Source organism: Budorcas taxicolor, chromosome 2 (assembly GCF_023091745.1).
Source record: "Budorcas taxicolor isolate Tak-1 chromosome 2, Takin1.1, whole genome shotgun sequence".
Lineage (NCBI taxonomy): Eukaryota > Metazoa > Chordata > Mammalia > Artiodactyla > Bovidae > Budorcas > Budorcas taxicolor.
In genome coordinates this window covers 16,828,373-16,938,940 of record NC_068911.1, presented here as the reverse complement: position 1 = coordinate 16,938,940, position 110,568 = coordinate 16,828,373, and the positions used below count along the sequence as shown (strand labels likewise).

At 47.4% G+C, this 110,568-nt stretch overlaps 6 protein-coding genes and 1 pseudogene across 15 annotated transcripts; 3 read left to right on the top strand and 4 right to left on the bottom strand.

Annotated features, from left to right (window-relative positions):
* Positions 1-5,438: 5,438 nt before the first annotated feature.
* Positions 5,439-9,537, top strand: TUFM (Tu translation elongation factor, mitochondrial). The gene is made up of 10 exons (XM_052660012.1): positions 5,439-5,698; positions 5,802-5,996; positions 6,732-6,898; positions 7,122-7,226; positions 7,317-7,481; positions 7,614-7,746; positions 7,830-7,934; positions 8,051-8,202; positions 8,293-8,412; positions 9,168-9,537. The coding sequence occupies exons 1-10, from the start codon at positions 5,656-5,658 to the stop codon at positions 9,339-9,341; spliced, it is 1,359 nt and encodes a 452-aa protein (XP_052515972.1). The 5' UTR covers positions 5,439-5,655; the 3' UTR covers positions 9,342-9,537.
* Positions 9,538-11,801: 2,264 nt separating this feature from the next.
* On the bottom strand, positions 11,802-23,517 carry ATXN2L (ataxin 2 like). Of its 9 annotated transcripts, none has more exons than XM_052635420.1 (24): positions 23,016-23,517; positions 21,492-21,528; positions 21,221-21,277; positions 21,060-21,131; positions 20,539-20,689; positions 20,071-20,195; positions 19,161-19,252; positions 18,510-18,710; positions 17,539-17,714; positions 17,268-17,378; positions 16,531-16,725; positions 16,371-16,442; positions 16,062-16,132; positions 15,575-15,870; positions 15,426-15,495; positions 14,789-14,935; positions 14,592-14,664; positions 14,308-14,498; positions 13,830-13,959; positions 13,619-13,740; positions 13,255-13,467; positions 12,923-13,112; positions 12,560-12,596; positions 11,802-12,316 (listed from the first exon to the last, which is right to left on the bottom strand). In XM_052635420.1, the coding sequence occupies exons 1-23, from the start codon at positions 23,312-23,314 to the stop codon at positions 12,565-12,567; spliced, it is 3,123 nt and encodes a 1,040-aa protein (XP_052491380.1). In that variant the 5' UTR covers positions 23,315-23,517; the 3' UTR covers positions 11,802-12,316; positions 12,560-12,564. The 9 variants fall into 9 exon arrangements, with proteins under 9 accessions (XP_052491380.1, XP_052491379.1, XP_052491374.1 ...); XM_052635419.1 differs by having other exon boundaries at positions 11,802-12,293; XM_052635414.1 differs by lacking the exon at positions 12,560-12,596 and having other exon boundaries at positions 12,869-13,112.
* Positions 23,518-28,032: 4,515 nt separating this feature from the next.
* LOC128043152 (nucleophosmin-like) lies at positions 28,033-29,276 on the top strand (annotated as a pseudogene).
* Positions 29,277-47,715: 18,439 nt separating this feature from the next.
* Positions 47,716-67,699, bottom strand: LOC128065380 (eukaryotic translation initiation factor 3 subunit C). Its single transcript, XM_052658570.1, has 21 exons — positions 67,633-67,699; positions 67,366-67,496; positions 65,875-65,940; positions 65,579-65,768; positions 65,037-65,162; positions 64,791-64,845; positions 64,065-64,171; positions 63,540-63,667; positions 56,780-56,939; positions 56,556-56,659; positions 55,983-56,124; positions 55,692-55,817; positions 55,469-55,562; positions 54,333-54,523; positions 53,864-54,088; positions 49,833-50,196; positions 48,570-48,729; positions 48,415-48,480; positions 48,239-48,326; positions 47,981-48,143; positions 47,716-47,882 (listed from the first exon to the last, which is right to left on the bottom strand). The coding sequence occupies exons 2-21, from the start codon at positions 67,464-67,466 to the stop codon at positions 47,800-47,802; spliced, it is 2,739 nt and encodes a 912-aa protein (XP_052514530.1). The 5' UTR covers positions 67,467-67,496; positions 67,633-67,699; the 3' UTR covers positions 47,716-47,799.
* Positions 67,700-81,568: 13,869 nt separating this feature from the next.
* On the bottom strand, positions 81,569-93,719 carry CLN3 (CLN3 lysosomal/endosomal transmembrane protein, battenin). Of its 2 annotated transcripts, XM_052662650.1 has the most exons (16): positions 93,640-93,719; positions 93,363-93,454; positions 93,126-93,204; positions 91,492-91,588; positions 90,073-90,144; positions 89,601-89,680; positions 89,414-89,499; positions 88,473-88,545; positions 88,244-88,387; positions 87,196-87,308; positions 86,009-86,055; positions 85,861-85,929; positions 85,711-85,766; positions 85,483-85,576; positions 82,044-82,184; positions 81,569-81,936 (listed from the first exon to the last, which is right to left on the bottom strand). In XM_052662650.1, exons 2-16 carry the CDS (start codon positions 93,406-93,408, stop codon positions 81,817-81,819), a joined length of 1,317 nt encoding a protein of 438 aa, XP_052518610.1. In that variant the 5' UTR covers positions 93,409-93,454; positions 93,640-93,719; the 3' UTR covers positions 81,569-81,816. The 2 variants fall into 2 exon arrangements, with proteins under 2 accessions (XP_052518610.1, XP_052518605.1); XM_052662645.1 differs by lacking the exon at positions 93,640-93,719 and having other exon boundaries at positions 93,363-93,629.
* Positions 93,720-95,351: 1,632 nt separating this feature from the next.
* APOBR (apolipoprotein B receptor) lies at positions 95,352-99,717 on the top strand. Its single transcript, XM_052635893.1, has 4 exons — positions 95,352-95,424; positions 95,762-98,440; positions 98,532-98,794; positions 98,886-99,717. Exons 1-4 carry the CDS (start codon positions 95,368-95,370, stop codon positions 98,953-98,955), a joined length of 3,069 nt encoding a protein of 1,022 aa, XP_052491853.1. The 5' UTR covers positions 95,352-95,367; the 3' UTR covers positions 98,956-99,717.
* Positions 99,718-99,911: 194 nt separating this feature from the next.
* Positions 99,912-105,001, bottom strand: IL27 (interleukin 27). Its single transcript, XM_052636075.1, has 5 exons — positions 104,971-105,001; positions 102,460-102,632; positions 102,277-102,375; positions 101,092-101,250; positions 99,912-100,178 (listed from the first exon to the last, which is right to left on the bottom strand). The coding sequence occupies exons 1-5, from the start codon at positions 104,999-105,001 to the stop codon at positions 99,912-99,914; spliced, it is 729 nt and encodes a 242-aa protein (XP_052492035.1).
* Between the last annotated feature and the right edge of the window lie 5,567 nt (positions 105,002-110,568).

The window sequence follows — 110,568 nt, the reverse complement described above, 5'->3', positions numbered from 1 at the left end:
TTGCAGGTTCCTAACACAGAGCTTTTAAAATTCTTGGAATTTCCTGAGTAACAGAAGTGTCTGTTACTTGTGAGCCCCCTCGATCACACCTGAGTTTTTGCTGATGAAATCACTAATAGCAAGCCTCTACATAGCTTCAAGATGGGGACTGGTCAGCAGAAGCCCCAACTTTATGATTAGAGGGTTGGGATTTTGAGCCAGTTTGATCTCCAGGGAGGGAAGAGGACTTGAAGATTGAGCTCAGTCACACAGCAGTGATTTACTCCATTGTGCCTAAGTAGTGAAACCCCTAGTAAACACTTTGGACACTGAAGCTCAGTGGGGCTTCTTGTTGGTGAAGACACTGATGTGTGGGGAGAGTGATATGCCCCAAGTCTACGTGGACCCTCCAGGATTTCTCCCTATGTAGCTCCTCATTTAGCTCTTCCTGACGTATCCTTAATTATAAAATACAATCGTAACTGTACTAAAATGTAAGTATAGTGCTTTCCTGTACCCTGTGAATTGTTCTAGCAAATTATCAAGCCTCAGGGGGCCCATGGACACTCCCGGATCTGTAGGTGCTTGCCAAGGATAGATGGCCAGGGGACCCCACTTGCATCTGGCATCTGAAGTGGGGGCAGTCTTGTGGAGTGAGCCCTTACCTTGTGAGGTCTCTGCTAACTCTGGGCAGTAAGTGCCAGAACTGAACTTCAGGTCACCAGTGGGGGTTGAAACACAATACTAACCCTGAATGGACAGTTGTGACCGTGAAGGATAGATTAGGTTGATTGGTAAACACTGGATCATGGACCGATCAATCACCTGAGGTTGGGATGGGCTGAGCTCCAATCAAACTCCATGGGCTGAGCACAGCAGAGGGTGGTTCTTCAAAGGAAAACCAGAGTCTTTCACTGAGGGGGAATTGGTTGCTTACCGGCTTCTGGAGGTCATCTGGACCCTCCCCCACCCCAAGAGATGGAGATGTCAAATTCAGCCTTAAGTGTTTTGGCCAGAACTTCCTGTCCTTCCAAGCAAATCATGCTTTGCTCAATCAGAACACTCTGACAGCTAACATACTCCACCTTCACTTAGGTTTGTCTCTGGTATTACACACGCCATTTCCCCCACTTCTCCCAGTCTTCCTCCTCTGGTTTCAGGCACCAAAGTGTAGCCTCCTCTAAGAAGCTATGCAAGGCCAAGGCACCGAGGCAGCCTCTCAAGTGCCTTTTGTTTAGCAGCTTTTGTGTGAGCTTCACAGAGTGTTTCCAACTGGAATGTCTCCAGTCACATCTGAGTGACATGAGTGCGATTGGAGTTCTGTGTTTGGAAGGATATTCAGGGCCAGTATGGGAGCGTTGAGACTGGACATAGAGAGGAGATGGGTGCAGTGGTCCAGGAGGGGGGTGATGCTGACCCAGCCAAGGCAGTGCAGTGGGATTAATTCCAAGGAGAATGTCCAGAGGGATTTCTGAGGAGACACTGCCAGGCTGGCTGGAATATCCTGAGTGACAGAAGTGTCTGTAACTTGTGAGCCCCTAAAAAGAGTGAAAGATGCCCCTGAGTTTCCAATAAGTCTGTTGAGTGGTACCAAGGACAAGGCTCTAAGTCCTAGTCCCCAATTTGCCACTAAGTTATAGGTCAGCCCAGAACCCATTTCAATTACAGCAGACCCCACCTCCTTTTAGAAGTTACAGCTACAAAAAAAATCCTTACAGATCCTAAAGTTTTACCTCTTCACTCCCCCCATTTTATAAAGCAGAGGCCTCAGAAGTTCTAGTGATTCGCTTGTATTTTTTAAATGAATGTGAATACAAAATTTGCTTTCCACTGAAAACACAGAAACTTAAGCCCAACACAATGCTTCACTGAATGATCAACTAAAATGATTCAACAAATTCTTCCTTCAACAAATGTTTCTTGACCTAAGTGTTAGACACTATTCCTAAAATAAAAAATAAAAGTTCTTAGTATCATGAGCTGGTGAGAGAAAAAAATAACAAAAAACAAAACCCAACAAACAAGCAAACTACTAAGATAATTTTGGATATTTAGGTGCTATCAAGAAAATACGAGGACCACTGGTAAGAGGGTGTCAGAAGAGGTGACGTGAGGTTGGAAGACGAGAAGGAACAAGCGGTGGGGAAAGCTCCAGGGAAGAACATTCCAGAAAGATGGAAGCACATTTGCAAAGACCCTGAGGTAAAAGCAATCCTGGGGTGTTTGTGGAACAGAAGGATGCCCAGTGTGGCTGGAGAGAGTGAGAGGAAAGTACCAAATGGGGATCAGAGAGGTGGACAGGGGCTAGATCATGCCCATGCCAGACCACAGGCCCCAGGGAGGATGTCGGACTTTTTTTTCTTAATGTTTACTGACAAAAATATATATGTTACTGAAATATAATTTACCTGCCATACAATTCACCCATTTAAATAAGTAGGAGTTTGGATTTTATTCCACGTGTACTAAGGAGTCACTGAGGGAGGATTCATTTCTGATTCACATTTTAAAGACTGATCTGGTTGTGTGGAAGATGGATTTGACAGATATTGAGAGTAAGGACAGAAGCTGGAGGACCCACTGGAGAGATCATGAGGTAACTTAGGCAAGAGATGATCCCAGTTTGAACCCCAGTGTTGACAGGGGAGAGAGAGAAGCGGTTACACTGAGATTTATTTTGGAGAGAGAACCAGTGGGACTGGGTAATGGACAGATGTAGGTTTTGGGGAAAAGGACAAAGGTGGTGCCATTTATTCAGATATGTAAAGAGAGTATGGGAGAAACAAAGTGTCCTGTTTGGGGTATGTTAGGTTCATAGCATCACAGTGGTAGCACCCTTCGATTTGGAAGGCTCGTGAACAGTTCAAGTGCAAGTATGCACAGAGACCTGCTATGGCCAGGCACACAGTATATGGAGATAAAGGAAGCCCAGTCCTCACCCCACTCAAGTCACTTAGCCTCAGACAAGTGACACCAAGAAATACGTCCAAGTGCTGTAAGGCAGACTTATCTGTTAGGGTGTATTTGGCTTTAAGTAACAGACAACTCTAACACCATCTGCCTTAAACAATAAAGACACTTGTCATCTCACACCATGTAGAGTCCAGGCTTCTAAGATCCTCTTTGCCCACTTCTGGATTTTTGGCTTCACCATGGATGGGAGCATGATGGGCATGGTAATTCCAGGCTTCCCATCCTGATCCAACAACTCCCAGAGTCAGAAGGTGGTCTGTCTCCTCCTTCTTTTTAAAATATTTATTCATTTATGGCTGTGTCGGGTCTGAGTTGTGGCACGTGGGATCCTTGTTGTGGCTTACAGATCCAGAGCACTCCACCGGCTCAGCAGTTGTGGCACATAGGCCCAGTTGCCCTGCAGCATGTAGGATCTTAGTTCCCCATCTGGACTTGAACTCAAGTCCCCTGCACTGGAAGTCAGATTCTTAACCACTGGACCACCAGGACGTCCCAAAGGTCACTTTCTTGATGTAGAAGCGGTTTCAGGACCATGAGCAGCAGCTGTTGCAGACAAGTCTAAGTCCTGGCATTTAGTGTCTGGTGGCAGTGTCAGTAGAAGCAGTTTTCTTATCAGGTCAGATCAGACCTATGGCTTAGGATCCATTTCTCCAGCCCGTTCCACAATTCTGTAGGCTGCCTACCACCTTGACACAGTTTTCCAACCCGCCCATGTAATTCTGTTATCTGCAAATCCAGACTCCTGTGACATAGGGTGCAACAGGCAAAAGCTCTACAAAAATTCTCTCCCTCTGGACTCTTTTCTGAGCACTGTGTTTTGCAAATTTCAGTCATTCACATACACCTCTCCCCAGATTTACCGTATATTCATATCACCCATTTTATCTACCAAGTGTTGTTTTTTTTAATTGATTCAATATTTTTTTAAATACAACATTTACAATGCCAGCCTTTCTTTCCAACTAATACACATTAAAATGAATATAGCATCACTAAAAAAGAAAGCATTAATTTAAGTACCAGCCCCCAATATTTCATATCCTGGTTAGTGGCTGATAGTGTCTTAGGATAAATTTCTAGAAGTGGAATGACTGAGGTTCAGGTTGGGGACAAGAAGAACCCTTTCATATTGTACAAGCCCTTTCTCATCAAAGCTGATGGGTTTAGAGGGCCAGGAAGACAGAAGACTTAGCAAGTTTCTCATTGTAAAATGACAGTTAAATTATAGTTCAGTGAAGTGGCTAAGTGCACACTTTTTTGGAGTTTAGCTGTGTTGGGTTCCTTAATTACCGTGATGCTCAGTTTTCTCACTAGTAAAATGGGGTCCTATCACACAGGATAACATTGAATATGATACTGAATGTGAAGCAACATGAAGCACAACGCCTGAACCATGAAAAGCTCTAATTCTGAGTCCCCCAAACTACTATGAGTTTAAGAAGAGTATTAAAAATAAATATGGTTTTCTTGTCTGTACCCAGACACTACTGAATCATAATCTCCAAGGGAGGAATTAAGGAATCTATTTGAAACAGACACCATCAGCTGAGTCTTAGGAGCTGATGAGTTTCGGAAACATTAATCAAGGTTAAGCAGCTGTTGTTATCATCCCACGGTGATGAGATGATGGATGTGAAAGTTAAAGGTCATTTACTATCCTTGCACTCATTCATTCAGTCAACAGACATTAATTGAGCACGCACTGAGTGCCCCGCCCTGTGGTAGGTGCCAGGGACACAGCGGGAACAAGACAGACTCAGGCTGCCCTTAAAGGCGCAAGAAGTTGGTCTCTCACCTGGTCATCTGTAAAACCGGGTGGGTTGACCGACGATCCAGAGAATTACTCTCTGGCCTGCTGAGGGGCGACAGGGGTGGACAGGAAACTGTCCCCGCAGGCTGTGAGCCAGCGGGGAGGGCATTTGAGCCAGGGGAGGGTCTCAAAGACTGTAGGACCCGGAGGCTTTTGGACCCCTTTTCTGCCTCTTGCCCAGCTCATTTCCTCTCAGAGCTAGATGCCAGGATCTTCCTGTGAAGTAGATACTATTCCCACTTCACAGATAAGAAAACAAAGGCTTAAAAGAGAGGTGGGTCACACTAGAGACCCACCCCCAACAGGTTCCCGGGAGTCTTCCCTCAGCCTGGCCGCAGCGGCTGGTCCTACCTCCAGCTGCGACACAAGGCCGCCAGATCTGTCGTCAGACCCGCGCGGCGAGTCCGACTGGACTCCAAGTGGTTCGGGGCCAAGACGTTCCGGAGTCATCCACGCCGGGGCCGCTGCCTCTGCTTCAAGAAGGCCTGGACCGTCCCTCCGGACCTGGCCTCGCCCTGCCACGATACGTGCCCGTACAGCTCACGGCCCTGGGAACTACAACGCCCATGAGCCTCCAGGCCGTAGGCGCGCTATGAGATGCTCCACATCGCCTCCCGGCGCCGCCAGAGAGAACTGCGTGGCTCCTGAGCCCGCGAGGTTGGAGGGCGCCGTGGAAAGCTTCCCCACCTTACCACCATCAGCACTTTCCTGGACGGGTTCTGTCGCGCGCCCGGAAGTTCACAGGGCCATAGAGATTGGAGGCTAGAGGGGCCCAGACTTGCCCTCTCGGTCCTAACTTCCGCCGGAAGCGACTTCCATCCGCAATTGCCCTTTCCCCGCTGCACGCGCCGGCCCCCGTGCCCGGTACTCTCTACGGCGCCAGTACGACCACAATGGCGGCCGCCACCCTGCTGCGCGCGACGCCCCTTTTCAGCGGTGAGGGGGCGGGGAGGGCCACGGCGCCCCGGGTTCACATGGGGGTCGTCGGGAGCGGCCGGGCTCAGACCTGCGCCGTGACTCCAGGCATCTGCCCCGGCAGGTCTCGGCGCCGGCCCAGCACCACTATTGCAGGGTCTTCTGCGGCAGCTGAAGGCCCCGGCATTGCCCATCTTGTGCCGTGGCCTGGCTGTGGAGGCCAAGAAGACCTATGTGCGTGACAAGCCCCATGTGAACGTGGGTACCATCGGCCATGTAGACCATGGCAAGACCACCCTGACCGCGGCCATCACGAAAAGTAAGTGGGGTTGGGTTGGGGGGCTTCCAGCAACGCCTGCTCTGCAGGTGGGCCTTGGAGCCAAGGGGGCGGGGCCCGCGGAGGAACTCCCTAGGTGTTTGGTGCTGCCCCAAGGCGCCAGGTGGCTTCCCAGGTGGCGCTAGTGGTAAAAAACTCGCTCGCCAATGCAAGTTAGGCGCAAGAGAGGCCGGTTCGATCCCTGGGGTTGGGGAGATCCCCTGGAGAAAGGAATGGCAATCTACTCCAGTATTCTTGCCTGGAGAATCTCATGGACAGAAGAGCCTGTCCATAGACTGTCCTTTTCTAAAGTGGAAAGGGCCTTGCTGAAAAGTGTGTTCCCTTCCTTCCCTTAGTTTTAGCAGGCTACAGTCCATAGGGTCGCACAGAGTCGGACACGACTGAAGTGACTTACCAGGGCACAAGGCGCCAGAAATTGGGCGGACAGTACACTGCAGGATGCAGAAGACAGATTTCCCGTGAACACGAAGTTTTTGATGCATAAGTTGGGGGACCCCCCCAGTGGCCTCCCTCCAGCCCTGGGAAGGTGCCCTATAAGCAGAACTGTTGGCCTAGAGAAGTCACAGGGCTAGCCCTTGAGGCTCTATAACCTTTCTTTCTGATTTGGAGTTACTAGTCCCAGGAGTTGAAGGAGGGTATCTTGGAAGGTTGCTTTTCCTAGACTGTCCTTTTCTAAAGTGGAAAGGGCCTTGCTGAAAAGTGTGTTCCTTCCCTTAGTTTTAGCAGAGGGAGGTGGGGCCAAGTTTAAGAAGTACGAAGAGATTGACAACGCCCCAGAGGAGCGAGCCCGAGGTATCACAATCAATGCGGCTCATGTGGAGTATAGCACAGCCGCCCGCCACTATGCCCACACTGACTGCCCTGGTCATGCAGATTACGTTAAGGTGAGAGCCGCTGGGGACAGGGCTTGGGAACTGCCCCCCTCAGGAAAAACGTTAGGATTGTGGGGAGGAGGTTAAGATATTTGAGATGTATGGGTTGGAGATCCTGGATCTGTGGGCCTGGCCAGTCACAGCAGGTGGTAAAGAAGTGTCTGTGCTTGGCTAGGTGGCTGGGGAGTGGAGGAGGTCATGGAATTGCACTACTTCCTCTCCTCTTTCTCCCCAGAATATGATCACAGGCACTGCCCCCCTCGACGGCTGCATCCTGGTGGTGGCAGCCAATGATGGCCCCATGCCCCAGACCCGAGAACACTTACTGCTAGCCAGACAGGTACTCAAGAGCCTGGGAAGGGGTGGAAGGGGGGGGCGGGCAGGTGTTGGGCCATTCAGGACACCGTCTGTGTGTCTTTTTCACCTGCAGATTGGTGTCGAGCATGTGGTGGTGTATGTGAATAAGGCGGACGCTGTGCAGGACTCTGAGATGGTGGAGCTGGTGGAGCTGGAGATCAGGGAACTGCTGACTGAGTTTGGCTACAAAGGGGAGGAGACTCCAGTCATTGTCGGTTCTGCCCTCTGTGCCCTTGAGGTGAAGGCGGGGTCAGGCTGGGGAGGGGGCTGGATGGGCACCCAGAGCTCTGCTCTGAGTCCAGGGCCTGGCTCTGGGCAAGTAAGAAGAGCAGAATGGAAGTTTCAGGGTCCTGTCACTTCCCGCTCATAGCAACGTGACCCCGAGCTAGGCCTGAAGTCCGTGCAGAAGCTACTGGATGCTGTGGACACATACATCCCAGTGCCCACCCGGGACCTGGAGAAGCCTTTCCTGCTGCCCGTGGAGTCAGTGTACTCGATCCCCGGTGAGGACCTGGCTCACTGCATTCCCTTCCCCTCTCTGCCGCTTCATCCGGTGTCCCTGATGCCCTGTCCTGTTCCCTCCCAGGCCGGGGCACAGTGGTGACAGGCACGCTCGAACGTGGCATTTTGAAGAAAGGAGACGAGTGTGAATTCCTGGGACACAGCAAGAATATTCGCACTGTGGTGACAGGTACAGGAGGCAGCCTTGGGACCCAGAGCCTCTAGGATGACATCTCCCCCCCGCAGACCCCCCAGTGCCTTCCCTCTGCCCCCACACCCTTCTCCCGCGTGTCTCCCCTCTCTTAGGCATTGAGATGTTCCACAAGAGCCTGGATAGGGCAGAGGCGGGCGACAACCTTGGGGCCCTGGTCCGAGGCTTGAAGCGGGAGGACCTGAGACGTGGCCTGGTCATGGCCAAGCCAGGTTCCATCCAGCCCCACCAGAAGGTGGAGGCACAGGTGAGGGCTCTAGGTGATGGGCAGGCACTGTGGAGGGTCAGTGCTTCCAGCGAGGCCCAGCTTCACCCATGTTCTCGCTCCCTCTCACAGGTGTACATCCTCAGCAAAGAAGAGGGTGGCCGCCACAAGCCTTTTGTATCCCACTTCATGCCTGTCATGTTCTCCCTGACTTGGGACATGGCCTGTCGGATCATCTTACCTCCGGGGAAGGTATGATGTTATGGCAGTGGGGGTGACTTTTCCTTGGTGAAGAAAGCCTGGCTGATGGTGCAAGAGGAGAGCTGGTGATGGAAGGGTCAGATCAGTGGGTTCAGGCGGAACGAATCCTCTTCCAGGGTTCCTTAGCTGTGTTAGCATTGACCCACACAGATTCCCCAGCAGAGTTCCTGTAGTAGAGAGTTCCACTGTATTTTACGTAAAGGCTCAAGAGAAGTCTTGAGCCCAAGACCTGCATAACTCCAAATTTTATAAACAATTTTTTTTCTCAAGAAAAGCTTTAGAGACGCTAATGGCTAGTCCTTTTTAATTTTTATCTTTAGAGCTTGTCTATTGGCCTCCCTGGTCTTCGTTGCACTGCACAGGCTTTGCTGTTGGGAGAGTGGGGGCTCCTCTCCAGTTGCAGTGCATGGGCTTCTCATTTCAGTGGCTTCTCCTGTTGCAGAGCCCAGGCTCTAGGGCATGTGGGCTTTAGTAGTTGTGGCACAGGGGCTTAGTTGCCCCACGGCATGTGGGATCTTGTTTCCCAGATCAGGGATCGAATCCATGTCCCCTACATTGACAGGCAGATTCCTAACCACTGGACCACCAAGGAAGTCCCATCAGTCCTTTTCTGCCTTTGCATATGCCTAACAGCTAGGACAGAAGTTTCCCCAGAATCACCCTGCTGCATTTTCCCATAACCTTTAACCTTGGTAACTAACGGGAAGTGAAGGTGCCCTGAAACATGGTCTGTGTCTGCCTTTCAGGAGCTTGCCATGCCTGGGGAGGACCTGAAGCTCGCGCTCATCTTGCGGCAGCCAATGATCTTGGAGAAAGGCCAGCGTTTCACCCTGCGGGACGGCAACCGGACCATCGGCACTGGCCTCGTCACTGACACGCCGGCCATGACCGAGGAGGACAAGAACATCAAGTGGAGTTGAGTCTGGACGTCTGCTGCTGTGGCTCTCTTGTGCTCAGGGCTACACTGGCCAGCGTTCTCTCCTGCCTCTGCGGCCCTCTTTGCAGGGCAGAGGCTGTGGCCCAGCTGAATTGCAGCGAGATACTTCCCCTGGTCCAAGGGCCATGTGGCTGGCCAGGTGAGGTAGGTCAATAAACTGTTCTGTGAATAGAAAGATAGCCTGTGTGTCCTGTGTCATTTGTACTCTGGGAGGGTGGGGGATATAGAAATGGAGCTGAAGCCCAGGATACATGAGCTTGGGAGTGATCCCTGAGCCATTTGAACTGAGAGTACTTCTCTAGCCTCACGAGTTCATCTCTGGTACACGGTGGAAGAGCTCTCGTCTTAAAGCAGTGCTGTGGCAACATGAGGAAGGTAGAGAAACTAAAGGACTGAAAGCTATCCTAGTGAGCTTTCTATGATTACTTCAGTTCAGTTCAGTTGCTCAGTGGTATCTGACTGCGACCCCATGGATTGCAGTACACCTGTCCATCACCAACTCCCGGAGTTTGCTCAAACTCATGTCCATCGAGTTGGTGATGCCATCCAACCTTCTCATCCTCTGTCTTCCCATCAGATGGCCAAAATATTGGAGCTTCAGCATCAGTCCTTCCAATAAATATTCAGGACTGATTTCCTTGAGGATTGACTGGTTTGATCTTGCTGTCCAAGGGACTCAAGAATCTTCATCAACCCCACAGTTCAAAAGCATCAATTCTTTGGTGCTCAGCTTGCTTTGTGGTCCAACTCTCACATCCATATATGACTACTGGAAAAACCACAGCTTGGACTATATGGACCTGTAAAGTCAAGTCTGCTTTTCAATATGCTGTCTAGGTTTGTCATAGCTTTTCTTCCAAGGAGCATCTCTTAATTTCGATTGCTTAGCAAAATGCTACATAAAACAGGCTAAATGTTAGCTATTCCTAGAGATACTGGTCAAACGGTTATAGCTTGGGCCCAGTTCAGGTGCCTGGTCTCTTTGAGTAGTCACCAGCCTGTTCATGTCTAGCTACCCTTATTTAAACTTAATACTGGGTACTGGGTGGTCTATCTTGACTCTAGACCCAGCACATAGAATATTATACTTGGGAAATAATTTGTAGGCTTGATGGGTTATCCCCACCATATCACTAAGTCCAAACAGGAGTGAGAAATTGTAGAATGAAAGTTTCATTTTTAATGTTAATTACTGAGATTTAAAATTAACAAGGTCTGTTTATCAAATCAGAGATTTTGGGATGACCCCCAGAAACACAGGTGGCATTCAGCAGGGATTAATGGCACCTTTTCAAAGTATCCTGACAAATGAATATACTCAGGACAGACAACCTACTCACAAACAGCACAAGAGAATGGAGGCTCTTAGGCCCAGAACGAGGCAAACAGAAGCAAACTTCACATAAAGCAATCTCATGAAAAGTACTCTCCAACAGTAAAGCATAATTACTTGTTTTACCTTCAGTGTGCAATGAGAGGCTGATGAAAGTTTTCAGGCAGATTCAGTCAGGGTGGAGGCTAAAGTTCCTTCTAGCTCCTAAGATTTCTGCTCTTAGGAATAAATTAAGAGGGCTACCCAGGAACACCTGCTATTACGTACGTCTCCAGCACTATAGAAACCAGGTCTCCATCTGCACTGCAGACATCTGGAGCCAACCTGAAGGCTTTCTTGCTCTATTTCCATTAAGGCCTCCCAACCCCAGTTGGAGAGCTGTCACTTGGGACCACACATCTGCGTTTTTAAAAAACATTTGGCTGCACCAGGTCTTAGTTGCAGCATGTGGGATCTAGTCCCCTGACCAGGGATCAAAGCTGGGGCCTCCTGCATTAGGAACACAGTCTTAGCCACTGGACCAACGGGAAGTCCCCAACTTGCCCCTTCTTAACAACCAATTAGAGGCTACAGATCAGTCCCATTCTCTATCCTCTACCTGTAAGAAACAGATAAGAAACGAATACCAGTTCTTATTAGTAAAGAATTCCAAACTCCTCCTGGAGCCTATTGTTTCTCCATCCCATACCTGGCCCCCATCTTTCAAATCCAGCCCCTGCTTCCCTCAGCCTGGCTCAACCCAGCCCTCCTGCCACTTTCACTAGCAGCTTCATCCTATATAGCTTTCACCCACAACCAAGACCTCTCAGCTGTGCACCACTCTGGCCCTTATCTCAGGTGGCCCAAAACACAAGTGTACTTTTTAGGGCAAAGAGTTAGACATCATTCACGAAGCACTTTCCTTAGAAATGAAAACCTCAAGTCACACCTCATGATGAGGCCAGTTCTGAGGTGAGAAAACAGCCTTTGAGACAATGGCAGGCCTACATGGCGGTTACAGAGCCATAAGGGCATCTCTGGGTACTCTGGGCAACTACAGTGCCCCACCCTGGAAACCTCATAAAACTAACCACTCCCATCTTACTATTCAAAGAGGAAACTACAGGCCGGTTAAGTTAGTTTAAAATTTTATTTTTTTTTAATTTTTTTAAATATTTTTATGTAATAAAAAGTAAAAGTCCTTGTCCAACCATCCTTGCGGGGCATGTCTGTTTCTCTTACGCAGGTGACTCAAGTTAATGGGAAGAAAGAACAGGGGGCCCAAGGTTATAAATAATAGAAAATAAAAGATCTTCCGTCTCCAGCGGGGAGGGGGGGATAGATGAGAGGACGGGAGGGCAAGATGGGGTGGGGATGGGCAGGGGCAGAGCAGGAACCCCCCCCACCCCCCGCTGGACCCTGGCCCTGCCCACTTTGAGGCCCTTCCCATTCAAGGTGCTTGGCAGGAATTCCCCAGCTCCCCCGGGGCCGGGAAAGGGGGTGGGGGGCTGGGACTGGTCCGAGCTGCTGGGGGAAGAGACATAGATCACTCTTCCCTCCACTCATGGAGGTCTCAGGTCGCGGCCAGGACAATCTTCAGTTCCCCGGGGGGTGGAAGGGGAGCTGCTGGGAGGGATGAGATTGAACTGGTTGGAGGGGAAAGAGAAGAGAGCAGGAGCATTAGAACCCAAGCAGCTGTCCCTTCATCCAATGCCGTCCAGTGTGGGGTGTGGGGGGAGTGTTGGTAGGAGCGGCCGCCTCGAGGTGTCTCATGGGGCTGTCAGAAGCACAGATCAATCGCCGTTTCCCCGTGAGCCAGAGCCCTTCCTCACGTGCCCAGCTCAGCCCCCCACACCCCAGCCTGGCCCTGTCTACTGCGCTGACCTTACCTCGGCTAAGTCAGGAGACAGTCGGGGTCACTGAGAGCTGGGGAGGCAGTGGGGAGGGGGGCTGCTGGATCACAACTGAGCGAGGACGGAGGGAAGCAAAGGACAGAGCCAGGAGCAAGCCCCTGGCGGCGGCGACTGTGGCTTCTGCCCACCCTACATACTTCACAGACAGGTGCAGGTCGGCAGGCGCCCTGTGGGACAGCCCTGCCTCCAAGACCCCTCACTCCCCACCCAGAACCCGTGCATCCTGCCCCACCTGCAGCCCATCAGCTCTTCCATGCCAAATACCCCCAGCTAACGAGAACTCACGAATCCTGTCATCGGCTCCTCCTGGAAATCCAGGCGCCTGGCCAGGCTGCTCACCTTGGGGGTGTCCGATGTAGGGGTAGGGTGAGGGTGTGGAAGCTGAGAGTGCAGGCACCCCACTCTGGGGCACCGCGCCTTGGGGGGGGCCCCCATGGCTCTGGGGTGGGTGCAGCAGCATCACCTGGGGCGGGTGGGGAGCCCCAGGGTGAGGGGGCGGGGCTGCTGTGATTCCAGTTTGGACATGGGCCTGTGGAGAACAGAAAAGGAGCTGTGAGCACCATGGGAGCGCCACAGGGTCGGAGAACCCCAGGCAGTGGCAGAGGGAAAGGCGCACCGATGACCCCGGGAGGGGCGCCCCACGGCTCAGGGCAGGTGGCGTGGGCTCTTACCTGGGTAACATGGGCCATGTTGGTGAAGCCGTGGGGCAGCTGCTGGTGGGCATGGATGGCATATACAGCGGCTGGTTGGGGGAAGCTGCTCTGAGGGGACTGGGCAGAAGGTCCCGGTGGCAGAGAAGGCGGCGTGCCTGTCAGGGCCCCTGGGTGGTACAGGTTCTGCTGTGGCTGTCCACTGCCCAGGTGTGGGGCCTGCCCCGCCTGGTGCTGTCATCAGGGCAAGGCGAACGGTGAGTGCCACTTCCAGTACCACCTCTGACCCTCAGGTTCTCCCCACTAGGGAATGACCCCGAGTCCTAGTCCTCTCTTTCAGCCACTCATCCCTGCCCAACCCACGTGGATGCCCCACAGCAGGCACCTGGACAGGACTGGGGGCCGCATGCTGGGACGGTGGCTGGCTCCCAGTAGGTGTGGTGGCCGGCTGCGGCTGGTGGGCATGGAGCTGCGTGGCATGGTGTGGATAGGACTGGTGAACAGTGGCTACAGCAGGAAAGGGGAGACAATCAGTGACAGGCACCCCGGAGGGGCTGAGCAGCACGGCCCGGGTCAGGGGACAGGACAGAACTCACCATAAAGGGCCTGGGGGGTGGGCTGCTCTGCAGAAGGGTACTGAGGGGTGGAGGATGACACGATGGCCTGGGGATGGCTCCCCGACGTCAGCATCCGTGGGTTGCTTTGAAGCATGGGGGCAAACACCGGCTGGAGGAGGAGGAGAGAAGCGGTTGGCCCGGCGGAGGGCCCAAGAGAGTACCCTGCTGCCAGACAACCGGGTTCAGTACTACTCTGCTCTCATCATGATGACCACCTTACTTTACTTTCACAATACCCTTATCAAGTAGATGCTACACTTTACAGAAGGAAAAAACAAAGGCCCCAGAATCCACTGCCTCCCCAGGGTCCTACTACAGCCAAAACTGAAGCCCAAGTTGGACCCCACCACCCAGAACTCTTGCTGGCTTCTCCTGCCAGCTCCTGAGTGTGGGAGGTGGAGGAGGCTTGCCAAGATGCCAGGACTCTGTACCCCACCTTCTTCCATGCCTCAGTCACCTGCGAGGGGTAGTGGGCCATGGGTTGCATCATGGCGGGCTGGCCTGGGAACTGCTGTGGGTTGTAGGGGATGTAGGAAGAGTAAGGGGTGGCGGCCACCAGAGGTGGACCAGCGGCGGCGGCGGCAGCCTGCATCATGGGAGGGGCGGAGGCTGGCTGGTGTTGGTCCGAGCGCTGCGGGGGCAGGGAGCCTGCAGGTGGGGGGAAGACGGTGCAGAGCTCAAGCTCCATCTGCCAGCAGGCAGTGGGTGGCACCTTGCATGGCCCCTCCTGACCCTGCTCACCTTTGGCGCCCCGGTACTTGCCCTGCTGTCCAGGCACTGAGTTGGACACAGGATACGGATACATCTGCGGTGCCTGGGGACCAGAACAGAGGTGAGGCTGAACGACTCGCTCGTGAACGCTCATAGACAGGTGGGCCTTGGTCCCTCAGGCAGCCCAGTCACGTCTCTTACCCTGGGCCCACCCAGTCTCTTCTCACCTGAACAGCTGGTCCCATGTGGATCTGAGGTATGTAGGAGATGTACTGGGGGCTATAGAGCCCACTCTGGCCTGCTGTCAGCACCGGGATGGAGGGAGTTGAGTGAGTTCGGGGCCCAGGAGAAGTTGGAGTACTGGTGGATTTATTCTGTAAGAGACAAAGGAGGACATGCAGAAGATATCTTAATGACGTCTATACCACCCTCCTCTCCCAGTCAAGGGCATCCAGAGTGCTGTGCACCAAACATATCCTACACTTTATCTTGGTTAAACCTCCCATCAACCTCCAGATGAGTGATCTTAAATTACAGGCAAGGAAACTGAGACAGAGAGGTTAAGTGGTTCATCCAAGATCACAGAGCTTGCAAGAGGTTCAAGCGCAGTCAGTGGGCCCAAATGAAGCCCATGCTCCTAAATGCCAGACCGTGACTCCCCCTGAACCAAATGCCAAGTCCCAGTGAGGAACCCATAAATATCTGTCAGATACTTCACGATCCCCGGCCAGCCACTGCTAAGACCTGCTTCCACGACTGCTGCGGTCCTGACATACTTGTATAACTGTTCCTCACTCCCCCCAACACCCAGCTCCCAACTCTCCTCATGGAAACCCCAGCCCACATTCCCCTGTTCCATCTCACCACAGAGAGCAGGGGCTTAGTGGGGTTGAACTCCTTGGCATTGGGGTTCAATGTTGACTTCTTCACTTGTCTATGATAGAAAAATGGAGTAAATTCTCACGGCCTGCCTCTCGTCACCAGACACCCACCCAGCTCCCCATCCCACTCACTCGGCAACTGGGCCCTCATCCTTGTCATCTCCCTTGATGAGGCCCACTGGGGGGCTGCCAGTTTGGCTTGGGCAAGGTTGGGGAGGCTGCTCCGGCCCCTCAGCAGCCCCTGCTGGTGGCAGGGGTGGTTTGTCCTCCTTGTCTGATACTGATTCAGCCTTTGAGGAAACAGGAGACCCCAGGGGCTCTGAAGCCAAAAGACCATCCACCTCCTTCTCCTTCCCTTTGGCTTCCTCTTTCAGGATCCGTGGAGGAAAAGGATCCAAGCTGGTCTCAGGGGAGCTACTGGGCTGAAGCTAGAAAGACAGAAACACAGAACATAGAGAGTACTCTCCTATCTCAACCCCAGACTCACCTTCCTTCGTTTATCTTTGCGTGCTCTAATCTCTCAATGCCACCCAGTGCCTATTCCATAAACCTCTCCCCAGACCTCTCAACCTTCATCTCTTTCCTGTTAACATCCTAGTCACTCCCACACTTCACTCACCTTAAACTGGGCCCCAAACTTTCTCAGTTCTTCCAGTTGAAAACGCTTCTGTTCGTTCTGAAGGCCAGGGACTATGAGAAAAAGCAAAAAAGAAGAAAACACACATTTCTTTTCTTGAAGGTGGCTACACAGCAACCCAAAGAACAAAGAAACCAAGGGAAAAAAGCTGAGCTTATTAGAACCCTTTAAGTTAGGATCAAAGGGCTGACCCAATGTCATCTGTTTCTGAATTGGAACACTTTCCTAAGTGAAAATGCTCCCCTAATCAAAGGGGCATGAGACCCTGGCAGGAAAAACAACAATCCTCACCTTTCCCTGCAATCCGGGACAACTCCTGGGACTCCAGGGTCCTTCCAGGTTCCTTGGCCGGGAGTTCTTTTACTGAGCAAGAAAGAAGAGACACATGAAGCCCCTTCTGTCCAGAAGCATACTTCCCACTGTCCGCAGTCCCCCACCAGGTGGCTCTTACCATCTGTGGGGGCCAGTGAGATCTTTGGAGAAGCTGGGGAAATGGAGCCTACTCCAGGATCCCCAACTGCTGATGTCACTGGGATGGAAGCTGAAGAGGTGGGTACTGCTGAGCCCATGGGAGGCTCAGGACAGGAAGCTGAGATTGGGGCAGGGGCAGCTGACTTGGGAGAGCGCGGTGGGTACATCCGGCCCACTGGAAGAAAAGGGAGAGGGATTTGTGTTGGTCACTGCTGGACACTGAGCAGTGAGTACTAGGGACCCACCAGAAACACCAAGGAAAGTTTATCTACAAGGTCACAAACCTAAATGTTTAGAAGGCCAAGGCAAGTAAGGTAAGCACGTAAAATGGCCTCATGGGTACCATGAAAGACTGGAATGCTCCGAGGGGCAGTCATGACTCAGTTCCAGCCAACCAGAGCTTTACAGAAAGACAGGTTCTGTGTTGGCAGAACTTTCTGTTTTTCAAAAGATATTAAGACATTTTCTATGATTTCTCCTCCCTTAAAATCAGTTGCCAACTAATTTAAACAAAGGCACCTGCCAGCCAGACACAACGCATGGATTGCCATGCTGGAATTTCTCCCTGAGGGAAACTGAAAAATTCTTTCCTAAAAAGCATAAATAAATACTGGCCTCCAAAACACCTTTATCTTGGAACTCTCCCAGCCCAGCATTCTAACAACTGACTATTTACACCCCTATCCATTTGTTCACGTAACGCTGCTGGAATCTTACCTGCAGGAGGAGGTGGAACAGAGGCTTCTCCAGAAGGCCTGCTGCTGGGGGAAGACAGAGTCTTGGCACCTCTCAGAGGTCGCTGGGCCTTAGGGGACATGCGGGAAGGGCCTATTTTTTTTTTTTTTTTTTAAGATGGGGAAAAAAGAGGCAGAGTTCCTGCTATTACATGACCATCAATGCAACTTCCATCCAACCCACCTAAACCATTTTCCTTGCCACCTACCACCATCCCCTTCCCCACCATCAACAAGTCAGCTTCCTAACTCACCTCCATTGATACCACGTGCCTCAGAACCTGGGCCAGGACTGCTATTGTCAAGATGGTGAGGGCCACGGGGCGGCAAAGAGCTAAGGCCAGGCCGGCCGCCCCGAGAACTACTGCAGCGAACGCCTCCCCGGGGACCTTCCCGAACTCGCTGGGGTAGAGGGATATACTTTCCCTCCCTGGGGGAGAGAGTTCAAATAACATCAAGTAGCCACAAAACACACGATTTCCAAGAATGAAGCCCTCCTTATAAAGTCCACCTCCTGCCTCAATGCATACACACAAATATGCCTGACTTCAGCTTTCTGTACTATTTCCCTTGAGAAACTATCCTGCAGTTCCAGGATTATGACCCTACATTGCAGCTACCCCTGACCAGACCAAAGCAGCCAGTGCTCCATTAATCTTTAGCCCCGCCTGACGTACAAGACAGGTAGTATATATAACATTGTGGATTAAGGTACAATACACTTCAGTTTCATTCTCATAAAAGGAGAAGTTAAGACATATATAGGAATGAAATGCAGAATAAAAAAAGAATATGAAGAATTCCCTAGGGGTAGGACTCTGAGCTTTCAATGCTGAGGGCCTAGGTTCCTGGTTGGAGAACTAAAATCCTACAAGTTGCAGAGTGCAGCAGAAAGCAAAAAAAGGAAAAGAAAAAAAAAGGTATCAAAAATCGGTGGGGGAAAGAAAACCTGTCTTAATCCCTAATCTTTAGCCTTGTTACTTCAGACAAATAGTTCTAGGCTTCAGCATCCTAAACCCCCAAATTCGGAATAACTATGTATTAACCTATATGACTGTGAGGCTTCAACAAGAGTATATAACAAGCTCTCAGCCCTAAACTAAATCAAAAAATTGGGAGTAAATACATATTAACCTATGTGGTTGTGAGGCTTCAACGAAAGTATACACCAAAATCCTGGCGCAAACACTGAGCCCCACCCGGACCAGCCTCCCCCAGCAATCACCTGGCTGCCAAACTGGGGCTCTCACGCCCTGAGCCCTGTCGCTGAACCGCACTGTGCTTCTCCTCCTCCGTGCGCCCATCATCATTCTCCATGGCGATCCGCAGGCGGTACTGGGGGCTCGATTCAATCTCTCGGGCCAACTGGGCAGCACGCAGCTCCCGCTGACGGAATTCTTCTGAATTGTCCTTCTCTAAGGGCACCCTGTGAGGACCGTCGCCACCCCAGGGCCACGGGACAAGAGGGAGGAAAAAGGACGACATTTCTATCAGTCCTATCACCAGATCAGACGTGGGTACTTAAACCCTCAACAACTCAGCATACACTGATCTGGCATGTAGCAGGTTCCTAGGCAGAGCAGCAAGGCATCTCTCTGAATCTGAGGGACACTGAGACACACATATAAATTTGTTAAGATTTTACAGGAAAAGTATGGACCAAAAAAGCAGTTAATTCTACCCACGGAATCAAGGTTATGAGAAAGAGAAAAACCTTTTCACGAGGAGTTCACAAGGCAGGTCAGGAGTGGGGAGACGGCAACCCAGACACCCAGAAAGACATGTACAAAAGCTATGTTCCACCTAGAGACCTCCCTTCTGTTGATGTCCCCATACCTCAAACTGCACCATGTGTGAACTACCGAAAGACACTCACGTGTAAGAAGAGAGACTGCTGTCATAGGTGGTCTTTACACCATAGTTCTCCTCATTGAACTTGAACATTTCGTTGGGGTCCCATCCATTAGACTAGAGGAAGAGGGAGAATGTTTCAAAGCTCAGCAAGGAAAGCAATAATAACCAATTTTTCTCTTCCCTCAGGTTGAAAGATTAAAAATCTGACCAAACCAAGAGTGGGGAAAAAAAGGAACAGGGCTGATGGGAAGCTCATCTACTGACTGCAGCACAAATTGGCAGTTTCCAAGACATAGAAGTCTTTGGGACCTAACATCCATTTCCAGATTTATATCCCAGAGAAATTCTGACCTAAGTGCATGAGGATACACATTCTAAAAATCCAGTAAGGTACTATTTTTAATACCAAAATAATGGCCCAGAAACACCAATAAAAAAGGAACAGATACAATATATTGTATATACACACAAGTATACACATACAAATAGCACAACACATGTAGTTAAGAGCAATGACTAGGATCTATATACCAAAGTGAAACATCCAAAAATAGGTAGGAAAAGCAAATTTTAAACAAACTAATAAAGTGAGGTAACAATTCACTGACAAATTTTAAATCAAGGTGGTTGTTTGGAGGAAGGGAAACGGGCCTATACAATACGCAATCTCATCTGTATCTTTTTTCTCCCAGGCTAGGAAAAAACTGATTTGAAGCAAATTTTAACAGGTATCAATTACTGATGGTAGAAAAACAAATATTTCTGTTTGAGTATGTCCTATACCTTTCCATTGGACTCTGACTGCCAGGCAATAGTAATAGATTTCTCCCCGCCCACCCCAGCAATTCTCGGGTCCAAGAGTGATGTCACGGTCAACACCCCACTTGGGCAGCAGAGCCCCCAGCTCTAGGGCTCCCCAGAAGGGACTGTACCATGTCAGACTCCAGGTCGTAGTCATCGCTGTTGCTGTCTCCCCCCTCCCAGCGCTGAAGCACCTTCTCCTTGTGCTCCCCATTCACCTTCGAGTTCATGGCAATGGCCGAGTCAGTGAACTTATCTGTGAAGGTGGATTGAGATCAGCGGTCAGGTGGTACTTCATAGCCGTCTTTCCAACACCCTTCCCACCACAGAAGCAAAGTGGGTGCAGGGCAGCATAAAAACACTTGTTCCAAGAGTTCAAAAGAAGCAAGGAGGTGAAAACAAAGCAGGAAAAGTATGAACCACAACATAGGCTGGGATTCACCCCACTGCATCTTAGACATTAACACATGTTCTCAAGAAAAAACTTCCAGTCCTCCTCCTCAGAAATAAGGTGACAAAGAACGGAAAGGAGGAGAATCAGATCATCACATTCTCTGCCTTCTACTGGGTCTGACACAACAGCCTGCACCCATAAATACCTTTAGTAGCATAATTGAAGTCGACATTTCGGAAGTGGACAAGCATGACATCACTTGGCTTAAACACCATGGTGTCCACTATGTCTTCCCGACGAGGGCCACCCGCTGGCTCCGATACCTTCCGGTGCACAGCGTCCACTGCCAGTTCAAACTATAAAAGGTCCATTTCCCAGCAACCAAGGGTCAGTATTAAGAAACGTGAAGACAAAAATATGACTTTTAATTTCACCATTTCTAAACTTTCCCCAACACCACATTCTCACGTCCACTGTCTTGACAACATCACCCATGGGATTTAGTCAAAGCCCCAAACTTTAAACTTCTCATCAAAATACCCAGCCCTCACATTTCAAACCCACGTCTTTAATTCCATGCAGCTCTATTCCGACAAAGGCCTACAAAAACGAGGCTAGCCATCATGCTGTCCAAAACCACTCATCTTTGTATCTTCAAGGAACCTACTTCATTCTCTTCTTTCTCCCATGAAACTCCAAAAAGCAAGCTAATTTGAGTAGACTGACCTTTGAGCTCAGCGTCTTGAAGATACCCTCGTAGGTGGTACCGTTCTTCACCTTTACATCACAAGTGGAACCCTGAAAGAGCAGAGGGAAGAAAACGGAAGAGTGCCTCTAGCAAACCCATGCGTTACACCCCTCAAGCTAGCAGCAAGGGGCCCACTTACCACAACAGCGGTAAGGAAATGCAGCATTCTGGAATTGTTGTAGACACCCTCAAACACCTGTCAGTAACACAGGAGAGAGACAAAAATAAAGGAACAGCCAGTCAACACCGTACCCTCCTTCACAATGTCCACACTCCACTCATAACCACCTGGAACATATGGGATACTTGCCCTTCGGAACACATCTATTTCTGCACCTAGTCTGCCCTCTATTCCCATATATGTATCTTTTAAGTATCTGTGTCTTAGACAGGGGAGAAATGGCACTCACCGGTGACTGTGGAGGTCCCTTTCCTGTGCTTTGTCCCCTATAAGAGAAGGAAACAAGAAGCTAGTTATTTAAGTACAATCAAGCCCTTTTATTCAACTGCTTTCAAAGGACTGTATGCCAAGACCACATACTATGTGAGGATGACGACTTAGGCTACAAATTATCAACCAACAGATTTTCAAATTCTCACTTCAGAGAGGAAGAAAAGCACTAAAAGCCATTTCCTCCAAATACCAGTAAAATAGGCTCAATCTGTCAACTGCTTTAAAAGCCAATTCAACACAACGTTTCTGCAAGAGGGCCAGGGCTGCATGCTTCCAAATGACAAACGTTACGATATTCGACAATAACCCCCACCAGATGTAACAGTGGAAGCTCAGAGAACGCAAATTTTGAACTACCTAGGTTCAGGTAAATTACCTCCCAAACAGGAAAGGCCATCATTTCCCGCAGCCTTACGCCCCAAACTAGGAGTGAAGGTACTCCCTCTACAATCTACCCTTCTGGACCTCTTTACTCATTCAGCCTGTTACCTACTCTGGGAGGGGTCACCTATCACCCAGTAAACCCTGCTTCTTGCTGGCTGATGTAACCAGCGGTTGAAGAGGGCGATCAGGGGGCCGTTGGCAGGGCTGGGGGACAGCGCAGCCGCAAAAGCTATCCACCCGGAGGCCTCGCCCGGTCTGCGCTTGCGCACTAAAGCCTACGGGCCTCTTCAAAATCGCCCGGTCCCCCCCCCCCCCCCGCGATCAGAACCCACTGCGCCTGCGTGTACCTCCACTCTCAATTCCATAAACCCACAAACAGAAGAAACCGAGTCGGGTGTCCACCACTCATCCAAGAACACCAGGCGAACCCGTCCACGAACACTCCCAGCCGCTGCCCTATATGTTACCCGAGGCTGGAGAATGGCCGGGTCATAAGACACAGCATCCGCGCGCACGTACGGGAAGAGCGCGCGCGCTGGAGGTTCCCAGCCCGCAGTCCTCCCAGTCCCTCCTTCCGTCCCCCCGCCCACCCTGCTCCCCTCCTACTGGCCAGACTGGGACGGGGAGGTAGCAACTCGCTCCCAAGTCCCTCCCTCCCCATTGGCCAAACTGTGAGCCGCGCGCCCCCCTCCATTGGCTACGGGCAGGGACCCCTTCCCGCAGCTGACTCCCCATTGGCTGAAGACGGGAACCGCGAGACCCTTCGTGGTAATGGAGCCGGGGACCCCGATCACCTCTTCACCCCCCCAACTCCTCGTTCCGACGCTGCCGGCGGGATGCGCCCTGCCTGCCCTTAAGGCCCAGCTCCCGAGCCCCGACTACGCTAGCAGACCTGAGCACTGCCCCTGAATACCCCGGTGGCCACCAGGGACCCTCTTCCTCCGACCTGTTAGGACCTGAGGGCCCACCCCCGTTTCACGGGGCTTTCCCACTCCCCCTGGCGACCCTCAAAGGTGGCCAGGCTAGAAGTCCACCTGGCGCGGTGTACAGGTCTCGGCCACATCGGCTCTAGCGCCCGGAAACCCACCATCCTCACCTGGCGCTGCCGATGGCCGCTGCCCCTGGCCTCTCCTGATGTTGCTGCTGCGGTGGCGGCGGTTGAGGCGCCAAGATGCCCTCGGCTCCCCGGCGGAGCCCGCTCCCGGCAGCGGCTGCAGGCCCCAGGCAGGGGGAGGCGGCCGCAGGAGGTCCTGGGGGAGCCGAGGTGGAGGCCAGGGGCCCCGGGAGACCGCCGTTGGGCGGGCTGGTGCCCCCGGGAGGGCGACGGGCCACGGCCTGTTGCGTGGGGGGCGGCTGGGGCTGGGAGGTCTGTTGTGGCGGCTGAGGCTTCAACATGATGGCAGCGTCCGGAAGGGGAATTAGGGGGAAGGGAGGGAAAGAGGAGGCCGGGGCTGGGCCCCCGCCGGAGAGCGCGGGAAGCGAAGGGGACTGGGAAGCTGGGGACCCGCCGTTGGCGGGCGGGGGCAAGCCCCGCGGTGTCGGGGGTGGATAGAGAAGACCGCGGCGCGAGGAAGCACCGCGAGGCGGAAGGGGAGGGGGTCTCGCGGGCCGGAGGAAAGCGAGAGGGCGCGAGCCGGCTTGGCGCGCGTGCGCGTCGCCGGGGAAAGGGGAGGGGGAGGAGCGCGCGGGCGGGAGCTCCCGAAGGGGGAGGGGCGGGGAGGAGGGAGCGGCGGCTCGAGATGTCCGCGCGCACCGGGGCGGTTAGCTCCGGGCGGGAGAAGAAAATAAAGGTGAATCTCGCGCCCCTCGCCTTTGGAGTGGGGAAGGAGCAGCGCGGGGCGCTTGCGTGCGCCAAGGACTTAGGGTCTCTAGGTCTCAAGCAGCCTTGAAGACTGCCTGCCGCTGTCGCTTCACAATGAGCGTGTGAAACGCTGGGGGTGGAGCCGAAGCAGCAGAGAGGAAGGAAGAGCCGGCCGCCCCGCCTACGCCGGCGGCGTAGCGTCGGGATACCTCCGCAGTAGTGTGAGAAGTCACGACGTAGCGTGCAGTTCTTCCGCCATTTGAGGGCCCATGGGCGGAGTCTTCAGTACAAAAAAGTCCCGGCACGAGAACTGGTACTTATTTAAGGCTTGTGGTAGGTTTCATGGGGGCTTTATGTGCTTTCCATAAAAGATTGATAGGCATTAATGTTATCATTTTGAGCATGCTGATCTTTGGAGATAACTCTATACCTAATTCTAAATTATTTTAATGATTTTCAAACTAATGGTTTCTCCATGCCCTAGAATGAACCCTTAAAGTGGAAGTGGCAAGTGAAAGTGTAGTCGCTCAGTTGTGTTCGACTCTTTGCGACCCCATGGACTGACTGTAGCCCACCGGGCTCCTCTGTCCATGGAATTCTCCCGGCAATAATATTGGAGTGGTAGCCTATCCCTTCTCCAGGGGGTCTCTCCCACATTGCAGGCAGATTCTTTACCATCTGAGCCACCAGGGAAGCCCAGAATGAATCTGAAACTAGTAACAGGCTGAAAACCAAAGTTCCTAGGGTCTAGTTCAAAATCTTCCACCCAGCTCTACAATGAAAACAGCTTTCAGTCATTCAAATTAGTTGGGCATTTAGGACATGGGACTTGCCTAGTGGCTCAGACAATAAAGAATCTCAACAATTCAGGAGACCCGGGTTTGATCCCTGGGTCAGGAAGATCTGCTGGAGAAGGGAATGGCAACCCACTCCAGTATTCTTGCCTGGAGAATTCCATGGACAGAGGAGCCTGAGAGGCTGCAGTCCACGGGGGTCACAAAAAGTCAGACACAGCTGAGCGACTACACCTTCTTTAGGACATTAGACTAGGTGCCCTGGATATAACTGTTAATAATTAAACCACTTCCTACTCTCAAGGAGTTTAAACTAGCAGTGTATTCAGACAGATGCAATCTATTAGGCTGAAGCACGGGCCCCTAAGAGTAGATAAGAGTGACGCCTACTTCAATGTTGGGTGATGGATTTCTAGGCAGGGGGAATAGGACATGACAAGGTAAAAAAACTTAAGCATGTCTGTAGTATAAAATAACAGGAAGGAGGTTTTAAAAATAGAAACTGAAAAGATAGGTAACCTGAGACCAGTGGGGAGCCCTTTTCAGAAAATGAAGAGGGCAGATTTGCCTTTCTAAAGGATTTACTCATTGCAAGGTGGAGAATGGAGTGCAGGAGTGATAGGTCTTAGTCCAGGTGAAACTTTCAATATCTCAGTCTCTGTTCCCTCTAGGTGTTAGCATTGGAACTCTTCCAGCTCTCAACTCTCCCCTGAACATGCACATACTTAGCTAAAAGTCTGTCTTACTCTTTGAGAAGTGTTCCTTAGCCCAGCCTCACTCCTAGCTTTGAGAGTTTTGGGTTCCCAAAACTGCTGTTTGGCCAGCAGTTTCCCCCCACTTTATTCTGTGAGCTCCTTCCATTCTGTTTTACTGCTGGTGTGTGTGCTTCGTTGCTCAGTCATGTTCGACTCTTTATGACCCCATGGACTGTAGCCAGGGTCCTCTCCCCTGGGGATTCTCCAGGCAAGAATACTGGAGTGGGTTGTCATGCCCTCCTCCAGGGGACCTACCCAATCCAGGGATCAAACCCAGGTCTCCCACGTTGCAGGTGGATTCTTTACTGTCTGAGCCACCAGGGAAGCTGATATCTGCTCCCTAATGGTTGGGATCTTACTCTTACTGCTCCTTCTGTGATACCTGGCATAATGCAGGCAGTCCGTTAAATACCTGTGAAGTGAATGGATTCAAGTGTTAAATTTTGAGGACCATGTCTCCTGGGTGTCTGAATAACTGTCCAGCTTTTTCCTGGCATTAACTGTACCACATGGTGCCAGGCTACCTCTTCAGCAGCATTACGGGCGCTCCCGTCTCCCCATTCACATACTGCTCCCACACTCTTAGGTTTCAGCCCATTAAACTCTTAATTTCCGCAACCTGCCTTGCCCCTGTCCAACTCTGCCTTTGAAAGTGCTGTTTATTCACCTAGTTCTCATTATTCAAGCTCAGGTGTTAGTCCTTTTGGACAACTTGTTATTGACTCCCTCCTCTCAGTTCCCAGAGCACTGTGATGGTTGTTGCTGTTGTTGTTTGTTTGCATGTATGATTTCCCTTTCTATTGGAGCCTGAGATCATTAAGGTCAGGGGTGATATTTTACTCACTTCTCTCTCCTTCCTGTCTAGCTCAGTGGCTGGCACAGTGATTCAATAAGTTGATAAATGAATGAAATATTGTCATCTTACATACAATTTAGAAATGATAGGGACTTCCGTGGTGGTTCAGTGGCTAAGACTCTGGGCTCCCAATGCAGGGGGCCCAGGTTTGATCCTTGGTCAGGGAACTAGATCTCACATGCCACAACTAAATGTCCCAAGTGCCTCAGCTAAGACCTTGTACAGCCAAATGAATAAGTACTTTTTTAAAAGAAACATGGTATCACTGTAATTTGCTCTGGAGTGATTTCCAGGATTTAAGTGAAGAAAGTGTAAAGAATGCTTCCTTGTGTGCAAGGAAGAAGGGGAAATAAAACAGAAACGTATCCACAAATTCTTGCAAGGAAGAACAAGAAGAGTAAACCAAAAACTAATAAAATCAGGCACCCTTGAGGGGTAAGGAAAAATAAAGGTTCCTTGGTTGTTGGGTTACGTCCCTCTTGTTGAGGGGAAACAACAGAACCCTGAATGGGGAGAGGGTAACACTTCTTTGAGCCTTTTCATATAGTTTTGGCTTTTCAAGTAATGTTAATGGTCAACATACTCAATTAAATCAAAACAGAGTACCTAAAATCTGAATACAGATGTAAATAAATGAACCCAACTCTGTTGTAAATGAGTAAAAAATAACACCCTGAAGGGCAAAACAGAAAAAAAATGGAACTAATTCAAGTCACTTTCAAGCACCTGCTGAAGAAAAAAAAATCTCTACACCTTGAATTCTTAGGTCGGTTTGTTCTAGTAAGGGCATGGCAATTCTGAAGCTATGTGGACTGTATTGTAGGATTGAGCACAAGCGTAAATGTGCAGGCAGGTTGGGTCCTAGGGTTCTTGCTGAGGAAGTATGGAGCAGCAAATGTGGGATGAGAGAAATGAACACAAATGGGGGACTGGAATGGAAAGCAACAGTATAAAATTTATAGGAGGGATTTGTGGTCCAGGGGCTAAGACACCATGCTCCCCCAATGCAGGGGACCCAGGTTTGAACCCTGGTAAGGGAACTTGATTCCACATGCTTCAACTAAAGATCCCACATGCCACAACTAAGACATAATGCAGCCAAATAAGATATACATAATTTTAAAGTAAAATAAAATTTATGGGAAAAAATTAGATAGATAGATACACTGATATTTACAGCAGTTCCCAGATCTTGTTTTCCAAATATCTCACAGAAACAAACCAGGGCTCCTTGGAGAAAGTAAGTACTAAAAACATTTACTGGGACATCCCTGATGGCTCAGTGGTAAAGAATCCTTCTGCCAATGCAGGAGAATAGTTCAGTCCCTGGTCTGGGAAGATCCCACACACTATGGAGCAACTAAGCTTGTGTACAACTACTGAGCCCACATGCAGCAGCTACTCACCTCCTAAAAAGCCCATGCCATTTAGAGCCCCTGCTCAGCAACGATAGGCCACTGCAATGGGAAGCCCTCACACCACAACTAGAGAGTAGACCCTGCTTGCCACAACTAGAGAAAGTCCACGTGTAGTAACAAGACCCAGCACAGCCAAAAATAAAAAAGACAATAAAGTTTAAAAACATTTATAAGGGCATCAAAGAGCCATAGCAGCCATCTTGAAGAGGACAAATCTGGCACAAGTGGAGCATTGAAACAAATAAAAATAGTGATTATAGCTCATTGGTGGCTTTCCAGGTGACGCTAGTGGTAAAAAAAAAAAAAAAAAAAAAGCCTGCCAATGCAGAAGACGTGAGAAGTGGGTTCAATTCTCAGGTCGGGAAGATCCCCTGGGGAAGGGAATGGCAACCCACTCCAGTATTCTTGCCCGGAAAACCCCATGGACAGAGGAGCCTGGCGGGCTACAGTCCATGGGGTTTCAAAAAGAATTCTATGGGGTGTGATTCCATCCTGCACGGCTGCTGGTTCGAATAGTAGTCATTTAATTCCGTCCGGCTTCTCTCCCACATAAGTGCGTGCTGCCAACCCATGGAGGATTCAATGGACATGGACATGAGCCCCTTGAGGCCCCAGAACTATCTTTTCGGTTGTGAACTAAAGGCTGACAGATTATCACTTCAAGGTGGATAATGATGAAAATGAGCACCAGTTATCTTTAAGAATGGTCAGTTTAGGGGCCGGAGCAAAGGATGAGTTACACATTGTTGAAGCAGAGGCGATGAATTATGAAGGCAGTCCAATTAAAGTAACACTGGCAACTTTGAAGATGTCTGTACAGCCAACAGTTTCTCTTGGGGGCTTTGAAATTATACCACCTGTGGTCTTACGGTTGAAGTGTGGTTCAGGGCCTGTGCATATCAGTGGACAGCACTTAGTAGCTGTGGAGGAAGATGCAGAGTCAGAAGAAGAGGAGGAGGAGGTGAAACTCCCTAAGTATATCTGGAAAGCGTTCTGCCCCTGGAAGTGGTAGCAAGGTTCCCCAGAACAAAGTAAAGCTTGCTGCTGATGAAGATGATGATGACGATGACGATGATGATGATGATCATGACGATTTTGATGAGGAAGTTGAAGAAAAAGCTCCAGTAAAGAAATCTGTACGAGATACTCCAGCCAAAAATGCACAAAAATCAAACCAAAATGGAAAAGACTCAAAACCGTCAACACCAAGATCAAAAGGTCAAGAATCCTTCAAGAAACAGGAAAAAACACCTAAAACACCAAAAGGACCTAGCTCTGTAGAAGACATTAAAGCAAAAATGCAAGCAAGTATAGAAAAAGGTGGTTCCCTTCCCAAAGTGGAAGCCAAGTTTATCAATTATGTGAAGAATTGTTTCCGGATGACTGACCAGAAGGCTATTCAAGATCTCTGGCAGTGGAGGAAGTCTCTTTAAGAAAATAGTTTAAACAGTTTGTTAAAAATTTTCCGTCTTATTTCATTTCTGTAACAGTTGATATCTGGCTGTCCTTTTTATAATGCAGAGTGAGAACTTTCCCTACCGTGTCTGATAAATGTTGTCCACGTTCCATTGCCAAGAATGTGTTGTCCAAAATGCCTGTTTAGTTTTTAAAGATGGAACTCCACCCTTTGCTTGGTTTTAAGTATGTATGGAATGTTATGATAGGAATAGTAGTAGTGGTGGTCAGACAGATGGGAATGGTGGGGAGACAAATATACATGTGAAATAAACTCAGTATTTAAAAAAAAAAAAAAAAAAGAATTCCATGAACCGAGGAGCCTAACAGGCTACATTCCATAGAGTCGAAAAGAGTTGGACACGACTGAGGGACTCAGCACGCATGCATAGCTCATTGAATAAAAGAATCCATGAATCTGTACTGTTAACATATAAATGTACATGCATACAAAGCTGGAAAAAAAAAAAAAGAAACCCAGAAATGACTGTATTTTTCAAAACTGTCCATGATATGAAACACAAAGGCTGAGGAACTGTTTCAGATTAGAGGCGGCTAAAGTGACTAAACCTAGATAGCATATTCAAAAGCAGAGACATTACTTTGCCAACAAAGGTCAGTCTAGTCAAGGCTATGGGTTTTCCGGTGGTCATGTATGGATGTGGGAGTTGGACTGTGAAGAAGGCTGAGCGCCGAAGAATTGATGCTTTTGAACTGTGGTGTTGGAGAAGACTCTTGAGAGTCCCTTAGACTGCAAGGAGATCCAACCAGTCCATTCTAAAGGAGATCAGTCCTGGGTGTTTTTTGGAAGGAATGATGCTAAGGCTGAAACTCCAACACTTTGGCCCCCTCATGCAAAGAGCTGACTCATTGGAAGACTCTGATGCTGGGAGGGATTGGGGGCAGGAAGAGAAGGGGATAACAGAGGATGAGATGGCTGGATGGCATCACTGACTCGACGGACATGAGTTTGGGTGAACTCCGGGAGTTAGTGATGGACAGGGAGGTCTGGCGTGCTGCGATTCATGGGGTCGCAAAGAGTCGGATATGGCTGAGCGACTGAACTGAACTGAACTGAAAGTGACTAAAAACTAGATGAATTACTTGATCCGGGCGTAAATCCTGAACAAAACTGCTATAAAAAAACACTGTGGGGAAATTGATTAATTTGGAATATAGACTATGAAGTGTTACATGCAGATAAATTTCCTAAATGTGCTAACTCTGTAGATGTGTTAAAGTGTATTATAGGCAAAGGAACATGACTTATGCAACCTACTATTAAATAGTTCAAGTTATGGGACTTCCCTGGTGATCCAGTGATTAGCATTCTGTGCTTCCAAGGCAGGGGGTGCAGGTTTGATCCCTGACCGAAAAACTAAGATCCCCTGTGCTGTGTGGTGCAGCCAAAAAACAAATAATTCAAGTTCTAGATATTCTTTATACACACGCAGAGAAAATGATGAGGCAAATTGGCAAAATGTTAGTTTCTGAATCTGGGTAAACATGGTTCTTTGAAGTAGCCTTTTAATGTCTCTGTAAGTTTGAAATTATTTTAAAAATAATAAATTTACATATAATTAAGTAAATTTATTTGATACCCCTAAAGTCAGGGAAAGGAGTGAGAATAAACCGTCTAATTATATACTAAACACTCATAAACTCATTGATAAATTAGGTGAGGAGTCTGTAGCTCATGAGAGTCCTTAGGCAGTGCCCCAGTGCTCACTGCATTTTATTCAAGTATATCTGGGAAGTTAAGGTTACAAGGTAAAGAATCTGCCTGCCAAGCAGCAGATGTGGGTTCCATCCCTGGGTCGGCAACATCTGGAGAAGGAAATGGCAACCCACTCCAGTGTTCTTGCCTGGGAAATCCCATGGACAGAGGAGCCTGGTGGGCCACAGTCCATGGGGCCGCAGAGTCGGACATGACTGAGTGACTAAACAATGACAACACCTGGGAAGCAATTCCAGTTTGAGATTCAAGGATTACCCGACTCCACTGATACCAAAGAGGCCATATTCTCACTTAAGACTTGTCAAGAGAGTGGCTGGGGCAGCAAGAGACATTCATTAAGTCCAAACTCAACTACATCTCCCTGACAAATCCTACGGAGGAAGTTTTCCTTCACAAAGGCCTGAACGTTTCCCAAAAAGAGGCAGCATCTGGCAGCAGAAGAAATAAAGGGTCCCCAGAGACAAGAGTTCTGGCTCTGCCTTTGTCTCGTTAGCACTAATAAAGGGCAGGTGATTGGACTTCTGGGACCCCCATCCCAATCTGTAAAAGGAAAGGCTAGATTAGAAGAAGGATCCCAAACTCAAATTCTGCATGAGATGGGTGATACAACAGAGTGAAGCAAAGAAGCACCATGAAACTGGAAAGCACGTTCCCTATCTAAAAGGGATGCCTACTTCTCAGCTTCAACCAACTTTTGCCAGTCAGGGATGTATCCCACTGTTCCCAGAGATCTCACTTAAAATGTGAAAAAAAGGACCTCCCTGGTGGTCCAGTGGTTAGAATTCTGCCAACTCAAGGGACACAGGTGCGATCCCTGGTCAGGGAACTGGATCCCACATGCTCCAACTGAAAGATGGTGTGTGCCACAACCAAGATCCAGTGCAGTCAATAAATAAATTTTTTTAAAAAAGCATTCCTTCACATTTCACTTCTAGGATCTGGCTCTCTTTGTCTCCCTTGACCAGTCTCTCCTGTTTATCTCTGTCCTGCTGAACATAGCCTCAAATATTGAGCTCATTTACTCCCACAAATTAAAGCTCACTCCTTCCATCTCCTTCCAGGAACCTCTCCATTCTTCAAAACCCATCTCTCTTTCCCATCGCAGTGTCTGGCCCCCAATCCCTTCGCACTTTCCTGGGCTTTGCACTTCAGTATTTACCTATTATGTTTTCATCTCTCCCCACCTTCCACTAATCCAGAGAACTTCGGGGTCCAGCACTCCCATCTCCTGGGAGCTCCAGCCAGTGTGATCACAGGGACTCTGCTTCCAAGTCCACTGCAAGGACAGGAACTCAATTCTCTGTGGCATCTCTTCCTTGTCCCCTCCATCTGCTGCTTTTCAGATCTTGGAGACTGGGATATGTAAGGATGCTAGATGCTAGTTTCTCCTTCAAAAGAAACAATTTCCTGGGATTTCCTTGGTGGCTAGGTGGGTAAGAATCCGCCTGCCAATGCAGGGACACGGGTTCAATCTGGTCCAGGAGGATTCCACATGCCATGGAATGTGCCACCACTACTGAGCCTGTGCTCTAGGACCCGAGAGCTACAACTACTGGGCCCATGTGCCGCAACTACTGAAGCCCGCGCACCTAGAGCCCATGCTCCACAACAAGAGAAGCCGCTGCGATGAGAAGCCTGAGCACTGCACCTAGAGAGTAGCCCCTGCACACTGCAGCTGGAGAAAGCCCAGGTGCTGCAATGAAGACCCAGGGCAGCCAAAAATAAAATAAATCTTAAAAACTGTTAAATAAACAATGGCCTAATTTTCTCCTCTCCTTGTGTAGAATCCCAGGATTTCCACAAGAAAGACAGCAAGATTCCAGTCCTTTCCAAGTGGCCCTGAACCTCCCAGTCCATGTCACCATGGTGGCAGTGTTTATTTCTTGTCTCATTCTGGGCTCTTCACCTTGCTCCTTCTCTACCCCAGATACCTCCATGCTTCTTTAGATGTAGAAAATCACACATCCAGGGCAGTGATGCTCAGCAAACTAGTCCCGATAATATCCCTCTGGTTCATCATCACCCTGAAAACCCTGTCGCCAGTCTCCCGACCATGGAGGATGGAAAAAAGGGAGTCAGTTTCCTGAAACCTCTGGAGCAGACTCTTCTCCCCCGAAACTTACTCACTTGTTCCAAGGAGAAAGCCCTTCCCCTAGCTAAGTATTCAAATCCTTTATAAATGACCCCTCTCTTGAGTATCCCCCAAATCTCTGACTGTCCAGCTTCTAGATGTTGGGTGAGTGAATCCACATTCAGGAACATTCCTTGTCCAGTCCTGAAGCCCAGACTTTTCTCCATGAACACCCTCTTCTGCCTCTCAGACCTGAGTTCATTCCTGTAGTCCCCTCCTGTCTCTCAAACCTAAAAGACCACAGGCTGACTGAGAGTTAGTTTTTCATTCACTTCCCCAGGTGACTTCTCTTTTCTCTGTCTACTTCCTCTTTTCCGGTTCTCTGCCAACTTCTACCTTCTCTCCTCCTTCAACCTTTCCAATTCTCTTTTAGTTGGACTCACTTCATACCCATGTCCCTATCTCCTCACTTCTGTTTTCCAAAACTGTTTCTTCTTTCCAGCGATAACCGTCTAGTCCATCCCATTTCTCATGCATTCATTCACTTATGCATCAGCATTAATAAAGTGTCTATTATACGCCCACAAACAGAGCAAGGAAGGGTAGATTTGAAACTGAGAGGCAAAAAATTGATAACCATCAAAATAGCCACCTTTTTGGCTACTCAGCTTTTGTATGCTCTCCTCCTTTAAAAAAAAAAAAAATTAGGGCACCCATACCACTGTTTCACAATATAAAATACAGCTAGCCTTCATACAAGTGAAGTTCTTTCCTATTGCCTAAAAGGAGGGAAACATCATTGTATAACTTGCTGGTTATATGAATTACTCCTCAAAGTCGGTCACAATCCTCCAGAATATTCTACTACCTAAACACTAATTATAAAGTTAACCCCCAACAACTTGTATAAAAATAAAAATGAAGACAGAAAAAGAAGCTGGCTAGCATATACAAATAAACATGTGGATATATTAAAGGAAGAGAAAATATGCCGAGCTTCTACAATTGTCATTTCTGTAGCTGGTCATGAGGCTGTAATTGATAGGGATTCCCAGGTGGCTCAGCAGTAAAGAATCTGCCTGCCAATGCAGACTTGAGTTTGGTCCCTGGGGCGTGAAGATCCCCTGGAGAAGGATATGGCAACCCTCTCCAGTATTCTTGCCTGGGAAATCACACGGACAGAGGAGCATGGCGGGCTATAGTCCATGGGGTCGTAAAAGTGTCGGACACGATTGAGGAACTAAAGAACAACAACATTCCAAGTTCAGGATCCACTTCTTTCCCAAACAGTGCCCAGAATCACATGTAAGAAATTTGTGAAACTGAATTTAACTATCATTGTAATTCATCAACTCAAATAATTCATTTTTAAACCAGCGTAACTGAGGTGTAATTAAAATACAATAAACTGTACAAAGTGAAAAATTTGGTATGTTTTGACATATGTATACAACCAAAACCATTACCACAATCATAATAATGAACATAACCATTACCTCAAAAGTTTGTGATCTTCTGTCATCTCTCCCACCTGCCCCTCTCCAAGCTCTCCCATCCCCCAAAAACCACTGATCTGCTTCATGTCACTATAAATTGTTTGCTTCTGTACCCTCCCCCCAACCAGTGCCATTTGGCATCTTATTAATAGTTCCTTGACCAGGGATTAAACCCATTTCCCCTGCAGTGGAAGCACACAGTCTTAACCACTGGGCCATCAGGGAAGTCCTTATTGGCATTTTCTAGAGCAGGAGTTCGGAGAAGGCACTGGCGAACCACTCCAGTCCTCTTGCCTGGAAAATCCCATGGACAGAGGAGCCTGGAAGGCTGCAGTCCATGGGGTTGCTAAGAGTTGGACACAACTGAACGACTTCACTTTCACTTTTCACTTTCATGCATTGGAGAAGGAAAAGGCAATCCACTCCAGTGTTCTTGCCTGGAGAATCCCAGGGATGGGGGAGCCTGGTGGGCTGCCGTCTATGGGGTCACACAGAGTCGGACACGACTGAAGCGACTTAGCAGCAGCAGCAGCAGCAGAGCAGGAGTTGACAAACATTTTCTGTAAAGAACTAAATTGTACATATTTTAGGCATTGGTGGGACAACAGGCAAAAATGAGGATATTATAGGTTACTTGTGTAACAAGAGAGAAAAACTACTTTTTACTTGTCAGATTAAAAATATAGTAACAATAGTTGAGTACACTTTTTATAATATGTCTACTAATGGAATTTTTGTGTAACATTTTTGTTTAGTTGGGGTTCAAAGTGAGTGTTCTCTATCATCAAAATCTTTCACAAATATTTATGCTAATTAAGATTTATAAAGATATAAAAATATTTATCCATCTGGACCTGCTGGGTCTCAGCTGTAGCACTCGGGATCTTCGATCTTTGTTGCTGCATGCTAGATCGTTAGCTGCAGCATGTGCGATCTAGTTCCCTGAACAGGGACTGAACCCAGGCCCCTGTGTTGGGAGCATAGAGTTTTCGCCACTGGACCATCAGGGAAGTCCTTGTAATAGTATTTTTAATCTGTGTATTTCACACAGATAGGTACTGCCAAATACAGATATCAGTACATAAGCATAATATTTTATTTGAGCATATTCCTCATTTGGAAGGCATAAATTGTATAGAAGAATTCTGTTAAAGAGTTTTCTCTTGATATTTGTTTTTAAAAAAAAATTTCTTGTTATTTGCTTTGTAGCATGTCACAACACTACAGACTGATCACTTCCAATGGAAGGTTACGTGAAATTCCCTGAATCACACAGTTCAATGGATTTTGAGATATGGAAATTTCCTTTGTACTGCCCATATTAAAGTCCTAAAAAATGCTGCTGAAACTATAGTTTGAGCTTGCAAAATAACTGCTCTTACAAATCGGTGTGAGAATGGAGATCTTGCTGCTGCTTGTTTTAATTTTTGATATCGTCTGCAGAATGCAGTTTGACATGTGATTCCAACAATGTTGTCATTGAAATTACTTTACAATGTTATAATGTATGTATATAAATGCTATTCTGCTTTGTAATTTTAGGTTTAGTTCATTAATAAACATTGTCAATTCTGCAACAAAAGCTAGTTACTAAAGCCATTCAGTGTAGGGTAGCAGTGTTTGAGTGTGATTCTTTCCATTCAGGAAATATTTCAATCTAAATCCCGAGTTCAAAAAACCACAATGAAGTTTTCGCACTGCTAAGACATCAAATTGCTATGTGGTAGGTTAAGACAGGATATTTAACTTCCATTTCTAGCAAAAATTCATAATGGTTAAGTCCACAGGAGTAAATGAAGTTCATAATAGACAGTACTAGTTTCATATCATGTAACAGATTCAAATAACTTCCAAAAAGTACCTGTTGATGAATAATACAGTTAATAGTTACAGGCTTTAAATACCTCACATTTTCACATGCCTTGTGAATTTATCCAACTAAGGCTTTTTCTACTCCACAAATATTTTTATCAGTATCGTTTATAACACATCTTAGCAGATTCCCCATCAGTTTGTGTTGAATTAATGTTTTCTCAATTTCTTTAAAAATAGTCTGGGATGTGTGGTTTAGTCACTCAGTCGTGTCCAACTCTTTGTGACCCCATGGACTGCAGCCCGCCAGCTTCTCTGCCCATGGAATTCTCCAGACAAGAATACTGGAGTGAGCAGCCATTCCCTTCTTCAGGGGATCTTCCCAACCCAGGGATTGAACCTGGGTTTCCTGAATTGCAGGCAGATTCTTTACCATCTGAGCCACCAGGGAAGCCCCTCCCCCAAATATTCTAACCTGTAGTATTTCACACAGACTATTCATAGAGACTAATTTTGAGTTACTGCAAACTCATTGATTCCTCAAATTAACATGAACTTTAGTTCATGTTGTATTGGCAACATCTGTTAAATCATCAAGAGGTAAGAAAAATCACTTGAAATCAATCACCTTGTTTTTATTTTTTATTTATTTTTTTGGCCAAGCCACACGGCTTGTGGGATCTTAGTTCCCCAACCAGGGATTGAACCCTGGGCCCTCAGCAGTAAGAGCATGGCATTCTAACCACTGGGCCATCAGGGAATTCCCTCTAGTTTCTTAAGGTAGAAATGTAGCTTGTTGATTTAAGATCTTTCTTTTTTTTAATATATTTATAGCTATAAATTTCCCTCTAAGTATTGACTTTGATGATTTCTCTAAGTTTTGGTATACTTTATTTTTGCTTTTATTTAAAATACTTTCAAATTTCCTTTGTAATTACTTCGATTCATCAATCATTTTAGAAGTGTGGTCTTAAATTTCCACGTACTTGTGAATTTCCCAAATTTCCTTCCATTTTTGACCTCTAATTCTTTTATGGGTGGATAAGATATTTTGTGTAATTTCAGTCTTTTTAAATGTACTGAAGTTTGTTTCCTGGCCTAATATATGTTCTACCAGAAGAATGCTCCAAATAAACTTGAAAAGAATATTTATTCTGCTGTTGTTGGCTAGAGTGTTCTATAGATGCCTGTTAGGCCTAGTTGCCTATGTGTTGTTCAAGTTTTCTATTTCTATTAATCTTCTGCCTAGTTATTTATAATTACTGAAGTGAGGTTTCCAAGTTGTCAACTATTATTGCTGAACTGTCTATATCTCTCTTCAATGCTGTCAGTTTTTGCTTGATAAGGCTCTAATGTTGTTTGGTCGCTAAGTCATGTCTGACTCTTTTGTGACCCCATGTAGCCTGCCAGGCTCCTCTGTCCATGGGATTTCCTAGTCAAGAATACTGGAGTGGGTTGCCATTTCCTTCTCCAGGGGATCTTCCCGATCCAGGCATCAAACCTGAGTCTCCTGCAATGGCAGATGGGTTCTTTACCACTGAGCCACTGGGAACCCCAACCAAAGAGTGAGGCTCTAATATTAGGTGCTTATATGTTTTTAACTGTTATATCTCCATAATGGTATCCTTCTATGTTATAAAATAACATCTTTGTTTCTAAAACCATTTGTTGTTGTTGTTGTTCTTGAAGTTTATCTTGCCTCAGTTTACTATAAGCACTTCAGCTTTCTTTTCTATAGTATCCTCTGTAATATACAAAGTGGGTCTTGGGCTGTGTTTGTTAAGGAATGCCACCCCCTGGGGAAACAAAAGTGGTACAGAAGATGAAGACAGACACTAGGTCAAGAAAGGAAGTCAGTTCAGAGTGAGGATTGAAAGGCAGCAAAATTGACTCTTCTGCACTCGGACTTGAGGAATCTGGGGCCTGGTGACTGGGTCTGAGGGGACCCTGGGTCCTAAAGAGGGGACCAAAGGCTTGCTTTGTTTTCTTGGCTATGGTCTTTGTTGTGATGCACAAGCTCTAGAGCACAAGGGCTCAGTAGCTGCCAGATGTGGGCTGAGTTGTGGTGAGGGCATGTGGGATCTTAATTTCCTGACAAGGGATCAAACCTGTGTCCCCTGCATTGGGAGGCGGAATCTTAACCACTGGACTACCAGGGAAGTCCCCTAAGGCTTGCTTGTGACAACTGTCTGGGCCATCCTGATCATCTTTCTCATCTCTTCTAACTACAGATCTGTTCTCCAGAGTCCAGGATGGCTCTTCCTTTCCCTGGTCTCTGGAGAGTAAGACCTTCTTCATATGTATCCACAGGGCCTGGATCAGGGGCTTGCAGAGAGAAGGTGCACCAAAAATGACTGTTTAAATGAATGACATTTACTGAATCTAGCCCCAGTGCCTTCCACAAAGCCATGAGTGAAAGCCTCAATAAACTGTGGTTGAATGCTTAACTAATTCTTACTAACTGCACAATGAGCGCAGAATTCAACAGAGTGCCATGGGGCTGAACCTAATCAAAATTTCTGCTTCCCCTGAAAAATCATCTTTGGCAGCAACACTAGGCCTGTACTCTGAAGGCCTGCCTCCTGATACAGGGCAAAGCTCTCAAGTTTGTCACCTTTGACCATTCCCTATTGTCTTTCTCATTATCTTCATTGCATTATTTACTCATCACTGGTCCCTGTAGGCATTGTCTTATGATCCCTAGACTAGAATAAAGGGGTGTCTCACTCCTGACCCCTGGTAAGACACTGGGAAGTGAAACATCATTCCCAGAAGTGGTTACCCAGGTCTCAGGGAACAAATTTTCCTGTTAAAAGGACTGTGACTCAGGGACTCCCTTGGTAGCCCAGTGGTTAAGACTCCGAGCTTCTAGACTTCCCTGGTGGTACAGTGGATAAGAATCTACCTGCCAATGCAGGGGACACAGGTTCAATTCCTGCTCTGGGAAGACTCCACATCCCAAGGGTGCCAATGCTGGCACTCTAGAGCCCTCGAGCTCTAGCCTGTGCTCCGCCACAACAAGAGAAGCCAACAAAGAGAAGCCCCCGCTCTCTGCAATTAGAGCCCGTGTGCAATAATGAAGAACCAGTGCAATGAAAAATATATTTTAAAAAATCCAAGCTTCCAATGCACAGGGGTGTGAGTTTGATCCCTGGTCAGGAACTAGGTTCCTACGTTTCAAACCAAAAAAAAAAAAAAGCAAACATGATTCAGAGCAGAAATCCTAGAAGCCAGGTCAGAAATTCCCCTGGAAAGATCCAGTCGCTGTTATCCAGAGGCCAAGAAAACACACCCATGCGTGTACCAAGCCCCTCCTGCTGCTCTACCCCACTCACTGGAGAGTTATATAGGATGATCCCAATCAGTAGAAAATTAATGCAGACATGACAGAAAAAAGGGGCACTAAAATGTTAAAGTGTTTATTTCCTCTAGGTAGTGGGAGGTATTTATTTTTTAAATATAGGTGATTTTATTGTTTTTATACTTTCTCCTGTCTTCCAAGTTTCCGACAATAAACAAGAGTGACTTTTATAGTCAAAGTGTTTCCTTTGAAGTATCACTTGGATTGCATGTTTATTGGTGGGTCTGCCACACCTATAGACTACATGCTTCTTCCTACCACATTCCATACCTCCCACAGTCCCAGAGCCTGGACAGAACCCAAGTGGTGGCTTGACATTAGTTAGCAAGGCCCTTAGCTTTTAATTGGCCATAGTCTTTCTCTCTACCTGACCGAGACACACCTTGGGCTTCAGATCAAATGTTTGGGCTGTGTAGCCACTTTCTACCGTAAACAAGGCTGCTGCTTGTTTTCAGGCTCCAGAATTTGTTTCTTAGTTTGAGAAGTGTCAAGACAAGGGTGAGGAAATCTGCTTGTTTTCTGAGGGATGCCAGCCCAGGAACTGTGGCAGAGATTCCAGGAGAGGCATCCGTAACTTGTGTGTCTCTATGCATGCTCAGTCGTATCCGACTCTCTGCGACCCCATGGACTGTAGCCCGCCAAGCTCCTCTGTCCAAGGGATTTCCCAGGCCAAGAATACTGGAGTGGATTGCCATTTCCTTCCACAGGGGATCTTCCCGACCCAGGGACTGAATCCAGGTCTCTTATGTCTCCTGCACTGGCAGGCGGATTCTTTACCATTGAGCCACGTGGGAAGCCTCACATCCCTATGTGACGCCCACCAATGCTCACACCATGATTCTCTCCCCCTTTAGTATGGGAGAAACTCAACCTCAAGTTACCGTCTTCCTGCTACAAGTTATGGGCTTCCCAGGTGGCGCAGTGGTAAAGAATCTGCCTGCCAATGCAGAAGATGCAAGAGACATGGATCCGATTCCTGGGTCCGGAAGATCCCCTGGGGAAGGAAATGGCAACCCACTCCAGTGTTCTTGCCTGGAGAACCCCTTGAACAGAGGAGCCTGGAGGGATATAGTCCAAGGGATCGCAAAGAGTTGGCTGTGACTGAGCACACACAAAAGGATGCAAAAGACGGTGGGAAAATAGCTCTCATTGTATTTTAACTTACTCATCTGGCAAACGTCAGAATTGACTACAACACCTGAAAATCCCTTCAAGTTCTAGCATTACACTTTTTTTTTTTGCATTTCTTTTTAATGTTGTTATTTTTTAAAATTAGTTCCTAGCTTTTTTTAAAAAAATTAATCAATTTTTATTTTTGGTTGCGCCGGGTCTTTGTTGCTGCACACAAGCTTTCTCTAGTTGCTGAGAGCAAGAGCTGCTCTTTGTTGCAGAGCTCGAGCTTCTCATCGCAGTGGCTTGTTGCTGAGCACGGGCTTTAGGCGCACAGGCTCAGTAGTTGTGGCACACTGCCTTAGTTGCCTCGAGGCATGTGGAATCTTCTGGACCAGGGATCAAACCCGTGCCCCTTGCTTTGCCAGGCGGGTTCCTATCCACTGTGCCACTAGAGAAGTCTCATTTCTTTTAAATTTAAAAGCTGTATGACCTCAAGCAAGTAATGAAAACTCCCTGATATTCGTAATAACATAGCATATTTCATGCTTAAATAGCCTTTTTAAAACCATACTATCACATATCTTGTTAAACCTTAGTGTGTCAGTGACGGAGCCATGGAAAAACTGAGGCTCAATGAGGTTGAGAGAAATCTACCCCAGATCACAACTACACAGAAGCGGTGGCAGAGGAACCAAAGCCAGGTTCTGGCCCTGCTCTCTCACATCTCTCTGTCCTTCCTATCCACAGGGTTTTCACCAGCCCAGGGAAGGCAAACCAACCATGTAGAGTATTATAAATGGGTGTCCTCAAAGCTCTAAACCTCTTGAGATCTCTATTTGTATGTTGGCTCTTCTCTTTTTAAGATAAAGTGCATGAGTGGGAGCAAGGGGTATATTGGAAATTTACCAATATAAATTGGTCCAGAGTGGTTATGCCATTTTACATTTCCATCAACAGTGTATGAGAGTTCCAGCTCCTCCACATCCCCCCAACACTAATTACTGTCCGTGTAATTTTGGACATTCTCATAGGTACATAGTGGTTATCTCATGGTAATAACTAATGACGTTAAGCCTCCTTCTAATGTGCTTATTGGCCATCGATATAGCTTCTTTGGTGAAGTATCTCTTCAAATCTTTTACTCATTTTTAGATTGGGTAATTTTCTTAAGAGTTTTAAGAGTTCCTTATATATTCAGGATACATGTCCTTTGTCAGATAAATGATTTGCAAATTTCACCCAGTCTGTAGCTTGTCTTTTCGTTCTCTTTATCAGTGACTTTTGAAGAACAGTTCTCGGTTTTGATGGTCCAATTTATCATTTTTTTTCTTTGAAGTATGCTTTTGGTATTATATCTAATACTCTTTGCTTAACTCATGGTCACAAAGATTTCTGACCAATGTTTTCTTCTAACAATTTTATAGTTTTACATTTAGGCCCTTGATTCATTTTTTATTGTGGTAAAATATACATAAGATGAAGTTTACTGTATAAAAATAGACAATATTTTTATGAGGTTTTCTGGGTTTTTTGTGGGTTTTTTTTGGCTATGCTGAACAGCTTGTGGGATCCTAGGTTCCCAGACCAGGAACTGAACCTGGGCCCTCAGCAGTAGAGCGGAGAGTTCCAACCAATGGGCCACCAGGGAATTCCCGTTAAGAGCAACTTTAGGTTCACAGCCAAATTGTGCAGAAGGTACAGAAATTTCCAATATACCCCTTGCTCCCACTCATGTACAGCCTATCAGCATCCCCTCACCCCTGTACATTTATTAAAATTGATGAACCTACAGTGATACATCATTATCACCCAATGCACATCATTTACATCAGGGTTCATTCTTGATGTTACATGTTCTGTGGGTTTGGAGGAGTGCTTAATGACATGTATTCATCATTATAGTATCACACAGAATAGTTTCACTGCCCTAAAAATTCTTTGTGCTCCATCTATTCATTCTTCCGTCTCTCCCAATCCCTGGAAACCACTGATCTTTTTAGTTAGCATAACTGTGCCTTTTACAGAATGTCACATACTTGCAATCATAGAATATGTAAAAACTTTCTTAGGAATGTATTTCGTTTCCTCCACATCTTCTCATGGCTTGAAAGTTCATTTCTTTTAGTGCTGAAAAAAACTCTTGTCTGGATGTACCACCGTTTATTTATACATTCACTTGCTGAAGGACATTTTGGTTGCTTCCAAGTTTTGGCAATTATGAATAAAACTGCTATAAATACCCGGGGCCGGTTTTTGTGTAGAGGCAAGTTTTCAGCTCCTTTGGTAAATACCAAGGAGCACGATTGGTGGATGGTATGGTAAGAACATGTTTTGTTTTGTACATAATTGCCAAAATTATCTTCCAAAGTGGCTGTGCTATTTTGCTTTCCCGCCAGCAATGAATCCAATTTCCTGTTGCTCTACATCTTTGCCAGCATCTGGTGGTGTCAGTGCTCTGTAATTTGGTTGTTTCAATAGGTGTACAAAAGATGGTACTTTTTAACCATTATTAAGTACACAATTCAGTGGCATTAAATACACTGACAATGTTATGTAACCACCACTACAATCTATTTCCAAAACCTTTTCTTTCATCACCCAAAACAGAAACTCTTTAGCCATTAGCAGTAACTCCGTTTCCCCTGCCTCAGCCTCTCTAAACCTCTATTTTCGGCCCCTATGAAGTTGTCCATTCTTGATTCCTCATGTAAGAGGACTAATAGAATTATTTGTCCTTTGTGTCTGGCTTTTCCCTTAGCATATTTTCACGGTTCATCCATATACGTTTTGTTTATCCGTATCTTTTAGCTACTGTGAACAATGCTCAATCAACATTGGTGTGCAGGTGTCACTGAGTTCGATATTTCCAATTCTTTGGGGGTATATACCTAGGAGTGGAACTGCTAGGTCACACGGCAACCATTTAGCTTTTGGAGGAACCACCAAACCGTCTTTCACAGTTGCCTATTTTACATTCCAACTATTACAGCAACATAGAAGAGTTCCAATTTCCTCACACCCTCACCAACACTCATCTTCTATGAGATAGCAACCATCCTAATGGGTGTGAAGGCGTATCTTGATGTGGTTTTGATTTGCATTTCCCTAGAGTTTTAATAATAATGTTGAGCATCTTGTCATGTGCTTATTGGCCATTTGTTTAACTTCTTTGGAGAAGTATCTTCAAGTCCTCACTTAAAAATCTTTTTGTTGTTAAGAGTTTTTTATGTATTCTAAACAGTATCTCATCAGATATATAATTTGCAGGTAATTTCCATTCTGTACATGGCCTTTTCACTGCAGATAGTGTCCTTTAATGCACATACAACTGACTTTTGCATTAACTGTGTACTCTGTGATTCTGCTGAATTCATCTGATTAAGTAGTTTTCTTGTGGATTCTTTGGAACTTTTTCTATATAGGATCACCTCATCGGTGAATATTTCACTTTTTCCTTTCCAATTTGGATGTCTCTCTTTCCTGTCTAGTTGGTTTGGCTCAACCTTCTAGTACAATGTTCAATAGCAATGGTGATAGTAGGTGTCCTTGTCTTGTTCCTGATCTTGGGGGAAAAACTTTCAGTCTTTAACCAGAGGATATTGGCTGTCAGTTCCTCATAAATACCCTTGTCAGGTAAAGGACATTCTCTTCTATTCCTAGGTTTCTAGCGTTTTATCACAAAAGGGCATTGCTTTGTCAAATGCCTTTTCTGCATCAGTTGAACTGCTCATATGAGTTTTTCTTTGTCCTATTAATGTGGTACATTGATTTTCTTATGCTGAATCATGCTTGCATTTCTGCAATAAGCCCTTTTGATCATCGTATATAATCCTTCTAACATGCTGTTGGATTTAGTTTGCTTGTATTTTGTTGCTAAAAAATGTCTATCTCTCCATTCACTTAAAGTGTGTTTATATTCATTTCACGCAGTACTAATAGCTGGCATCTGTCAATGGACTTTTCCCTTGAGAACTGGTTACATGGTAATTCTGGATGGTCTCCTGGACGTTTTGATTATGTGTGAGACTCTAGATTCTGATTAAATCCCAAGAACATTTTTGTTTTAGCAGGCAATTTAATCTGTCAGAAAGATACGGTTCCTTAGACCTTTTAGCTGCCTATGCCACCAAAACAGGTCTAGCTCTACAATGGGGCCATACTTGGGCCCAAACAGGAGAAACAGAATGGTGAGTCCCCTTCTTTGGTCTAGTGTCCCCCTTTCCTGGTTCCTCTGCCCAGAGGGTAACAGTTTTAGCTGTCAGAGCTAAACTGCTGCAGCCTTGCAACTTTGCCTGCTCTTACGGATGAGGAAAGGAAAAAAGAAGTGGGATTTTCTATTATGTTCTCCAGCTCACAGGGTCCCCTTTTCTGGTCCTCTGGTCAAAGTTAAGCTGGGTTCTTTTAGGGGTTTTGCAGCCATCTGTCAGAGGTGAAAGTCACGAAAAGGAAAAATGCCAGGAAACTCAGCCCTGGAGGGATTATGTAAGTTTTCACTCCCCCTCCCTAATCTGCTTTTATTTTTCAGAATCCTCAGGTTAACTTTGGGTATTTTTTCCAATTTTTGGTTATAATCAATTGGAGATAGGCTGCAGTGGATTTAAATCTTGACCAGCAGGGACTTCCCTGGTGGTCCAGCGGTTAAGACTCTGTGCTTCCAATGCAAGGGACTCGGGGTAGATCATTGGTCGGGGAGCTTAAGATCCCACATACCACAGAACTTTTTTTTGGTGTGCCCCACCCCTCCACCCTGCCAAAAAAAAAAATCTTGACCAGCACCAGAAGCCGGGAAGCATCTATAGAGAACACATGAGTTTGTTTATATACAATTTCACAAGAGCTCTTATTGTTTTCCATCTAAATTTGCTCAAACCAATGCTACAAAGTTACATCAGAGAACAGTGTGAACTGGAGCTTGCTTTCACAAAAACAAAAATGTCTGTCTCAAGTTCATAATAGGAAAATTTATGAATCAGCTTAACTTTCACAAAAACTGCTTCTTTCTTATTTCATCCAGATTTGTTTGAATATACTTTTGAGATATTTCTAATTGGAGTTTCTTTTAATAAAAATGGTTTTTTAACCTCTAGGTTTGCTCAAAATACTGCTGGTGTCTTGAAATCTTTTAAATCTGACCTTATTTTTGTAAGACTATTGTTTCAGCTAGATTTGTTCAAGTAATTCATCTTGGGAAATTTGATGAACTCTAGAAAATTCTAAGAAAAACTTGGGAATTTGAGCTTCTCACCAAAACTGAAGGGCATGCACTGGTAGCAGGCATGTTTTGCCTCCCTCCACAAAGTTAAGGCTGAGGCAAAACCATGTGGAACGTATTCTAGGCCTCTGCCAATAATGCCATGTGGTACAATTCCAAGAGGCAACAATCACTCTGTAGGACAGGGATTGGGACAAACCTCATCCATAGACTGTTTTTATACAGTTAGCCAAGAATGGATTTTACACGTTTAAAGAGTTGCTCAAAAGAAAAAAGGTGTATATGACAGATCATATAGGGCCTGCTGCTGCTACTGCTGCTAAGTTGCCTCAGTCGTGTCCGACTCTATGCATCCCCATAGATGGCAGCCCACCAGGCTCCCCCGTCCCTGGGATTCTCCAGGCAAGAACACTGGAGTGGGTTGCCATTTCCTTCTCCAATACATGAACGTGTGAAGTCGCTCAGTCGTATCTGACTCTTTGCGACCCCATGGACTGCAGCCCACCAGGCTCCTCCGCCCATGGGATTTTCCAGGCAAGAGTACTGGAGTGGGTTGCCACTGCCTTCTCTGCATATAGGGCCTACAAAGTTTAAAATATCTACCATCTAGCTCCAGACAGAAAAAGCTTTGACAACACTGTTCAATGGTTACTACTTCTAGACTGGAAAACGCAAAGATACCTCTTGGAAATGGGCAACACAATGGCTCTACCTTTGGCCCAAAGATGCTAAACTGGCCAAATTTAGCACAGGGCAGCCTTGTCTAAAGAGATGTACTCTTCAGCCGTTCGCTTACCCTCTTCTCCCTGGTTCTGCATCCTCTGTGGCCACACGTCTCCCTGGCTTCCCTTTCACCTACCACTCCCATCTTGAGAGTTCAGTCATTAGCTCTCTCCTCCTCTATGCTGCCCATCCCAGAAATATAAGTACTACTAAGTACAGTGGTTAAAAACTACGATGACAGAGTCAAGTTGCCTCATTGTGCATCTATCTACCCCATTTCCTTGTTATGTGATCTCCAACAAATCACTTAATGTCAGTATCTGAACTATAAAATAGGGTTATCAATGGACTGTAAACTATTTTCTTTGAATCACTGTTTTGGAGTCCCTTTGTTACAGTAGCCTTAGCCTATAGTCTGATTAATATACATTGCAAACACTTAATCTCCAACTGCCTTGCTTATGTCCCAAAGGTACTTCAAATTCAACATTTATAAAAGCAACCTCATTATAAAGCCCTCTGCATCCCTACTCTTGTATTTCTGAACACAAAGACTAAATTGATAACAGGCCTATTACATTTATCCTCACAGATTTAGACTAACTCTTCCATTTCCCTGCCTTGTGACCCACCACCCATCCACCTGAAATGTTCATTACTATTGCCTCCATTATGCTGCCCCTGCCGTTTATGCCCCATTGTGCTGTGCTGTGCTTAGTTGCTCAGTCGTGTCTGACTGTTTGTGATCCTATGAACTGTAGCCTGCCAGGCTCCTCTGTCCATGGGGATTCTCCAGGCAAGAATTATGGATTGGGTCACCATGCCCTCCTCCAGGGGATCTTCCCAACCCAGGGATTGAACCCAGGTCTCCCGCACTGCAGACGGATTCTTTACTGAGCCACCAGGGAAGCCCCTTTATGGCCCATAATCACATCTTATTCAATACTTCCACCATCTTCAAAAAAACACACTAAACCCTGTTATAACTTATGTTTTTACAATTTTTTGCCAAATGTCAAAGAGTAGCAAGCTCGTGAAGTCAGGAATATGCCCAAGTCTACCCTGAATCCTGAGCCCTGTGCCTGTCACGTGATAGAAACTTAGAAACATAATTAGCAAATAAATGCATCTAACACATGTGCCAACCTCTGGCAACATGCAGACAACCAGGAACTGCAGTAACTCTAAACAGACCTTTAATGACAGACCTTTAATGCAGTGTGGTTGGACCTAAAGGGTGAATGGTCTAGGGCACTGGGGACAGAAATCAAGCCATCAGTAGGCCGTCTGAGACTGCTGCTGGCGGTAGCCACCTCGACGCATGTAGCCCTCATTTTTCCGGTAGCCGTCTTTCTGGTCTGCAGGAGAGAGATGGGGAGGGGAGGCGGTGAGAGCCAATGGAGGGGCAGGAAGGGGGCCAAGATCCTGAGAGCGAACAGGGGGTGGGAGCACTCACCTCGGAAGTAGCCACCATAGGTACCCTGCTTGTGGTCAAACACCCGCTCGTTGTTCTCCACCAGGCTGCCCAGCTTCTCGGCCAGCTGCAGGGCCAGGTTCTGCTGGGCGGTGGGTTCTGTGCGGTGCATCACCACCGTCTGTGTCGGCTGGTCTAGGGAGGCCTGACAGGAGGGAGGCAGAGCAAGGGTCACAGCAGTCTCCTCCATACCGAACTCTCCATGACACCACCTGCCCTGGCGCCACCCCTGGCTCTCACCATCAACTCCTCATTAATGATCATCTTGCTGATGATGGAGTGTACCGTGGGCAGGTCCAGCTCAAACATGTCGGACAGCGTCTCCATGCTGGGGAGAAAGAAGGCCCAGAGCGGGGAGCAATGAGAACCCGTGACCACAACCTGGGGCTCCTGTGTCTGCCCAGGGCCCATCCTACCTGATGGAGTCGTACACACTGCTATAGGTGAACAGGTAGGTCCGCAGTGACTCCTCCTGGATCTTCCTGTGGGGAGCAGGAAGAAAAGGGGGGAGACTGTCAGAGAGAAGACCAACCGGTATCTTCCCCCCATCAGGATCTCACTCTCGGCTCACCTAACCAGCATGGTTCTGACTTTGTCGGCCTCCGGGAAAAGGTCCCACACTTTGCCATTCATCTTCTCATTGATGATAAAACTGTGGCAGGTCTTCCAGTCGCCCATCTTCATGGCCTTAGAGGCAGCAACAACATGTTCCCTCATGGACTCGGGGGGGCCTGAAAGATTCGGAATGAGGCAGGAACTAGGGAAACTTGGGACAAGGGATCCTGTACCCACAAGCACTGTTTAAGGAGGAACCCAGGCCAGGAGAGTCAACAGCCAGACTGAGACTCTCCTGCTCTCGGTTAAGTAGCCATAAGACTGTACAAGTCACTTAGTATCAGAATAAATTTATTTAGACTAAATTAGTCCATGACGTACCTCAGGGGATTGGTCAGTTCCCTGAAAACGTTGACAAATTGCTGTGTGCACCCTTATGTACCTTTTCCTAGGAAAGGGTCCACAGATTTTGTCAGATTCTTGCAAGATTCACTAACCTAAAAATAAGTCCAACATCTCAATTGTTCTCTACTTTTGGTTTCACTGCAGGTAGTAGTAGAGAGAGGTAGGGAATGAACCAAGAAGCCCTAAGAGATGCTGTACACAGATTTTCACTGGAAATTTTCCAATTAGAAAAAAAACAAAGCACCACTCCAGAGCGCAAACAAAATCTGCCTCAAGTGCACGTGCACTTAGTATGACCACACACGTATGGGCAGAGGGCAAATGTGTAAGGGGACGTGGCTGTGGGCGGTAAGCCTGGCTCATTCACTAAGTCCTTGCATGCACCAGCCTCACAGGAAGGACGCAATTCAAATTCTTTTCCCAGTGAAATCGCAAAAACCTCTGGACTGAGTGACTGGATCTTTCAAAGTAATCAAAGGGGCCAATGCTAGACTCTTAACGCCCTGGATCTAGTTAATTAGCTGAAAAACATACATGAAAGAAGAAAATGTCAGAGAGACACATATCAGCTGTGTTTACCCTGGGTAAAGTCACTTAACTTTTGTGCCTCAGTTTCTTAATCAGGAAAAAGGGGGTCAAAATAGTATCTACATCACAGGGTTATTACTAATGAAAAAAATTATTATTTATAAAACATCTAGCTTCAAGCAGTACCATGTAAATCTACACTAGTTTTAAAACATTGTTGGCATCAGGTCACAGAAAGTTTAAACCATCCTGAGGGAAAGTTACTCCCTTTAGCATCTCAATCCTCTGATCACAAGTAGTGAAGGAACAAACGAACAGAGTCTGCTGTGCCAGAGCTCCCACTCACCCAGCAAGGGCTGCCGCTCGCCCACCCGCAGCTGGTGATGGAACTGCTTGCTGATCATGCGTCGGCGGGCGTCGCTCTCGTGGGCGGCCATGTAGGGGATCTCTAGGAGCATGGCAGACACCAGGTAAACACACTCCAGCAGCTCCAGGTTTATGTGCAAGTGGAAGGGCACCTGCCGGCGCCGCTCCACCTTCTCCTGCTCCTGGTTGCGCTCCTGCAGGCTGCGCAGCAGCAGGCCCTGGCCCAGAAGCTCCTTGGCCCGGCCACTTGACTGGATGTCCAGCAGGGCGTTGTGCGCATCCTTGGTCAGGCCTTGGCGGAAGGCACAGATGCCCAGCTGCACCATGGTGCGGTTGTATAGGATCTAGGAGTAAAGGGCGACGCACTCAGAGGTGAGGGCCACAAGGCAATGGTCACACATACAACAGACATCAAGGACTGTGCTGTGGGCTAGGACAGACAGCAAAACAGACCAAGTCCTCCCCTTCCATGGAGTTTACACTCTAGAAACAGGGGTGTGGAGGACAAAATAGCCATAATACACAGGTGGTGATTCATGCTAAGGAGAAAAATAAAGCAGAGGCGTTAAGAAGGGAGTTTGTGCGGTGGTAGCAGCAGTGGGAACTCGCAATTTTATGCAGGATAACTAGGGAAGGCCTCATTTTGAAGGTGATGTTAAAAATAAAGAGCTAACAGAAAAAGAGCAAGTCATGCAAGTATCTGGGGAAAGAAGAATATTTTAGAAAAAAGGCAAAGGCCTTGTAGAAGAATTGTGCCAGACATATTCAAGGAACAAGGAGTTCCATATGGCTAGAGCTGGTAAAAGATGTGATCAGAAACTGGGCAAGTACAGGACCTTGTAAGCCACGTTGAAGATTTTAAGATGATAAATTACCGAAAGTTTTGAGCAAATAAAGTGATATAATTTGACTTTATTAACAGGATTACCCTGGCTGCTGTATTAAGAACAGCCTGAGAAGATATAAGGGCAGAAGCAGAAAGAGAGACCAGGAAGCTAACAGTGGCTTAAACCAGAGGGCAGGAGTGGAAGTGATAGTAAGTGATCAGATATGGATTTTCAACACAAATGCCTGGGGACTCAGATGTGGAATATGAGGGAAAAACAAGAATCAAGGATGACTCGCAAGGTTTCTGGCTTAGGCAACTGAAAAGATAGACTTGTCAATAATTAAGATAGGGACTATTGTAGGCAGTATAAGTACAGATTTTGGCAGGAGGGGAAAGACCAACAAAAATATAAAGATCAATATCAGTCATGAACTTAAATACAAAGAGCCTTAAAAAACGCTAACAAGCAGAATCCAGCAATATATAAAATAGATAATACAGCAAGACCGAGTAGGATATATCTCAGGAAAGAAAGGCTGGTATAAAAATCTAAATCATGGTTATTTACCATATAAACAGAATAATGACTAAATAACTGTGCATTATTTCAACAGATACAGGAAAAGATTTTAACAAAATTCAACACCTATTAAGGACAAACATTCCCAGCCAGCTAGGACCAAAAGAGAATTTCATCAATCTGAGAAAGTCTATCTACAAAAATACTACAGCTAACATTATTTTAAATGGTGAGATGTTCACTGCTTCCTTGCTAAGACTGGGAACAAGGCAAGATGGCTGCTCTCACTTCTATTCAGCACTAAGTATTAGATATTTGAATCATTATAATATGATAAAAGAGAAATTAAAAACAAAGAAGTCATAAAGACTGGTGCAGTAATAAAACTGTTTCCATGTGCAGATAACATGATTCAGTAAAAAATTCTTAAGTAATCTATAAAATACTAGACCCAATACTGTTGCCCCTCAGTGTCCATGGGGGATGGTTCCTGGATCCCCCCCAGACACCAAAATCTGCAGATGCTCAAGTCTCTTACATGAAATGACAGAGTATCTGTATATTTACAGTGTATGTGACCTCAGTTGTCTGACTCTTTGCAATTCTATGGACTACAGCCCGCCAGGCTCCTCTGTCCATGGGATTTTTTCCAGGCAAGAATAATGGAGTGGGTTGTCATTTCTTCCTCCAGGGGATTTTCCCTACCGAGGGATCGAACCCGTTGTCTCTTGCATCGGCAAATGGATTCTTTACTACTGAGCCACCTGGGAAATCCATATACATGGTACATCCTCCGAAATAATTTAAATCATCTCTAGATTACTTATAACAACTAATACAATTATAAGTGCTTTGTAAATATTACCAGTTAGGGCAAATTCTGGTTTTTTGGAACTTTCTGGATTTCCCCCTACAATGTCTTCAACCTGCAGTTGCTTGAATCCTTGAATATAAAGGGCTAGACTAAAAGTGGAAGAAAGCAATGGCATGGACAGAGGAGCCTGGTAGGGTGCAGTTCCTGGGATCGCAAAGAGGCAGACATGACTGAGCCACTTCACTTTCACGCATTAGAGAAGGAAGTGGCAACCCACTCCAGTATTCTTGTCTGGAGAATCCCAGGGACAGGGGAGGCTGATGGGCTGCTGTCTGTGGGGTCGTACAGAGTCGGACACAACTGAAGTGACTTAGTAGCAGCAGCAGCAGACTAAAAGTGAATTTAGCAAAATGGCAGGATCCAAGGCCAAATGTAAAAAAATTAGCTGTATTTTTAAATACCTGTAATTAACGAAAAAATGAAATTCAGAGGGGTTTCCTGGTGGTCCAGTGGTTAGGTGCTTGCATTGCCATGGCCCAGGTTTAATCCTTGGTTGGGGAACTGAGATCCCACACGCCAGCCAAAATAAAATTTTAAATTAAAAATTACATTTATAAAAGCATCAAAAATCATACAATTCTCAGGAATAATTTTTTAAAGGATGTGTAGTATCTATCCAGTGAAAACCACAAGACAATGCAGACAAGTTGTAGAAATTAAATGAAGAGATAACACGTCAGATTGAAAGGTTCAAACCTGAACAAAGTCAGAGTCATATGGCTTGACTTCAAAGACTTACTCTAAAAGAACAGCAATCAAGACAGTATGGGACTGGCATAAGGAAAGACAAAAAGATGAAGAAATGGAATAGAATAAAGAGTCCAAAAATACACCTACAAGGTCATGTAGTTTTTCATATGGTTTTCCAAAAGCACCAAAGCAATACAATGGGGAAAGAATACAGTCTGACCCTGACATCACACCATTTGCAAAAATCATAGATCTAAATGTGAAAGCTAAAACCATACGAATTTCCAAAAAATAAAAAAAGAATATCTTTATGAATTACAAGTAAGCAAAGGTTTCTTTAGACAGAATTTCCAAAATAATAACCATAAGAGAAAAAACTGGTATTTTGACTACATACATTCAAAACACATGGTTAAAAAAGTGAACAGGAAAACTACAGACTGGAAAAAATATCTGGAAAATATTTATCTGACAAAGGACTGATCTCCAGGATATATAAAGGTTTCCTACAACCCAGTAAGATAAGACGAACAATCCTTTAAAAAAAGGGATGGAGGAATTGACAAGACATTTTATGAAAGAAACATATAAGGCCAATAAACCTTAAAAAGTAGTCAATTTCAATAGTTATCAGGGAAATACAAACTGATACGAGATGCTAGTAGACAACAACTATTATGGCCAAAACTGAAAAGACCAACAACACTAAATATTGACAAAGCTGTTCAGCTGCTAAGTCGTTTCGGACTCTTTGTAACCCCATGGACTGAAACCCTCCAGGCTCCTTTGTCCACTGGATTCTCCAGGCAAAAATACTAGAGTGGGTTGCCATTTCCTTCTTGATGGGATCTTCCCAACCTAAGGATCAAACCCCTTTCTTCTGCACTGGCATGCAGACTCTTTACCACTGGGCCACATGGGAAGCCGCGTGCAGGAGAACCAAAGAATGCTGCCACCTGGGAAGAACCAAGTGTCTCCCTTTATCTGCATCAGCCAGACAAGAGGCTAATCCGACTGAGCCACCCTGCCTGAACACAGAGAGAGGACAGGGGCCCAGCCTGGTCTTCCCAGGGCCAGAGCGCCTCCTTGCCATCCTACCTGGACTGGTGGGTCTGCATGCTGAATGTTGTCCTGCAAGTGGCTCATGAGCATGAGGTCCCGGGCCTGGTACCAGCGGGAGTGCAGGGCGTGATGGTAGATATGGCAGAGGATGGCGCACGTGCGGATTCGGTCTGTGCGGTCCTTGGCATAGATGTACTTGCACAGTCTCTCCATCAGCACAGCTGAGTCCTCACCCTCATTTTCGGCCTGATCTTGCTCAGACTGGAGGGGTGGGGGTGGGGAGATATTGTTGGAGGAGAAGAGGCAAAGATAATGGTTCTAAATGGCTCTGGCTTCAGCAACCAAAGATGAGACTCCATCCTGCCTCATTCTAGTCCCTCAGGGTTTCCGTCTCTGCTCCAGCTGACAGTCCCCAGGGAACAGGAGATCGGTCATCAAGTCCCAACAGAGGTGCAGAACCAATGGACACACGCCCTGCCCTCTGACATGGCGGCCGAGCACTCACCTTTGAGGAGCCCTCAGGCGGGGTAAGCTGCCGCTGATGGGCCTTGTAATCAAACTTGTAGTAGGTGTGGAGAATGCGCCTCAAGTAGACGCGGCAGATCTCTTCAGTGGTGCCCTTCTCCTCCAGGTAGCGCTGCACACGCTCAATGATGGCGCATACCTGGGCCTCATCCTTCAGGTGCTCCACGTACTCTGGCAGGGAGAACACCCGCCCTCCGCTTAGCCAGGCACCCAGGCCTCCCCAACCATACGCCCCTCATCAATCCAATGACCTCTCTGTTTTCTGTACCCATCAGAAAAGTGTGCCCATTGTGCGCTCAAAACACCATTCTCTCCTGGGACATGTTAAGCTTACTTTCCAAGCCTTCTGTCAGGCACTCTCTTCTGCTAACTCCTCCCGATTTAACTCCTCATCCACTTCATTTGGCTCTCCCCTCAAATGGGCCCTACTTACCTTCTTCAAGCATTATTTCAAGCCGGCCACCACCTGTGTCATCCTCTGTTACAGGTCCTGATCTGAATTTTTACACTATCTATAACTGACTGGTTCATTTAAAAAATTTATTTATTGGGTTGTTCTGGGTCTTAGTTGTGGCATGTGGAATCTAGTTCCCTGATAATTTAAACCCAGAACTCCTATATTGAGGGTGCAGAGTCTTAGCCACTGAACCACCAGGGAAGTCCCTTGTTCATTTTTTTTGGTAGAACTGCCTTTCTTTAGTACCGAAATGTAAGCTTCCCGAGCATGAAAGCCACAGGCTTTCTCATTCATAGTTACACAGTTTACTTGGTGGGCATGGGTGGACACTCACATTTTACCGTGTAAACGTCCTATACTTCATCCTAGAGCCTAAGGCATGCAAGCCAAACAAGTCAAGTGAACAGAGATTTTATCCCAATGGTTCTCAAGGTTGCAGACAGCATCACCACTTAGGAACATGTTAGCAATGCAAAATCTGACACCTCATCCAGACCTAGTAAATCACAAGCTGTGGGAGTGGGGTCCAGTATCTTAAAGAGGCCCTGTGGTATGAATGCTGGAGTAAGGAAGGGCTGGCTTCCCAAACACTCTAAGTACAATCCTTTGTTTTAACCCCTGTACTTTTCCTCCCACTGATGCCCATGCCTCAGGCTCACCTTGGGAGTGAGGATCAGTGTTCTGCATTATTTTGGTAAATTCTTCATCCATCCGTTCCACCAGAGTTAAGATGCAGCCACGGACACGCAGTGGCTGAAGAGAAGGCAAAGGAGGAAATAAATTAGTCCAGATTCCAGTCCTAGCTTTCAACCTTTCTGTCTCCGATGGGCCTTCCCAAAGCAGACAGCACACACCTCTAGTTAGCTGCTAAAGCCCCTTTACCTGGTCTGCATTATGCAGGTTCTCACTCTCTTCCAGAATGTTCTCTCCAACAAAGATGTTAGGGTTTGCAAACAGGATGTCCATCAGCTCATTGATGCAGTCCAGACACTTCTGCCACATCTCAGGCTGCCAAGAGAAGGCAGCTGAGGTGTGCAGGTGGAACAAGCAGATGCCTCCCACGCGCCTTTCCCCAGGAATCCAGGGGCCTTCCTCAGCCACTGAGTCCTGAGACACGAGGCCCCTTCCCGCGACCCACCAGCTCCACCCTGGGATGCTCGGTATCACTCTTACCTTCATGTACGTGGCCAGGTTGGGGTTGTAGTCATAAAGAGAGGCGATGATGTTGAACTTGATCTTGACGATGACGCCCTCTCCTAGGTTGTTTTCAGAGGCAATCTGAACCAGCAGCTGCAGCAGCTCAATCTGGGCTGCACTGTAGAGGGGAGGGAATTGGGTGAGGAGGAGGAGACACATTAAAAAGCCTCACCTTGTCCTCTTCAGATAAGCAAGGAAACCTTATTTCCAACACCCACCCCCGGCCTCACCACCTGTACACTTGCTTCTCCTTCATAAATTTCAAACAGAAATAGGAATAATGCAAACTACCATCCTCTTTAGTCATGGAACAACTAAAGAAGGTGAGCATTACCCCCATTTTACAAATGGGGAAACAGCCCCCAAAGGTTAAGTGACTGATTTAAGGTCAAAGGGAACCCAACTAGCAGACAATGGACCAGGAGTATTCCAACTACCTCATTCCTTTTACTAAAGAGCACTATTTCCCCACCAACCTCCACCTCCATTATCTCAAGAGAAAATGAGCTTTCATCCTGTCATCACAAAGCCCAGTCCCACGAATCTTACCGATCAGTTCCTTTCTTGCCTCGTGCCTGTAGGATCTCATTCAGTTTCTTGATGACAACAGCGTGGGTGATCTCAGTTCCCTTGGCAAACATTTTTGGCTTCTCCTAGATAACACACGTTATCATGAGCAGGCTGCCTTAACTTTTCTCCCGAATCCGACCTGGACAGCACCCATATGCTCTCTCAGACTGGTTCCCCATTCATTTTAGTTCTAAAATCCTCACCTTAACGAGGGGCACGCCACCTCGGACTCTCTCCCACTCGCCACCCTCATTGTCTTCCTCCTCCTCATCCGGGCGCCTGGATTTCCTGTCGTGCTTCTTCTTGGCTTTGTCCTCCCGTTTCTTCTCAGCCGCCTTCTTGTCCTCCTCTGTAGTGGGGGCCCTGCAAAGAGACACAGGAGAAGATGAAAGATCAGCCCCCTCTCCACCTCTGAGGCATTTCCCTGCCACGAACTTCTTTCTCGCCACCTAAACCTGGGTCCAAGTTACACTCTATAGGAATGACCTATGGTTAACTATAACCATCACCAGAGTAAGGGCTACTAAGCAGCTGCATCTGTCAGGCTACTAGCCAAGGTCTGTTACCATACCACACTAAGAAACTCTTACGAAGGGAAAGGTTTGGCCTGGTTTAAGAATACAGAGATGCTAACTAGGCTACCACAGACACAGAAAGAGCCTGTCATGCTGCTTCACAACCAAGCTCGGAGGTTTCCCGAAAAATCCATAAGCAACACAGTTGTTCTCTGGTACTAGTTGCTCTGCCCAGACTAGGTTTTTATAGGCAACCGGCTAATCAGTTTAAAATCAGTGCTTAGGGAAAAAAAGTGCAAAATTTTTTTGCTGTCCCCAGACTGGCTGCTTTCCCCCCACTTTTCTTTCCTCTCTTATGATGAATGATTAATAAAAAATTCTGAATTTTAAAAACAAAACTGCTCAATACAACAAAATGTACCACCGCCCCAAAGAGAGAAAGAATACTGGCTACCTCGAAGTAGGTTTAACCCACTTGACGCCTGAAACTATCTCCAGACTTTAATACTTATATTAAACCAGATACTTATAATAAGATATTAAATTTTAATATTTATAATAAGCCAAATGACAGGGAGATATTATTTCAAACTTTATACATTTAAACATTTACAAATAAATTTTATTTTAAATGCTTAAAAGATTTGACTACATTTTAGTAATAGTTTATAAATTTTCCAGTTGGATTAAAACTTTCCCTTGGCCAAAAAAATTATGCCATACCTTTTTTTTTTCTGCCATGCTGCACTGCTTATGGTATGACGGTTCCCCAACAGGCACTGAACCTGGGCCATGGCAGTCAGAGTGCTAAATCCCAGCCATCTGACCACCAGACCTCCCTATGCCTTAACTCTAAAAGCTTACTGGTTTTCCTTCTGTACTACTGCAATATTCTCTAATAAAAATTCATTTCATAGGTAAAATCCTTTGCAAATATGCAAACCATGTTCATTAAGCTGAAACTGTTTGGTCTGCATCATCCATACCCAAAGCTCTGAGATCAAAAGACCTGCGTGTGTGCCTGAGTGCTGTCACTTCAGTCATGTCCAACTCTTTATAACCCTATGGATCACAGCCCACCAGGCTCCTCTGTCCGTGGCATTCTCCAAGCAAGAAGACTGGGATGGGCTGCCACACCCTCCTCCAGGGGATCTTCCAGAGAACCCATGTCTCTTACATCTCCTGCAGTGACGGGGGGATTCTTTACCACAATGGGCCACCTGGGAAGCCCAGAACCTAATGCTATTTAAAAATCAATGCTGTCTATACTTAAAAAGAATTTAATCTTCCTTGGCCTAAAGTTTTACTCTAAACCCTCAAGATACTGTGATTCACACATCAAAAACATGATGAACTCTCACCCTATGAAATTCTAACTGAAAGACCTAAAATTTGACATGACCTCTCCTCTATGGCAGAGTATACTTTGGTATATTCAAATCTTGTTAGAAATGATCAGAAAACTAACATTTCTGCTCTCAGGTATATATTCAACACATACAAGCTACTTTTCTAGGACACTACCAGATACACCTCTACCTAAATACACAACTAAGAAATTGAGATGGTTAGATAGCAACACCAACTCAATGGACATGAATTTGAGCAAATGCTGGGACATAATGTAGAATGGGAAGTCTGGTGTGCTACAGTCCATGGGGTTGCAAAGAGCAGAACATGACTTAGAGAATAAACAACAAAACTACACTGAAAAGGACCATTCCCTACCCTCTTTACCACAACTCTTATCTAGAACCACTAAACATACACATACTAGATTTCCTCAGTTTGTACTTAAGAATTCTACCCCAACTACAAATTCAGAAACACAAACACGTGATTTATAATTTACCTCCAGTATGGTCCAAAGTAACAAATAATTTAAAATTTTAGCCCCAAACTAAAAAATTCTTTAAGTAAGAATTAATCCTAAATAGGGAATTCCCTGACAATCCAGCGGTTAGGACTCTGAGCTTATACTGTTAAGTGCACGGGTTTGATCCCTGGCTGGGGAACTAAGATTCCCCCAAGCCATGTGTCTCAGCTAAAAATTTTTAAAAAAGAAAAAGAATTAATCCGAAACAAAACTGACTTCAAATACTGGTCAGTCAAGGTTAATAAAGATGTGCAGTAAATAACAACTTATTGTACCTGGATAAATATTTTGGGGAAAATCAATTAAGAAAACAGCCACTTGATTAAAAGTTCACTCAACTGATTCTTAATGACATTCTCCTAGACAGACTTAGCCTGATTAGAAAATTAAACAGACTAAAGATCCTAAACGTTTATTATATCTGTGACTGTCCTCATATTTTCTGCCCAAACCCACTACCTAATATCCAGGTGCTTTAATGTTGCTAGACAACCTTATTACCCTTATTACATCAAAGAGACGGAAGCTCTTGAGATTAAACCCGTTTATGTGTTTGTTTTGACCCAAAGATGAAAGCTGAGAAATTTTTATGAGGGAAAGGGTATAGACTGGCTTAACATAGAGATGTTGAAAAAGGATGCTGGCAGACATTATAGGGGACAGCTTGTCATGTTTCTAGATAATCCATTAAGAACTGAAATCAACCCTGGCTGGCGTAGATAGCTAATGAGTTTACACACACACAAATGTGCAAACAGAATTCAATATTCCCACTGCTGTCTGTGGTTTTTCCCTTCTTTGTTCCTCTTTCTTATACAAATTCTCTTTTGTCCTCGCTTGGAAATCAATCTTAAAAATTGGTCTACCTCATTGTACAAGTAAAACAGTGTATCTGAATTATGAATTATCCTTTAACACTACAAAACCAAAAGCTCTTAATGTCAAAAAGGCCTCTGAGGATTCGATAGTTAACCGGACCACTAACGTTGAAATTTTATATAAATCTAATCTTAAATTTTTTTTCGGGGGGGGGGTCTGGGGGGAGGTTAGGTATACAAAGTAAACTTTCATAGGTTTAAAAAAAAATGTATCCAGGGTAATCTCTGAAGTGAAAAATTAATAAAGACAGAATTAATCTTAAAAAAAAAAGGGGGGGCTCTTCCCTATAGCTCAGTTGGTAAAGAATCCGCCTGCAAAGCAGGACACCCTGGTTTGATTTCTGGGTCAGGAAGATTCGCTGGAAAAGGGAAAGGCTACCCACTCCAGTATTCTGGCCTGGAAAATGCCATGGACTGTATAGTCCTTGGGGTTGCAACGAGTTGGACATGACTGAGAGGCTTTCACTTCACAATCTTAAAAATAATTATTCTGAAAAATAATTTGGAAAGTCAAACCTCTCTTGGTTTTTGTTGAGGATTTTTAAATTTAAATTTCATGAAAGATACTAGTTTGTAGCTTTCTTTTCTTGTGATATCCTAAGTTTAACTTTAGAGTCCAACTTGTCTCCTCAGTCCAACTTGCCTCCTGTGTGCCTTTGTGCAGCACACAGGTGAAGTGTACATTGACACACACTGGCCCAAACAGTGGAGACGTCAATATCCAATTACTGAAAGACAAACCCATAAAGGAGATACAAAAGCTATGAACCAATAATAAGGGTGACAGTTTTACAGGATGTCAACAGGCATAAAAGATGAGTTTCACGGTAAAAGCGAACTTAAGAGATGGTTAATAAAACAAAGTTAAGCGGATCGAATTTGCTTAACTGATGCATGGTTGGAAATCCTCTGAGAAAGGAATATGATACTGTGGTATAATAAGAAATATTTATTTGGTCTTTGTCCTCAGTTCCTGGCACAGAGCTCCTAAAACTCTTGGAATTTCCCAAGCAATAGGATCATCTTTTGTTCTAATGAGGCTTTGGCAGGCTTTGAGAAAGGTTTCAGGATGGAGGCTGGTTGCCAGAAAGACCCATGCATGAACAGAGGATTGGAACTTACAGCCCCACCTTCTGACCACTGGGGAACAGGAGAGGGACTGGAAATGAAGCCCATGATTAATGGTTAACCATTTAAGCAATCATGGTCACATAATGATGCCTCCATAAAAATCCCTACATGACAATCTGGATGGAGGCATTCCTGGCTGGTGAACCACGGAGGTGCTAGGAGGATGGTGTGCTCAGAGAGGACATCAAAGCGCCATGCCCCTTGTCCCATATCCTGCCCTATGCAGTGCTTCCATTTGGAGGTTTCTGAGTTGTATCCTTTATAACAAGCTGGTAACAGTAAGTAAAGACCTTGATGCTGGGAAAGATTGAAGGCAAAAGGAGAAGAGGGCAGCAGAGGATGAGACGGTTGGATAGCATCACCGACTCAACGGACATGAACTTGAGTAAACTCTGGAGATTGCAGAGGACAGGGAAGACTGGAGAGCTGCAGTCCATAGGGTTGCAAAGAGTCAGACAGGACTTAGCGACTGAATAAACAAAAACAACAGTTAAGTAAAGAGCTTTCCTGAGTTCTCTGGGTTGATCTAGCAAATTATTGAACCTGAGGAAGGGGCTGTGAGAACTCTCCGAATTTAAAATTGGTTGGCCAGAAGTATAGGAGTCAAACTTGGAACTTAACAACTGGCATCTAAAGTGGTGGCAGTCTTGTGGGGTCTGTGCTAACTTTGGGGAGTTAGTGCCAGAACTGAATTGACTACTGAAAACCCACCTGGTGTCCAGAGAGTTGGAGAACTAACTGGTATGAGAAAAAAACTGACACATATTGGTGTCAGAAGTGTTGGGAATTAAAAAAAGCACAAAGACATATACCACACTCCCTGAACCTGACCACGGTTGCTCCCTGGAGCACACAATGAAAAATGTTTCTCAGTAAAATGGCTATGTTAAGATCCTTGCAATGTCACAGAACTCACTAATACCTGAAGCAACGTAACTCCAACTTTTGAAAGCAACCCTTAGAGCATCAGTATTCCTGCCAGTTATCACTGAGCTTGATACCTGACTCCTGTGGACTACGCAGGGATAGCTATCACCCTGAATTCAAAGGAGGAAGAAGGATCGAAGAAGGTTAAGTGACTCACCGGAGTTGACAACAACTCAAGTAGAATGGGCTAAGACCAGAATTCAAATCAGACTCCTCTCCCATTCTGTAACGGTACTAGTAAAATTCAGGAAGGCCTGCTGCAGTCTACATGCTATATACTAAGTTCTCAGGAAGAGGGACAAGAGAAGCAACTATCTCTGAGGACTCACCAACCCCAGTCCTGGGCTGCGGGGTTGTATCGCTCTCCTGTATTCTTGCAAGCATCCTTAAGACAGGGTCAAGTACCACCCCGTTTTACAAATAAGAAAACTGAAGACTGGAAATATTAAATAGTTTACCCAATATTACAGTTATTAAGGGGCTTCCCTGGTAGTTCAGAGGTAAAGAATCTGCCTGCCAAGCAAGAGACACAAGTTCAATCCCTGGAAAAGATAACGGCAACCCACTCTAGGATCCTTGCCTGGAGAATCCCCATGGACAGAGAAGCCTGGCAGGCTACAGTCTGTAAGGCTGCAAAAGAGTTGGATATGACTTAGCAAGTAAACAACAATCATCATCAAAGATAAAACACTCAGTCCACAGGCAGTGAGTATTGCTACGGCTAAATATCTGGACACTGGAGCCTTCAAATCCATCTGCAAGACACATTAGCTTCATAACCTTAGCCAACTAACATACTTGACTTTGAGATCCCTCTGTTAAACTCTACAACCTCAAAGGACTTCACAGGGGGAGAGGCAATATAGGGGCAAGGGAATAAGAGGTACAAACTACTTCGTTTTTGTGGCGCAGTCACTATGTCCGACTGTGACCCCAAGGACTGCAGCATGCTAGGCTCCCCTGTCCTCCACTATCTCCTGGAGTTTGCTGACATTCCAGTGAGTTGGTGATGCTCTCTAACCATCTCATCCTCTGCTGCCCAGGTACAAAATAAGCTACAAGGACATACCGTGTTAACACCAGGAACAGAGCAAATACTGTATACTCTATAAAGGGAGTGTAACTTTTAAAAATTAAGGATCACTGGACTTCCCTCCTGGTCCAGTAGTTAAGAATCTACCTGCCAATGCAGGGACATGGATTCAATCCCTGGTCTGGGAAGATTCCACAAGCTGCAGGGCAACTAAGCCTGTGCACCACAACTACTGAGCCAGCACGTGCCTAGAGCCCATGCTCTGCAACAAGAGAAGCTATCGCAATCAGAAGCCCACACTGCAACTAGAGAGTAGACCCTGCTCGCCAGAACTAGAGAAAGCAAACGAGCAACGAAGACCCAGTGCAGTCAAAAATAAATTTAAAAAAAAAATTAGGTATCATTGTACTCTACACCTGTAACTTATATACTATACAGCAACTACACTTCAATAAAATGTTTTACTGTAAAAATAAATAAAAATTAAAACTGAAATGGAAACTAAATAAATGGGACTCCAGAGAAGGAGTAACAAGTTTCAAGATGACTTTAAAGGCTTCCTGTCCTTTCCCCTGTAGCCAGAAGTACCACTACTTTTCTTACTTTTTAAGGAATCTTGAGGCCAGCACAGTCTGTTTCCCTTCTTCCTCTTCTGAGTCTGAATCAGAAGATGTGGAACTTGTATCCCAAGCTTCTGAATCTTCTGAATCTTCTGAGTCCTCATCTTCATCCTTAAAAGAAAAAAAGATCAGAAGAAAGACAATGGGAAGACTGACTGGTGTTATCTCTGCTCTCCCTGCTGACCCGTGCTCTAAAGATTCTTAGGAGCAGAATGAGTGGTTGAATCAGGACATTGAGAGCTAGATTGGTCCACCAAGACCCAGAGAGAAGTGGTGACTTGCTCCAGGGACACATAGCTCCCCAGAGGCAGAGCTGGGACCAGAATCTAGTTCTCCTGATTCCAAGTCACTCTGTGCTCTAATCAAAAAGGAAACCTGTTCTGAGACCATACTCGGCTAATCCCCACCCCTCTGAACTCTAGGCCCCTGAGAGTCTATTCTTCTCCCTAGAGACCCAAGCATGGTCCACAGCAAGCAAACCACCCCTTAGTGTAACCCTGGCTCTAACCTCCTTTTTGAGGAACTTTCGACTCTCCCCAGAAGGGACTTCTGATTTCTTCTTTAAAAAAGCTGCAGCAGTGACTCCATCATCATCCTCATCCTCATCTGAAGAGCCTGGTAGGGAAGGGGAGAGAGGGAAAAAACAAAATGGGGAAGAGGTGAATGGCAACCAAGACAATAAGCCAAGGAAACCCCAAATTTTATATCTCCTTGTACTTTGTGCTCAATTGAATTAGACTTTTGGCGACCCCATGGACTGCAGCCAGGCAGGCGCCTCTGTCCATGGGATTTCCCAGGCAAGAAGACTAGAGTTGGTTGCCATTTCCTTCTCCAGCGGATCTTCCCACCTAGGGATTAAACCCCAATCTCCTGCGCTGCAGAAAGATTCTTTACTGCTCAGCCACCGGGATAGTCCTTTTGACCTCCTGCTGCTGCTGCTGCTAAGTCGCTTCAGTCATGTCCGACTCTGTGTGACCCCACAGACAGCAGCCCAGCAGGCTCCCCCATCCCTGGGATTCTCCAGGCAAGAATACTGGAGTGGGTTGCCATTGCCTTCTCCAATGCATGAAAGTGAAGTTGCTCAGTCATGTCCGACTCTCAGAGACCCCATGGACTGCAGCCTACCAGGCTCCTCCGCCCATGGGATTTTCCAGGCAAGAGTACTGGAGTGGGTTGCCACTGCCTTCTCCGTTTGACCTCCTAAACAACTGCAATTAAGGGTTTTCTCACTCACCTTCTGAATCCTCCTCGTTCTTCTCAGCATCTTCATCTGCAGACTGCTCAGGGTTCTTGACAGAAGGAAATGAGAAAATTAAGGATGCCTGCCAGCTACTACTCCATCCCACCCTCTCCACCCCACAGAGCTGTCATCATGATTCCTTCCCCAGTCACACACTTCAGATGTGCAAATGCTTTTTTTGTGTCAGTCATGGGGGTCACTGTCCCCACAGTTTAAAAAGTCTCCCTTTAGCTCCCCCACCTGCTTGTAATTTGTAATATGAGACTCAAAATCTCGGTTGTATTTTCGGATCTTCTGGCGCAGAGTACTCAGGGCCTTGGCATTATTCTTGTTCATCTTCTTCTTCCCTTCTTTATCTTCCCATAGCTGAAGGAAAGAACAGGGAAGAAAAAGACAATGAAGATATGAGATTAAGTAGTCTTCTCTCAACTTCAGGCCTCACACTGTTGAGTCCTGCTATCTACATTCATATGTACTACTTAATAATGGCACATATTAACTTATGTTGCTTAACGACCCTTTATGTATGTATCACTGTGAAAAGTACAAAACCACAAGTAAAAAAGTAATACAGGAATAAGTATGATTAAAACTCAGCCTAAAAACGTCCCTCTCCTTGCTTCACCACCCCCCCCCCCCCGCCCCCCATTTCTTACGTTCTGGGAAACACTGACTATTTGGCAAACAACTTGAGAGGAGTCATGATCTTTGGATACGGGTTAGGACAAAGTTCTAGGTCCACAGTCTCCTCCTGGATACCCCAGCAACCACAGGACTCACACCTCATTAAGATAGTCCTCCAGGTCAGCTAGGATCCGGATATAGAAGCGGGGGACACCTTCCTTGTCCACAATGCTCTTAGCCTTCCCATATGCTTTTCCCAAGAGCTCAAACTCTTCCAGGCACTTGGTGACATCCCGAATCTTCATGGCATTACGGATGGTCCGGATAAGGTTGGTCAATTCCTCAAACCTGGTTTGAGAGCCCAATACCACATTGGACATGCCCACCATCACCAACCATAAAACCCAACACTGCCCCAGAGACTCCCCATCACCCAGCCTCCCCATGGCCTCACCTTTTATCCTTGGCGCTTCGGACAACTCTCTTGGTATCTTCTTCATCCTCACTCAGCAACAATGGCCTATTTGAAATGAACAGACTATTAACTTCTGTTCCTAACTCCACTCTTTCCAAATGATCTCTCTTTTCCTCTTCCAACAGGGCAGGTGGAAGTGAATAACTTAGGCCCACTCCTACCACACCCATCTTGTTTTACTCTTCCTCTTCATGGCCTCATCATATAGAACTCAATCTTCTTAGCTTACTTCAAGTGAGGGTGTTTGTCAAATGCTGTAACTCATACAAGGATGAGGATGACTGTCTCCATCCTCAAACATAAACAAACGAAGGTGCTTATTTACTGTGTCAAAAAAATTATGTGAAGACACAGCTCACTAAGAATTACTAAAAGTCAAGAGAAAAGGTACCTTACCTAGAATGAATGGAAAAGGTGGTACCTAAACTAGGTCCTGGAAAGCAATGTTTCCCACAGTGGGAGAGGACAAGGAAAGAGCCTCAATGGCTCTGACACCTCCATTTCTAGTTATTTTTCTTCAATAATTAAAAACCAGACCACAGACAGAATTCAGCTGGTAACAGTATCCCTTTTCTTTTCCATCGTATTAATTTTTCCAATTATTTCCTATTTTATAAGAAGTAATGTGATTTTCCACTTGTGACACAGATATGGAACTATATTCATAGGGATATATATAGATTCTTTTTCTTCATCTTTAAAAATGAGTTTTATGCTGAAACAAGACTCTGAAGTGATAATGTATATATATTCTTAAGCACAGGTATATGACAAAAATAACAAAGGTGGCATGTATGATGGAAGTTTGAGGAACAACATTTCAATGTATCAAAGGGAGAAAAAAATGTCAGTTTGCAGAGATGGGAGAAGAGTATTTAAGTGGAGGTAAACAACAGGAGGGGGGATTCTCTGGTGGCTCAGAGGTAAAGAATCCACCAGCTAATGCAGGAGATGCAGGTTCCATCCCTGGGGTGGGAAGATCCCTGGAGAAGGAAATGGCAACCCACGCCAGTATTCTTGCCTGGAGAATCCCATGGACAAGAGGAGCCCAGTGGGCTACAGTCCAAGGGGGGCAAAGAGTCCCGACAGGACTTAGCAACCAAACAACAACACAACAGGAAAATACTAATAGACGTTTAAGAACCTCAGAGTCACATCAAGGAACTCCCAAACATCAAGCAAGTATTTGGGGTTTCTTACTGGTGCAACAGATTTAGCCAGTGGGGAATCTCTTCTCGTAACTCTATCCTTTGCCTGATGGGAGGATTCCCACGATTCACAGCACCCTAAGTTTTACGATCTTCCCCCCAGCAGTGCTTCAGTCCCTTAAACTCTCAACATCCTTAGAACCCGCTCTCACCGCTTCCACTTCCATTCTCCTTTTCTCTCGCGTATACGAGGCCTTCCACAGCCTGCTGAACCTCCGCCCCCCCACCCCGAGTGATCCCCATGGCCTAGGCCCTCACTCACTGTTTGCCGTAGTTACCCCCGACAGGTTTGGTGACGAGTTCCTCCCCGGACAGGGACGACTCAGACTCACTGTCCGAACCCGTGGTAAAAAACCGCGACATGGCGACGGCGCTGAGCGGCTGCGGCCGGACCTGTGGGAGAGACCGAAAGTCACGGGCTCCGAGAAGGGGACGGGGCCGCCATCTCCAGACCCCTACCCTTACCGTCCCTGCACATACGCTAACCCGGCTCCCCCTTTCCCAAGCACGAGGACCATAAAGTACGTACCAGCTGAGCTCCCAAGTCACACTGCTTAACGAAAGCAGCGGAAACGCGGCGAGAAGGTGGGACTCTACGTCACTTCCGGGAGTCGGCGACGAACTGCATTGTGTGACTACAACTCCCAGTGGCCCTCGCGCCACGCAGGCTCTGAAGTAATTTTGGCCGAACACGCGCTCTAGAGATTCCCGGATCCTACAGCGTATCAGTACAGTCGCTTAGTTGTGTCCGACTCTTTGCGACCCCAGGGACTGCCGCATGCCAGGCTTCCATGTCCATCACCAACTCCGGGAGCTTGCTCAAACTCATGTCCATCGAGTCGGTGATGCCATCCAGCCATCTCATCCTCTGTCATCCCCTTCTCCTGCCTTCAGTCTTTCCCAGAATCAGGGTCTTTTCCAATGAGTCAGCTCTTCGCCTCAAGTGGCCAAAGTATTGGAGTTTCAGCTTCAACCATCAGTCCTTCCAATGAACATTCAGGACTGATTTCCTTTAGGATTGACTGGGTGGATCTCCTTGCAGTCCAAGGGACTCTCAAGAGTCTTCTCCAACACCACAGTTCAAAAGCATTAATTCTTCAGCATTCAGCTTTCTTTATGGTCCAACTCTCACATCCATACATGATGACTGGAAAAACCATAGCTTTGACCAGATAGACCTTTGTCAGCAAAGTAATGTCTCTGCTTTTTAATATGCTTTCTAAGTTGGTCATAGCTTTTCTTCCAAGGAGCAAGCATCTTTTAATTTCATGGCTGCAATCACCATCTGCAGTAATTTTGGAGCCCAGGAAGTTAAAGCCTGTCACTGTTGCCATTGTTTCCCCATCACACGCCTCACCTATGGAATTAGAAGTACAGGGTCAGGAGTTTATTTTTTAAAGCCCCAATGTGATGTTGATGACCTGCAAGGTTTTTTTGTGTTGTTGTTGTTTTTAACTTCTTTTAAGCTTTATTGAGATATAATCATCAAATAAATAATTCTGTCTTTAAGGTACACAACTTGATATTTTGATCTACATTGTGAAAGGATTGAGAGGATTACAGTCAAGCTAATTAAGATATCTATTACCTCATCGCTGCAAGATTTTAGAGCCAGGCTCAGAGCAAACTTCAGATTGGACTTTGTTATTCTAATCCCAGCTTTGTCACTTATTAGTCTGTGAATCTAGGCAGATTTCCTAACCTCTCTGTGGTTCAATCGCCCCAACTAAGGACCATAATAGAACCTACTTCATAGAGTGTTCCCAGGAGTGCATGCACGTGTTAAGTCACTTCAGTCACCTCAGACTATTTGCTACCCTATGGACTGTAACTCATCAGGCTCCTCTGTCCCAGGGGTTCTCAGGGCAAGAATACTGGAGTGGGTTGCCATGCCCTCCTCCAGGGGATCTTCCCAACCCAAGATTTGAACCCGAGTCTCTTATGTCTCCTGCATTGGCAGGAAAGTTCTTTACCACTAGCGCCACCTGGGAAGCCCTAACAGTAAATGGTAACGCACTCCAGGATTCTTACCTGGAAAATTTTATGGACAGAGGAGCCTGGTGGGCTATATAGTCCATGGGGTCACAAAGAGTCTGACACGACTGAACACATAGGGTGTTTTGAGAATTAAGTGACAGTATATGTGAAGCATTCAGGACAGTGCCTTGTACAACATAAGCATAAAATAATTATTAGCTAGTATTCTCAGAGAAGGCAATGGCACCCCACTCCAGTACTCTTGCCTGGAAAATCCCATGGACAGAAGAGCCTGGTAGCCTGCAGTCCATGGGGTCTCGAAGAGTCAGACATGACTGAGCAACTTCACTTTCACTTTTCACTTTCATGCATTGGAGAAGGAAATGGCAACCCACTCCGGTATTCTTGCCTGGAGAATCCCAGGGACGGGGGAGCCTGGCGGGCTGCTGTCTATGGGGTCGCACAGAGTTGGACACGACTGAAGCGACTTAGCAGCAGCAGCAGCAGCTAATATTCTTTCATTAGTCCATAAATCCTTATGTAACTGTCTTACATTTTTTAAAGGTGAGTTTCATTCATTCAGCATTTGCTGTGTGTCTGGTACTGTTAAGCACTGCAGGGTACAATGTTCCCTTGAAAGAAAAGTGGGATTTAGCAGATCATGGGGAAAGGAGGGATCCAACATTCTCCTGTCAATTGTTATTCGACAAGACTGGGAGCTGACTGTGGCTCATATCATGAACTCCTTACTGCAAAATTCAGACTTAAATTGAAGAAACTAGAGAAAACCACTAGACCATTCAAGTATGACCTAAATCAAATCCCTTAGGATTATACAGTGGAAGTGACAAATAGATTCAAGGGATTAGATCTGATAGAGTGCCTGAAGAACAATGGATGGAGCTTCATGACATTGTACAGGAGGCAGTGATCAAGACCGTCCCCAAGAAAAAGAAATGCAAAAAGGCAAAATGGTTGTCTGAGGAGGCCTTACAAATAGCTGAGAAAAGAAGAAAAGCTAAACATAAAGGAGAAAAGGTAAGATACACCCATCTGAATGCAGAGTTCCAAAGAATAGCAAGGAGAGATAAGAAAGCCTTCCTTAGTGATCAATGCAAAGAAATAGAGGAAAACAATAGAATGGGAAAGACTAGAGATTTCTTAGAGAAAATTATAGCTACCAAGGGAACATTTCATGCAAAGATGGGCACAATAAAGGACAGAAACAATATGGACCTAACAGAAGCAGATGTTAAGAAGAGGTGGCAAGAATACACAGAACTATACAAAAAAGATCTTCATGACCCAGATAACCACGATGGTATGATTACTCACCTAGAGCCAAACATCTTGGAGTGTTGGAATGTGTTGGAGTGTGAAGTCAAGTGGGCCTTAAGAAGCATCACTATGAATAAAGCTAGTGGAGATGATGGAATTTCCAAATGAGCTGTTTCAAATCATAAAAGATGATGCGGTGAAAGTGCTGCACTCAATATGCCAGCAAATTTGGAAAACTCAGCAGTAGCCACAGGACGGGAAAAGGTCAGTTTTCATTCCAATCTCAAAGAAAGGCAATACCAAAGAATGTTCGAACTACCACACAATTGCACTCATCTCACATGCTAGCAAAGTAATGCTCAAAATTATCCAAGCTAGGCTTCAACAGTATGTGAAACGAGAACTTCCAGACATCAAGCTGGATTTAGAAAAAGCAGAGGAACCAGAGATCAAATTGCCAACATCTGCTGGATCATTGAAAAGCAAGAGAGTTCCAGAAAAACATCTATTTCTGCTTTATTGACTATGCCAAAGCCTTTGACTGTGTGGATCACAAAAAACTGTGGAAAATTCTTTAAGAGATGGGAAAACTAGACCACCTTACCGGCCTCCTGAGAAATCTGTATGCAGGTCAAGAAGCAACAGTTAGAACTGGACATGGAACAACAGACTGGTTCCAAATTAGGAAAGGAGTACCTCAAGGCTGTATATTGTCACCCTGCTTATTTAACTTCTATGCAGAGTACATCATGCGAAATGCTGGCCTGGATGAAGCATAAGCTGGAATCAAGATTGCCAGGAGAAATATCAATAACCTCAGATACACAGATGACACCAGGCTTATGGCAGAAAGCAAAGAGGAACTAAAGAACCTTTTGATGAAGGTGAAAGAGGAGAGTGAAAAACTGGCTTAAAACTCAACATTCAGAAAACAAAGATCATGGCATCTAGTCCCATCACTTCATGGCGAATAGATGGGGAAACAATGAAAACAGTGACAGACTTTATTTCCTTGGGCTCCAAAATCACTGCAGATGGTGACTGCAGCTATGAAATTAAAAGATGCTCGCTCCTTGGAAGAAAAGCTATGACAAACCTAGACAGCATATTAAAAAGCAGAGACATTACTTTGCTGACAAAGGTCCATCTAGTCAAAGCTATGGTTTTTCTACTAGTAGTCATGTATGGATGTGAGAGTTGGACCATAAAGAAAGCTGAATGCTGACGAATTGATGCTTCTGAACTGTGGTATTGGAGAAGACTCTTGAGAATCCTTTGGACTACAAGGAGATCCACCCAGTCAATCATAAGGAAATCAGTCCTGAATATTCATTGGAAGGACTGATGCTAAAGCTGAAGCACCAATACTTTGGCCACCTGATACGAAGAGCTGACTCATTGGAAAAGACCCTGATTCTGGGAAAGATTGAAGGCAGGAGGAGAAGGGGACGACAGAGGATGAGATGGTTGGATGGCATCACCGACTCGATGGACGTGAGTTTGAGCAAGCTCCTGGAGTTGGTTATGGACAGGGAAACCTGGCGTGCTGCAGTCCATGGGGTTGCAAAGAGCTGGACACGACAGAGTCACTGAACAGAACTGAACTGAACTGGGGAAAGGAGGAGGCCACTTTAGGTAGAGGAAACAGCCTGAGCAAAATCCTAGAGACAGGACAGCTCAGGGCACATTCAACAGCTGGTGTGTTGGGGTTAGACTGTGACAGGGCCTTTCCACACATCCTGGCCTGTCACCCCTGTTCTTCTTCCACCTTCTCCCTTTTCCTTTCGTCTCTCTTTCTCTCTTCTTTTTCCTCTCCTTCCCTCTCTCCCCACAGATCTCAACCTCTTCACCTCCCAAAACAGAAAGGGAATGCACTGAAATTGCCAAAGAGCTTGAATAAAGGGGAAAGGAGGCTGAGTGATTTGAAGATCACTGTCACTGAAGATGAAGAAATGCAAATTCAGACTAAAGTAAAGCTACTGATTTTAGAGTGGTTTCTCGTTACTCCGAAGACCCTGATCGTGTGCAAAGGAAAAAAAAAATCATATCCAAACTCTTTATTTTTTACTCATCCTTTACTAAGTCATTATGAAATTTTTCAATTTAACAGGGAGGGGGCTTTTTTAGTAGAATTTTTATTGAACTGCAGCACAGATTCAGATGCGTGACGAATCATAAGTGCACAGCTTGATGTGTTTCCACGAAGCAAGCACACCTGTATGCCCACAGCAAGAAAAAGAAGATGATCAGAATCCCCCCCATACTCCCTTCTCGTAATCTCCCTCCTGTCATGACTGAGTACGCTTCTTAAGTTTTTTTGCTGTTGTGAAATATTTCGAACATAGAGATAAGAATAAAGATTATTTTAATGAACATCTATGTATCCACAATCCGCTAAGCATTGTCAAATCTTAATAAGATACCACATACCACATATTGCTCTGGCTCATTTATATTTTTAAAGAAAAAAAATACATTTGGGACATCCTAGTTAAATGAACAAGATTCACTGGACATTCACAAATTTCTTTAAAGCACCTACCATTCCAGGCCCTATTACAGGATCATCTCTCTTTATTTGAAAATACTACTCGTATATGTTTACAAACTGTAGATGATACAAAAGAAAATGTGCTCAGTCATGTCCGACTCTTTGCAGCCCTGTGGACTGTAGCCCAACTGATTCCTCTACCCGTGGACTTCTCCAGGCAAGAATTCTGGAGTGGGTTGCTACTTCCTACTCCAGGGGATCTTCTCAACCCAGGAATTAAACCTGCTTCTTCTGTGTTTTCTGCATTGGCAGGAGGATTCTTTACCATTGCACTACCTGGGAAGCCCTAACAAAAGAATATACAGAGGGAAAAAAAAATCTCTTTCTCACCTCAATTTCCAGTTCCTTAACTTCTTTCCCTGGCAGCAAATATAATGATCAGTTTACAGTATAATCTTCCAGATCTCTCTCTATATATATAGATACATAAAACAATATAGAAATATGGGTGTTTGTATATGTATAAAGATTATATAACGATCTATCTCTTGGATGTCTACATGTGATACTGGATATCTGTCTCTATTTATATATCCTTATCAATAAAATCTTTAGACACGAGCATGCATTTATCTGGGCTTCCCAGGTGGCTCAGATGGTAAAGAATCCATCTGCAATGTGGGGAATCTGGGTTTGATCCCTGGGTTGGGAAGATTCCCTGGATAAGGGAACAGCTACCCACTCCAATATTCTTACCTAGAGAATTCCATGGGCAGAGGAGCCTGGTGGGCTACATTCCATGGGGTCGCATATCTATATCCTTTTACATATCTGTGCCTAAGTATAGAGAAAGGCTGATAGATCTATTGATAATTTATCTATCTATAATCATCTCTCTGTCTACCTAAAGAGAGAGATGAAGTGTGTATATCTGTATAGATATGTATATCCCATCCCTTTTCTTACACAAGTCCTGTCATACTCTATGTGCTCTTCTGCATCTTATTTCATTGTTCATATATCTTGCAGCACATTCTATAATGCTTATGGACCTCTCATTGTTTTTTAAAATTTTTATTTAATTCAAGTATAGTTGATTTACAGTGTTTCAGGTATCCAGCAAAGTGGTTCAGTTATACATGCAACGATGTCGTCTTTCAGATTCCTTTTGACCATAGATTATTACAAGACATTGAATATAGGCCCCTGTGCTATATGGTAGGTCCTGGTTGTTTCTCTATATACGGTAGTGCATCTCCGTTAATTCCAGAGTCCAAATTTATCCCTCTCTCCTGCTTATTCTTTTTTAATGGCAGACTATCGTACCACTGAAAGCAATGGCAACCCACTCCAGTATCCTTGCCTGGAGAATCCCATGGATAGAGGAGCCTCGTGGCTACAGTCCATCGGGTCGCAGAGTTGGACACGCCTTAGTGACTGAAGAAGGAGATTTTTTTTTAAGTCTTTACTGAATTTGTTACAATACCGCTTCTGCTTTGTGATTTGGCTTTTGGCCGCAAGGCATATGGGATCCTAGTTCCCTGACCAGGGATGCAACCTGCATCCTCTGAACCGGAAGGCTAAGTCTCAACAACTGGATGGCCAGGAAAGTCCCAGGCAATTGTGATCATCCCAACTTTTTTTTCCCTCACATCACATTGCTTTTGGGGTCTTAGTTCCCCAACCAGAGATCAAACCCACACTTCCTGCAGTGGAAGAGTGGCATCCTAACCACTGGACCACCAGGGAGCCCCCCCATTCCAACTTTAGAGAAGAGGCTATTGATGTCCTAAGAGGCCAAGTGACTTGCCCAGGATCACACTGCTAGCCTATATTTTAACTCAAGTATTTTTTCAGTCATCTGAATTATTGGGAGGTTGGCTGTTTTAGAGCTAGATCCTAACTATTTTTGAGTTGTTGCCACAACTTGGTCGTGTGAGTAAGATGGATGGGAATGAGGGCAGCAGAATAAAAAACCCAAGAATGTCTTCCTTGAGTGTAACTAGTTTGCTTAACTGGAACCAAGCAGAACATGAACATTTTTAATGGATGAATTTCACTAATGCCTAGAGTTTGGGTTTTTTTGGTGTGGTCTTTGATGGTTCCAGAACAAGAAGCACACCCTGGAGGAACTTTGAGCAGTCTGGAATCTCCCATCCATTGTGGGTGTCACATGGCCCTTAGTAAATTGCTTCTCTCTCGGTGTCTGTAATAATGCAACCAGTAAGCAGAAAGATGATAATCTTTACCGGCACTTGAATCGCAATTTCAAATGCATAAAGGCATTTGAAACTCATAACAAACTTGTAGGTAGGCAGGAAAAGCTGCTTTTACTAACCTCATTTTACAGATGAGAAAAACCAAGACTCTGAAAGGGCAGGTAATGGTTAAGCTAGTGATGGAGTGAGGTCTTGAAAACTAGGTCCCTTAATTTGGAGGCCACAGAAGACTCATCTGAACATATTGTCTTATTTTCTAATATTGACCACAGTAGAATACATCATGATTTGGAAGAGGGGTAGGCTGACAGGAGGCAGAGAAGAGAAGCGGGGGATGGCGTTAAGACTCCTCTCTGGGGCTAGATCCTGGGTACCATGCTTACTCACTCAACTCTAGCCACCGAGGTCTCAGCTCTGGCAGGTGCAATCCCCCACTTTTAAAACAAATATCTTGAAACATTTTATGAAATGTATAGATAATATGACCTTCTGACACACAGTTTTACTTTGTGTGTGTTTTATTTTCCCAAATAGCCACTGAGCTCCTTGAAGTTAGGGATAGTATCTTTTTGAGTGTCTTAGTTGCCCCCTCAGTGAATTTCCAATAGTATGTGTTCAATAAAGGCTTCTCTGGTGGCTCAAATGGTAAAGAATCTGCCTGCCATGTGGGAGACCTGGCTTCGATCCCTGGTTTGAGAAGAACACCCTGGAAAAGGGCATGGCAACCCACTCCAGCATTCTTGCCTGGAGAATCCTCAAGAACAAAGGAGCCTGGTGGGCTACAGTCCATGGGGTCTCAAAGAGTTGGACACGACTGAGCAACAGAATGTTCAGTAATGTGCTCTTTTCATTATTATTGCTGAAAGACAATAATTATTATTATGAATGAAAACACATACAGCTGAGTGCACCAACTGCTTTGACTTCTACCATAATCTATTAGTTTTGCCTTTTCGTGAGTTTCATGTAAGCATAGAATTAGAAGGTATGTTCTCTTTTTGTGTCTAGCTGCTTTCAGAAGCCTATAAGATTCATCCATGTTGTTCCATGAACTGGAATTTCCTTTTTTGATTGCTGAATAGTCTTCAACTGTGTGACTATGTCACAATGTATTAATTTGCCTGTTGATTTGGGCTGTTTCCAGTCTCAGGCTATTATGAATAGAGCTTTTATCAACATTTTGATATGAGTCTTTTTGTGGACATAAGTACTTATCCTCTTGGGTCGGGTAACTGAGTCATAAGTAAGCGTATATCCAGCTTCAGTAAATCCTGCTATGCTCTAAGTGTGTCTATAAAGGAAAAACAGGGGGAAAGTTTCATTAAAAATATGTATTTGGGGACTTCCTTGGTGGTCCAGTGGCTATGATTCAGGGCTCCCAATGCAGGGGCCCTGACTTTGATCCCTGGTCAGGGAGCTAGATCCCACATGCTGCAACTAAGAGTTTGCAGGCCACAATTAAGACCCAGCACATCTAAATAAATAAAATTTAAAAAATACGTATTAAAGTATGTAAATATTGAGACAGTTCCTTAGAAGATATAAAGAAATAGAAAATTGCACCTATTTGCAGTGACATTGTTTGGATTTATGAAATGACAATTATCATATGAACAAATGAACTTCTTCCTTCATGTTTGACATTTTGAAATAAGGATGTATATGTATACTTAGCATTTTTATATATACTTAGAATCACAGTGAGTGAGGCAATGGATATTCCCTTTACTAAGGGGATTTTTCAAACATAGCAACAAGCTCTTGATAAATGTTCAAACAAAACATAATACAGTCTTCCTTCCATGAACTTGATACTTGAGATCCTGGAAAATTCAAGTATACTAAAACTAAGCAAGATATACTCTGGGCTTACATGGAGCTAGATGTCTTGGGCGGGGGGGTGGCACTGAAAAGTCACTCAGGCATAGGAAAATTGCTCTTCACACAGGACCATGTTGTACACAGTAGGATGGCTTGGCCCTCAGCCTCTAGAAGGCTCTCTGCCCCATTTACAATAAGATTCAAAATCCCACCAACTACCAAAATGACCATAGGGGGCAGTACCACCCCATTGACTACCACTGTTCAAGACCTGTTCTACAAGAACAACCATCTGTGCTTCATTATATTTAACTTAACTCATTAATATTAAATGAAATTAAAATTTCAGTTTCTCCATCATACTAACCACATTTCAACTGCTCAAAAGCCACATATAGCAGAAACTCTGGGAGACAGTGAAGGACAAGGAAGCCTGGCATGCTGCTGTCTATAGTGTTGCAAAAAACTGGACGTGACAGAACAATAGCGACAGAACAATAACCAAAAAGCAAAAATTACCCACATAGAAAAGCCTGGAACCACATGGTTTCGCTACCTAACTCTACAAATATTTAAAGAATTAACACCAGTTCCTCACAAACTCTTCCTTCAAAATAGAAGAGGGAATACTTCTCAACTCATACTCTGAGGCCCATAGTGCCCGGATATTAAAACCAAACAAAAATGACACAAGAAAAGGAAATTACAGACCAATTTCTCTCATGAATATAGGCATAAAAGTCCTCAGCAAATTACTAGAAAATCTCATACATAAACTATAAACCATAACCAAGTGGGATTTTCTCAGAAATGCAAAGTCAGGTTTGTTTTTCTTTAGTTATTTTTATCTGGCTGCAGAGGGTCTAAGCTGTGGCACATGGGACCTTTAGTTATGGCAAATTCTTAGTTGTGGGATCCAGCTCCCTGATCAGGGGTTGAACCCAGGCCCCCTGCATTGGGAGCACGGAGTCTTGGCCACTGGACCACCAGGGAAGTCTTGCAAAGTCAGTTTTAATTAAAAACCATATGATCATCTCAATAAATGAAAAAAAAAAAACATTTGACAACATTTTTCACCCATTCATGATCAAAACATCTAACAGAGTAGGCATAGAAGGGAACTTCCTCAATATAATAAAAGGCATCCATAAAAAACCCACAGCTAATATCATCGTTAATGAAGAAAGACTGAAAACTTTCCCCTAAGAGCAGGAACAAGACAAGCATGTCCACTGTTGTCATTTCTATTCAATGTTGTACTAGAGGTTCTAGCCAGTGCAATTAGACCAGAAAGTGAAACAAAAGGCATCCAGATTAGCAGAGAACATAATCTTGTATATAGAATATCCTAAGGAATCTACAAAAACCTATTTGAACTAATAACAAATTTAGCAGGGTCAGAGGTAAAAAGATCAATGGACAAAAATCAATTGTATTTTTAGACACTTGCAATGAAAAACCCAGAAAGGAAATTAAGACAGTAATTCTATGTACAAAAGCACCAAAAACAGTAAAATATTTAGGCAAAAATTTATCTTTTTTTTTTTTTTGCTGTGCTGGGTCTTCACTGCAGCGGGCAGACTTAGTTGGCCTGCAATATGTGGGATTCTAGTTCTCAGACCAGTGATCAAACCTGTGTCCCCCATACTGGAAGGCAGACTCCTTACCACTAGACCACCAGGGAAGTCCCTAGGCATAAATTTAACAAAAGAGATACAAAATGTGTATGATGAAAGCAGCAAAACATTGTTGAAAAAGAATAAAGATCGGGCTTCCGTGGTGGCTCAGACTGTAAAGAATCTGCCTGCAATGCAAGAGACCTGGGTTCAATCCTTGGGTCGGGAAGATCCCCTGGAGAAGGAAATGGCAACCCATTCCAGTATTCTTGCCTGGAGCATTCCATGGACAGAGGAGCCTGGTAGGCTACTGTCCATGGGGTCGCAAAGGGTCAAACATGACTGAACAACTAACACTTTCATTAATAAATAAGTGAAGGACATCCCATGTTCATGGATCATCAATTAGCCGTTTCATTGATGTGGTTCAGGTTTAATCCTGGATGGGGAACTAAGATCCCACAAGCCACAAAGCGCAGACAAAAGAAAAAAAGCTTTAAAAAAAATTCCACATGTAAATGAAATCCTACAGTATTTGTCTTTTGCTATCAATCTTATCTACCTAGCATAATGCCTTCAAGCTTCATCCATGTAGCTGCAAATGGTAGAATTCCTGTGTGTGGGTATTTTTTTTTGCCACAACTTCTTCATCCACTTATCCATCAGTGGATGCTTGGGTTGTTTCCATGTCTTGGCTACTGTAAATAATGCTGCTATGAACATAGGGGTGCAGATATCTTTTATTTTTAAAAATTTTTATTCATTTTTGGTTGCGCTCAGTCTTCGTCGCTTTCTCTAGTTGCAGTGAGCCAGGCTCCTCTTCCTTGAGGTGCACCGGCTCTAGGATGAGTGGGTTCAGTAGTTGTGGCGCTCAGGCTTAGTTGCTCCACAGCATGTGGAATCTTTCCAGACCAGGGATCGAACCCGTATCCCCTGCATTGGCAGGCAAATTCTTATCCACTGAGTCACCAGGGAAGTCCAGATATCTTTTCAAGTCAGTGCTTTCATTTCCTTTAGATATATTCTCAGAAGAGGAATTGCTGCATCGTATGGTAGTTAAATTTTTGAAGATCTTCTTACCGTTTTCCACAGTGGCTGCGCAAAGTTACAGTCCTACCAATGCTCAAGTGTTCTCTTTACTATTCATCCTTGACAGCGTTTGTTATCTCTGGTCTTTTTGAGGATGGCTATTCTAAGAGGTGACATGTTACTGTGGTTTTTATTTGCATTCCCCTAATGACTAGTGGTTTTTTTGTTTTGCTTTGGCCGCCCCACTTGTCTTGCGGGATTTCAGTTCCCTGACCAGGGTCTGAATTCAGGCCACAGTACTAAAAGCCAGGAATCCTAACCACTAGGCCACCAGGGAACTTCCATGACTAGTGATGTTGAGCATCTTTTCAAGTACCTGTTGACCTATTAACCTTTCATATTTCTTTGGAGAAATATCTATTCAGTTCCTTTGTCAACTTTTAATTGGATTGTCTTTTTTTTGCTACTGGATTGTATTATTTCTTTACATATTTTGGATATGAATTCAGCCATCTGTATTTCAACAAGCCTTATGGTGCACACTCATTGGAAAAGACCCTGATGCTGGGAAAGATTGAAGGCAAAAGGAGAAGAGGTCAGCACAGGATGAGATAATTGGATAGCATCAACAACTCAATGGACATGAACTTGGGCAAACTCTGGGAGATAGTGAGGGACAGAGAGGCCTGGCGTGCTGCAGTCCATGGGGTCGCGAAGAGTCCGACACTGACTTAAGGACTGAACGCCATGGTGCACACTAAGATTTGAGAACCACTGAAATAAGATGAAAGGTAGTCAAACCACCACGTGATCTAAGCCAACATTAACTGAGTGCCACGCTTTCCCAGGGGCCCATGTAATCTCCACAACTACCTTATGATCTGTTGGTCTTATTAACATTTGACAGATCAAGAGATTGAGGTTCAGAGAGATGAAGAGATTTGCGTTAAGATTTTAGAACTACTGGATAGCAGATAGAAACCAGGTTTCTCCACCTCCAAAGCCCATGCTGTCAACCACCAAGTCCTCATTTTCCCTGAATGTGGGCCAAAAATATCACTGATAGAGATGGGGTAGTCTCAGAGGGTACCTGAATGTTCATTTTACATTCCAATAGCTATATATTTTAACACGTTCTTGAAAAATATATATATAACTAGCATTCCAAACTCATGATTTTAATAGCAACATTGTTTACCTTTAAAATAACCAAACTTGATTAAAAGTTAACTGCTTCAATGAAAAATCTTAATATTGTTATGTCCAGGTATAGCAAATATGGTAGAGACAGTAATAATGAAGGGTGGGAAATACTGCAAAGTCAACCTCAGTCACTTTGAAAATAGGTAACAGATTTGTGCATTTTACTGTATATAAATAATACCTTGAAAAAGGACTGTAAACAAGACTGGATTCTAGGTAAAACTGTGCCTGTTGAAGCATTTAGAGGGAGGTGGTTTGTAGTCACCCTCTTTGAAATACATCACAAAAATAAGTTGAACTAAGGAAAGGTTAGATGTGCGTGGAAGGTTGGCTACATGACAAAGCAAACAGCAAAACATCCACTGTAGAAGCCAGGTGGTGCACACAATAGTACTCATTGTCCAAGTTCTTTCAGCCTCTGCAGGTTTGGAAACTTACATGTTGGCAGAAAAAAAAGGTATATAGATTGTCCCACACAGTGAATGAATGAATAAATGAATAAAGGAATTAACAAACAAAGCCTCAAAGACTAGACAATTTGCTGAAGTACTTCCTTTACACTCTCCTTATATATTCCATAGTGAACTTACTATTTTTATAAACAGAAGAAAATGTTTTTGTTTTTTAAAGCCTTTATTGAATTTGTTACAATATTGCTTCTGTTTTATGTTTTAGTTTTTTGCCCAAGAGGCTTGTGGGATCTTACCTCCCTGACCAGGGATCAAACCCCTAACCCTTGCATTGGAAGGTGAAGTCTTAACCACTGGACTACCAGGGAAGTCCCAGGACATGTGTTCAGAGAGAAAAATGGCACAAGAGTCAATTGATAAAATAGGCATTTATTCCGAGGGCCTAATGGCAAGAAATTTCCCAAAACCAGCTTGGTAGTGATAGAAAAATTGCTGCCCCTCCATCCAAGGGGAATGGGGCCTCAGCACTTTTCTACACTCCAGCCACGTAGGGAAGGCTGGGGATAGATCTCATAGATGGGATCTGGGCAGGCATGGGGTCAGTCCAACCTGCCCACCTATCAGTAGAGTCCCAGGTCAGCGTGTCCTATGTCCCGAGGAGTCAGAATGTCAGGTGAGTTGGCAGAGGAAGTCATGCAGAGGCAGGGCCAGGAGCCCTGAAAGTGAGATCCCCAAGGTGTCGGAGATACAGGCAGTTGCCATGGCAAATTCCCGGTGCTCATCGCTGGTCTGCGGAGGGTGGGGAGCAAAGGTGAGGCTTCAGTCCTCAACACCCCTGCTTGGGACTTTTCCCAGAGAGGCCACCCACCCACAGCCCTCACCCAGCTGGTGCTGACCTCTAGGGCAATGTTGTGAAAGGTGTTCACGTAGGCCGCACCCCCTAGGAGCCCCTCAAACACAATGATCAGGAAGATGAGGTAGATGCTCGGCAGGAAGCTCAGCCACACATCCACCAGCAGGAACGCCAGGTTGAGGCACTGTGGGTGCAGGGAGAGGGGAGGGGTGAACCGAGGACCAGAGGAGGGCAAGAAGGGAGGTGCCGTCCTGTGATGAAAGTGAGGGCTGACAGGCGGGGACCAAATTCCAACACCCAGCTGGCCTACCGGACCCTGGGATCTGGGGGAGGCCTCCCTACCGCTTCCCAGCAGCCTGGACCCTGGGGGTCTCCTCCCCTCCTCCCCGTGCCCGTGTCTCTCCCACCATCTGGGATGCTAGCCTGCGGTCCCCTACTTGGACTCTCCTAGTCACCACTGTTCACGGCTCAGCTTGGATCAAGGCCCCTCTCACTCCCATGATTTCATTCCTCCTCCCAAAGGCTCCCTGAGTGGAGAGGTCTCCCCTCCCCTTGATTTTACCAACCAGATGCTAAGTGAGACCACAGGCTCTCAACTAGGCATGACTCTGCTGCCTATGGGACATGCGGCAACATCCAGAGATGTTCCTGGTTGTTACACCTGGGGAGGAAGGGTGCTACAGGCATGGAGTAGGCAGAGGCCAGGGATGCTGCTCAATATCCTATGGCTCCCAGAGCAGCCTAACAACAAAGAACCATCCAGGCTCAAAATGCCAATAAAGCTGAGACTGAGAAACTGGGGCTTGGATGTTCGGCTTGCTGACCCCACTCACGGGTATAGGTCCCTTCCTCCGTGTCCTAGTCCTTCAAGGGATCCTACTGACCCAGTGGGACATAAGTTTGCCTCCCCAGTCTGTAGGCCACCCCAGTGGTTCACATGCTTAATGTATTGGGTTGGCCAAAAAGTTCATTCGAGGTTTTCCCCATGATGGCATGGGAAAACCCAAACGAACTTTTTGGCCAAGCCAATACATACAGATCACCTGTGGGTCTTGTTACCTACACAGGCCTTGCCCTCAGAGGTTCTAATTCAGGAAGCCAGAGGTGGGCTCAGGGATCTGCATCTAAAAGAGCATACCCTAGTAAAACCAAGGTCATCCCAGAAATACTATAGACACATTCACCTGGCTCATTAGGGCCAGATGCTTTCTGTAATGGAATCAAACAATTATATGCTGCTAATTCTATGAAGTGGCCTTGCTTAAATTATAGCGAAAATCGTAAGTGACCCATTTCAGTGGCATCTAATGAAGATTCCTGAGTTAAGAACTGATACAATTTGGAACTTGGCAAGTACAAAGCCCTGGGCTGGCAGTAGTTTAAATAAATAAGGAAGAAACTGAGAGGATATTTGCATGCAGTTGACTTAACATTAAAGTATAATCTACTCTAATGCTGTACCTTGTTATCATAGAAGTGAGTTAAAATTATTAAAAAGGGCAAAGGACTTTCCTCTAAGTTCAGCAGCTCAGTCGCGTCCAACTCTTTGAAACCCCATGGACTGCAGCACATCAGGCTTCCGTGTCCATCACCAACTCCCAGAGCCTACTCGATCTCATGTTCATCGCATCAGTGATGCCATCCAACCATCTCATCCTCTGTCTTCTTCTTCTCCAGCCTTCAATCTTTCCCAGCATCAGGGTCTTTTCCAGTGAATCAGTTATTCGCATCAGGTGACCAAAGCTTTGGAGTTTCAGCTTCAGCATCAGTCCTTCCAACGAATATTCAGGACTGATTTCCTCTAGGGTGGACTCATTGGATCTCCTTGCCGTTCAAGGGACTCTCAAGAGTCTTCTCCAACACCACAGTTCAAAAGCATCAATTCTTTAGTGCTCAGCTTTCTTTATAGTGGGCTTCCCTGGTAGCTCAGACGGTAAAGCGTCTGCCTGCAATGCGGGAGACCTGGGTTCGATTCCTGAGTTGGGAAGATCCCCTGGGGAAGGAAATGGCAATCCACTCCAGCACTCTTGCCTGGAAAATCCCATGGACGGAGAAGCCTGACAGGCTAGTCCATGGGGTCGCAAAGAGTCGGACACGACTGAGCGACTTCACTTTCACTTTCACTTTTCTTTATAGTCCAACTCTCACATCCATAAATGACTACTGGAAAAACCATAACTTTGACTAGATGGACCTTTGTGAGATTTATTTTAAAGGTCACCTTTTTATATGCCCTTCTGGGCTTCCCTGGTGGCTCAGACAGTAAAGAGTCTGCCTGCGGAGACCCAGGTTCAATCCCTAGGTAGGGAAGATCTCCTGGAGAAGGAAATGGCAACCCACTCCAGTATCTTTGCCTGGAAAATTCCATGGACGGAAGAGTCTGGCAGGCTACAGTCCATGGGGTCTCAAAGAGTCAGACACGACTGAGCAACTTCACTTTCTTTCTTTCTTTCTTTCTGTTCCCAAGAGCATGATCCAGAGGGATATTAAAATAATTTGGAGGTTGCCAACCACTTGTTTTGGGCTTCCCTGATGGCTCAGTGGTAAAGAACCCGTCTGCCAAGCAGGAGATGTGGATTTAATCACTGGGTTTTGGAAGATCCCCTGGAGAAGGAAATGGCAACTCGTTCCAGTACTCTTGCCTGGAAAAAAAATCCCCTGGACAGAGCAAACTGGCAGGCTACAGACCACGGGATTGCAAACAGTTGGACATGACTGAGTGGCTGAGCACACAATAAAGACTTATTTTTGTTTGACCAAGAACTCTGACATTTAGAAACAAATAAAAAGATATGAATGGTTAAAATCATGTTTTCTTCTATAAAAAAAAGTTGAAGGTTTATTAGTTACCTTCAGTGGCTTTAATTGCATGACAACGAAACATGATTGCTGGTTACGTAAAACTCCTTTCGTTAAAATTGTTGTATGGAAAGGTGTTTTTGCTCATTTAAAGCTTAATCACTTACATGACCTTTGCCATGAATTTGCTCACCAGTCTTGAGATAAATAACCTGCTTTACTCACAAAGTCACTGGTTCCATGTAGTTAACCACCCAGGATAAAAGAACAGGATGTTCTCTGATTGTTAGAAACATTCTTTGAAAGTCTGTCTCTTTGCATGAGGCTTGGGTAAATAGTCACCTAACTGATTAAGACATGATACATACTCTCATTCTTTCATGCTTCACATTTCCATTTCTTACAACCATGCCCAGTTTACAGATGAGGAAACTGAGGTTCAAGACTAGTTCAGAGACCTGCCCTAAATCCCACAGCTACTGAGTATAGAAGCTGGGATCTGCACCGGGGCTTGCTGAGCACCTGAGGCCATGCATCTTACACAGACCCCTGCTGGCTTCCATTCCCCATGATTAAAACATGGTGGGATGTGATCAATAACCCCTGCTGAGGGAAGGAAATGATGGACCCTGGGGAAGCTGGGAGCCAAGGGAGGAGGAAAGTGAGGGCCAGGGGCTCAGTACCTGCAGCAAGGCCAGGACCCATGTGTGGCGGATGGAACAGCAGCGGAGGGAGGAGCGGGAGGCAAAGACGCCGGCCTGGTACAGCATCTGGTACCTTCGATGAGGCACAGAGAAGGAGGAAGCCCCTCTGGTGCCTCCTCGGCAGGGCAGCCCCTCCCAACCCCAGTCATCATCACGGGGCGCCCCCAGCCCCTTGCCGGTCCTGCCACACACCCCGACTCTTCTCACCAGCGGTACTGCTCAGCATGAGTCAGGAACGTGTTCCGGAAGAAGAGGAGTTCAAACTGCAGCAAAGAGCAGACAGAGGAGATGGACAAGGCCATGTGGGTCCCCACTTCCATCATCATTCCCACACCCCTCCTGGCAGCCCTCACTCACAAGTCCCTGGTTGATGAAATACTCAGCAAAGTAAACCAGCACCAAGGGGACGATGTAGTGCAACAGGCCCTGGAAAGTCAGGAGACATGAGCGGGAGGCGGGTGATGAACGCTGGCCGCGGGGGACACGCCACAGCTATCGTCTGTACCTTAAACACGGTCCACCTTTCCTGAAGGGAGAGGGGTGAGCCAGAGCCTGCAGGGCAGCAGGGAGAGAAGGGCAGGTGAAGTCAGCACCTTGACTCAGAAAAAGGGGTGCTGGTGTGCAGGAATCAACCAGCCAATACTACAATGTGAATGCACACAGGCCACTGGACTGTAGAATTCAATATGGTTAAATGGGCAAACTTCATGGTATGGATATTACCATGATTTAAAAAAAAGTAACTAGATAAAAGACTTTTTCATGACTCCTGTATAGCCTTTTTTTTTTTTTTTTTTGCCACATGATTCAGCATGTGGGATCTTAATTCCCTGACCAGGGATTGAACCTGTGCCCCTTGCATTGGAAAGCAGTCTTAACCACTGGACCATCAGGGAGGTCCCTGTATAGCTTACAGCTTGATGGTGGTATACAGGGCCCTGCCCCCAGCCACACTGGGCCCCTCTTTCTGTTTCTTTGAACATCCAAGCTCATTCCCACCACAGGGCCTTAACACTTGCTGGTCCCTCTGCCTGGAACCTATTCACCCCAATGTACACAGAACTGACTCCTTGTCTTTCATATTTCAGCCCAATGAGATGTCCTCAAAAAGCCTTCGATGAGCACCTTCTCTAAGTAGAACCCCTCTCCTTTCCACCATGTCACTTCCAAGCACATCACTCTGTCATGCTCTTCTAATACTTATCAACAACATGTGAAAATGAGTTTCTGACCTGGTTATTTGTTTACAAATGATACAATACGTAGTATTTGATAATTTTTTTTTTTTTTGGCCGTACTGCACGGCATATGGAAACTTAGTTCCCTGACTAGGGACTGAATCCATGCCCCTTGCATTGGAAGCGCAGAGTCTGAACCACTGGACTGCCAAGAAGTCCCAAAGATGAGTGTTTCTGGAAGAGATGAATGCGATTGCTGCTGCTGCTGCTAAGTCGCTTCAGTTGTGTCCGACTCTGTGCGACCCCATAGATGGCAGTCCACCAGGCTCCCCCGTCCCTGGGATTCTCCAGGCAAGAACACTGGAGTGGGCTGCCATTTCCTTCTCCGATGAATGTGATTGGCTCTCACCATAACTGACATGCCCATCCACGTCCCCTCCAAATTCCCCACAGAAAGACTGAAACCCAGAGAGAGAAAGTGACCACCGCTCTGAGGAGCTCCTGAGTCTCCTACCTGGCTTCAACTCTGAGGCCTCATTGTTGATCAGGGGCTGCCGAGCTGCTGTGTCTGAATCCTCTTCCCCTCTGGGATCCTGCGGCCCAGGAGATGTGAGCAACAAGAAATAGCTAGAAATGGACAGAATGAAGGAAGATTGAAGAGCCTCTGTTGGGCTGTAAAGGCTGCCCCCTCCCAGGATAGCCCCCATCATTCCTCCTCTCCTCCAAGACACCTCAAACCCGGCCAGAGAGCCTCCAACTGTGCAAAAATGCTTCTTCCTCTGGAGCTGAAATGTATATCCTTGTTGTTTCTAATCCACAGGCCCTCGTTTTGACTCTCTGCTCACAACAAGCCTGTCAGTTCTGCCTTCTTGTTATTTTCCTAATAATCACTCTTGTTTAGTCACTAAGTCGTCTCAGACTCTGTGACACCATGGACTGCAGCCCGCCAGGCTCCTCTGTCCATGGGATTTCTCAGGCAAGGATACTGGAGTGGGTTGCCATTTCCTTCTCCAAGGGATCTTCCCCACCCAGGGATCGAACCCGAGTTTCCTGCATTGGCAGGTGGATTCTTTAGCACTGAGCCACCAGGGAAGTCCCAATAATCGCTCCAGCTTCCATTTATGATGTGCTCATCCTGTACTCTGGATGAGCACTTCAGAACTTCCCAAAGTTCGGTCACTTATGTTTTGCCTTCATGATATTCGCCATGTCCATATCCCTCCTGTATATCATATTTTTTACTATTTCCCTTTCAATTGATTCCCTTTTTCTACATGGCCTGGTCCTAAGCAATCTTCTGTGAAATCACAGGTTTGATTGACCAATGAAAATGTTTTCCTAACACACATGGAAACACACACAAAATGAACAGAATCCACCTATGGGAAAACTGAGGGTCAGAGACGTAAAGCAACTTGTCCCATGTAACACAGCTAACAAGGAGCAGGCTCCAGAATCCAAACCCAGGCCTGTCAGAGATGCCACATCCTCCCACTTGGCTGTAGGGATCTGAAGATCAGGATCACGGTCAAGTTCTCGCTCCTTGAATCCCGGCTACTTACCTGGCCAGCAGCAGGGTGGGGATGCCCAGCATGGACAGCAGGGTGTGCTGGGGAGAGAGGCCAGCCTGGGTGAGGCCCAGGTAAGACAGCGCCCCTAGCAGCCCTGCTCCCCCAGTACCTGAGGACCAGCAGGAGATCACGGCCCTGAGAAGGAGAACACAGTAGCACTAGGCAGGACCAAAGCCAGCAGCGGGACCCCCGCCCCCCACTCCCCGCTCTGCCTGCTTACCTGGGGTAGAAGGCAGTGAGCGAGAGGAAGGTGACTTCCCCCAGACCTGAAGAGATGCTAGCCAAGACCACACCTGGGGGGGAGCAAGCATGGCAGTGGCTACAGCCAGCCTTTCCCCGACAGCCCCGATCCTCTAAGCAGGTGTGGCCGCAGCCTCCTCTGCATCCACACGGAGGGGCTGAAAAGACATCTCCTGGGACTTCCCTGGTGATCCAGTGGTTAAGAATCTGCCTTCCAGTGTAGGGAATGTGAGTTCAATCCCTGGTCGGGGACCTAACATCCCACATGATGCCGGGCAACTAACTTCATGCTCCGCAACAAGAGAACATTGAGCCACAGCTAGAGAAGACCTCACATGCCGCAAACTAGAGAAAGCCCTCTTGCTGCAAGGAAGACCCAACGCAGCCAACAATCAAATAAATAAAAACAGCTCCCTTGGATAGGCTGGGCTCCAGATGTGAAGTGGAACCAAGCCCCTTGCTTGTACGTTCCCTCATAGGGAATGGCACCCTCCACCCACCCAGCTATCAAACCAAGAGCAAGAACTCATTCTTTTTGTTTGTTTTGGCTGGGCGCGCAGCTTGCAGGATCTTAGTTCCCCAACCAGTTTTCCAACCTGGGCCACAGCAATGAAGTGCTGAGTCCTAACCACTGGACCACCAGGGAATTCCCAAGAATTCCCTGTCCTTGATGCCTCCTCCAGCTTCATCACAAACTCTTGGTGACTGCTCATCTTGATCTCCATCTATTCAGTCCATTTTCTCCCATCTCCCCTACCTATCCCTCCAGATTGACCTCATCTCCCATCTCCTACCTTGACAGTCTTAGCAGGTGTCTGAGGGTTACAAAAAATGATTTCTCTCCTCTGGGAAGTTGGGGAGACTACCCTGTCTGTTGTGGATCCTTTGAACCCCCCACTTGACATAAAACCTCCCACTCACCACACAGGCTGATCGTCACCGAATGAGAAAAGGCAACTAGGAGGAAGCTTCCTGCAGCACAGATCCCACTGGTGAGCACCCGGGGGCTGAAGGGAGGTGGGAGATGGGGATGGTCAGCTCTCCAGCCCTCCCCGCCTCCCCACTCACAGACCCCACCTGCCTTTCCTCCCACCACCCACAGCCAGACCTGTAGGGCAGCAGATGAAGGCCAAGAGGAGCCAGCAATTTGATGATGAGGGTGGGAAGGATGTCAGCCAGAAGCACCGCCTGGGATCAGAGAATCAAATGAGACCCCAGACCTTCCCAGGGACAAGCCTCCCAACCCAGTGGCCAGGGAAAGACAGAAACCCGATTAGATGGGCTACAAACACAGGTTCTGATATCACACAGGTCTAGATCCCAGTCCCAGCTCTGCCGCTCCTGAGCTATGTGTTCAGTATTCACATTCTCTGAGTTTCAGTTTATTTAGAAAATGGAGATAATTATAAAGCCTAATTCACAGGACTGTTATATGGATTCAATAAGCTAACTCCTGCTGCACACAGGAAGTGCTCAGTAGATGACAGCCTTAATGATTAGAATCATGGGTGCTGGGTTCTAAGTGGGTGGGATCTATGGACCCAGAAGAAGGGGAAGGGAAGGAGCAGATGGGTACTCACTGCTGTGGAGACAGGGTTGCAGTCAAACCGAGATGAGCTATTGTGGGAGGTGGGCGTTGGGTCTGGGTCCACCTGATGAGAGAGAAGAAAGTTTTTCACCCAGGGAGGCAGGAGGGCAGACAAACAAGGCCTGGTTCCATTCCCAGCTCTGCTCTGACTTGGAAGGATGTCCTTGGGTCAGCCCTGGCCTCTTGAGACCTCACTTTCTCTATGGGCACAATGGGGAGGGGGTTTCCACGGGAGTCTCAAATAAACGGTCGACATGCCAAAGAGGGCCCTGTAAACAGACTTTATTTGGGTAACACACTTGGGAACTTTCATTTTAAAAACCTAGGTTTCGGATGACCCACAGAGATGTTATGGGGAGGGAGGTGGGAGGGGGGTTCATGTTTGGGAACACATGTAAGAATTAAAGATTTTAAAATTAAAAAATAAATAAATAAATAAATAAATAAATAAATAAATAAATAAAAATAAAAAAAAAAAATAAATAAATAAAAACCTAGGTTTCCAGAAAAATTTGCTCTTGGACCAAATTCCCTGTTGGACCTGCAAGGTGGTAGCTGCTCCTCCTAGGCCTGCCTCCTCCAGCTCATGATAGACAAGAAGTTCTCAACCAAAGGTGATTATACCCTCCAGGGAACATTTGGCCATGTCTGGAGACATTCTTGGTTGTCACCAACTGGAGGGTGAGGGACATTCTATTAGTGTCCAGTGGGTAGAGGCCGGAGATGCTGTTAAACATTGTATGATGCATAGGAAAATCACCTAACAAAGAATTATCCAGCCCCAAATGTCAACAATAATGCTGGGGTTAAAAAACCATGCTTTAGACCATAGTTCCATCCAGCCAACATTTGAGTTTGCAATTGGTTTGCAAGAACCAATTGATTCTTTTCTAAAAAAAGCTTTAAATTTTATCCATTTTTGGCTGTGCTGGGTCTTCATTGTTGCAGTCTTTTCTCTAGTTGTGGCACGTGGGGGCTACTCTCTAGTTGCCGTGGGCAGGCTTCTCACTGTGGTAGCCCCTCTGTTGCAGAGCAGGGGCTCTAGGGCACTCAGGATTCAGGAGTGGCAGCCCACAGGCTCCATAGTTGTGGCTCCTGGGCTCCAGAGCACAGGCTCAATAGCTGTGGCTCATGGGCTTATTTGCTCTGCGGCATGTGGGATCTTCTCAGATCAGGGATTGAACCCTAGTCTCCTGCACTGGCAGGCAGATTCTTTACCACAGAGCCACCAGGGAAGCCCATACCAATTGATTCTTAAAGGCCCTAACTGCTCTGAGGTCTGGAAACTTGAGCCATCTTGCCCCACCCCTTAGTCACCCCATTCCACGCGTGTTTCAAGTGGGTCTCTGCCCAAGGTGAGTCCCTCCTCTTCCCACAGCGACTGGTGGTGGTGGTAGAGAGGGTCACTTACATGGCTCTGATTCCCAGCTGTTCTCTGGTGACTAAGGATGTCGTGGGCAGCGCTGAGCATCACCACGTAAGAGAAGTTGTTGCAGAGGCCCAAGAGCCTGGAGTGAGCAGGACAGATTCCCCCCACCCCCAGTTTTATTGAGATACAAGTGACAAAAGAGAATAGATCATAACTTCTATTTAGGACTACAATCTATCCACCGTCCCAGCACCACACCTCCCACTTTCCCATGCCTTCTTTTTCCTCTGTCTTCAGACCACATCCCCATGTAGTGGGAGGGTTCAAAATATAGGCCTCGGGATGACAAATTTAGGTTCACATCTAATCTCCAAGAGCTCTCCCAGGAAGAGAAGGAAGTCATCCTTGATGATTCTCTCCTCCAAGCTCCCACCATGACTCAGTCCCTGGGGCATTTCTCATCCACGGATCCACTGTCTCCAACTGTGGTACAGTAGAAAGATCCTGGGGGCTTGAAACCCAAAGGACTATGTTCAGGTCCCAAGTCTGCCACTTCCACTTGAGCAGCCTGAGTTGAGTCATGTGTAAAATGGGGATACAAATTTCCCTGCTGACTATCTCACAGAGTGATGTAGAGATCAAAACAAGATAACACCCTTTATGATTTATGAAGGATGTTGTTCACTTACTCTCATCTCCCACAGCTGCTGTCAGTGATGGGTAGGGAATAGGGCACAGCAATAGAATTTCATGTGTCCTTTTCACAAGCCTACGAAGTGGTACTGCTGCTCCTCCCATTTTACTACTGAGAAACTGAGGCTCAGAGAGAGAAGCCTCACTTCCAACACAATCTGCTACCCAAGTCCTTGATGCTTGTTGCTGTTGTTGTAAACATCACCAAGTCATGTCCGACTCTTTGCGACACCATGGACTGTAGCCCGCTTGGCTTCTCTGTCCATGGGATTTTCCAGGTAAGGATACTGGGGTGGGTTGCCATTTCCTTCTCCAGGGGATCTTCCCAACCCAGGGATTGAACCTGGTTCTCCTGCTTGCCAGGTGGATTCTGTACTGCTGAGCCACCAGGGAAGCTCCCTTGATGTTTAAATTAGTGCTAAAATTATTTCCCAAGCCTCAGTGTTTGAATGATTTCAGGAGGTAGACAGATGACTTTTTAAAGTTAGTGATGCATTTATTCAAAAATGCGTTAAGAAAATACTGGCTTTCCATTCAGAATAGTGACTTACAGTTTTCTTTTTAAAAATACAAGTATTTACAAATTTAAAGGAAAATAACCCTCCAGGTGATATGCGGAACTGACCAAAAGGTGAAAGTGAATGAGTGAAATGTGGAAAATTTACAGCGGACCTCAGGGCAAAAAAAAAAAAACTTCCCTGGTGGCTCAGTGGTAAAGAATCTGCCTGCCAAGGCAGGAAATGTTGCTTCCATCCCTGGGTGGGAAAGATCTCCTGGAAAAGCAAATGGCAAATCACTCCAGCATTCTTGCTGGAAAATCCTGCTGGCGAAGGAGCCTGCCTGGCAGGTTACAATTCACTGGGTTGCAAAAGAATCTCGACTTAGCGACCAAAACAACAAACAATAAAAATATTTTGTGAATTCAGCTCCTTTTCTGAAACTCAACTCTCCCCACCCGCTTTTTACTTATTCAGGCCACTCACCAGAAGCCCACCGCGTTCTTCCAATGGGCGCCCTGACTGTCTTGCAGCGGAGGCCGAGGTGCCGGGTCTGTCTCCTCCCCTGAAAAGGGGAGAAAAAGAGGGCATGACCCCCACCCCAGTCTCAGGTGCACGATGGTCCCACGGATATTCTCCCGGGGCCGACCAGCGCCCGAGCCTGTCAGGTACGTCGCGAGGACAGAGGAAGTCAATCCCGTGAGGGTCGGCGGCTATACTCACCCTCGGAATCCGAAAGGCGCCGCGGCGAGCCCGCACAGCCTCCCATGGCATCAAGTTCTGGTAAAGTTGGCTCCAATGGGACGGATGAGGGTCTGAGACAGGTAAGAGGGATCAACGCCCCATCGCCGTCCCAGCTCCGAGTCCTCCGCTGCATTCACGCCCGCCGAGCCACGACCCTAACCCGAGGCTCCATCTCCCGCCCTCGCACGCCCTACCACCCCCGGTTGTCGGACTCTGCCCCCGTCCTCTCTAAAGCAGGGGGCCCTGCAGCCTGTACCTTTAAGAGCAGCTGAACATTTCGCACCCGCACCCTTAAACAGACAGTCACGTGACAGCACCGGTGGGTCCCTCATCACGTGCTTCAAGGTCCTCACCACTTCCGGGTCTTCTCTCTGCCTTCGTTTTAGACCTTCCCAACTCCGGGGCGTAGGAGAGATAGAGGCTGGGAGAACCCGGGAGCCACCGGTTTAAAACTGGTGTGGATAGGAAAAGCAACAAGAGCCATGATGTTAGGTAGCAGCGCCCAAGGCCTTGAACGTCGTGCCAGCACTAGTCATGGCTACCAACGGCTTCAGCTTCTCTCACGGCCTGCAACTGCCAGAAACAAATATGGCCACACAGCTACCCAAGACTGTTTCTGGCTGACAGCAAAGGCAGCCGCATCATATCATTCTTATTACTATCTGTTGCCTTTAGATTGCTTTAGAAACTTTAAGTAAAGATAGCACCCACCTAATAAGATGTCATGAATTATCTCTTGGCAGTATCCAAGAGTTAAGAGAACTCTTTTCTTAATTTATGTTAGAACCAAGGTAGTTCAACCCTAGTTTTGCAGATGAGAAAACAAAAAAGGAAAGTTACTGATGATCGTACAACATCAGACCTAAAGGTGACTTTAGAAACTCGGCATTAAGAAATAGAGCACCAGGGATAGGGTTGCTGGCTCAGCTGGCTGCAGATTCCTGCCTGCATTAAGGGTGATTAGACCAAATGATTCTAAGGCTGGAGATTCTGAGTCTGTGATCTCATCTAGTTCCTCTCATTGAAAATTTGGAAAGTGAGGCTCCAGGAGGGGATAGAGGAAGAGGTGTAGATTAAAGTCATTTCACGTAGTCCCAAATAAGGAGCAATTATTCTCTTACCTTCCTCTAGGTGGTAAAGCAGCATCCTGTGTTTTCTTCATCACGTCCTTCCCCTGCTAATCTCTCTTGTGGGCTTCCAACAGTCAGTGCCCACCTCTCCCAGCTCTTCCTCCCCACAAGGGCTTCAGACTTGCTGTTTGAAAGGTACCCCCTATGGTATGTTTCCCAGATCACTCAACCAATGAAAAACAGGATCCTACTACCCATACTGGGCTCTAGAAATTCAGCAACATGTCATACATGGCCTCCTCCTTCAAGGAACTCAAAGGAAGGTGGGAGGTAGACGTGAATAACCACAATACAAAGTGTAGCCAAGTTTCGTTTTGCAAGAATGACTACAGATGAGCAAATGGGCATTGGAGCCACCAATCCAGCTCTTTCTTCCTCTTGGGGAAGCATTAATGACCGTGAAATGAGAAACCAGAGCTCTTACCAGCCCCCTGCTCACTCCTACTCTTTGTCCCCAGGCAAAACAGGAACAACAAACCCCAGCTTCCTCTCACAGAGAGGCTGTGGCTTTGAGGGGAGACGGAAATGGCCGAGGTGTAAATACAAGACCTGAGTCACTTGAGCTGCAGTTGCCCCATACTGCCTCAGCAGACCCCAATTCTGAGATCTCCGGCTCCCACTTTTCCCTTTTGGTCTTCCTCCCTTACCCTCTAGTTCCAAATGCACATCCAAGTCCCTTATGTGATAGATACCTATTTCCCAACCTGCGCTGGAAGCAGCTGTGGGCAGGGCTTGGGGTGGGGATACGTCAGGAAGAGACAGGGGAAGAGGAAGTGTCTTGGGTAGTGGGGAAGACTGGTTCAGTGGGTGGGGACAGTCATTATCGGTTTTCTGGACACACAGAGACAGACAGGATGGATTTCCTCCGGCTACATCTCCCTGGGCTGCATCAGGCCTTGAGGGGGGCACTGGTGAGAGGGGCATAGAGATGCTGGAGACTTTCACCCTTCTCTCTAGGGCCTCACCTTCCTTTCTCCCTTTGAGTCTCTCCTCAAACCCAGATTCCCTCCCCAGGATCATGCAGCCTGTTAGCCCAATCTTCTCTGGATTTCAATCCCCCAACCCCCACAAACACATCCACAGACCTCTCATCTAGGCCCTTTCCTACTCCTTCTGCAGATCCTGTCCTCCTTCCCCCAGAACCTAGAACCCCTCTTTCTTATCCTGAGTTCCTCTGGTCCAGCGCCCCCAGGGAAAGGGCTGGGCCTCCCCTTAATGCCTTTTGTCTCCCTCCCTCTTTTTCCCTAGGAGTCTCTCAGCACCTTTGTTTCCTACCTTATAGGAGATGAAGTCCCCACTGTAGAGAGGAAGGAGGCATGTGCAGCTGAGGAACTGAGGGAGGTGGCTGCAGGAAGGCCCCTGGGGAAGGTGGAAGAGGAAGCCCAGGAGGCCCTGGAGGGTCTTGGAGGCAGTCAAAGCAAGGAGAATGGAGGGCTGAGACAGCCTGGAGAGACTGGAAGATGCTGGGAGGAAAGCTCAGCTACAGAACAGACCTGGGGTGGGGGAGAAGGCAGCTCCTGTGGGTCTCAAGCTGAGAGGCAGGACACTGAGGACTGGGAGGCAGCCAAAGCCATCAGATGCCAGGATTCAGGTATCCCCTTGGAGGCCAGAAAGAAGTCTGAGGCAGGGTCTGAGGCTGGTCAAGATAGGAGGAGCCAAGCTCTGGAGAGCCAGGAGCATGATGAGCAGGAAGTGAAGAGAGAGGAGACACTGAGAACACGGGAATGGGAGGAGGAAGAGGTCAGGGCCGCAGAGCCAGTGGTGGCGGGAGGGGTGGTGTCAGAGTGGGCCTGGCACAAGGAGCCTGAGGGGAAGGCCGGTGCTGATGGGCACAAGGTGGCAGGGGATGGCAAGGAGTCAGAACAGGTTGTAAGTGAGGCAGCCACAGCGGAGATCCAGGGCCCTGGGGCCAAAGGGGCTGGGAGGGAAGAAGGGGTGGCAGTGGTCAGGTGTGGCCGAAGCACAAGGGCACAGGGGACCCAGGAGCCAGGAGCAGAATCTGAGGATGGGGAAGCCTTGGGCAAGGAGGAGGCTGACCTCCCAGGAGTCGAGGAGACAGAATATGGGGCAGTTCCAGGAGAAAGGATCCCAGAGGGTACCGGAAGAGTCTGGGCCCTAGAGGAGACCTCTAAGAGAGACCAGGAGGAGGAGGTGGATGAGAATGGAGAGACCGAAGCAAGCCTGTTCCCTGAACAGACCCAGGTCCTAGGAACATGGAGAGTGGAAGAAGAAGCCAAAGGCCAGGCAGCAGGGAGGGAGGCTGAGGAAGGTCTGAGGTCAGTGGGGGAGGTAAGGGAGGGCTTTGAGGGCCAAGCAGATCAGGCTGAGGAAGAGGCCGTGGGGAGGCAAGACTCAGAGGTCAAGGCTGGTCAAGCCAGTCTCAAGGAGGTAGTACAAACAGATGAGGCTGAGGAGCAGAGGAAGGAGAGTTGCTCGGCCGCAGAGGCTGAGCTGCCCCAGAACAAAGTAGCCAATGAGGCTAAAGGGGATGTTGACTTGGAGGCAACCCCAGAGGCCAGGCCCCAGCAGTTCAATCGGGGGAGCGGGGAGGAAGAGACTCAGACCGGGGATGAAGCATTGGAGGGGGAGTGGGGTGGCCTTGAGCACAAGGTCACTGAAGGCCAAGAACCTGAGCTGATGGGAGGCCCCCAGACCACAACAGAGCAACTCGAGGAAGGGCCAGTGGGTAAAGAAGAGCTCCGGAGCATTCTAGCCCCAGGTAGAGAGGAGACAAGGAGGAGCCAGCAGGAATGTCCCAGGCACGTGGGGCATGTGAAGCCTAACAGCTCTGTGGCCGAAGCCTGGGAAAACAGAAGAAAGGATGTGGAGAGAGATGATGCCCAGGAGGCAAAAGGAGATGCTGAAGAGGGGGAGGAGGAGGCTACAAGAGGCCAGGCATCGGTGGTGGAGGCTGCAGGAGGCCGAGAGTTGGCACGGCCAGCGATCCCAGAGGCAGGTGGGGAGTGGATGAAAGCAAAGGAAGCCTGGCATGGAGCAGAGGAGGAGGAGGCCCCGGGAGCAGAGGACCAGGAGCAGGGCAGAAGGCTTGGGGCAGAAGCAGGGACCAGCCAGTTCCTGGGAGAGTTGGACACCAGAGAAACCCAGGAGGAGGAGGTAGAGGCCACTGGGCCCTGCGGGGAGGACAGAGCCTCCAGAAGAGGCTGGAGGCTGGAGGCAGAGGCTATGAGCCCCCAGAGCAGCGAGGGCCCGGAGGCAGATTCTTTGGCTGTCCAGATGGCGGAGGATAAGGCAGCTTTGGAAGGAGGGGCCCTTGGGCCTGGGGAAGGGCCCGAAAGAGAGGCTGGGGATGCCTTTGGGAGAGGCTGGGATTTGGAAGGGAGAGAGGAAGCTCACAGAGGTGAGGAGCTGGTGGAGGCTGCAGAGGGAGAGAAGAGAAGGGGGCAGGAGTTTGGCCTGGAGGGCTCAGCCGAGGAGGAGGTGCCTGGCCGAGGTAGCCAAGCAGAGGCTCCTGAGGCTGCCCTGGAGAGTGAGCCAGAGGGAGAGCCGGTGGGACTAGGGGAATCAGCAGGGGCAGAAGGAATCTGTGGGGTGGATGACTTTCCCTCGGGCTCGCAGGCGCTGAGGGCAGAGGACCTCCTGGGAGGGCAGGCACTGTGGGAAGGAGAGGCTGGGGCATGGCGAGCGAGTGAGCAGGGGCAGAGGGGTGAGGCACAGTGTGGGAACCAGCACCCTGAGGAGGGAAAAACACAAAGGCCCCTTGACGTGGAGGATGCTGGGGTGACTGGAGGCCAAAAAGCAGAGGCCGCGGAGACTGATCCAGAAGGCCTGGAGGGTGTCCAAGGCCTGGAGGGTGTCCAAGGCCAGGAGGACCAGTCGACCAATGAGGACCCTGCGGAGGCTGGGCCTGGACCACAAGGGGAGGCTGACGGGAGCACTGGACAGGATGCTCACAGCAAGTGGGGTGAGGTGAGCGCTCCGGGTAGGGTCCAGGGTGGGACAGAGCAAAATCCCAAAGCTGTAGCCGGCCCCGTGGTACCCTGTCCCCTCTTTCCTATAGGCCCTGCTCCCTGGGTCCCGCCTGGACGTCTCTGTCTCGAGGAGCCGAGTATTCCTGTCCCGCAGCTCCTCGCAGCGCCGCTCCCGGCCCTCCTTCCGACGGACCCCGGTCCCTGAGCCACCCGAGGGGTCTCCCAGCCCTCCACCTGAGGAGGAGCCATCAGCCCCAGAGCAGAGAATCCAGCCAGAGCAGCCACCGGAGCCAACGCCCCCCAGGCCTGAAGGGACTCCACTGCCGGCCAGGAGAAGTCCCTTGGGACAGGGGTGAGCACAGGGTGGGGTGACCCGGCCGGCCTGGGGAAGAGGCTGACGGCACCTGAAGGCCAGCTCCCCATGGCCTATCTTCCATCTGCAGGTTTGGCCTGGCACACCCAGGCATGATGCAGGAACTGCGAGCCCGGCTGGGCCAGCCAAAGCCCCAGTGACTGGGATTTAAGGCCCCGGGAGCCAGGCGCCAAGCAAGGCTTGCTGGGACGGCTGGGTTGAACCCTGCTCAGCCTGACTCCCCCTGTCGCATTGGGCACGTCCTTTTCAAACCCCCGGGCCTGCGTGTGTCACCGTGGAGCAGACAGAACCGGTTGCCAGTGAGAACTGTGAACTTAAGGAGTCTGCCTCTCCAGTGTGGCTGATGGACTCCTGCCCTGCTGGGGTTGCCTCTCTCTGAGGGCCTGCCTTGCCTGCCTCCTAAATCTATCTCAGCTGCTCGGATGACCGAGTGAAGACAGAGACAGTTCTCCCCACAGCCTTCCCTCTTGGACAGCACCCACTCTTTGCTCTCCCCAACCCTGTCCCTGACCAGGCCCTCGGCGCTGTGGAAGAGGAACACAAACCTCTGAGGTTGAAGCCAGCTTGGAGGAAAGGGTCAGGGGGGACTGTGGAGCTCCATTTGCAATCAAAGGAAAGCATGCCCGTTGCCTGGAACTTCCAGAATGGAAGCTGAGTCCAGGAACTCTGCTGGTTACTATGGCAACCACCAGCTGAACAAACCAGAGTGGGAGAAGGTGGGCCAGAAACCCTCAAAATGGAGGAGCAGAGAGGAGTCCAGGGTGGCCAAAAGCTGCAGCCTCTGCGCCAGGGCCCCTCGGTGTCAGGCACCCCTTCTCTGGAAAGAAACCAAGGCAGAGAGAGGGTGGGAGTGCTTTATTAGACAGCATGGTGGCCTAGTCTGAGGATGACTAGCAGGCCCCCAAAACAATAAATAAACCTTCATTTTTCTAAACAATAAATAAATATCTAAGAAATAAATATCTGACAAGGACTGGAGGGGCCTTAAGTTATTGGGTAGGGTTTGGGATGGGGTCGTTCGTGCCTTGTCTAAGGCAAATGAGCTGGAGGCTGTCTGATGGCCCAGACTCCAGTCCTCAAGTCCTAATGGGTTCAGCTAAGAGGTCACTCCATCAGGGCTGGAGCCGGGCGTGGGGAACCCCAAGGCCTGGACTGAGTTCCCGGCCCGGGAGAGCAGCAGCAAGTCCCGCACGGTCCGAGACAAGACAAGTTCCAAGGAGTGTAGCAACCGGTAAGTGTAGAGAAACCGGGACCAGGATACCTGGGCAGATATCTGCAAGGGGGTGCCCAGAGCCCCTGGGAGCAGTCCTTTTTCCTCCTCATTCTCATGCTCTTCAGGAAGGTCGAGTCCTGCAGCCAGCACCTGCAAGGAGAGGCCCAGGGGGTCAGAGAATGGCCAGCCTGGGACCCCAAGTGAATCCTTATCTCTTTCTGTGCCCCATGGTATAGAGTGACATCAGAGACCACAAGGTTAAGATTTCCCTGGACAACCCCTACTTCACATCTTCCATGATGTCATGGTTTCATGTGAACTGCCTGATTCTTTTTTTGGTTCAAAAAAAAAGAAAATTGGAAGTCACAAGGCAAGATGGTGCTCACAGAGCAGGCTGTCACTCACCCAGGATTACCCTGGGGATTGGGGGTTCTGGAAGTTCCTCTCTTTCTCTCTCTTTTTTTTCTTTTGGTTGTGGTTCAGGGTTTAAGGATGTTCCCCGACCAGGGATTGAACTTGGTCCCCAGGAATGAAAGTCTGGAGTCCTGAGAGGCTTAGTATGAGTCTCATTAGGCCACCAGGGAACTGGAAGCTCCTCTCTCAAGAGTCATCTTAGGATCAGAAATGGGCATAAAGGTGATCTGGTTAGTTTTTATGCTGTCTTCCTTTTCTATTATTTTATTAAGGATAAAATTCCTATTTCCCTTTGAAATGTTCAAAAAATCTGGTGATGTCAGAGGAAGAGAGAGAAGGGAACCTAATTGGCTGCAGGACCTGCTGATGCTAGGTGCTGTCCTAGCTTCTGTCATTTAAGACCAAGACCCCAACAGAAGGCCAAGATTCAGGGAGCAGAGCCAGGGCCTCGTTTACCTACACATACACACTCACACACACACACAGCATCTCCTTCCAGACACCCTATGTCTGGGCAGGGGGAGTGTTTTAAAAGGGAGCCAATGAAAAATGAAAGAAAAAAGTACCAAAAAAAAAAAAAAAGGAGCCAGTGAGCCTTAGTTGTGTGTGTTGGTCTCTGGGGGTGGAGGAGGGCGGGTGGACACTCTACCTGGAAGTGGAGATGCTGCTGCAAATCTCGGAGATCCAACCTCGTGGCCTGCAGTTGCATCCTCTCCGAACTGGTCCAGAACTCCTGTCTCCCCAGCCCTCCCAACAGGGTATGGAAGGGACGAAGTGTCAGGGAGAGGAAGCAGAGTCGTTCTGGGTCCTGTGGCAGGGGAGGGAAGGCATCAGGAAAAGCCTGTAGGCCAAGGATCCACTTGCAACCCGTCTGATCTCTCTCTGGGTCCCCTCCCCAACACAGCTCCAGTCTCCATCCATTCCATCACCAAATCTATTCTTGGTAGAGCTTTTTTTTTTTTTTGGCCACACCATACATGTGGGATCTTAGTTCCCCAATCAGGGAGTGAACCTACACCCCCTGCAGTGCAAGCATGGAGTCATAACCACTGGACCACCAGGGAAGTCCCTCCATGTCTATTCTCATCCTTAACCCCAACTCCATCCGTACTTCTTTCTTGTACTCATCACCATTCCTATCTCCACAGTCTCTGATCTCTATCCTATCTCCTTTGCCAACCTCATTTTCAGTCTTATGCCCAGACTCATCTCTAACCCGTAACCGCATCTCCATCCTCCTGTCAGTCTCTACCCGCAGCCCCATTCCGTTCCCTCTCTACCATCCCATCCCAGCTCCATCTCCTCATTGTTTTTATTCTGTCTCCATCTTCTTTCCCATCCTTATTCCCATTCTTATCCCATCTCATCCCATTCTTATCTTATTCCATGTGTCCAGCCTCACTGTCACCGTGTCTCCATCCCATCTCCAGCTCTACCCACCCCCATTCCAGTCCCAGCATCACCAGCAATCCTCACTCCTTCTCTGTCCCCCACTTCATTTTCACTCATCTCCGACCTCTTCCCTTTCCTAACCTCTCCCCATTTTCACTCCTCATGCCGACTGCATGCCTCCTCCCTACTAATCTCTATCTCCAATCCCATTCTATTCCCGTCCCGGCCTCTGTCCTTGCTCAGCTTCATTCTTACCTTCTTCCTAATGCCATTTCTTTATTCCAGCATCATCGTTATACTCAAAGACTTATCCAGCCTCATCCAGACGCTCTGCTTCAATTTATCCCCAAACCCATCTTCAATTCAGTGGGCTTTATCTCCATGGACCCAGACCAGCCTTACTGCCAGTTTGCCTGCCCCACCCTGCCAGTCCCCCACTCACAGAGAGGCCACGCCAGGCCTGGAAGGTCGTGGAAACGTTGGGGAGCTGCTCTCCCAGGGGCAAGAGGTCGAGGTTCACTCCTGGCAGGTGAGATTCAGCCTATGGGACAAGATCTCTAAGTGGGAGCCCAAGGGGGTTAGGGATCTTCCCATCCCCAGAGCCAGCTGCATTAGGGAAACTCACAAAGTGATGAGCCTGGACCCGAACCGCAGAGAGCAACTTCTTGGCGAGATGCAGGCTGACCTTGAACTCCCTCTGCAACTCCTGCAGGCTCAGGGGGGGCCTCCCTGGGGGCCTCGGGAATCCCCAGACACCAGCACGAGCCAGAAGCAAGAAGAGCAGCAAAAGGCTGAGCCCTGGAGAGATGGGGGAGGGGAGTGGACAAGATGAGGGGCAAGCTGGGGGAGAACTTGGGGCAAGCTGGGGGAGAACTTGGGCGAAGGAAGGAAGGGACCATGCCTTTTCTGAGCCTGTGCTACAGGCACGCACTATGTGTCATCCCACTGACCCCTCAAAACCACTAATGAGCTATTGAGACACCATATGGCATCTCTTGTGGGCTTCCCATGTGGCGCAAGTGGTAAGAACCACCTGCCAATGCGGGAGACATGAGAGACTCGCATTCATTCCCTGGGTTGGGAAGATCCCCTGGAGGAGGGCATGGCAACCCACTCCAGTATTTCTGCCTGCAGAATCCCACGGACAGAGGAGCCTGATGGGCCACAGCCCATAGCGTCGCACAGAGTCGGACACAACTGAAGTGACTTGGCACGCATGCACGCACGCATGCCTCTCTGTACAATGAAAGGAAAATACCCCTTCCCCAGGAACACGCAGCCTGGCGCAGAGTGCCCACTTTTGAAGCAAATCTTGGGCTGCATCTGGATCGCCACTAACTCCCTTGGCCAAGTGTCCTCCTCAGTGCACAAACTGCACAAGGGTGTGAGGCAGGCTGGGTGCTATTATTCTCCCTATTTTGCGGATGGGGAAAGTGAGGCTCAGAGAGGGTGACCTGCCACAGGGTGAGTGGACCAGGACTGGCATCCAGATTGGCCCAAATGCAGAGCCTGAGTGCTCCCTCCAGGGACCTCAGAGGAAGGCCACCACCTCCACCACAGTGGGCACAGTCTATTCTGCCAATGATTCCCCAGGCTTAGCCAGGTGGCTTGGATGGCTTGAACCAGAACCCCAGGGGAGGGCTGGTGATGCTGAAGGCTCTATCCCAGGGAGTCAGAAGGACAGATGGGTCCAGCCTCCCCCAAGGCAGGTAGAGCACTCTGCAGTGTGGGAGAATCAGGGGTCCCAGGAGAGGGAGGAGGGCCTGGAATGGGAGGCAGCAGCCCCATTTCCCAATTGGGTTCTTCCCTTGGGCAAGCCACCTCTGATCTCTATGCCTTGGGCTCCCATCTGTAAAATGGAGGATCAGATGGGCGGATCTCTGCAAGTGCCTCCTGCCCTGCATTTCCTGGAAAGAAGGAAGAGGGGCAGTGGGGCTGGAGCTCTGGGAAGAGGGCAGTTTCTTCTTCAGGGAGAGGAAATCTAGCAATCCCTAGGCAGTTGCACAACTCTACTCGAAACCCAAAGCAAAACTGCTTACTAAGTCGAAGTCTATTCTTGACTCCCTCTTCTCTCCCTGCCTCTTTCCTATCTGTTCTCTATCTCCAAACCCTGAGCTCTGCTCCTTGAAATGTCCTCTCAATAAAGACTAAGGGGAACTTCTGGGTGCTTCTGCTACCCCCATGGACTTCCAGAGATGGGGGGTCTTGTCTCTAATCTCCAGCATTCAGGCTCCATGGCTTGGGGGCCACTCTGACACCCTGGAGACTTAAGACAGAGTGAGGTCCTTTCTAGTTCCATATATTGCCCACCCAGAACTGAGCTGTGCCATTTCCTGCTGACCCCCTGTTTTTTGCTTGGACTCTGGAGCCCCCAGACCCTTCCCTTGGCTTCTCCTTCCCCTCTGCAGCCAATCCTGGGGGTTTGGACCTGGTCTTTGAGGGTTCTGTCCCCATCTTCCAGCCCTTGGTCTCTACCCTGACCCTGCCATTGGCTCCTCTGCCTGTAGCTCTGGTTCCACCTCTGAGTCCTTCAGTCACCCACTGGAGCTTAAGCCACCTTCCAAGCTTCAAACTCCACACCCTTGACCCAGTAAGGCTGCTGACTCCTTGGCCCCAGTCCCCTGCTCCTTCTGTCCTTCCTCTAGCCAGCCCCAGTTCTCAGCCAAGCTGACTGAGCAGGGGCTCATTCATCCCAAATAAATGCTTAGTTTATCTGCCTGGCCCTGATCCTGGTCAAACTGCCTGCCCAGTTTTCCCCATTCATGCCAGTCAGGTCTTCCCATCCTCAGCCCAGCTCTCACCAAATATCCTCCCTTCTACTCCTGTCCCCTCATTCATGCTAGCCAACCTGCCCCACCCTCTGCCCAGCCCCAGCCTCTGCCTCAGCCCTTCTCCCCGAGTTATTCCTATCTCATTCCCATCCTACAGCCAGCTGTGTCCTATATCCGTGTGTGTGTGTGTGTGTGTGTGTGTCTGTGTCTGTGTGTGTTACTTGCTCAGCCTCTTTCCTTAGTCTTGGTCACATTGTAGCCCCTCAGCCTTTGGCCCCCATCCACAGTGGTCAAGTTCACCCCTCCTCTGCCCAGTCTCAGCCAAACCCCCACCCCTCTGCCCCCAACCCTGGCCTCAAACTCACGCCAGCCAAGGTCGCCTGCCGTCTGGCCCATGGCGGGGCCCAGCCTCCTTGGACAGCCATCTCCCAGGCAGAGGGAGTCTTATACTGGGGGCTGCGCCCAGTTTCACTTTCCGTCCTGCTTCTACTTTCGGCTTTGTGTTCACCGAGTCTTCCCTCATCACCACCCCTTGCTAAAATGAGGAAATGTAATTTCCCTTCCCAGAGAGGGTGGGAGGTGCAGTGAGGGTGGCGGGAAGCTGGGGTTTCGGTCAATCTCAGCTCCTGACTCCCTGCTGCACTCTACAGTCCAGCCATCCCCTTACTTCCCCACTCTTGGGTGAGCCGCCCCACTCTGCTTGCTAGTAGGTCCCAGAGACTCCAGCCCCTCTCCTGTTTCTCTTCTTTGTCACCATCATCCCAGTGCCATCACAGTCCATTGTCCTTCCAAAGATGGATGGCCAGGTAAGGGGATTGCCCATTAGAGGGGACTTGGGGTTTTGAGTCATCCTTATGCTCTGTTGGTTTACCAGATGGCTGAGGGAGGGAGTGCCAGGGAGGTCAGGGTTCAGTGGGTGGCCGGGATGGGGCTTTGTGGGAGGCGGTAGGGTCTCAGTCTGGGCAGAGTCAAGCTTTCAGTCTGTAGTCAGGGTCAGGGTGGGATGAGAACAGGTTCATTCAGGGCCAAGCTCAGACTTTAGCCAGGATCAGATCTAGGATTAGCACTCAGGACTTGGTCTACAGTCAGACTCGAAACTTCATCTGGGGTCAACGCCCTGGCTCTGCCTGTGTTTGGGGTCAGAGCTATCAATGATGAGGGGCCCTGTGTGGAACCAGTTAAGGTTGGGCTCAGAGCTCAAACCAGACCGGGCACAAACTTCAGTCTGCAGCCAACATCCCAACCGCTTGGGTGACTCAGGTCAGGGCTCAGGCTTGGGCCGAGTTAAGAGCTCAGTGGATGAGCAGAGTCAGGGCTCAGCCCATGCCCAGGTTGGGGTTCTGTGAGGTCAGGATCAGGGCTCGGCCAGGTCCCCACATTTCTCTTGTGTTTCTGCTCTGTAGATGGCTGTCAGGGCTGGTTACAGATCTCCCTTCCAGCGCTGCCCTGCCCTCAGGCCCACCCTGGATTTCCCATCTTCAAGGAGAAGATGGGGTTTCTTGGTCTTCCCCCAAGCCCACTGCTGCCACTTTCCTTTTAGGACCCATGGGGTTTCCCTGCTGAGCCCTGGGGGTGTTACAGAAACCAAAGGGGCTTCCCCTTCCTATACCCTGCCTCCCCAGCTGTGCCCATGCGCAGGGCCACCAGGGACCAACTCCCAGGGAAGTATCAGCACTGGCCAAGGAACCATGCAGAAGGGCACTGGAGAAGGAAAAGGAAGAGCGGCTGGCACCTGCCTATCCCGGACCAGTTTCCTTTGCAGCGCCCCCCAGTGGTGGCAACCTGTTCCCCCACATCCCAGGCAACTGATACTCCTCCCTGTCGGGTCCCATCCATCCTGAGACTGATGCTGACAAGGCCCTGGCTGGTCTTCCTCACATCCCCGAGTCCTGCCGTTGTCCTGGAGGCATGGACACTCTGCCCCTTCCCCGACCACAGCCACTCCTGACTCTTTGCCATCACCCAGAGCCGCTTTACCTTTCAAACCTCGAACCCCACCTTCCACTCTCTGACCACAACCTCCTGACCTTCCCAACCGTCTCAGTGTTCCCTGGAACCTCCCGGCCTTTGCTGCTTCTCAGTCTGGCTACGGCTGACTCCTCCAGCCTCACATCTCCCTCCAGCCCTCGTCTTGCTCTCCAATTGCTTCTTTGCCTTTGCACAGGTGGGTCTCTCATCCTAGAATGCCCTCACTGCCTTCTCTGGAGTTCCCTTTCCCCAGCCTTTTCTGTACCCAGACCCCTCAGCATGGGCTTTCTTCCCTGAATGGCTCATCCCTTCCTGCCATGAATCTTGCCTCCAGCGGACATCTCACATTTCTTTGTCTTGCCCACTCTATCCACACTCATACCTCTCTAGTCATACTGGCCTCCTCCTGGCTCTTAGAACATCCTGCCTCAGGACCTTTGCACTTGCTGTTCTGCTTCATGTGTGCAAAGCTCACTCCCTCCTTACTACTGTGCACAAATGTCTCCTTCACAAATAAGATCTTCACTGACTACCCTGATAAAAGGTGACCCTGCCCCTGGAACTCTCTATTCCCTTCCCTGTACTATTTTTCTGCATAGCACTTTAGATATCAAGTGTTTTTAGATATTGAACATTTTCTCTCTCTCTCTTTTTTTTTTGTTCTGTCTCCAGGCACTAGAATATGGGTTCCACAAGGATGGGAATTTTTGCCTGTTTTATGCACTGATGCATCCTCAGTAGCTAACAAGAGCATGTTCTCAATAAATCATTGAACCAATCTGTCTTCTCCCAACAAGTGTCTAATCCAGGTTTTGCTTATGGCTGGTGAGCTGTAAACTGCTAAGATGAAACAGAAAGTTTGGGACCAGCAAAGCCCTGAGGTCTCACAACCAGCTTTCTCCCAGTCTGGCCAAGGTTTCAGCCAGGTGCTGAGTGGGTAAGGAAGCACCCGGGCTGCTGAGCACTGGCCCTAGGAAAGATCTTAGTAGATCCTTGGCAAAAAGCCAGAGGGCCGGTGAAGGCTGTGCCAGCCTCTGCCCACATCCTTGAAGGATGGGCCTGAGTCTACCACCTGGGCCTCAGCTTCCACAAGTAGATCTTGGCTGGAGGGTTGAGGCTTGGGCTGGGGCCAGCAGGAAATGGAAGGGATGTGGTGAGGGGTAACAACTGCTGGAAAGAGCTCTAGACTCTGGTGTGCAGCGAACCCTCCTGGTGACTTCAGGTGAGTCACTAGCCTGCTCTGGACCTCAGTTTCCTCATTGAAGAATGATAACAATTTTCAAATGCTGCCATGATGATTACATAGAGAAATTAAAACCCAGATGATTAAAAAACAGAGAGAGAGAAAGGAACCATCTGCCAATTTTTCTGATTATTTTCCAAGCCCTGTTACAGCTCTGACCATGTGGGGCACTCCATGGGGTTGCATGGGAATCCTGAGTTCAGGAAGCAGAAGTTAGAAGCCTCAGATGTGACATCAGGACAGAATCAGGGCGGGGAAATCTTATTCAAGGTTACAGAGCAGATCAGTGGCAGAATGAAGACTGGAACTCAATTCCCTCGTTTTCAGCCTGGGCTGGCCAGGGGAATCCCTGGGCCCCATGATGTCAGCTTCGAGGTTTGGAACTAACCCCCTGGTGAAACCAAGATGGCCTTCAGTGAAGGCAGGAAGACTGAGGGGGGAGGTAAGGCCAAGTTGGAGCTGGGGTCACACTGCTATCTCCAAAACACAAGTGATAAGACCCAGAGGCTAGGCACAGCACCCATCAGCTCTCGCAAGATGAGAGGTGAATAAAGTCCTACATCCCAGCCCTGATCATTGCACTCCTTGTACGCATGCGCCTTACTCCTCGCCACATCTATGGTTTCTTCTGCAGTGTCTCGGGAGTAAAAGAACTTGCCTGCCAATGCAGGAGACGCAGGGGATGTGTGTTTGATCTGTGGGTCGGGAAGATCCCCTGGAGGACGAAATGGCAACCCATTCCAGTATTCTTGCCAGGATAATCCCATAGACAGAGGAGCCTGGCAGGCTACAGTCCTTGGGGTTGCAAAGAGCTGGACACGACTGGAGTCCCAGCGTCCTGCCCTGTGCTCAAGGCAGCTGTGAGGCAGCTTGGGTGCCACGCCCCCACGACCTTGGGGTGGGGCAGGGGAAGTCTAGCAAGAAAAAAAGGCTTCTCACCCTCAGTCCCTCCTTTTTTTCTCCCATAGCGGGGCACTCTCTAGGTCACAGCAGGCACATGGGGAGAGCTGAGAGAAAGGGGGTGCAGGGGCCACCTTGCCATCCACAAGGCGTTCATCGCTGGACATTCTATGAAAATGACATATGAATACAGGGGCAGGAAGATTGCGCTTCACGGAATGTGAGGAGGTGGGAAAGCCAGCTCTGTTGAGTGCCAGGAAGGAAGAGTTTGAAGCCCAAGAGTCAGGGCTGCAGAGAAAAAACACCAGCCTCGGGGTGAAAAGTCCCAACGCAAGTCCCCGCTCCTCTCTGCCCAAACATGCTGGGCTTCAGTTTCCCCATCGGGAACACGAGGCCCGCCATCCCAGCCCTGCCTACGTCTCAGCCCAAATGAGAAGGCAAAATTAGGAAGGCAGAGGGTTTCAAGCCTCAGGACTCCACTGGGGAGTCAGACAGATCTTTTGCAGCTCCAAGAGTTTCCAGGGTGACCTTGGACAAGGCAGGAAACCTCCCTGTGCTTAGTGCCTCTACCAAGTGGGGACGCTACTCCTGCCAGCCAGCTGTGACAGCAGTGACGATTATAGACATAAATGCCTGGCACTGCCGCTGAGCAGCTGTGTGATCTTCAGCAAGTTAGGTAACCTCTCTGTGCCTAGGTTCATCATCTCTAACCTGAGGAAAGGGGACTTCGCTGGTGGTCCAGTGGTTAAGAATCTGCCTTCCAATGCAGGGGACATCAATTCAATTCCTGCTCAGGAAACTGAGATCCCACATCTCTCGGGGCAACTAGAGAAGCACGAACTCCACTGCTACTGAGCCACAAGCTCTTGAGGCTCTGCTCCCCAGGAGAAGCCCGCCCACTGCCGGGAGAAGCCCTTGTGCAGCAGCAGGAGAAGGCCACGTGGCAACTCGAAATAGCCCGCACCACAGCACAGACCCAGCGCAGTCCAGAGGAAAACAAAATGAGGAAAATAATCCAAAGTCATGAGACTATTTAGAGGATTCAATGAGCTACTGTTTGCAAAGTGCTTAGAAGGGGGATTGGCACATAGTAAAGCTGTAAGTTTTAGCTCTTTGTAGTTGGAGAAGGAAATGGCAACCCACTCCAGTGTTCTTGCCTAGAGAATCCCAGGGACAGGGGAGCCTGCTGGGCTGCCATCTATGGGGTCGCACAGAGTCGGACACGATTGAAGTGACTTAGCAGCAACAGCATCAGTAGTATAAGGCCTGCTCCACAAGCTCTTAGGAAACACTGCTGCTGCTACTGCTAAGTCACTTCAGTCGTGTCCAACTCTCTGCGACCCCAATGCTAGTTGTCATTAATAAATACTCTGGGATGATTGTTATCAATGGGCAAAGAAAGGCTAAAGAGTTGCAAGAAAAGAGTGAGGAAGAGGGCTTCCCTGGTGGCTCAGTGGTTAAGGAATTCACCTGCCAGTGCAGGAGACGTAGGTTCGATCCTTGGTCTGGGAAAATCCCACATGTCTTGGAGCAGCTGAACCTGTGCACCACAACGGCTGAGCCTGTGCTCCGGAGCCTGGGAACCGCAACTGTTGAGCCCATGTGCCGCAGCTACTGAAGCCCAGGCACCTAGAGTCCATGCTCCACAACTAGAGAAGCCACCACAACCAGAAGCCTGCACACCGCAACCAAGAGCAGTCCCTGCTCGCTGCAACTAGAGAAAAACCTATACAGTGATGGAGACCCAGCACACAGCCAAAAACAAATAAATAAAATTAAATATATAAAAAGTGAGAGAGCGAGTGAGAAATGAACAGAAGAGGCTGCAGTTAGAGCTTGGGACGTTCAGACA

Excerpts from the sequence above, each read along its gene's own strand:
- ATXN2L (XM_052635412.1), bottom strand. The coding sequence starts at position 23,314 with ATGTTGAAGCCTCAGCCGCCACAACAGACCTCCCAGCCCCAGCCGCCC. Across the intron at positions 21,278-21,491 it reads AGGGACCTCCACAGTCACCG|GTGTTTGAGGGTGTCTACAA; the intron begins GTGAGTGCCATT and ends TGTTACTGACAG. Across the intron at positions 21,132-21,220 it reads ATTTCCTTACCGCTGTTGTG|GGTTCCACTTGTGATGTAAA; the intron begins GTAAGTGGGCCC and ends CTGCTCTTTCAG.
- CLN3 (XM_052662645.1), bottom strand. The coding sequence starts at position 93,516 with ATGCAGCGGAGGACTCGGAGCTGGGACGGCGATGGGGCGTTGATCCCT. Across the intron at positions 88,546-89,413 it reads GGTGACGATCAGCCTGTGTG|GTGTGGTCTTGGCTAGCATC; the intron begins GTGAGTGGGAGG and ends GCTCCCCCCCAG. Across the intron at positions 85,930-86,008 it reads AAAGGTGGACCGTGTTTAAG|GGCCTGTTGCACTACATCGT; the intron begins GTACAGACGATA and ends CTGACTTTCCAG.
- TUFM (XM_052660012.1), top strand. The coding sequence starts at position 5,656 with ATGGCGGCCGCCACCCTGCTGCGCGCGACGCCCCTTTTCAGCG. Across the intron at positions 5,699-5,801 it reads CGCGACGCCCCTTTTCAGCG|GTCTCGGCGCCGGCCCAGCA; the intron begins GTGAGGGGGCGG and ends CTGCCCCGGCAG. Across the intron at positions 8,203-8,292 it reads ACCAGAAGGTGGAGGCACAG|GTGTACATCCTCAGCAAAGA; the intron begins GTGAGGGCTCTA and ends TCCCTCTCACAG.
- IL27 (XM_052636075.1), bottom strand. The coding sequence starts at position 105,001 with ATGGGCCAGACGGCAGGCGACCTTGGCTGGC. Across the intron at positions 102,376-102,459 it reads GGGTCCAGGCTCATCACTTT|GCTGAATCTCACCTGCCAGG; the intron begins GTGAGTTTCCCT and ends CTTGTCCCATAG. Across the intron at positions 100,179-101,091 it reads AGCAGCATCTCCACTTCCAG|GTGCTGGCTGCAGGACTCGA; the intron begins GTAGAGTGTCCA and ends CTCTCCTTGCAG.
- LOC128065380 (XM_052658570.1), bottom strand. The coding sequence starts at position 67,466 with ATGTCGCGGTTTTTTACCACGGGTTCGGACAGTGAGTCTGAGTCGTCC. Across the intron at positions 55,818-55,982 it reads ACCTGGCCACGTACATGAAG|CCTGAGATGTGGCAGAAGTG; the intron begins GTAAGAGTGATA and ends TTCTCTTGGCAG. Across the intron at positions 54,089-54,332 it reads CGCCTGAGGGCTCCTCAAAG|TCTGAGCAAGATCAGGCCGA; the intron begins GTGAGTGCTCGG and ends CCACCCCTCCAG.
- APOBR (XM_052635893.1), top strand. The coding sequence starts at position 95,368 with ATGGATTTCCTCCGGCTACATCTCCCTGGGCTGCATCAGGCCTTGAGG. Across the intron at positions 95,425-95,761 it reads AGGCCTTGAGGGGGGCACTG|GAGTCTCTCAGCACCTTTGT; the intron begins GTGAGAGGGGCA and ends CTTTTTCCCTAG. Across the intron at positions 98,441-98,531 it reads CTCACAGCAAGTGGGGTGAG|GCCCTGCTCCCTGGGTCCCG; the intron begins GTGAGCGCTCCG and ends TCTTTCCTATAG.